This window comes from Leucoraja erinacea, chromosome 11, assembly GCF_028641065.1.
Source record: "Leucoraja erinacea ecotype New England chromosome 11, Leri_hhj_1, whole genome shotgun sequence".
Classification (NCBI taxonomy): Eukaryota; Metazoa; Chordata; class Chondrichthyes; order Rajiformes; family Rajidae; genus Leucoraja; species Leucoraja erinaceus.
The window spans coordinates 36590582-36734760 of record NC_073387.1 but is presented as its reverse complement, the minus strand read 5'-3'; the positions used below and the strand labels follow the sequence as shown (position 1 = coordinate 36734760).

At 41.5% G+C, this 144179-nt stretch overlaps 1 protein-coding gene across 5 annotated transcripts; it reads left to right on the top strand.

Moving 5' to 3' along the window:
- The first annotated feature begins 30056 nt into the window (after window positions 1-30056).
- fbxo38 (F-box protein 38) lies at window positions 30057-102845 on the top strand. Of its 5 annotated transcripts, none has more exons than XM_055643038.1 (22): window positions 30057-30374; window positions 37268-37437; window positions 40787-40920; window positions 46633-46796; window positions 48991-49156; window positions 49276-49413; window positions 50732-50869; window positions 53019-53112; window positions 56461-56591; window positions 57716-57886; window positions 60303-60445; window positions 63363-63552; window positions 65365-65478; window positions 70505-70681; window positions 73024-73800; window positions 79540-79640; window positions 81369-81471; window positions 85833-85999; window positions 89421-89566; window positions 92832-92935; window positions 94430-94537; window positions 99698-102845. In XM_055643038.1, the coding sequence occupies exons 2-22, from the start codon at window positions 37310-37312 to the stop codon at window positions 99874-99876; spliced, it is 3573 nt and encodes a 1190-aa protein (XP_055499013.1). In that variant the 5' UTR covers window positions 30057-30374; window positions 37268-37309; the 3' UTR covers window positions 99877-102845. The 5 variants fall into 5 exon arrangements, with proteins under 5 accessions (XP_055499013.1, XP_055499012.1, XP_055499014.1 ...); XM_055643037.1 differs by having other exon boundaries at window positions 30058-30374; window positions 94424-94537; XM_055643039.1 differs by lacking the exon at window positions 30057-30374 and having other exon boundaries at window positions 37308-37437; window positions 40776-40920; window positions 94424-94537.
- The last annotated feature ends 41334 nt before the right edge of the window (window positions 102846-144179 follow it).

Sequence of the window (144179 nt, the reverse complement as noted above, 5' to 3'; positions counted from 1 at the left end):
AGATGGAAACTGATTCAGATGTGATATTTAAGAGCTTGTTCAAAGAAGGGGGATATTTTATAGGAGTGACAGAGATACTTGCAGGGAAATGTGTGAGGAGATTATTATTTGTCTTTAGTTTTAGCTTGAACCAGAACATCTGAAGATTCAAAGTTTAATATAGTAATTGTGCTGATACTGACCCCAACCAACCATGTAATGAATATCATGCATTCCGGAGGTTTTACTTTTATGATGCCATTTAAACTTCACTTGGATTTCAATCACTTCAATGTAAAAGTAATTGGGATTGGGAAGCATTGGAACAAAAATTTGCCATCGGTACATATTAACTGTAATATAATAATGTATGCATGCTGGTAGGTGCAATCAAAACAAAGATATTTTTTTTATCATTGTTGTGTTATGAATACCACAGAAAATATGATGTATTCTCAAGATCACATTTAATAGAATAATACTGCTTAAATATATAGTTATTGTACTTTCGGAAAAGTCCCAGCTGAGAGGAAGACAGCAAAATACTGAAAATATTGGGGATGAAAATGACTTCAGGACAGTTTGTTAGGAAAATGAAAGAAATGGTAACAGAATACTTATACAGCTGAGTGAGTATATAATTTTATTGGTGAGAAATTGTGTTCAACCAACTGATGACTTCTTTGACAAAGTAACTCGCATGTTAGATAACAAGGAAGCCAATGGATGTAGCAAATTTTTGTATACATAAGTTGGTCTGTGAAGTGCCCCATAAAATATTACTGCATTAGATAAGCACCTGTAGACTTGAACTTAATAGTTTAAGTCCAGGGGGTCAGATATGGGGCTTTATGTGTGGGCCAGATATATTGTCAGTGCAGAGGGGCTAGGAGCAAGGTCAAGTGTGCATCCAGAGTCAAGGTCTGGAATAGTACTCGGTCAAAGCTGGGACCAGGTGTAATGCTGGACTCAGGGTCAGGAACGAGAGAAAGTATGCAACGGGAGTCAGGGTCAGGAATAGTACCAGGTGTGCAGTTAGACCCAGGTTGGTCGACATGGGCCAAGTGCTCGATTATAATCTGATTTCCACACATGAATATACTAAGATCATTCATGTGCTGCATGTAGAGCCTGGCTCTACGGTGGAATGTAATTAGGAATGTAATTTAGTCTAACTTTATTCATAGCTAATCCAATTGAAAGCAATCAAGTGTAAGTTAAAAAGCTCGCTACAGTATGCACCAAATTGCACAATTTCAAGAAGAAAAATGCAAAAGATCTGTACCAATGGGTGGGGGGGGGGGGGGGACACCCTCCATCCCACACCCTTGCCCCCCCAGTCGCTACGTTCCCTCGGGCTTGGTTTGTCGCAATTTCTCACTCCCAACTCTCACCCAATGTTGGCAGCCTTGATTACAACACTGCCCCATTGAATGGAGGCTCCCACTTGAAGAGGAGGCAATAAAAACCATGACCCGCTGTGTTCTTTCCTTCTGGTGCCCACTGCTCCCCACCGAGCCATTACACCTCTCTCATGGGACTTTGGTGTCCTTCTCTGTAACACGTCCTCTCCCTTGAATGCTGTCTTAACTTCATTTTAAATTTAATTTTTTTTTAATGTTTCAAAAATAATTTATTTAATTACGATCACGATACAAAACAAAACCGTGGTAACACACCCACCAGCATAGTGCAAAATCACCAAATTATCTAGACACTAAATTTTCAAACAACTAAGTTACAATCCTTACAAATGTACTAAACAACTACTATACAACTATGTTATAATCCCTGTCAAGGATGCATTCAACCCCCCCCCCCCCGCGGTGTCCAGCGCTCCCGGAAATCCCCCAGGGCGCCCGTGGTCAGCACCTGGTCCTCCTCCAACACCACCCAGGCGCGGACATAACACCGGAAAAGGGGCTGGCTCGGGCAAAGCCTTAACTTTATGGCAGCTATGCATTCTGCTGTCTGACCACCGTGAGGCATAGTGGCGCAAAGATCAGCATAATGGTGGAAGGGCACAGTGGTGCAATGGTAGAATTGTTGCGTTATAGTGCCAGAGACCCGGGTTTGATCCTGACTATGGGTGCTGTCGGTATGGAGTTTATACATTCTCACTGTGACCAAGTGGGTTTTCTCCGGGTGCTCCAGTATCCTCCCACACTCCAAATACGTACAGGTTTGTGGCTTAATTGGCTTTAATAAGTTGTAAAAATTGTCTCTACTGTGCGTAGGTTAGTTTGTAATTACTGTGCGGGGTGATCGCAGGTCGGCAAAGACTTGGTGGGCCGAAGGGCCTGTTTCCACGCTGTATCTCTAAAGTAAAGTCTAAAATCGACATGGGAAGCGTGCCTTCAAGGGCTGATACCATTCTCTGATCTGTTGGTAGTTATGCTGAATTTAGTAGCGTCATGTTCAGAACTATCACATTTTAATGCTTCTTTCTAGAGTAAACCCCTCTATTATCATTACACACTTAGTTTCAATTTTTAATTTATAATTTTGTGACCGAGACCTAACATGGCAGTAATATTCATTGCCACAATATTTAACCCTCCAAATAATGTTGGAATACAACATGTTTTTATTACCATTCTGCCTTTCTAATCATTTGTGTGATGAACAGGAACATTTAGAACTAGTCACTAGCTTTGAGGTTATATATTTGCTTATCCTTTCCCTTAGATCTTTGGATAAATAGTTTGAGAAACAGCAGCAGCTTTACACCCATTGCTGCAGATCTTTACAGTAATCAGCTGGTCTTATCTGATAATCAATCTAGCAGTGTACACAACAGCATATTTCAAAGTAAAATGTGGTGTTATCACAAAAGAATAACCTTACACATGAACAGTTAACAGCAAACACTCACATTTTCATCTCTATTTGTGAATATTTTAATATAATGACTGGTGTGGGTGATTAAATGTAAAGATGTAGCACAAATCACTATTGTTTTTTAAAATAAAAATACATCTATTGATGCTCCTGAACACATCATCAGTGATGTAACCTGGGGTCATTGGGTGTTTCGGGTCTTTCAACATCAGACACCCTCACCCAGGCGACCCAGCCGTGGTTGATCAGACCACGACTTGTGTTCAGGTGGCATTCGCTCCTCCCCATGGACCTTCTCTCCTGATCCAGAGCCATCTCGAGGCCTTCTCCGCTGCCTCTGTGGTGCTCTTGATGGCTCTTCTCCTCGCCACTCCATTGATGCCCAGTGCACTCCAGGTTTTGTAGAGCGATTGTGCTGCCTTGCGTTCCAGCCCTGCTTACGGCAGTCTATGACCAGCTCTTCATACTTGGTCATCTTCCTCTCATGGGCCTCCTCCAGACGGTCCTCCCACTGCACTGTCAGTTCCAACAAGACAATGTTTTTGGTCGCCTCTGAGACCTGGAGGATATCTGGCCTCAGGGTGGTCGTGGCAATGTTCTGTGGGAACTTCAGCTGTTTCATCAGGTCTACGGAAAGCTGCCAGTCCTGCAGAGTCGCCGGGATTCCTGACGGATTCCTGGCTGCTGTGGTCCTTGGCAGCTGCACTCTGGCCTTCACGAAGGTGGTCATCTGGGTGGTGGGGTGTGCTCGTCTGCAGCTGCTGATTCCCATGCTGATGGCTTCTGCAATGGTCATGACGCCAGATGTACCAGCCCTGCCAAAGAGCCTTTGGGCAGCAGCTCAGGATGTGTTCCAATGACCCCTTGTCTGAGCATTGCGGGCAATCTGGAGATTCCGCTTTGCTCCCGAATAAGAAGTTCGATGGACTGGGCAGGACATCATACACTGCCTGGACCAGGAACTTGATGCGCTGTGGTTCAGCCTGCCAAAGCTCAGTCCATGTGACTTTTCGGTCCGTGGCCTGCTCCCACTTTGTCCAGGCTCCCTGCTGCCTCAACTGCTCTGGTACACATCTCCTCCTCCACCACTGCCCTCACTTCCTCCTGGACCAGCCTGCGCCTCTCCTTCCCCTTGGCCTTGTAATACTGGGGAATTGGGAAGATGCCCAGGCCAGCACTTCCCCGAGTCACTGCTCCCACCAGCACTCATAGAAACATAGAAAATAGGTGCAGGAGTAGGCCATTCGGCCCTTCGAGCCTGCACCGCCATTCAATATGATCATCGCTGATCATCCAATTCAGTATCCTGTACCTGCCTTCTCTCCATACCCCCTGATCCCTTTAGCCACAAGGGCCACATCTAACTCCCTTTTAAATATAGTCAATGAACTGGCCTCAACTACCTTCTGCGGGAGTGAATTCCAGAGATTCACCACTCTGTGTGAAAAATATTTTCCTCATCTCGGTCCTAAAAGATTTCCCCCTTATCTTTAAACTGTGACCCCTTGTTCATGACTTGCCCAACATCGGGAACAATCTTCCTGCATCTAGCCTGTCCTACCCCTTAAGAATTTTGTAAGTTTCTATAAGATCCCCCCTCAATCTTCTAAATTCTAGCGAGTACAAACCGAGTCTATCCAGTCTTTCTTCATATGAAAGTCCTGACATCCCAGGAATCAGTCTGTTGAACCTTCTCTGTACTCCCTCTACGGCAAGAATGTCTTTCCTCAGATTAGGAGACCAAAACTGTACGCAATACTCCAAGTGTGGTCTCACCAAGACCCTGTACAACTGCAGTAGAACCTCCCTGCTCCTATACTCAAATCCTTTTGCTATGAATGCTAACATACCATTCACCTTCTTCACTGCCTACTGCACCTGCATGCCTACTTTTAATGACTGGTGTACCATGACACCCAGGTCTCGTTGCATCTCCCCATTTCCTAATCGGCCACCATTCAGATAATAATCTACTTTCCTGTTTTTGCCACCAAAGTGGATAACCTCACATTTATCCACATTATACTGCATCTGCCATGCATTTGCCCACTCACCCTGCCTATCCAAGTCACCTTGCAGCCTCCTAGCATCTTCCTCACAGTTAACACTGCCCCCCAGCTTTGTGTCATCCGCAAACTTGGAGATGTTGCATTCAATTCCCTCGTCCAAATCATTAATATATATCGTAAATACCTGGGGTCTCAGAACTGAGCCTTGCGGTACCCCACTAGTCACTGCCTGCCATTGTGAAAAGGACCTGTTTATTCCTACTCTTTGCTTCCTGTCTGCCAGCCAGTTCTCTATCCACATCAATACTGAACCCCCAATACCGTGTGCTTTAAGTTTGTATAATAATCTCTTATGTGGAACCTTGTCGAAAGCCTTCTGAAAGTCCAGATATAACACATCCACTGGTTCTCCCTTATCCACTCTACTAGTTACATCCTCGAAAAATTCTATGATTCGTCAGACATGAGTTACCCTTCAAAAATCCATGCTGACATGATTTACTTTCCAAATGTGCTGCTATCCCATCTCTGTGGCGTATCCGAGACTCTGCTTCCAGCACGGCTTCGCCGGTTCTCCACTTCCTCCCAGTTTTCACCTCCACCCTTGCCTGAGCCACCTTGGGGTCACTGGAGTCCCTGTACAGCATCACCATTCATGGCCCAAGTCACTTTAAACTCCTCCTCCAGGGACTTCCGGGGCAGCTGGAGCATGGTGTTATTTCCATAAAGGGCGATGCTGCTAACGCTCCTGGGTAGTCCCAGCCACCTCCTGAGAAATTGGCTTTCCTCTCCAATCTCACTATGATGGATATTGGGACTTCATAGACAAGCAGTGGCCAGAGTATCCTTGGCAGGATACCATGCTGGTAAATCCATGCCTTGAACTTGCCAGGAAGCCCCAACCGGTCCATTGCTCTTAACCAATTCTCCAGCTCCTGACAGGTTCCCTGGACTGATGCTGTATCCTTCAGGCTGCTGTTAAACACCTTGTCAAGAATCCTCGCTGGCCTTTCGGAGTTAGTTGGGATTTGTGTCCCTTCGATGCTGAAGCGGAACCTGTCCATGACTTTGCCCTTTTTCAGCACCAGTGACCTTGATTTTCCTGGCTTAAACCTCATCCTTGCCCATCCAATCAGTTTCTCCAACTCCCGCAGGATCCACTTGCCTCCTGGCACTGACTCAGTGGTGACAGTCAGGTCATCCATGAAGGCTCTGATTAGTGGTTGGCGCATTCCTGACTTGGTCTGAGAGCCCCGGTATTCTGGCTCAGCAGACTTGACGATCATGTTCATCGCCAAGGCAAAAAGGATCACAGAGATGGTACAGCCTGTGATGATCCCAACCTCCAGTCTGTGCCACTTTGATGTTACTGACCCAGATGATACTCTCATGCTGAACTGGTTGTAATAGTCCAGGATGAGATCTGCCACTTGGCCCGGCACATGATGCTTGGCCATGATTGTCTGGATCAGCTTGTGCAGGGTGGAGCAGTAGGCGTTGGCCAGGTCGCCAGAGCACTGTCGGGTTTCCTTTGTTCTCCCTGGCTTCTCTGTGGAGCTGGGTCACCACTCCCGTGTGCTCTAGACACCGTGACACTCCAGACAAGCCTCCCTTTTGCACTGAGCTGTCGATGTAACCATTGCTGGAGAGGAAGTTGGTTAGCCGCCTCGCCGCTATGCTGAAGGAGATCTTGCCTTCAACGCTTAGCATGGAGATGATCCTGAACTGATTGATCGTCTTGGAATCTTCTTCCTTTGGGATCCAGACTCCTTCAGCAAATTGCCACTGCTGCGCCACTTTCCCTCTCCTCCAGATGACTTTCAGGATCTCCCACAGCCGTTTCAGTAACAAGGGGCAGTTCTTGTAGACCCTGTATGGGACTCTGCTCGGGCCAGGGGCTGAGCCAGCTCTTGCTCTCTTCACAACGTCCTGGACCTCTTTCAGGAGTGGCTCTCTACTATCAAACTCCTTGATGGGTGGAGGTGGTTTTATCAGGATGTTGCATTGGTCCAGCTCCTGCTGCCTGACGGGGTCACTGTAGGTCGTCTGGATGTGCCGGTCGATCTCCTCCTTAGAGCAAGCCAAACCCCCACTGCGCTTCTGCCCGAGCAGTTGTTTGATGAAGCTGAACGGGTTGGCTATGATGGATGCTCGCTTCCTGGCTCTTTCCTTCCGGCGTCTTCGGTGCCACTCAGCTCTATGGAGGGTCATCAGCTTCTTCCTCAGGATGGTTCGCAGCTCAGCCAAGGGGGGACGTTGCTCTTCTCTGGCCTCTTTATACTGCTTCTTGAGTGAGGGACTTCAGCTCCTGCCAGATCTTGTGGATGTTTGTTGCTCGTTGGTTCATGGTGAAAGGTGTTCTGGCCGGCTTCTTCTCCACTGCTCCAAGCCTTTCCGCAGCTAGGCTGATGATGATTGTCGTAATTGTCCGCAGCCTTCGGTCCACGTCTCCCTTCGCAGTTGCTTCTAGCACCTTGTCGACATCCTCGGCGTCTTGCAGGCCTGAGGCCATTTGACTTGATCCTTCTCCGAAAAACTGTTCCGAGGGACTAGTTGTGCCACTTGGAGGCTTTGGACTCTATGGGGTGATTCCGGGGGCCCGGCTCCCCCTGCGTCTCACCAAGTAAAATACCTGTGCGATGTAACACTCCCTGTCCCTCCAAACACTTCATCCGGGTCTGGTGAATCTTCAGGCCTTGGCTGTTCTTGTAAACCTTACCACATCTGCATTTGATATTGTCGGTTGTCCATTGCCATTAGTCATTAACCTTTGAACCTCCCCCCCCCCTCTCGGGCACCCCTGGGAGTATTTTTCCATGCGATTATCTGTAGCGTGATTTGGGTCTCCTCCTCTCAGAGGATGCGGTTTGGGCTGCCAACCCGCCCCGCCCCAGTTGCCGTCTTTCCGAGCTGTCCACTGTCTCTCCAGTCGTCACCACCCTATTCTTGGTTGTCAACCAGTCTACTCCTGGTCGCCACTGGTTTCGCCAGCACAGTGATTGATAAAAATACATCTATTGATGCTCCTGAACACATCATCAGTGATGTAACCTGGGGTCATTGGGTGTTCGGGCCTTTCAACATCAGATACCCTCACCCTAAGTGATTCTTTTTGCTCTTATCATAAATGTATTTAGAAATTGCTTTGCTCTGAAATACAAACTGACTTGTGTTAGCCTGTGATGTGGTTAGCCAGAGATGTAAGATTTGCTGCAGCATTGGATCACAATGTTGTTGAAAATATTAGAGTGTGGTTTTTGGTGCACAATGTTGTCTTTACATTTTTAATGCTTGACACAAATACATTTTTTGGCTCCATCTGATCCATCCCTGAATGATCGATATTAGACTTATGAAGCATTCTGCATTAAGTCACTGCCTTTTCAGGGCAGATTTGAAATATCAGTGAAGACAGGAGGATTCTTAGATCGCCTCTATAATTAGTTTTGTTGCCTTGGCAGCAATATAGAAATAAATTCTGTGATTGCACAAGATACTTCACGGTTAATGTTCTGACACTTGAACTGTGCCTCACTTACAGTATGCTGCTTTCAAATGCATACAGCGGTACTGCTCACACATGAACACCTAGTCCACAATGGCAGTCAACTCTCCATCCATCGCATTACACTATTCACTGCCTTAGCTCCTTATAGCAACTCTAAAAGCTTACATTGCATATTGCCACGAAGGACGTATAGGTTGGTAGGTAATAGGCTTGGTAAAAATTATAAATTGTCCCTAGTAGGTATGTTACAACGACAGTCGTTTGGAGGGGGCGGGTTTAAAACGAGAGTTTACTAGGTTGTACTAACGCAGATGTTGCAGCTTAGTAACATCATTTAGGTAAAATAGGCCTTCGATAATATGGTATAAAATTTTTAAAATTCCTATCTGATTCGATGATGGCAAGCATTTGGGCGGCAAGGTGGCACAGTGGTAGAGTTGCTGCCTTACAGTGCCGGAGACCCAGATTACGGGTGCTGTCTGTACGAGTTTGTACGTTTTCCCTGTGACTGTGTGGGTTTTCACCTGATGCTCCGGTTTCCTCCCATACTCGAAGGACGTATAGGTTTGTAGGTTAATAGGCTTTGGTAAAAATTATAAATTGTCCCTAGTGTGTAGGATAGAGCCAGTGTATGGGGATCGCTCATCAGCGCGGACTCGGTGGGACAAAGGGGCCTGTTTCCGTGCTGTATCTCTGAATGAATGAATGAATGATACTTAATTGTCACACGTGACAAGTCACAATGATATTCTTTGTTTTGCATATCCAAGGTATGAAAAAAGTCGCCACATAAATGGCGCTGACACAGTTACAAGTATTCCATTTTAACACATTCCATTTGTAGTCTCCCTTAGTTCTCGGCGGTTCCCCCATGCCAGGTCCTCCTTTGTTCTCCCTCTTGGTGGTTTTCCACACCGGGTCCACCTTTGCTAAACTAAACTGTTATTGCAGCACTTGGAAATTAATTTCCTCTTGTCATTAGGGATGAAGTAGTTAGAAACAAACACACACGAGGGGGAGACCTCCAGAAGTTTCACCAGTTTGGAAGAGTGGATTATATGCCTTGTAGGCATTGGATCACTTGGTGCAAACCAGCAGGATGCTACACAGCTTCTTTCCACAGGCAATAAGACTGGTTAACGGACTGTGTCCCCTCCCCATATATCATACACCAACACATCTAACCTCGCCCATACTTTGACAGCTAGGCACCTGTCAAAGCAAAGTCACTGTTCGGTCTGAATGTCTGTTTTTATTTCAATTTTTAGGCCTATTTTAGATATGGTAATTTTAATTTTTATATGTATTTATTCTGTTTTTATTAACCGCACTGATGGGAACTGATTGAGAAACTATTTTTTTCGTTTCATCTGTGTATGTAAGTACTCAGTTAAAATGACATTAAAGTAAATACTGAATACTGAATACTGTTGAATTTCTAGGATGTGATTGGTATCGAAGGGTTTTAAGTAAATACTGAGACTTTTTCATACCTCATTCCCTCAATAAAATGACTATTTGGTCAACATATATCTGCATGTGTGCTAGCTACATCACTAAACCGGTGTATTCACTAAACTTATGTACCATTACCTTGCTCTTCATGTCTTATCATTGCAGAAATTCAGTAGAAATTGTGTAGTTGGTTACCAGCCCCAAGTTGCTTCTGTTCCACAATATGCAGGAGCACCACATCACAGAGATTGAAATTATGCCGTTGTACTCACGCTACTAAATATTTGATAAGATATTGGCATTGTGTCAGTTGAACATTGGCAGCTGTCAATGGTAGTTTTATACAAAATGCAGAACTCACTGTGGACTTTTAGAAATATTTTTTTGTGAAGTCCTGAGTGTGAGTAGGATTGTAATCTCTCACCACAGGGGTTTAAGAATTGAATGCAGTTAAATAATGAGGGCAGTGAGTCAATTTCTCACATTACTCCCCTCCGTGTACATACAATACAATACAATTTATTTATTGTCATTTGAACCTCAAATTAAGTTCAAACGAAATTTGCTTTCTGCAGTCATGCACCAAGAAAAGAACCAAGACGCACAACCAACACAATTTACACAAACATCCATCACAGTGAATCTGCTCCTCACTGTGATGGAAGGCAAAGTCTTGTCTCAACCCTGTGCTCCATTCTTCTCCCGATGTTAAAGCCTCCGGCGGGCGATGGCAAGACCAGCGCCGGGTGATGTAAGGCCCCGCTCCGGGTCTTAATGTTGAGCCGCCGGCGGGCGATGGCAAGTCCCGCAGCCGTTAAAGCAGCGCCGGGCGATGTAAGCCCCCGCTCCGCGTCAATTTCAACCCTGCAACTCGGGCGGGAGAAGTTGCCATTGCAGGAACTCCAAAAAGCGGTCTCCCACCAGGGACCCACGAGCTCCCGATGTCACCGTCACTGGACCTGCGGCTGGAGCCTCCGAGCTCCGGAGTTGGGCCACAGCCGCGCACCACCACAGCTCTCCACGCTCCGAAGCTGGCCAGCCCCAGGATGGTAAGTCAGCAGTCTCCGCGACTGGAGCCCCCAGGTTGTTCCGGTTGGAGGCCGCTCCACGGTTGGAGGCCCCAACGTCAACGGAGACCCGACAGGGAAAAGGCCGGGTCACCCGTACAGGGAAGAGATTTAAAAGTTCTCCCCCCCCACCCCCCCCCCACATATACACAGCTAAAAACAATATAAAAAACCACAACAAACTATACATTCAACGGGACAAAAAAAAATGTAAAAGACAGACGGACTGCGGAGGCCGCTGCAACGTCAGTCGCGCTGCCCACCTATGGGGCTTATTGAGTGGATTCCTGGAGGGAATCTTCTGGTAATCATGTTGGTCCTGATAGAACTTAAACAGGGTCTCTCTTTGCTGCTATATGCCTTCATCCTCCCACTCTGGCACCTGCTATGCCTTTTCATTCACTTCCTCCTTGCTTCGATTTCCTCTTCTATCTGCTAAGGTAACTCAGCTAAAGTATCCTCCTGATAAAAAAATGTTTTGTTGGGGACTGCAAATGATGACATAGGGCACAAATGATGAGACAAATGTTCACACAAAGGGTGGCAGGTATATAGAAAGAGCTGCCAGAGGAGGTAGTTGAGGCAGGTACTATAACAACATGTAAAAGATATTTGGACAGGCACATGCACCGGAAAGGTTTAGAAGGATATGGACCAAACGCGAGCAGCTGGGACTAGTGTAGACGGGGCATATTGGTTGGCATGGACAAGTTGGACAAAAGGGCCTGTTTTCATATTGTATGTCTCTATGACGATATTGGAGAACACTGCAGGCAACAGCCACTCGAATTATACCCTGAGGTTCCACAAAGTGGCAATCTCCACTCAGTTACTAGTAGTTCATGGCATCATTATTTATACTCTGCTGCCTTAGCTGTAGCATGGACAGCAATCAGAGCCAAGATTAGGACTCATACTATAACCCCCAAGATTCAGTTCTCCTTAAAGAGAAAAAAGTAACAGGAAACCTAATGAGCAAAATTTTGTAATACAGGACTTTTCTAGTAAAACCAAGTCGAGCACTGGTACTGATAAGGTATTTATATTCAGTGGTGTCCGATCTTACATATGTATATAACCATGATAATCCTGTATGCTGCCGTGGGACTGTGGTTTGCAAGGAGTTGCAAGACTGGTTGTATTTGTCAGGAGTATTAAACTATCTGCACATCTGCTATGGATTCTGCTCCAATGAAGAAAGCGATGTCTTGCTCGGTGAGATAGGATGTGGAGAAAAAACAAGTAATTGGGGCCTTTGTCAGAAATGACTAATTCCAGGTGGACCTGTTACCCTTGTGTCTGCTCCATTTGTGCACCCACCGAGGTAACAGTTGACTTTTTCTTGCCATTTTTGTTATTCATTATTCGTTATGATTTATCTGATACATTGGAGCTCCGCTCGGGCAGTGCGCCTGAAAATTTGTTGTATATATTTACAATGACAATAAAGTGTATTATTATTATTACTACAGGTATTATTATAATGGTCCCCACAGACAAGATGTGTTAGCACAAAAAATATTTGGTTATTCTTTTGGAGATCCCATGGCTGTATTAAAATAACCATGCTGCTGTGAATGAAGAGCAATGAAAATGTGGATCCAATAGTCTTTCTAACTCAGAAAAATGGGATGCATTGTCAGGCACAAACATTCAAAAAGAGCATTGAAGAACAGATGACACCACTATGCGTGCCCTAGCTGCCTGTTTGCTCTGTGCAAGCATTCATTGTGACTGGAAGTGTCCCATCAAATTATATGAACTGTGATTCTCAGAACAACTGTATTTACATAATTTATTAAAAAGCCACAATATCAATCATCTATCATTTGAAAGCTTAGCACTTTATGGTACCAGTACAAGGCAATCGCCTTTTACTGCTATTCTATTATTTTTAAGTTTCTTTAATTTTCTCAGGTATCCTGTTGTGAAATGAACTTTTCCTGAATCACACATCTAGACAGTGCATTGAAATTAATATTAATCCGTATGCAAGTACAGTGAAGAACCATTGACATCCTTTTTTAAAACCATTTCCATATTTTCTGCCCCACAGAAATGTACAGGAATTATATTCCAGACTCAAACAATAATAGAAAACTTTCAACTGTCGGTCTGAAGCTAGAATGGACAATATTTGATGATGTATTTAAGCACCATCTTAAATGTTTCATCAAAGTCTACTGTCCTCAAATGAATTTGAATGTGAAACATTTTATCATTTCAAATACATGCTTAATAATCTCCATTGAAGGTCGTATCAGTACTAACAGAATTTTCCCTCATCGGCAAATTTATTATTCAACATTTTAGATTTGGATATTGCAACATCTAGTGGCAGAAATTAAGCTCTACACTACAAAGCCTCATCAGAAGTACACATCAAGCATTAAAAATGTATAGGTGAGAGCCTCTTGTCGCAATGCAGTTAATAAGAAAACACTATTTTCAGTCATATTGACTGAATTTGGTCTACTTTCAACAATCTATTTAAAATTGACGTACACTTTAATTTTGAATTTTAACTTGGATTGCCGTACTCTGTTGAGAAAAAATACATTAAAGGAAAAATATTAATTTCTAAGTTTCTAGTTGCTACTTAGAATCTAATCAATATGTCATCCCACATTTAATTTGTCCAAAGCAGTTTTCAGTTCGCAAGTACCTTTTTGACATTCTTTTGCTTTACGAATCGATGCTTTATGAAAATATGTTTAATTAAATTTTTGTAGGTATTTGCATAGTAAATGGAAATACTTCATTAAGCATTTAAGAATTAAAATGTGTTTTATTATTTTATTTTGTGTTAATTTGGTGACAGTAATAAAATAATTGATTCAATAAGATGTCAGATGAAATAATGCAAACGAAACAGATTCACATCTAGATATTAACCAACTGAACTTTGTTAAAGGTTGGTTTATTTTATATTCATAATAAAACAGAAGCAAAATAGCAACTGACGTTTAAAGTTACAGGTTGAACAAAGTTTATTTTGTTTAAATATTTATTAAGATGAAGGAAGTACATTTGGCTCAGACTTTCTATTATAAAAGAACTACAATACAAACCAAAAACTGACAAAAGTGAATAATTTGAGAAACCTGGAGAGGTTGGTGTGGATATACTTGGAACATTTCTTACATGTAAATGCACTTTATCTTCAATCTGATATTGAGGTTTGAGAGAGACTGACAGCTAAACAATTTATCACTGCAGAAAATAATATTGATGGCAGCAATGATACACGTTTAAAAATTTGATAGTAATGTATAACATGCACAATGCATGTAGTTTAACTATTGGAATCATGGAAGAGTACAGTAGAAAAGCACCATTTAACTGATTGATTGTACCAGGTTTTTCAAAGAAGTGTCCATCGAAATCTACTCTCCCTGTAATTCCCCCGTCTGCAAATCTTCTCTGCATTTATTCATCCAATTTCCTCAGAAGACTATAAAGAAATCAAAATCCATCATGATATTAGACAGTGCAACCAAAGCGTACTGAAAGATCACAATGGGTGAGGCTGGATCTGAGGAAAGGATAGCAGATAACGTTTTGGGCTGATATTCTTCTTCCAATCAATCCTGGCATTCCCTTAGAAAGACAGGGATAAGATGAGCAAAACACATATTGCTAAATGAACTCAACAGGTCAGGCAGCATCTGTGCAGGGAATGGACAGATGAGTTTCGGATTGGGTCATTTCTTCAGACTCATGGAGTAGGGGAGAGAAAGCTGGAAGAGAGGTGGGGATGGGGAAAATCCTGACAAATGAAAGGTGGCTACAGTTGAGGGGAGATGATTGCCAGATGGGTGGTGATAGTGAGTTAGGCTAGATCTGAAAAGGAGACAAAAAGGTGTCAGATAAGGGGAAAAAAGGAGCAAAATGTAAATAGAAACATAGAAAAATAGGTGCAGGAGTAAGCCATTCAATATGATCATGGCTGATCATCTAAAATCAGTGCCTCATTCCTGCTTTTTCTCCATATCCCTTGATTCCTTTAGTCCTAAGAGCTAAAGCTGGAGGGAGCGAAGTGGATGGAGGGGAATAGGGGGTAAAAGGAAATTTGATTCGAGGATGGGAGATGTGCATTAGGATGTGATAGGGTTAGGGAGAGGGTATTATGTAAAATTGAAGAATTATATGTTCATACCATTGGGTTGTATCAGCGTGCACGTGTATATTGCTTAGGTCTTGGTGCATGCATGCATGGGCTGCCTCATTTCCTGAAGAGTTGCCAGTAGAATTGAACATTGTGAAATCACCAGCAAACATCCCAACTTCTAACCTTATGATAGAAGTAATTGTTGTTAAAGCAGGTGAAAATGTTTTGGTTTAAGACACAGGCCCGATGAAATCTTGCAGTGAGGCTGGGAAAATTGATCTCATATATTCACAGCCATCTTCCATTGTGCAAGGTTAGACTAGCGCTAGATTGATTTTGATTTGAAGATATTGATTTTGGTTTTACCAGTGTTGCTTGATACCACACTCTGCCAAAACAGGCAGCACGATTGCACAGGGGTACAGTTGCTGCCTTATAGCACCAGAGACCCGGGTTCGATTCTCACTATGGGTGCTGGCCTGTAGGGAGTCTTACCCCATGACCTTCGTGGGTTTTCTCCGGGAACTCCCTCCAGTTTCCACCCACACTCCAAAGACTCCACCCACACTCCAAAGAATGAGCTTCCAGTGGAAGTGGTGGAGGCAGGTTCGTTGGTATCATTTAAAAATAAATTGGATAGGCATATGGATGAGAAGGGAATGGAGGGTTATGGTATGAGTGCAGGCAGGTGGGACTAAGGGAAAAAAGTTGTTCAGCACGGACTTGTAGGGCCGAGATGGCCTGTTTCCGTGCTGTAATTGTTATATGGTTATACAGTTTGTAGGCTAATTGGCTTGTTATAATTGTAAATTGTCCCTGTGTGTAGGATAGTGTTAGTGTGGGGATCGCTGGTCGGCACGGACTCAGTGGGCCAAAGGGCCTGTTTCCACGCTGTATCTCGAAACTAAACTAAAAGCGAAACTGTAGTGAAATCTGGACATCGCCTCCATTGGCTACTCAACATGTATAAAAATATTTTCTGTATATCAGCTCTACTTTATTGCTTAGAAAAACAGTGAGTCAGACAGCATCTGATGCTGCCAGACCCAGAATTACTCCAGCATTTTGTGTCTTATTTTGTAAATCAGCATCCACAGTTAATGTTGCATGTAGATTTGCTCAGGCTTGTTGGTTTCCATATCAATTTTATCTTCCCCTATGGAGTCAACAAGTCTGCCAGAGCTGACCAGGTCTAAAATGAATGCCAGAAGACAACTAATATTCCCCTTTCCGCTTTCTGCAGAGACCGGTCCCTCCACAACTCTCTGGTTAACAATCCTTCCCACCCAAACCACCCCTTTCCCAGGTACCTTCACCTGCAACCGCTGAAGATGCAACACCTGTCACTATATCTCCTCCCTCGGCTCTGTCCAGGGACCCCAACAGTACTTTCAGGTTAGGCAGAGGTTCACTTGCATTCCTCCAACCTCATCTAAATGGTGTTCCAAGATGTGGACTCTTATACATCGGCGAGACGAAACGCAGACTGGGCGATTGTTTTTCGGAACACCTTAGCTCAGTCTGCGTGAACCAACATGATCTCTTGGTTGCTGGACACTTTAATTCTCCTTCCCATTCCTACACAGACTTTTCTATCCTCGGTCTCCTCCATTGTCAGAGTGAGGCTAAATGCAAATTGGAGGAACAGCATCTCATATTTCGCTTGGGCAACTTACAGCCCAGAGGTATGAATATTGATTTATCTCACTTCAGGTAGCCCCGTCATTCCCTCTCTCTCTATACCTTCCCCACCCAATTCTCACCAGCTTTTCATTTTCACCCTACCAACAGCTTACAATGGCCTGCATCCTTTATCATTGTTACTTATATCTTTCATTCATTGTTCTTTATCTCTCCACATCATCACCTGTGTCTCTTATTTCCCTTATCCCTAACCAGGCTTAAGAAGGGGCTTGACCCGAAACATCACCATTCCTTCTCTCCAGAGATGCTGCCAGTCCCGCTGTTATTCCAGTTTTTTGGTTCTATCTTCGGTTTAAACCAGCATTTGTAGTTCCTTCTTACACATACAGTGCATTCAGAAAGTATTCAGACCACTTCACTTTTTCCATACTTTGTTATATTACAGCCTTATTTTAAAATGGATTCAATTAATTTACTTTTATCATCAATCTACACACAATAAGCGAAAACAGGTGTTTAGAAATTTTTGCAAAGTCATTAAAAAGAAATAACTGAAATATCACATTTACATAAGTATTCAGACCCTTTGCTATGACACTCAAAATTGAGCTTAGGTTCATCCTGTTTCCATTGATTATCCTTGAGATGTCTCTACAACTTGATTGGAGTCCACCCAAGGTAAATTAAATTAATTGGACATGATTTGGAAAGGTTCCACAGTTGACAGTGCATGTCAGAGCAAAAACCAAGCCATGAAGAAATTGGCCGTAGACCTCCGAGACAGGATTGTGTCGAGATACAGATCTGGGAAAGGGTATAAAACAATTTCTGCAGCATTGCAGGTCCCAAAGAGCACAGTGTCCTCCGTCATTCTTAAATGGAAGAACTTTGGAACCACCAGGACTCTTCATGGAGCTGGCTGCCCGGCCAAACTGAGCAATTGGGGGAGAAGGGCCTTGGTTAGGGAGGTGACCAAGAACCCGATGGTCACTCTGACAGAGTTCCTCTGTGGAGATGAGAAAACCTTCCAGAAGGACAACTATATCTGCAGCACTCCACCAATCAGGCCTTTATGGTAGAGTGGCCAGACGGAAGCCACTCCTCAGTAAAATGCACATGACAGCCCGCTTGGAGTTTGCCAAAGGGCATCTAAAGTACTCAGACCATGAGAAAAAAGATTCTCTGGTCTGATGAAACCAAGATTGAACTCTTTGGCCTGAAAGCCAAGCGTCACGTCTGGAGGAAACCAGGCACCGCTCATCACGATGAAGCATGCTGTTGGCAGCATCATGCTGTGGGGATGTTTTTCTGCGGCAGGACTGGGAGACTAGTCAGGACCGAGGGAAAGATGAACGGACCAAAGTACAGAGAGATCCTCGATGAAAACTTGCTCCAGAGCGTTCTGGACCTCAGACTGGGAAGGAGGTTCACCTTCCAACAGGACAACGACCCTAAGCACAAGACAACGCAGCCAAGACAATGCAAGAGTGGCTTCGTGACAAGTCTGTGAATGTCCTTGAGTGGCCCAGCCAGAGCCAGAGGGACCTGAAAATAGCTGTGCATCGAAGCTCCCCATCCAACCTGACAGAGATTAAGAGGATCTGCAGAAAAGAATGGGAGAAATTACCCAAATACAGGTTTGCCAAGCTTGTAGCGTCATACCCAAGAAGACTTGAGGCTGTAATCGCTGCCAAAGGTGCCTCAACAAAGTACTGAGTAAAGGGTCTGAATACTTATGTAAATGTGATATTTCAGTTATTTCTTTTTAATTACTTTGCAAGCATTTCTAAACACCTGTTTTTTTTATCATGGGGTATTGTGTGTAGATGGATAATTAAAAAAAAAAAACGATTAAAAGTATTTAATCCATTTTAGAATAAAGCCTTAACATAACAAAATGTGGGAAAAGTGAAGGGGTCTGATTCTGAATACTTTCTGAATGCACTGTAATATCAATAGTGTTAGTCACCAACTTCAATTGGAGAGAAGCACTGTTGCAAACAAATGTTTAAAAGAAAATGAATAAATATTTGGACACAAAAAAATCCTCTGATTAAGGATAATACATTCTATAGAAAACTTGCTCAGCTGCAGAGTTCGATGTCAGATGAGTACAGAATTTGAGTTTTTCTTTGTTTTAGGCATAAATAAGGTTTTAAGGACCCTTTTTGTTCTTTCCAGAAACAGAATACATTGTGTACTGAATATGTTTGTCATCGGAGAGAGAAATAGGATTAGTAGATCTTGTAATGCAATCTCGCAGAATCTGAAAATCTTCAATAAAACTGAAAGTGCTGGTAACACACATGAGCTTTGGAAAATGCAAAATAAAGTTAGCTTTTTAGGTTGATTGGCTTTTGTCGGAAGTAGGAATCTTGAGAGACTTAACACACTTTTAAGGTGCAGATGAGGATAGAAGTATAAGCACGAAAGTAGAAATATAAGAAACAGATGCAGCAAAAGGCTACTTGGGTGGTTGCATCTGTTTACCATTCAAAAATATCAGGATTAATCATATACTTAAGTCCACTTTTCAGCACTAATTCTATAATCTCGCGATTCCTTTAACATCAAATATATAAATACGCAGATGACACAACCATCATAGGTCTCATCTCGAACAACAACGAAACAGAATACCGCACTCAAACACACAAAGCAGTCACTTGGTGCACAGATAATAACCTCCTACTCAACACATCAAAAACACACAAACTTATCATTGATCTCAGACGTAAGGCACAACCCAAGACTCCCCTACTCATCTCAGGCGAACCCATATCCACCACTGACTCATTCAAATTTCTTGGCACTCACATAAGCAATAACCTCAAATGGAAAATCAATTCAGATCACATTTATAAAAAAGCCAACCAAAGACTTTTCTTTCTCCGCCAGCTCAAGAAGTTCAGAGTGAGGAAACATCTCCTAATCCGATTTTACACAGCCATCATCCAAACCATGCTCACCATCAATAACAGTCCGGTACAGCAGTTTAGACACTCATTCCCGTAATAAACTACAGCGCATTGTCAACAAAGCATCCAAAATTATCAGCACTCCCCTCCCATCAATAGAATCACTCAATCTCAAAAGGTCCGTGTCAAGGGTGAAGAAAATCATTTCTGATCCCTCCCACCCAGCTCACCACATCTTCCACCTGCTGCCGTCAGGAAGGCGCTACAGCTCACTGCCCGCCAAAACATCACGATTTAAAAACAGTTTCTATCCACATGCAATTCGAATTCTGAACACTCTATGACAACATCACATAGCCACCTCGTGCATGTACTGTATACTGTATGTTGTTGTGTTTTATGTTATGTTTGACGGGAATCAGCCTATTGTGTAACATCCTGTACTGAACCTGAATTCCACCAGCTTGACTGTGTGGTCATTAAATAATCTGAATCTGAATCTGAATCTAAAATCTAGTGATCACAGTCTTGAACATACTTTGTACCTCAACCTCTACATCCCTCTCGAGCACAGAATTTCAAAAATTTACTGCCCACTGCATGAAGAATTTATATCTTATCTCAGCCCTGAAAGATGAACCCCTTCTTTTGAAATATGATCTCTGGTTCCACACTGTCCAGCTAGGGAAATTGCCGGCTCTGCAAGATTTGAAAATATAGGTAATTCATGTTAACTCCGGAGAATATAGGTCCAGTCTGGAAAAGATAATTACTCCTGAGCTGCCTCCACATCACTGTCCTCCTCACCTTAGAAAATATTGAATGAACAAAAAAGTAGGCTTGCAATATGTTTGAGAGCAGATCTAGAGATATGCACACCCAGACATGTGTTGGCTCTCTCCACCACCACTCGTTGATGGAGACAGATTTGCAGATTCTCGGCCTTCCTCTTCTAATGTCAACAATCAGTCCTTGGTTTTACTGACGTTGAGAGCAAGAATGTTGTTCTGGCACCACTTAATCAGGCAATCAATCTCCCTCCAATACTCTGACATAATTCTCTGGAATTTATCCAACAAGAATTCATATTTCTCTGGTGTCGCCAGCAAATTAAAAAAATGGAATTGGGACTGTCTTCAGCTACAAAGTCATGGGTATAGAGTGAGTAAAAGTCATGTTGAGCTGTATCATCATGCACAGAGGCATTGAGCTCCTCTGGGAGTGATGCCTCACTGTTGCTTGAGCTGCCACTTGATTTTGCCTTCTAGTAAGTGATGGCATGCAAGCCCTGCCACAGCTGCTGAAAGTTTGTCTCCTCCTCCAGCTCAGAGCAAAAGCCTTTTTAATGGCCTTATTGAGGTTGTATCTGGACTTCTTATATGACTCTGCATCGCCAGACTTGAATGCTCGAGATCTGATCTGCAGAGGTTTGCTGACCCCCCCTGGTTCATCCAAAGCTTCTGGTTGAGGAACACTCAGAAGATTTTCATGGGAACACTCTCCTCCACATGCCTCATGTATTTATGTGCTTTCAATTATTCCAAACTACTACTGCTGATATCTACCGTATTTCACCATTGTTACACATTGCTACATCCAAGCTTTATCCACTCTGCTTGCTACAATTGGCTGAAAAACAGGCATGTGTCCGTCTTCCTCAAAGCCAGTGTCACAGCTGGAGGATCTGTGGACTGCTTTAAAAAGAACACATCACTTTTGGACACTGCTCTTCTACCCATGTTCCTCTGACCCTTTGAGAGCACCCTCTAAACTCCTCCCTTGCAGCAGTATTTCCCTCCCATTCCCCACCTCACTATTCCCTGTTAGCCATTCTCATTCTTTAAGCAATGGCATTCTCAAGTTGCTGGAAGAGAGCTGCTTGTTTTGTTGTATGCCCCTTTGGGACCTGGCAGATAAAGTTGGAGCAGTGAGTCAAAGTGTTGACAGATTTAAGAACTTGCAATTGATCAAAATGTTCGGAGTGGCGGCGCTGCACTGGCAGCAGCGGCTCACCGGCAGTCCCGTTTGTTTGTGTTTTTTGTGTTGTTTATTTCGTTTTGGTTAGTCTAGTTTTTGGTTCTTAGTTTGTGTTTTGGGGGCGGGGGGTTGTAACGGGGTTTGCAGTCTCTCCCTGCGGGGGAAATGCGACTTTTTGGTCGTATTCCCCTTCTCTGCCTCCGTCTGCGCTGAGGCCTAATGGAGCTGGCGACCTCGAGGCTCCGGAGGCAGAGCCCATCAGGACTCGCCCTGAGCTCACTCCCGTGAGGGCGGTCTGGCTCAGGGCTGGAACAGTGCTCCCGTGAGAGGTTGTGACGCTCCCGTGAGGGCGGCCAGCCCGAGGGTGGAACGAGGCTCCCGTCAGAGTGGCCGAGCTCGGGGAGGTGCGGCGCCCAAGTCGGGGCGGCCCGGCCAGAGGGAGAAGCGACGCCCAAGTCGGGGCGGCCCGGTCCGGGGAAGAAGCGACGCCCATGTCGGGGCGGCCCGGCCCGGGGGAAGTTCAGCGCCCATGTCGGGGCGGCCCAGCCCGAGGCTGAAGACGGTACGGTACTCACGTGAGGGTGGCTGGGACGGTGTTCTGGCGGTGGTGGCCTGAGTCCGGGGTTCGGCCGTGGGCCAGCGGCTGCGTTTGCAGGACTGGTGGGCGGCAGCTTCGACCACCCCGGGCCGCGGTGTTTGAGCCGCGGGACTGATTTGTAACATCCCCTGGGGGGGTATCGCCTCAGCGCAGAGGGAGAAGAGGAGGGAAGAGACTGCAGACCTAAGACTTTTGCCTCCATCACAGTGAGGAGATGTTGGGTGGACTCACTGTGGTGGATGTTAATGTGTGTTTATTGTTGTTTTTATTGTATTATATGTATGACTGCTGAAATTTCGTTTAGACTTCGGTCTGAATGACAATAAAGGCTATCTATCTATCTAAAACAAGAGTACATGCTGATAATTACATTGTGTGGAATTTCACAGGAACTTGACTTTGCTGTCCAGGGAACCATGTAATAAGGCACTGCATTGTTAATAGAACTTGGTAAAAATAGCTCTTGTAGATATATAACTGTGATAATTGCATTGCCAAGTAGTAAAATGTCCCTCGACCACTGTCTTTTCAATGTAACGATACTTTCCTGTTAAAGCTATTATCCTTTTTGTTCCTATTTTTCTAGAATATTTTGTATTTGGGAATAAATACTCCTTTATTTGAGGATACAAGGGACTGCACATGCAGTTTACAAAGAAAGACACAAAGTACTGGAGTAACTCAGTGTGTCATGCAGCATCTCTGGAGAACTCGCGTTCAGCTTTCTTGCCTCCATTCTCCCGCCCCCTCCATTGCAGCCCTCTTCCAGCTTTCTTTCCCCCTACAATCAGTTTGAAGACGAATCCTGACACAAAATTACACCTATCCATGTTCTCCAGAGATGCTCCCTGACCTGCTGAGTTACTTCATCACTTTGTGTCTCCATTTCTTTGAGCCTGTACTTTGTATTGCCAGTACTTCTTACTCTCACATTTATTACCTCAACATATTAACCTTATTTAGAAAGAGTCAAGAGTATTTGTTTGTCATATGTTCCAAAACCAGACACACAAAATTCTTACTTGCAGCAGCATAACAGGTTTATAAACACAATATTCATAGCTTACATTATTAAAAAAAAGTTCAATAAATTAGAAAAAACAATATTAGTGCAAAACCCAAAGACTTTAGTGCAACCAAGACAGTTTATGGTTCATAGCTTAGTTGATGTTTGTAGTGTTCAGGAGCCTGATGGTTGTTGAGAAGAATCTGTTCTTGACTCCTCCTTCCCAATGGCAGTAGTAAAACGAGTGTGGTCATGGTGGTGTGTGTCCTTAATGATGCAAGCTGTCTTTTTGAGGCATGCCTTTTATTGATCCCCTCGATGGTGGCGTGGTTAGTACCCATGACAGACTGAATGAAATCCACCATTTTTTATAATCTCCTTTTGTCCATGGTGTTCAAGCTACTGAATCAGGCTGTGATGTAACCAATCAATATGATCTCTATCATACACCTGTAGAGGTTCAGGAGAGTATTTGTCAACATACATTTGTGAATGGGGTTAGGAGGAGTAGACGATGGACCGAATGGCCTAATTCTATTCCTATTCCTTATGCCCTTATGAACACGTAGAATCTCCTCAATCTTCTAAGGAACTAGTGGTGTTGATGGGTTTCTTTATGATTGCTTCAAAGAGCTGGGCCCAGGACAGATGTTCAAAGATATGCACGCTGAGTAACTTGAAGCTGTTGACTCTCTCCACTGCCAACCCATGGATGATGACAGATTTGTGAATCCTCAGCCTCCCTCTTCTGAAGTCAACAATCAGCCCCCTGGCCTTACTGATGTTGAGAGCAAGGTTGTTGAGCAGCAGATGCCTAATGCATTTACCCAGTCTGGCCAATATGTAACACCAAACCCACAGCAATGTATTGATCTATGAAAGATCCTAGTAGGTTGTTGAGCTGCAAGATCTGTGCTGAAACGAGATACGAATAAAACCTGACACAACACCCAGAAACAACCTAGTTACCAGACTCGGATACACTCAGATGATCTTGCAAACATCACTAAGAAAGAAAGCACTGTCTGGAAATGGCCATTGAAAAATCCTTCTACGTTGCACTTCATCCTGACAGAAGTATACCATTGTTCCTTCATCTTTGCTGGAACTTAAAGCAACTGCACTGTTGGAGTAGCATCACCAGACAGACAGCAGAGGTTCAAAAAGATGAAATATCTGTTGCGCTGCTGCAAGTAAGCAATTTTTTGTTCCATAGGGAACAATGAATTAGACATATAAAACACTATGACTTGACTCTCATGATATCATCATCTGCTCAAGGAAAATTTAAGAACATTAAAGGTATGCCTTTCTAGTGACAACTATTTCAGAAAATGAATAATAAAGCTGAAATTCATTCTAAACCTAATCTATTTATTTGTATCTATTAAAACCCCACGTCATGCTGTTATTTATAGTCTTCAGTTCACCTTGTTCAGACTGTTTACATCACACCTCAAGGACCAACCCTGTGTGGAATTAATTACTCTGCCAAAGTGGTACAACGGAAATTATTAAAAATTATAGAAATTATCAAATTATAATTATAGAAATTAGCTGTGCTTGTGCTCTTGCTATTTTTCCTTTTGAACGCCTCTCACTTGCCTTCTATATCCCATACCTGTAAACAGACTCCCAATCAACCTCTGCAAGTTCCCGCCTAGTGCCTCCAAAATCGGCCTTCCCCCAATTTAGAATCTTAACTTATGAAGAGAGTATTGTACTCCAAGAAGATTTCTCCACTTGCTCCCTCTGAGTTCCTCCCCACCACCTTCTTTCTCTTATTCCTCTCTTCCCTTCTGATCTCCCATTTCCATTCCTCTCCCTCTTCCTTGCTTCTTTCCATTTCATCTTTTTTACCTTCCTCACATAGTCAAAGTCAAAGTCAAATTTATTCGTCAAATGCACCCGAAGATGCAGTGAAATGAATTTGCCAGCAGCGATACACTTAAAAAAAGAACACACAATACACAATAGAATTTAACACAAACATCCACCACAGCATTCTTCACTGTGGTGGAAGGCAACAAAGTTCAGTCAGTCCTCCTCCTTTGTTTATCCGTGGTCGGGGCAATAAACCCTCCGTAGTTGCTGCTACAGACGGCCGGATGTACAGGGATGATCAATACTCTGATGTCAGGATGGTGGAACACATCCCGCGGTTTGTAGCGCCCGAATCAGCCACTTTCCTACTGGAGACTGCAGATTCAGGATGTTATGGGCCGCAGGCCGGCGGTTGGAGCTCTTCTCCGGCGATCCTCGGCAAGGTACCCCAGGCTCCGGAGGTAAGTCCACGCCACACCCGCAGTTAGAAGCTCTGCAGCTCACAGCCCCATGATGCAAAGTCACCAGGCCAGCGATTGGAGCACTCCTCTCTGGCAACCCCCAGGAAGGGTTTGCCCCCGCTCAGCGATGGAAGGTCCACGCTGCGTCCGCTGCTGAAGCTCTGGGCCCGTCTCTGGGAAAGGCTGCTTCAATCCAAGCTGTTAGGCTGCGAGAGAGGCGACATGGAAAAAGTCGCCACTCCGTCGAGGAGGCGACCAAAAACGGTTTCCGCCCCCACCACCCCCTACACAAGACACACCGAGAGACACAAAAACTAACATTTGGACACACCAAAAAATGTTGAAATAACAATCACGCTGCTGGCAGGGCAGTCGATTCGCAGCGCCCCCAGCCGACCAATTTGACCATCCACACCTTTCCTCACAATTTTCTTTCCCTCTTTCTTTATGTTCACTTCCTCTCTGCCATTCATACATTCCTCCCTCCCTTCACCTGCTCCCCCTTCTTTAACCCTCTTCCTTCCCTGTCCCTTACTTCATTAGCCTCCCTTACTCTTGCTTCCTTTTTTCCTCTCCTCTTTTCTTCCCTCTCTTAATTTATTTTCTTTCTCTCTTGCTGCCTGCCTCGCTCTCTGTTCCCTTTCTACTCCAAGATCAACACCCTTAATAATGTTGAATGTTTAGTAGAGTGTTAAATTTGTTCATGATATATGTATTTTTATTCCTATTTATTTTTAATGCACACTGAATGGACACTGGTTGAGCAACGTTTTTTTGTTTCCTCTGGGTATGTGAATACTCAGGAAATGACAATAAAGATATACAATACAATACAATACAATACAACACCCATATAATTTCAAGATAGCAAAGTTGCCTCAGTTCAGAAGGTGGAAAATAAGCATAATCCTTATATGCTTAAGTGGGCTTGTGATCAATGTCAAGACAATCTTTCTTCCCAAGAGACTGCAGATGCTGGAATCTTGGGGTAAAAAAATACTATTTATTGTTTATTGAACTTTTTGTTTGTTTATTGGACTAGCTATTGAATATAATACTGTGTTCACAATTCACCTGGTGTATTACTGCAGCTGCTAGTAGGAATTTCATTGTTTTCAGTTTTGGGCTATATGACAAAATACTCTTGACTAGTGTTATTCGCGATAGTGTTCGCGCCAGTATTTAAAGGAAACAATAGACAATAAGTGCAAGAGCAGGCCACTCGGCCCTTCGAACCAGCACCGCCATTCAACGTGATCATGGCTTATCATCCACAATCAGTACCCCGTTCCTGCCTTCTCCCCATATCCCCTGACTCCGCTATCATGTTTCCTGCCTCTAGCGTGTCCAAACCCTTAATAATCTTATATGTTTCAATAAGATTCCCTCTCATCCGTCTAAATTCCAGAGTATACAAGCCCAGCCACTCCATTCTCTCAGCATTTGACAGTCCCCCGATCCCGGGAATTAACCTTGTGAACCCACGCTGCACTCCCTCAATGGCAAGAATGTCCTTCCTAAAATTAGGAGACCAAACCTGCACACAATACTCCAGGTGTGGTCTCACTAGGGCCCTTACAACTGCAGAAGGACCTCTTTGCTCTTATACTCAACTCCTCTTGTTAAGAAGGCCAACATGCCATTCGCTTTCTTCACTGTCTGCTGTACCTGCATGCTTACTTTCATTGACTGATGAACAAGGACCCCCCAGATCCCGTTGTACTTCCTCTTTTCCCAACGACACCATTTAGATAAATCTGCCTTCATGTTTTCGCTACCAAAGTAGATAACCTGATGACTGACTTTAGTGCCTTCCCTCACAGTGGGAAACCTTTGGATTCTACTGTGTGGGGGTGTTTTATGTTGGACTCTATTGTGTGTTGTGTTCTTTATTTCAATGTATGGCTGTATGCAAATACATATTTCAGACCTTGGTCTGACAATAAAGTGCCATTGTATCGTATCATATCGTAACCTCACATTTATCCACATTAAACTGCATCTGCCCACTTGCCCAACCTGGTCCAAGTCACCCTGCATTCTCATAGCATCCTCCTCACAGTTCATACTGCCACCCAGCTTTGTGTCATCTGCAAATTTGCTAATGTTACTTGTAATCCCTTCATCTAAATCATTAATATATATTGTAAATGGTTGTGCTCCCAGCACCAAGCCTTGCGGTATCCCACTGCCTGCCATTCTGAAAGGGACCCGTTAATCCCTACTCTTTGTTTCCTGTCTGCCAATCAATTTTCTATCCATGTCAGCACTCTACCCCCAATACCACTTGCCCACTAATCTCCTATGTGGGACCTTATCAAATGCTTTCTGAAAGTCCAGGTACACTACATCCACTGGCTCTCCCTTGTCCTAGTTACTTCCTCAATAAATTCTCAATTTTCCTAGTTACATCCTCAAAACAACCTGTGCGTTGGGCGATACAGTGGTGTAGCGGTAGTTACTGCTTTACAGCGCCAGAGAATCGCGTTCAACTCTGACTATGGGTGCTTTACATTCTCCGCATGACCTGAGTGGGTTTTTCGCCGAGATCGTCGGTTTCCTCCCACACTCCAAAGACGTACAGATTTGTAGGTTAATCGGCTTGGTATAATTGAATAGGAAGGAACTGCAGATGATGGTTTAAGCTGAAGATAGACACAAAATGTGTAGCTAGCATTACTGCGCGTAGTGATGTTACAAAAAATACCTTCTGCCACTGGACGTGTGCGCGACTTTGGCAGCTTTGAGGCGGGGATTAAAATCCAGTTTTCTCCTGCCTGTCAGAGGCGGATTTCCTCGGGCAGCCAGCTGATGAAAAATAATCGATCTGACTTCCATTCCCGATTTTAAAAAATGTTTTAATCGCGAGACAATTTAATAATTTGATTAAAATTAAAAGTGACTTCTAACGCCCTCAATGTCTACAACGTGACGGATCGCATGAACGGGACAAAACAAAGGGTACGTCGTGTATTTTCCATATAAACTTGCTTCTTGGGATGGCTTTAATCTAATTTTATGTTACAAAAATGTGATTTGGGCCCCATACAAACTGGCAGTGTTTTTCCTGCCGATATGGGCTTCAAATTCATCGCAAATGCAACGTTCCAATCGATCGCGTTCCAGAAAAACCCACTCGCAAGATGATTTAAATGCCCTTTTTTTTGGAAAATCATGTCATAAGAGCATCAAAATCGTCTATATTATGTGTTGTTGTCTACCCATAGTCAATATTTTATACTAAATATCAGTTTTAGTCACATATTGTGCAAAAATATAAAAATGTTGATTATATTGAGTGGATGTTTCTAGATTAATTTATGGGAATTAAACATCAAATTCCTTCCATCTGGCATATGAATTCATGACAGTGGGGATTTTAAAATCATGTTATATTGTGAATTCTTGTGTGAATGGGATTAGTTTGTTACTTGGATACTTAGGCTATTTAAAAAATATATCATTTTCTTAAGAAATGGAATCTACAGGACATTCTTAATGGGAAAGTAGAGGGCAGAAAGGCGTGTCATGCGTGGTTTGAAGAGCAAAAACTTGTAGTTTACAATGCCAAAATTGAAAAGTTGAGGAAAAACAAGGTGTAGAATTGCTTATTGATTACAATCTGAGGGGTATGATGATGTTACTGATTATGATATGCCAATGTACCAGCTTGCAACTGATCTTCTCCATAGAGACTTGGTCTATTGCTAGAAATTGTAATTTATTTACCTATCTGTTACGGACTTACAGCATATAATACAATAATATTAAAGCACTGATCTTGAGAATATCACATTTTTGAATTTTCAAGGCAGTCTGGGTGTTTATTACTATTTCCGTCACAACAGTCAATTTTGTAATTGACTACAATTAGGTAATTAACTAATTATATGCTTTAATTTCAGGTCATCCAAGTAAGATATTTTATATTTGTTTCAGAATGCTTCAATCTATAATAACTGAAAATTTCATTCAGTTCTCTTAATTTTTAAGAAAGTTATTGGCTTTTGACTGTCCTCGATCATAGCTTTTGTGTTAAGTCAATGCAAAAGCAATAGGGAACAAGATGCTAATTTCCCAGTATGAAAATGGCCATAACTTTTTTAATACTGAAGATATGAAAGTGAATTAGGTGTCAAATTAAACTTCATTGTGTGCTTTATCTGATGGGATAAATTGCAGATATGATTTTTAAAATCTCAAAATTTTGTAACATTGCTACTATACGTTGCGGACTCAGTGGGCCGAAGGGCCTGTTTTCATGCTGTATCTCTTAATTGAACTAAATGACAATGAAACTAGTATGACGACTGGGGGGTGGAGAGGGAGAGGGAGAAAGGATGCATGGGTCCCATGATGGGATACTTGACGTTAGATAAATCAATATAGGTATACCACTTGGTTGTGAGCTACCCAGGTGAAATATGAGGTGCTGTTCCTTCAATTTGCATTGCACCTCACCTGACATGAGGGGCTGCTGTTGGGAAGAAGGGAAAGGCGTTTGTAGCTGCGACCAAAGATGAGAGAAGGCTAGTGATCTTGCTCCAGTATCTTTGGTTGTGACGGGGTTTGTTTGGGCAGCGCCGCCCCGCCCCGCCCAGCCGCGGCCGGCGAGCATGCGCGGTGGCGGCCGGCGGTGGGGAAGGTGACGGATGTTGCAGCGGCCGGGCCCGGCCTCCAGCTGGCACCGTACCGCACCGCAGCGGCCTCCAGCTGGCACCGTACCGCACCGCAGCGGCCTCCAGCCGGCACCGTACCGCACCGCAGCGGCCTCCAGCTGGCACCGTACCGCACCGCAGCGGCCTCCAGCTGGCACCGTACCGCACCGCAGCGGCCTCCAGCTGGCACCGTACCGCACCGCAGCGGCCTCCAGCTGGCACCGTACCGCACCGCAGCGGCCTCCAGCCGACACCACAGCGCCCATACACCACCCACTGTGCCGCCGTGCAGGCCGCCCGCCCGCCTCGCATCCACCGGTAAGGACGCCCCGGGGGAGGGGGAATGGGGCCGAAGGCCGCGGCTCTGGGTGCGATGGGGCGGCCGATCGGCGAAGCTGGCCCTCGTCTCCGCGGCCCAGAATCCTGGGTGGAGGAGACGGCATCTCCCCCCGGGCACGGGTTATAAACATCAATCCCCAAACCCCCACTTTGCAGACGGCGTCACCACCTCATACCCACCATTATGTTAACGTCCGCGTCACCCATACCCCCACAGACAGAGGGCTGTCTCCCCTCCCCCCGTCAGACAAGGGAGCCTGTCACCCCTCCCCCCCCCCCCCCCCTCCGACAGAAGGGCCTGTCTCTCTCCCCCCCCCCCCACAAGAGAGAGGGCTGTCTCCCCACACCCCCGTCAGACAAGGGAGCCTGTCTGTCCCCCCTCCCCCTCCCCCTCCGACAGAGGGACCTGTCTCCCCCCCCCCCCCCCCCCCACAGACAGAGGGCTGTCTCCCCTCCCCCCGTCAGACAAGGGAGCCTGTCTCCCCTCCCCCTCCGACAGAAGGACCTGTCTCTCTCCCCCCCCCCCCAGACAGAGGGGCCTGTCTCCCCACACCGCATCTGACAAGGGAGCCTGTCTCCCCCCCCCCCCCCCCCCCCCCCGTCAGATAGAGGGGCCTGTCTCCCCACACCCCGTCTGACAAGGGAGCCTGTCTCCCCCCTTCCCGTCAGACAGAGGGGCCTGTCTCCCCCCTTCCCCCCACCCCCTTCCCCCCCCCCCCCCCCCCCCCCCAGACAGAGGGCCTGTCTCCCCCACACCCCATCTGACACAGGGAGCCTGTCTCCCCTTCCCGTCAGACAGAGAGGCCTGTCTCCCCCCCCCCCCCCCCCCAGACAGAGGGGTCTGTCCCCCCCCCCCCCCCCCCCCGTCAGACAGAGGGGCCTCTCCTCCCTCCCCCCCCCCCCCCCCCCCCCCCCGTCAGACAGAGGGGCCTGTCTCCCTTTCCCTCCCCCCGTCAGACAGAGGGGCCTGTCTCCTCTCTCTCTCCCCCCCCAGCCAGACAGGGGACTGTGTTCTCTCCCTGCCCCATAAACAGAGGAGCTTGTCTCCCCTTCATCTGCCCCCGTCAGACAGAGGGATCTCTGTTCTCTCTTTCACCCCCTCCTCTGACAAAGGGACCTGCCACCTTGCTCCACCCCACCCACCGACCGAGCAAATGGCCATGTCCCTTCCTCCAGAAAGAGTGACCTGAATGCTGCCCTCACTCCTCCAAATGGTGGGGCCTGCCTCTCCCTCCCACCCCACTGGAGAAATTACTATGTCTCCTCCCCCAGATATTCAAGACCATCTTGTCTCCCCACCGGACATGCAGCCACGTCTCCCAGACCTCACCCACCCAATTTTCTATTTACCTGCCCTTCCTCCACCCTTCAGTTCATCATCCATCTCTACACACTCCGGGTGCCTTGTCTCCTCGCCTTTGCCCTGTACTTATCTTCCTCATATTCTACATTTTACTCCTCATCCGCTTTATTGTCATCAGATTCCACTATATGCACCCCTTTGTTTTCTCCATTTAAAATTTCCAGTGACTATCTCAACCCCACCTTGCCTGCCCCCACCTCACTCAGCTGCCAATCAGCCCCCTACTTACCTGGATTCATCTGTCACTTGCCAGGTATTGCCCTCCTATTTCCCTCACATCTTTCTGCCAGATGTCTCCCTTCTACTCCAGTCTTGAAAGATTTCGACCCAAAATATTATCTGTCCATTTCTATCTACAGGTGTTGCCTAACCCCCTGAGTTTCTCCAGCAATATCCTGACACAGTAGATGTTGGGGTGTTTTCATTAATGGGAGAATCACGAGCAAGCGGATATAGTGGCCAAATATGGGGGCAGTCATTTAAACCTGAGGTGTGAAGACATTTCTTCTTTTGAGGAATAGTGAATCTGAAATTCTCTGCCGCTGATGTTCGCAATAGCAATGTCATCAGATATATTTAAGATGGAGGAATACATATTTTAAAGATCAATGAGTGGAGGGTTATGGGGAACTGGCACAGAAGAGTTGAGGCCAGCATATATCAGACACTATGATATTGAATGGCAGGGCAGGCTTGGGTGTTCACTAGATCTATGGTTCTATAATTCTGGGAATATTTCCTCCAGGCACAAAAATAATTATTTAATCTTATCGTAGTCTTTTTCATTTTGATTTCTCCTTGTATTATCTGTAATAATTTTTCACTGTGTATAGATGCTTTTGCCGTTTCTTTCCTTTCCCGTACAACTCTCATATTTTTGTTTACCTTGTTTGTTCTTATTTGTTGAATTGTGAAATTACCAACCCTCAGCTTTCTCTTTTACAAAGCTAGACCTTTCACCTTTGATCTGATACTGTTAACTTCTCAATTCAGATAATCCTTTCTGTTAGGATTTTGTTTTTGCATTCAGGACCGTAGCTGACATAAAACTATGTAGAAACATGAACTCCAAATGCTGGGTTTACCAAGGAAAAACATAATACGCTGAAGTTACTCAGCAGTTCAGGCAGCATCCCTGGAGAACATGGATAGGTGATGTTTTGGGTTGGGACCCTTCTGCAGACTGCAGGGATGGGAGGAAAGAACAAGAATAGTGGAGGGACAGGACAAAGCATGATAGGCCTTAGGTAAACAAAAGTGAAGGGGGAAATTGATAGGCAGATGGACCAAGGCCAGAGATGAACACACACACCAGGTGTGAGTCAACAGAAATAAAGACGTAAATTGTGTAGCTAGAGATTGACGATTTGTGAATTGTTTAGGACTGGAGGGGAGGGGAGAGGTGAGTCAGTAAGACCTGAAGGGAGAGGTGGAAACTAGGCCACTTAACCTGACTTTGGTTGTTGGTAAGATTTTAGAGACAATTATAAAGGATGCGGTTATGCAGTACTTGGAAGTTGATGATAAAATAGGCCAAAGTCAGCATGGATTTTGTGAAGGGAAGATCTTGCCTGACGAATCTGCTGGAGTTCTTTGAGGAAGTTAATACCAGGACAGACAGGGGAGGCTGTAGATGTTGTTTACCTAGATTTTCAGAAGGCCTTTGATAAGATGCTGCATGTCAGGCTGCTACGGAATATGAGAGCCCATGGTATTGAAGGAAAGATACTAGCATGGATTAGTGGGTTGGCTGATGGCTGAAAGCAAAGAGTTGCAATAAAAGGCAGTTTTTCAGGTTCGCTGCAAGTGACTAGTGGAGTTCTGCAAGTGCTGGGGCCGCTTCTCTTCACGTTGTATAATAATGATTTGGATAAGGAGATTGAAGGCTTTGTGGCTAATCTTGCAAATTATGGTAGAGGAAGCAAGGACTCTGCAGATGAACTTGGACAGGTTAGGAGAGTGGGCAGAGAAGTGGCAGATGAAATTCAGTATAGCAAAGTGCGGAGTCGTGTGTTTTGATAATAAGAATAAAGGTGTCGATTATTGTCTAAATGGAGAGAGAACCCAGAAATCGGAGGTGAAAAGGGACATGGGAGTGCAAGTGCAGGACTTCCAAAAAGTTAGTTTGCAAGTCGAATTGGCAGTAAGGAAGGCAAATTCAATGCTAGCATTTATATCAAGAGGAATGGAATATAAAAACAGAGGTAATGCTGAGGCTCTATAAGGTGCTGGTCAGGCCGCATTTGGAGTACTGTGAGCAAATTTGGGCCCCATATCTGAGGAAGGCACTGGAGGGGGTCCAGAGAAGGCTCTGGAGAGGGTCCAGAGGAGGTTTACATGAATGTTTCCAGGAATGAGTGGGTTAGCATATGATGAGCGTTTGATAGTACTGCGCTTCAACTCGTTAGAGTTTAGAAGGTTGAGGGGGGACCTCATTGAAACTTGCAAAATAATGAAAGGCATAGAAAGAGTGGATGTGGAAAGGATATTTCCACTGATGGGAGAGTCTAGGACCAGAGGCCATAGCCTCAGAATTATAGGACGCTCTTTTAGAAAGGAGGTGAGGAGGAACATCTTTAGTCAGAGGATAATTAATTTGTGGAACTCATTGCCACAGAGGGCTGTGGAGGCCATCAGTGGATATTGTTAAGACAGAGATAGACAAATTCTTGATTAGAATGGGTATCAAGGCTTATGGGGCGAAGGCAGAAAAATGAGATTCGGAGGCAGAGATCAGCCACGATTGAATGGTGGAGTAGACTCGATGGGCCGCATGGCCTAATTCTACTCCTATAACGTGTGAAATTATGAAATTGTGAGAAGAAAGGTGCGGCGGGGAGTTTACTGGGGAAAAAGGGGAGGGCGGTGGTTTGTAGAGGGTACCAATGTATTACCTCTTTATGGGCATGGAGGATGAGATCAGTGTAGGGTGTACTAATATGCAAGGGCATTTAGAGTAAGAGGGGGGCTGATGTTGAGTTACTTGAGCATTAAGGTGCAAAATGTCCTAAGGCCCGATGGGATCTATTCCAGGCTATTGAGAAGGCCAAGAGTGAAGAATGCCAAAACAGGAAACTGAGGAGAACTTCTGACCTGAAATGCCACATCCATTTTCTCCTGAGATGCTGCAGCTCCAGCACTTTGTGGCTTTTTTTGAGGCTAGAGAAAAAATTGCTGGGATCTTGATGGAGATCTTGACATCCTGGGAATGGTGAGGTCCCAGAGAATTAGAGAATAATTAACCTACAATCCCGCATGTCTTTGGAAAGTGGGAGTTGTTTTTGCATTGTTTAAGAAGGGAAATAAAGATAATTCAGTACAGTGGATGCTATCAACATTGACGCATTGGTAGAGTTCTAGAGAACAGGGTTGGATTCTGACAATGGGTGCTGTCTGTACCGAGCATGTACTTTCTCCCTGTGATAGCATGGGTTTTCTCCCTGTGATAGCATGGGTTTTCTCCGGTGATCCGGTTGACTCCCACTTTCCAAAGACATGCGGGATTGTAGGTTAATTGGCTTCTGTAAATTGTTGCTAATGTGTGGGATAGAACTAGTGTACAGGTGAGTGCTGGTGGTTGTGGGCCGAAGGGCCAGTTTCCATACTGTATCTCTAAACTAAACATTTAGTAAGGCAATTGACAAGGTCCAGCATGATAGGCAGATCTAGAAGATTAAATCACATGGATCCATGGTGACATGGTATTTTGGATTAGATCCGGTTAACCTATAGAAGACACAGTATTGATGGACGGGTGATGTTCTGTCTAAAGATCTGTGAACGATGCTGTTACGCCAGAATCATAGTTTAGTTTAGAGATACAGTGCGGAAACAGGATCATCGGCCTATCGAGTCCACGCCGATCAGCGATCCCTGCACACCAATACTACGCTACACACACTAGGGACAATTTACATTTATACCAAGCCAATTAACCTTGTGGTGTATGTGTGGGATGAAAGCGAAGATCTTGGAGAAAATTCATGCAGGTCACAGGAAGAATGTACAAACTCTGTACAGACAAGCACCCGTAGTCAAGATCGAACACGGGTGTCTGGTGCTGTAAGGCACCATTTGCTTGGCCTTTGTTGTGATGTATATAAATGTCTTGAAAATATATTTTTGAGTTGGTTAGTGAGTTTGCAGATCAAGCAAAAATTGGTGGGATTTCAGATAGCGAAACAGATTGTCAAATGATGCAGCTGATCAGTTACAGATATGAGCAGAGAAATGATAGATGGAGTTTAATCTGGGCAAGTGTGAAGTATTGCACTTGGGGGGGGGGGGGGGGGGGGGCTCAAATGTAAGGGAATATAGATTTATGACAGGACCCTTAATAAACTGTACGCTTGTCTTCGTAGGTTGGAGCATTAAGTGTTGCAGCTTTGTAAAACTTTGGTTAGGCTGCATTTGGAGTATTGTGCCGTTTACTTGCCTCGTTACAGGAAGGATGTGGAAGCTTTGGAGAAGGTGGAACACAGGTTCACTAGAACGCTGTCTGGATTAGGGGGTATTAATTATAATTGGAGGTTAGGTAAACTTGGATTGTTTTCACTATTGGACCATTGGAGCTCAGGGGGAACTTGGAATGTGCTGCCAGGGGTGGTGATAGAAACAGTAGGTATTTAAGATTTTGAAAGGATGTGCCAGGATTCAGGAACAGGTTATTTTCTGGTGTTATCAGACTACTGAACATTCCTCCCATAAAACAGTGTGTAGTCCCAATCTCCCAACCTATCCCATTATGAGTTTTGCACTTTTATTTGCACTTTTTCTATAACTGATTAGATAATGCTGTAACACAATATTCTCCCCTCTGGTATTTTTCTCTTTCAATTGTACTTGTGTATGGTTTGATTATAGTCATGTACGGCATGATTTGACTGGAAAAGCATGCAAACAGAGCTTTTCACTGTGATAGTACATGTGACAGTAATAAACCAATACTATTCCCAGTTTAAGATGTTTTTGGATATGCATGCAATGGAGGGATATAGATCATGTGCATTTAGAAGGGATTAGTTTAATTTGGTATCCTGTTTGGCACAGACATAACGGGAAAAAGGGCCTGTTCCTGAACTGTAATGATTTAGGTTTGAAACTTAGCCAGACTTGTTTATTGTCTGACGAAGGGTCTCGACCCAAAATGTCACCCATTCCTTCTCTCCAGAGATGCTGTCTGTTACTCCGGCATTTTAGACAATAGGTGCAGGAGTAGGCCATTCAGCCCTTCAAGCCAGCACCACCATTCACTGTGAACATGGCTGATCATCCACAATCAGTACCCTGTTTCTGCTCTCTCCCCATGTCCCCCGACTCTGCTATATTTAAGAGCTCTATCTAACTCTCTTGAAAGCATCCAGAGAATTGGCCTCCACTGCCTTCTGAGGCAGAGAATTCCACAGATTCACAACACTCTGTGAAAAAGTTTTTCAACGTCTCCCTTCTTCTTAAACAGTGGCCCCTGATTCTGGATTATTAAAGTATTTTGTATGTTTTGGATTTTCAGTGACTTTATAAAGGAGCATACGTGAAGAGATATTGGCTCAAGATGGGACCCCGACGAAAAATTATCAAAACATATTTAACTTTGAATAAAGGAGGAGAAACCGCAAAGGATGTTGAGCCGAAGGATTATATGAATCATTTTTCGCATGAAGTGCTGTGTCATATATTCAGGTATGTAATATAAGATTTACTATTTAAGATGGCAGGAGGAAACAATTCGATAGTGTATGTGATTATCAAGATTTTGTCACTGCTTCCTTATGAACATCAATCTCCAGCTGTTTAATTAAGTATACTTTTCAATGTCTCCACCAAAAATATTCTGGGGGGAGCCTCGAGAATCTCATCTCAATACCAACTCATTCAAAGCTGACCAAGAATACTTCAAATGGATTGGCTGTCACTGTTATCCTCTACATATGTTTACAATGTTCATTCAATTGAAAACAATAGGCTGCGATTCATGAGTCTATTGTGGGAGATGATGACGCCTTAAAAAAAACCCAAAAGCTTTTCAGTCTGGTTATACATTCCACCACTTGCTTTCCTCAGACTGTTGCAGTGGTGATGTGGCTGTTATCATCAAATCAAACAGTAGTCGGTTTTCAACACTCGTTTCCCCTCTCCCGAACCCCAAAAACTATCCTCTGGAACTTTCATTTTCCTAGAGCATCCTGTTTATATACTAGCCATGCAAGCACCATGAAATTTTATTTTATTTCCTTTAACTTCTGCAACACAATTTTTCATCGTCACTTTAGCCTCCATCTTGGTTCATTGCATGTGCTCTCCTCTGTAATTGCACTGACAGGATTTATGTATATTTGGAAGAACAATGCATGATCAAGGATAGTCAGCTTTGAGTAAGGAGATATCAATAGATAATAGACAACAGGTGCAGGAGTAGGCCATTTGGGCCTGCGAGCCTGCACCGCCATTCGACGTGATCATGGCTGATCATCCCCAATCAGTACCCCGTTCCTGCCTTCTCCCCATATCCCCATGACTCCGCTATCTTTAAGAGCCCTATCTAGCTCTCTCTTGTAAGTATCCAGATAACCGGCCTTCACCGCCCTCTGAGGCAGATAATTCCACAGCTTCACAACTGTCTGTGAGGAAAAAGTGTTTCCTCGTCTCCGTTCTAAATGGCTTACCCCTTAATCTTATACTGTGGCCCCTGGTTCTGCACTCCCCCAACATCTGGAACATGTTTCCTGCCTCTAGCGTGTAACAATCTTATGTTTCAATAAGATCCCCTCTCATTCTTCTAAACTCCAGAGTGTACAAACCCAGCCACTCCAATCTCTCAGCATATGACAGTCCCACCATCCTGGGAATTAACTTTGTAAACCTACGTTGCACTCCCCCAATAGCAAGAATGTCCTTCCTCAAATTAGGGGACCAAAACTGCACACAATACTCCAGGTGTGGTCTCACTAGGGCCCTATACAACTGCAGAAGGATCTCTTTTCTCCTATAACTCCTCTTGTTATGAAGGCTAACATGCCATTCTCTTTCTTCACTGCCTGCTGTACCTGCTTGCTAACTTTCAAATCCTGTTTTGCAAATTTGAGTTTTTTTTGAGGTGGTAACAGAAGCAATTGATGAAGATGTGGTGGTAGACATTAGTCCATTTTGGTATCATTAAAGCTTTTGACAAGGTCCCACATGGTAGGCTGTTCCAGACGGTTAAGGTCCAAGGAAAGCTAGAAAATTAGATCCAAAATTGGTTTGGTGATGGGAAGCAAAGGGGTGATAGAAGGGTGCTTTTCTGATTAGAAGTCTGAGACGTGATATACCACAGCAATTGGTGCTGGAACTTTTTGTTGTTTTTTGACATATTAATTACTTGAATATAAATGTAGGAGGAACAATTGATAAAATTGTGAATGGCACGAAAAGTTGTGCTGTGGATAGCAATGGAGATTTTCTAGGGCTACAGCAAGATATAAATAAGTTAGGTGGAGCATTGGCAGATGGAATTGCAATGTGATGGATTTTTGGAAGTCAAATAGATGTTGGACATGTGCCATTGATGACAGAGTGCTAAATGTGCTGATAAACGGAGACACGTCGGATTCAAGTACATTGTTCCATGAAAGTGGCCACGCAGGTAAACAAGCAGTGAAGAAGACATATGGCATGTTTGCCTTTATGGCTTGGAGCAGGGGCCTACATGAGGGCCACATTATATATTTGGCACTTTTGAGGGCCGTATGAAAAAATAAAGAAATGTCGCACACGCACACACACACACACACACAGAAATGCACATGCACACGTGGACTCCCACATACCGAAACACACAGATGCATAGAGACACACGGACACGCACACTTGGGAATCAAGACAATGACTCGCTGGGAATCAAAACAGTGAGTCACCCAAGATCTGGTAACGGTGGATGAAAAATATGGTTGGTATATCCCTTTTTGCGTAGTTTTTTATAATAGAGCGATTGTTCCTCTTTCTTTCTTTCTTTTCTGGGGTCTATTTCTTAACTTTCTTCTATAACTCTCTTTCTAATGGGCTTTCTTTTCCCAACACTTTCTTGCACTATCACAACTCTTTCTCACTTTCCTTACTTCTTTTATTTCTATCTTTCTTAAAGCTCAAAAAATGAAGCGGTACAACAAATGTAATAAGATGTATGTGGTGTGTATTACTGTAACTTATTGTACTTCTAATAAAAATAAGTAAATAAATAAATAATAATTAAAAAATAAACAGTGAGTCACCGTTTAAGGATTAAGGGGAAATCTTTTAGGACCGAGATGAGAAAAACATTTTTCATACAGAGAGTGGTGAATCTCTGGAATTCTCTGCCACAGAAGGTAGTTGAGGCCAGTTCATTGGCTATATTTAAGAGGGAGTTAGATGTGGCCCTTGTGGCTAAAGGGATCAGGGGGTATGGAGAGAAGGCAGGTACAGGATACTGAGTTGGATGATCAGTCATGATCATATTGAATAGCGGTGCAGGCTTGAAGGGCCGAATGGCCTACTCCTGCACCTATTTTCTATGTTTCTATGATTTACAGAATCTGCCCAGCACACACTGCACCGCAGTAGCACGTGGCCCGGTAAGCATTCACATAACATGCGAGCATCGTGCACGCAGGAAGGTGGGTCTCTTATGCTCACGAGGCAAAGATGGTATTGTGACATAACAATACAGATTGTGCAGTGCAATCTGTAAAACATTGTGGCACTAAGCGTGTGTGTACGTGAGCTGGCGATCTGAGCGGGAGCGCTACAGAATTCACTTTTATTTTGGTACACTCATGGTACATACGAGTTGTACCCTGTCCTCTTGAATTAATGATCGGCATTTGATTTTTTTTTGTCTTACAAGCCGGGCAAAATGACATGACTTTTAGGTTGTCCGGCAGACTTTAGGTGGCCATTGGCAACCGTTAATTTCGCGCCCTGTATTACACATATTATGCACAGCTTATTTTCCTGGAAAGAAAAATATATTATTGATCACAAGCATTAGCTGAACATTCCAGTATTTTTGCAGGTATCTCCCGCTACAAGATATCATGTGTATGGAATGCTTGTCCAGAAAGTTGAAGGAAGCAGTTACAGTATACATGCGAGTAGTGAAGGTTGTTGACCTCTGTGCAGGCTGCTGGTGGGAATACATGCCAACAGGTAGGTCAAATAGAAAAATGAAATATTGGTTTGGACATTGCTTGGGTATTAACATTTGATTTAAATATATCATCATATTTTGCAAATATTTTAAGAAGTTCCATAGGTAAAGCAAAATGGAGCAAGTAGTATTTATCGAAAGAGAAAAGAGAGGTTTCAGGTGCGTGGAAAAACTGCAAACTTATTACGGTTGTAATACCAGTCCTTCTACCTTCTCTCGTATTCATCTAGGGTCCCAAACACATTTGCTGGGAAAACAGTGATTTCCTATCATTCCAATTTAATATTCTCTATTTTGTTGTCACATTTTTGTATGTTTTATATTGGGGAAACTAAACATGAATTAGGTGTTCAATCAATCTTTCCTCACATAACATTTGCCTGTCACTTTAATAGCAATGTTACAAAATTTTGAGATTTAAAAAATCAAGTCTGCAATTTATCCCATCAGATAAAGCATAAAAAGAAGTTTAATTTGACACATAATTCACTTTCATATCTCAAGTATTTAAAAAGTATGGTAATTTTCATACTCGGAAATTAGCATCTTGTTCCCTATTGATTTTCTATGGACATAACAAAAAAGCTGTGATCGTGGACAGTCAAAAGCCCATAACTTTCTTAAAAATTAAGAGAACTGAATGAAATTTTCAGTTACATAGATTGAAGCATTCTGAAACAAATATAAAACAATCTTACTTGGATGACCTGAAATTAAAGCATATAATTAGTTAGTTACCCAATTGGAGCTAATTTCAAACTTCAATTACTAGATCTAAACATCTATCTATTTCTTAATAAATGATTAACATTTTAAAATAGCCTAAGTGTCCAAATAATATTCACAAATAATTCACAATAAAACATGTATTTTAAATCTCATTTACATTAATTTATAGGCCAAATGGAAGGAATTTAGTGTTCAATTGCTGTAAATTAAAGTCCATTTAAATCGGCTTTCTAGTGGGATCCTGTAAACGCGCTGGTTTAGAACGTTCACATTGCACTAGATTTGTGCCCTCAAATGCCCAGAAAAATATTGCGGGATATAATGGGCCCAAAATTAGCTACTCGCAACTTTAATTTTGTATAAAGGGATCTTAAGAAGCCCTTTTTTAATGTAAAAAATTAACAGCCTACCTTCTGTTGTCTGCTGTATGAGATCCGACCGGTTGCCGGCGGTCGGGGTTTAGAGGTTAATTTTTACACTACTATAACAATTAGATAAAGCCGTTAAAAGTAATAATAGCTAAAGCGACGGAATCTTCCAGCGATTTTTCGTTAATAATTAACTAGGCTGAACATCCTCGATTTGAACAGCCTAGGGGAAATCGCGTTTTAAACCCGCCCCCCTCTAAACGGCGCTGTACACGGGCTGGGACAGATTTTCAGCGACGCTTCAGGTAGGCTTTGCAACATACGTAACTTTAATTCTTGCACCGTTGCCATTCTGATATTAAGATTTTGCCGCCTTTGGAATAATTTATTATTCCAAAGAAGCTCAATTAAATTGGAAGTAATAATACATTGCAGCTCTTTATGCTCAATATTATAACTTGTGAATATATAACTTGTGAATATTGAATTCAGCCATTTTGGGATAATTAGGCATGACATCTTATCTAAAATTTCCAGCTGCAAATTATTTCTGCATCTGGATATTTCAGATTTTCATTAGTCTTGTATTTGCACATCCCTGGCATACCTTTCATTAACTGGTGGCCATTATCACCCTTTTTCAGGTGGCTTCACCACTGCTTTTGATGTTCTCTGACCCTATCACCGACCTTTCCTTTTTTAGTCAATCCTCTCAACCTTCTTTGCACCTTAAACATTTTTGAAATTACAACACGTTTTCATTCTGATGGAAGATCATTGCCCTTAAATACTGAGCCCTTGCAAAGATCAAAATTGTGCATTGTGAAGAAAATTGTCAAAGGATACAGCAGGATATAGGTCAGAGAGTCATACAGCATGGAAACATGTCCACGCTGACCAGGTATAGTAACTGAGCTAGTCCCATTTGCCCGTGTTTGGCCATATCTCTCTAAATATTTCTCATACACGTACCGGTTTTATAAATGCCATTGTACCTGGCTGTACAGCTTCCTCTGACAACTCATCCCATATGTGCACCACCTTCTATGTAAAGAAATTATCCCTCTGGTCTCTTTCGAATCCCTTCCCTCTTTCCTTAAGCCCTCTAGTTTCGGAGTCCTCTGTCCTGCGGGAAAATAAAGAGCTTTTTTTTCAATGCCTCTCATGATTTTGTATACTGCTATAAAAATCATCCCTTGACCTCCAACGCACTGAAAGTCCCAGCCTCTCAAGCCTTTGAGTCTTAGTAACATCCTTGTGAATCTTTTCCATACCTTTTTCAGCTTATGCCATCCATCGTATGGCAGGGCAACCAGAACATGCACAGTCTGCTGCAAATGCAGTCTTAACAATATCTTGTACAGCTGTAACATAACATCCCAACTACTATACGCCATACCCTTACTGATCAAAGCAAGTGTGCTAAATGCCGTCTTCACCATCATCTCTGCTTATGTTACCACTTTCGGAGAACTTGAATACCCACCGTAATGTTCTCTAAAGCTCCTAGCACCTCCTCTTATCTTTCCCCTCTCACTTTAAATCTATGCCCTCTAGTTCTTGATCCCCTACCATGAGGAAAAGGGTTCTGCATTCACACTTTCTATTCTCCTTATGGATTTTATACATCTCTATATGGTCAACCTCAGCCTCCTGCCTCCTGGAATAAAGTTCCAGCCTGCCGAACAGCTCAGGCCCTCAAATCTTGGTAACATCTTCAAATCGTCTCTGCAGTCTTTCCTTCTTAATGGCATCTTTTCAATAGCAGATGACCAAAACTGAACACAATACTACCAGTGCAGGCTCGCCAAAGTCTTGCACAACTATAATATAACAGGCAAACTTCTCTACTAATATATTCAACATGGGTTGAATAGCTTCCTATTTATCTTGAGAAAGATTCAGGAAACTGCCTGGATAATGATGTTGGCCATGGACTGCTACATAAATGGGTCTGTTGTGGACTTGTTGGTTATGTTTATAGTTTGCATGCCTGCATGAACCTGATGAAAGATAGAAATTAATTTCCATGGGCAAACAAAGTTAAGGGGCTGGTGTATTGGTTTTTGCTGCCCCCTTATTTCTCTTGGAATTTATATCTGATGAAGGACATATCCACTGTACATCTGGATGAACAGAATGCTTATTTAGGTTTAGTGAGCAGCTATTCAGCCACTGGGAAAGTACAGTTTAACAGGATCCTGGTGATGATAAATGTGGATAAATGTGAGGTTATCCATTTTGGTGGCAAAAACGGGAAAGCAGACTATTATCTAAATGGTGGCCGATTGGGAAAGGGGGAGATGCAGCGAGACCTGGGTGTCATGGTACACCAGTCATTGAAGGTAGGCATGCAGGTGCAGCAGGCAGTAAAGAAAGCGAATGGTATGTTAGCTTTCATTGCAAAAGGATTTGAGTATAGGAGCAGGGAGGTTCTACTGCAGTTGTACAGGGTCTTGGTGAGACCACACCTGGAGTATTGCGTACAGTTTTGGTCTCCAAATCTGAGGAAGGACATTATGGCCATAGAGGGAGTGCAGAGACGGTTCACCAGACTGATTCCTGGGATGGTCAGGACTGTCTTATGAAGAAAGACTGGATAGACTTGGTTTATACTCTCTAGAATTTAGGAGATTGAGAGGGGATCTTATAGAAACTTACAAAATTCTTAAGGGGTTGGACAGGCTAGATGCAGGAAGATTGTTCCCGATGTTAGGGAAGTCCAGGACAAGGGGTCACAGCTTAAGGATAAGGGGGAAATCCTTTAAAACCGAGATGAGAAGAACTTTTTTCACACAAAGAGTGGTGAATCTCTGGAACTCTCTGCCACAGAGGGTAGTTGAGGCCAGTTCATTGGCTATATTTAAGAGGGAGTTAGATGTGGCCCTTGTGGCTAAGGGGATCGGGGGGTATGGAGAGAAGGCAGGTACGGGATACTGAGTTGGATGATCAGCCATGATCATATTGAATGGCGGTGCAGGTTCGAAGGGCCGAATGGCCTACTCCTGCACCTAATTTCTATGTTTCTATGACTTTCCCTGTAGCAGGCAGCAGGAACTCCCTCTGTAAGTACCATAATCTGATTTTCCTACTGTCTTGTAGAGGGTTTATAATCACACCATAATTGGCTTTCATCACTCAAATTGCCTCACTGATGATGGCCAATGTGCCAGAAGCCACCTTCCATTCTATTTACCTGCGACACCACTTTCAGAGAACTATATACTTGTATTCCTGCGTTCCTCTGCTCTACAACACTCCCCAGCACCCTACTGTTCACTGAAGGTCTTACCCCGGTTTGACTTCCCAAACACAATACATTATACTTATTTGATTAAACTCCAGTTTTCATTCCTTGTCCACTGATCAAGATCCTGCTGTAATTCCTGACTCTTTTGTTTCTAGTCGCTAATTCTTTTGTGGGGAAAATTCCTCATTAACTCTCTCAAATCAGTTATGATTTTGAGTGTCCTTGTCAAGTGTCTTCTGAGCCTTGTCTGTTGGAAGGAATATCATTTTTAACCATATTGCCAGCTTGCCTATCATTTATGCATTTGAACATATGGAAACCATATATGGGGTCTCATATACACTCATCAACCTCATATAATTTATAGAATGTTACCTTTCTATATTAGATCATTTACACTGCACTCTTCTCTGCATTAAATGTCATTTGGCAGCTTTTAATAGATTAGCCAAGTTTTCTATCACCTGCAGATTTTTTTATGCCCCCTCCTCATCTGAGTCTTAACCACATACAGCTTGAGGAAAAACCCTTCATGTATAGAAGAGTTTTACTTAATTTTTACCATGGATGAAAGGATTTTTGTATTTTAAAAGGCTTTGATGTGTGGTGCCAGAATTGAACTTCGCTCTACAGTCAGCTCGTTATTAATATTTGATAAATGTGTATTATAAACCCATCCCTTTGCTTTTATACCCTATATCTCTAATAATAATTTTAAATATCCCTGCACCCGCTCTTTGAACCCCCCCCACCAGCTTTGGGGAACCCTAAGGATCCCACTTGGTCTAGTATTTTATAACGGTTTATTATAATCCCATCCCTTTGCTTTTATATCCTATACCTTTATTAATGATTTTAAAGTTGGCTGACAGCTTAAAGTACCTTCAATGATTTGTATGCAGACTATCAAGTCTCTGTTTCTTTACATTTCAGCCTTTTACTTTTGTCTTTTTTTTAAGCAAAATCTACTTTCTCCATACTATGATAATTTGGGGTTTAAAATAATTGGGAATGAGAACCTGATATTTTTCCAGATTTCTCCCATTTCTGGCTTGTAACCAGTTTTCTGAAGGTATTGGATTTAATTCCAGTGTGAATTGCTTTCGGTCCTTCCCATCTTTCCTGTCTATTTTGGATCGCCTGCTTCTGGTAGGCTTACTAAAAGTTGGAAATTATGAGAATTGGCCCATCTCCTATAAAAAAACCACCTTGCAGTATAATTCTATGAGTTGGATATCAGATATATTAAAGATGCATATTGTTTTGAAAAATGTTTAACAAATCTTATAATTAACTTTAATTTAACTTTCATAGTTCTAAATGCATGAATATGAATATAAACTTGTTCATGTATTCAATATCAGGATTCATCGATGCCAGTTTTTTAACTTTGTTAAAGAAAATGCCTGACTTGGAACAACTGTATGGATTGCATCCTCGGTACTTAGAAAGGCGACGAGTAAGAGGGCATGATGCATTCAGTATTCCAGGTGTACTTGAAGCATTACAAGCCTGCCCTAATCTAGTTGTAAGTAAAACTAATCTTCAATAAGCAGTACAATTTAGAAGTTTAAAAATAAGACCGGAAATGAGAATGCTGGCTGTTATTGCATAGGATTCTATTCCATTCACAACTCTTTAAGTGCAATGTTTTGTGCTCAAATGCTGCAAGAACTGAAAAACATTTGGACATGGCCACGTGTAATAGAGCGCTAGGCGATGGCCATCTGTAAAATTCTAACCACCTCTCTTACATGTTCAAAAGCAGTATATTTGCTGAACTCACACTAAATCAGTATCTTCGTTTTGGGGATGTGATGATGAGATATTTAATTGGATATAAATGCAGCAGCAGGTCAGGGACTGTTTCCTTCCACAAATTACTCTCCATCTGCCAATGGGTCAAGATGTTGGAACATTCTCCTTATTAGCATTTTGGAGTATCTAGAAGGACCAGGAGTTATTTTTATACATTGAGGGCTAAAGGAATAGATTTCAGTATTTACTGAAAATATTTCTATCTTTTTACATGAATCAAATTCCAAGAGCCGGCTTTTAGCATTCGTATAGATTTTTTGGAGGATGTAACTAGTAGAGTGGTTAAGGGAGAACCAGTGGATGTGTTATATCTGGACTTTCAGAGGGCTTTCGACAAGGTCCCACATAAAAGATTAGTATACAAAGTTAAAGCACACGGTATTGGGGGTTCAGTAATGATGTGGATAGAGCACTGGCTGGCAGACAGGAAGCAAAGAGTAGGAGTAAACGGGTCCTTTTCAGAATGGCAGGCAGTGACTAGTGGGGCACCGCAAGGCTCAGTGCTGGGACCCCAGCTATTTACAATATATATTAATGATTTGGATTAGGGAATTGAATGCAACATCTCCAAGTTTGCGGATGACACGAAGTTGGGGGGCAGTATTAGTTGTGAGGAGGATGCTAGGAGGCTGCAAGGCGACTTGGATAGGTTGGGTGAGTGGGCAAATGCATGGCAGATGCAGTATAATGTGGATAAATGTGAGGTTATCCACTTTGGTGGCAAGAACAGGAAAGTAGACTGTTATCTGAATGGTGGCCGATTAGGAAAAGGGGCGATGCAACGAGACCTGGGTGTCATGGTACACCAGTCATTGAAAGTAGGAATGCATGTGCAGCAGGCAGTGAAGAAAGCGAATGGTATGTTAACATTCGTAGCAAAAGGATTTGAGTATAAGAGCAGGGAGGTTCTACTGCTGTTGTACAGGGTCTTGGTGAGACCACACCTGGAGTATTGCATACAGTTTTGGTCTCCTAATCTGAGGAAAGACATTCTTGCCATAGAGGGAGTACAGAGAAGGTTCAACAGACTGATTCCTGGGATGGCAGGACTTTCATAGGAAGAAAGAAAGACTGGATAGACTCGGCTTGTAGGGGTTGGACAGGCTAGATGCAGGAAGATTATTTCCGATGTTGGGGAAGTCCAGAACTAGGGGTCACAGTTTAAGGATAAGACGGAAGTCTTTTAGGACCGAGATGAGAAAATCATTTTTTACACAGAGAGTGGTGAATCTGTGGAATTCTCTGCCACAGGAGGTAGTTGAGGCCAGTTCATTGGCTATATTTAAGAGGGAGTTAGATGTGGCCCTTGTGGCTAAAGGGATCAGGGGGTATGGAGAGAAGACAGGGATGGGATACTGAGTTGGATGATCAGCCATGATCATATCGAATGGCGGTGCAGGCTCGAAGGGCCGAATGGCCTACTCCTGCACCTATTTTCTATGTTTCTATGATGATTTTCATTTTATTGGTGCAGCTGACCAAAACAAAACAGCTGGTATTCAAAGTAAAACAGACGGCAACCTAAAAATTCTGGTTTCAATTGTCGGAGCTTGTTGTGGATTAAACCTTTTTGGTAAATTTCAAATGTAGGTGCCGTTGTTTTGCAGTTTCAGTAATGTGCGGTTGGAATGCAGCAATTTATGTTACAACTAATCATTGCTGGAATAGTTAAATAAGAAAAAAATGAATCTCAGTTCCTCCTTGCAGAAAATCCTAAATTAATTTTGCTGACAATTGTGGAGATATGGTTTGGCTAAACTGTATAATTTACCATCATATGTTGTAGAACTGTGATGATTAAGGGACATACAAATCAAAGCAAATCTTATGGGTTTTGGCTGTTAATTATGTTGCTATATTTTTGTTTCCTACATGCCATCGTAATTTGGTTTTGATTTTGGTAGGGTGTCGAAACTTCCCATTTAGAATTAGTAGAAGCCATCTGGAATTACATGCCACAGGTGCACATCTTGGGAAAATTTCGAAATCGTGATGGTGCTTTCCCAGTCCCTCCAGAAAACAAATTAACAATTCCAATAGGAGTGAAGATACAAACTCTTCATCTCGTTGGTAAGCCCTTTCTCCAATGGATAATTTGCAGTAGGAAATGATGATTATTTGCTTTAAAATCTGCTAGTTGAAAGAAGACAGTAAATTTGAATTAATTTATTGTTGTGTTTTTCTTCTAGGAGTTAATGTTCCAGAAATTCCTTCTATCCCAATGTTGAGGAACCTGTATCTGCAGTGGGTACGACTAATCAAACCTCAGCCTTTCAAAGATTTTCTCTGTGTCAGTTTACGCACTTTTGTTATGAGGAATTGTGCAGGTACTAAGAAAGAATAATTTAAATGTTTTCTTTTTAAGTTGCAGAAAATATACTTTTATAAGCTACTACACCAAGCGTGGACCCGTTGGGTCCCCCTCCCCAACGCAATATTCCCCCCAGTAGCACTCACTTATACACGATGCTGGATGTTAAAATGGCGATCCCGACCCGGCAATCCTCCCCCAACTGCGCAGGCGCGGATACCGGACCCACCGCGTGTGCGTGGAGACGGCGCCATTTTCAATTGTGAGGTGGCTGATGGGCCCGGCAAGTGGGAGTGCACTGCGCAGGCGCGACTGCCGCGTTGATTGACAGTGTAAAGTAGAGAATAAAGTAAATTAAAGTTTATTAAGGAAAATATTTTGTCAAATCGAACAAAACTTGATACTGCACACGCGGGCTAGTGGTAAGGCGAGCCTAAAACTGTTGCGCCATTGTGTACTGTTTTGGCTGTCGCATGGGCAGAAACAGGCATACATAAAAAATTACACATATATATATATATATATCACACCAAGTGGGACCCGTTGGTCCCCCAACTCAACCCATTCCCCCAACGCAATATTCCACCATTCACCCATAGCCCCCACGGGAGGCTTGGTCCCCCAACGCAACCCGTTCCCCAAGGCAATATTCCACCACTCACCCATTTCCCCCAACGCAACCTGTTTCCCCAAGCAATATTCCATCACTCGCCCATAGCCCCCAACTGCGCAGTTGCTCATTTCCCCTTATCCTCCAGCACTCCCCCCACCCCTCCCTCTTTACCCTTACTCTTTTTAAACTTTTAAAAATTGCCTACACTTTATAAAATCCAGCTGCACTTGCTGCCAGGACTCGGTGTCCTGTAATTTGCAACATTAACGTGCTAGGCCAGCTAAGTGCAATTGGATTTTTTTACAGTGAAAGGTGAAGTGGACAGTTTATGTAAATGAGATCCCATTGTGACGTGAAAGCTGCTAACTGCCACTGCAACTTGAACTGATTTTTCTCAAACTGGATTTTGTAAAGTTCAAAATGTGAATAACTTGTAAAATATAACATCAATCTGAACAAACCTTGACACACCACTCCACAGGACAATAGTGAGCAAGATGGTCCAGAAATTGTAGCTCCGTCGTCTACCGTTTTGGCGTAATTCAGAGCATGACACGCATACACACAGACAGGCACACAGACATAAACAAGATGAGAGTTTTAGTACTATATATAGAGATATAGATATAGCAACCCATTGTCCTTATTTTTAGCACTAAGATAATTTGTTCAAATGATACATTTCTAAATTAAGTCAACATGTTTGCCTTCTATTTTATAGGTCCTACCAATTCCTTAAAGTATGTTCCACTGGTGACTGGGTTAGCTTCAGCCAGGAACTTGGAACATTTGGAACTGGTTCGAGTACCTTTTCTTGGAGGTTTGATTCAACATGTAGTTGAGGACAGCTCAAGATCAGGTATTGACTTGTCGTTAAGCCTAAAATGGATTAATATGTCAAAAGTTTTTATTTGGCAATTGTTAATCAAAACTTTGGTCTTAACTAATTATGAAAAAACTAAAATAATGTTTTATCTTGTTAAACATTTTGGAAAGTCGATGATAACAGATGAGATGTATTTGTGTTGCATTAAGTTTGAAATAGCACCCATTTAAAATTCAGGAAGCCATGATGTGATTAACAGTGACTGTTATATGGATTTAGAATTGGCTTACTGATAGAAGTTAGAGGGGCTGTGGTGAAAGGACAATATTCAGGCTGAAGGCTATAGTGGGACCTCTGCTGTTTGTGATGTACATAAATGACTTGGACATATGCGCAGACAGGTTGATTACAACATTTGCAGATGACACCAAGATGGTTGGGGTTGTGGACTGTGAGAAAGGTTGTCAAAGTATACAGTAACATATAGATCAGCTACAGATATGGCAGGGAAAAAATGGTGGATGAAGTTTAATCCGAGCAAGTGTGAGGAGTTGCACTTTGACAGCTCGTATGCAAGGGGGAAATAAATAAATAATGATATGGTCCTTAATAGCATTGATGTACAGAGGGATCTTGGGGTCCAAGTCCATAACTTTCTGAAAGTGCCAACACACATCGATAGAATGTAAAGAAACAATATGGCTATGGTTGCTTTCATAGGTCAGGGGATTGAGTATAAGGGTCAGGAAGTCATGCAACTTTATAGGACTTTTTTTAGGCCACATTTGCAATTCTGGTTGTTCCATTAGAGGAAGGATGTGGAGACTTTGGAAAAGGATACACTGGAGGTTTACCAGAATGATGCCTGGATTAATGGGTAGTGTCTACAGGGAGGGGTTGGACAGACTTGAATTATTTTCTCTGGAACACTGGAGGTTTGTTGTAGACTGGATAGGTTTATAAAATTATGAGAGTCATAGATACGGTAAACAATCAGAATCTTTTTTCAGGATGGAAAAGTCAAATACTGGACGACATAGTGTTACATTGAGAGGGGCAAAGTTTAAAGGAGATGATTGGTGCAAGTGTTTTTACACAGAGGGTGGTGAGTGCCTGGAACAAGCTACTGGTGTCAGAGGTTATGAGAAGAAGGCAGGAAAATGGAGTTATGAGGGAGAGATAGATCAGCCATGATTGAATAGTGAAATAGACTTGATGGGCCGAATGGCCCAATTCTACTCCTATTCCCTATGACCTTATGACCATAGGGAGTGGTTGAGGCAGACAAGATAAAGGCATTAAAGAGACCTTTGGATAGGCATATGTGGGGTATGGATTATGAGCAGGCAGATAAGAGTTGGTCAGCATAATATTCAGCACAGACATTATGGCTGAAGGACTTGTTCTTTTGCAGTACTGGTCTGTGTTCTATGTTTATGAAATTTGTACCAAGTTCTTCTGTGTGGATAACTGTAAACCCTGATTGATGGATTTGTAATTTCAGAGGATACAGGTTGGTATTCCCAAGAGGTAGGAGAATCACTGGGAATGATTTTCAACAGCGATCGCGCAATATTTGTGGAAACTGATTAGCCATCCATAATACATTCGCCCCAATTTGCCTTGTGGATTATTCATTGCAAATCCAATACTACATTTATTTTCTATCTTTGCCAAAGTTCAGTCTCATTTTCTTATATAGAAATATAGAAAAATGATTTCCATATGTTTTTAATTCTATAAAGTTACAGACTTAACTATTTTGGTTTACTCCAAGAGATAAAATATAAGTATTTTATCAACATTCATTGTTTAGTTCACTATAAATCAATTCATTTATTTATTTTAACTTTTAAGTGAGGTTGGATCTGATACTCTGAAACTGTTCAAGAGCGAAGTAAGATTTTGAATGCTTAAAATAATCCAGTACCTAAAAACAATTCCCCCAGCAGGATTTTATGTTCAGGTGGTTCACCAAACATTGTGTTTATCACAGGTTAAGGATAGACAATCAGAAAGCATATTAAGACACAATTCTATCTAGAGAATGTTCTGAGCTCAAATGATCTGAGGTATAAAGGTTAGACAAGACTAATTTTTAACAAAAGAAAATTGAATAACTGAGCCTGTGCTTATGTTGCTTCAATATTGGCCCCCTAAAATCAATTGATTTTCTTCATAGGTGGTTTCCGGAATCTGCATACTATTGTATTTGGAGCATGCAAAAATGCACTTGAAGTTGACCTTGGCTACCTCATTATTACTGCTGCACGTAGGTAAGTTTATGCAATATTTTCCATAACAGTACAGAGGTGCACTGCATAACTGGAAATAATACATTTACATTTCATGATCATGATCATGTTTTTTGTTTTTTTTTCTTTAATCATCTCAAATTCCATTTCCTTAAAAAAAACAAAGGTGTAGCATAGGTGTGAAATAAAGTACATTCGCCTTTTAAAAAGAAATCAAAGATATCATTTGTTTTACATGCGGTGTTGTTGATCAGATTTTATTAACATATAGCATGTTACTCCAACATGTTGGAAAAGAGTTGCCACGTGAAAAGTTGCAAAGATTGTTGTCTGCTGCAAGTTTCATATCATACATTTAAAAAAAAAAGAAACATTAACAAATTAATTATGTTGTGACAGTATAGGAAAAGATGTGTCTTCAGATTGTTAACCGAAGGCAAAGATATTCTTCAGTTGAAAATTTGTCATAGTAGATTCGTGGGACAAACCGATTTTTATTTAAAAACTTGCAAAACAGAAGGGATTTTTATGCATGTAATAATGTTGCTTTGCAATATTTATATGGACATTCCTCTGCCACCTGGTTGATATTCGGCAAAGCCTAAAATAGACTTAAAATGCTGGATTAACTCAATGGAATAGGCAGCATGTCTGGATAGAAGGAATGGTCTCATTCCTTCTGGTCTCAGAAGGGTCTCGACCCGAAACGTTACCCATTCCTCCTATCCAGAGATGCTGCCTATCCCCGCTGAGTTACTCCTGCATTTTGTGTCTACAGTGTAAACTAGTATCTGCAATTCCTTCCTACACATTAGGTAAAACCTAAAACCTAATTAGCTTCAGGAATCAAAGATAGACACAAAATGCTGAAGTGACTCACAGGCAGCATCTCTGGATAGAAGGAATGGATGATGTTTCTGGCCGAGACCTTTCTGAGAACTTATTCAGAATAGTTAAGAAAGAAGTGCAGATTCTGATTTAAATCGAAGGTAGGCACAAAATGCTGGAGTAACTCAGCGGGACGGGCAGCATCTCTGGAGAGAAGGAATGGGTGACGTTTTGGGTCAAGGCCCTTATACAAAATAGGTGTACTTTGAGGAGATTTTGCAGTGGAGCAGACAAAGTTTGTAGGAAGGAACTGCTGGTGCTGGTTTATTTTGAAGATAGACACAAATTGCTGCAGTAACTCAGCAGGACAGGTAGCATCTCAGGATGGAATCAAATATTGGTACATCATAGAATCACAGAAAATTTAGTCTAATCTTATTCTTTCCCAATGATTTTTAATGTTATGTTCAGGTAATTATCTAATTCACTCCTGTAGATTGGTTTATGCATGCCAACCAATCATATATAAGTTAGCATCACAAACCCCACCTTACTGTAACATTTATACTAACACCTACTTCCTGCACTGCTCAGTTCGTGCAGCAGTCAGGATGCTCTGACAACTAATCATCCACTGTGCTGCTAGAGCCTGCATACTGATTAAAGAAGATTTTGGATCACGTAACGTGTATGACTCCTGTTTACATGGTGTCAGAACTGGGATTCGAACCCTCCAATTGGAGATTAGTCTAATCATCCACTACAAAGAGGCACACAGCGGACACCCAGGAACTGATGCCACACTGGCACGCAGCAGAGCCTGTTCTACTGGCCGGGGATGGCCAAGTACATAAGGGACGGAACAGCCTCCTGCCCCACCTGCAACAGCCTCACACCTCATCAGCAGAGGCAGCCCCTTCTGCAACAACCTCCACCAGCTTTGGCCTGGACGTCGGTGGCGGCAGACATTTTCAAATGGTGTGGAAAGCACTACCTCGTTCTCGTTGACTCTTTTTCTAGCTGGTTTGAACTCGACCTGCTGACCTCCATCACATACGAGATGGTTATCCGAAAACTAAAGAGGCACTTCTCTACATTCGGTTCACCCGTTCGCTTGCAAACCGACAATGGTAGACAGTTCACCAGCCACGTGTTCAAGTTCTTTGCAAACCGATGGAACTTCCACCACGTCACGAGCAGCCCCGAGTACCCACAGATTAACGGACTCGCTGAGCGAGCTGTTAGAAGCGCCAAACAACTGTTAGAGTGAACGCACCTTGCAAACTCGGACGTGTATCTTGATCTTTTGAATCTCACAAACATTGCCAGAGACGGAACCCTGGGTTCACCAGCCCAGCGACTGATGTCCAGAATGACAAGACGTCCGGTTCCGATTGCTCAGCAACAGCAGGTACCACGGGTGCTGAAGCCTGCTACTATCCAGAAACGTATTCAGGAGAAGCACGACATCCAGAAACGATCATATGACAAATCCAGCAAACCACTAAAGCCTCTACTGCCGGGCCAGGTTGTTCGTCTACAAACTTCTATGGGACACTGCCATCTGGGTACTGTTGTCGGCCCAGCTGACAAACCGCAATCTTACCTTGTGGACTATGAGGGAGCAGTTTACCGCAGAAGTCGCCAACACTTGCTTGCTGTGCGGGAACCCCGTCCGCCACCAGCTCCATGCTCCACCGCTTCCGTTCCAGCCGCCTGTTGCCGTGCCCTCTACCGATCCCCGCATGCCTTACACCCCTCTGCGTCCCGCGGTTGTGACTAACCACAGGGTTTCCCCCCCTGGATGTTTCCCCTTTCAGTCACCACAAGTCTCTCCCACTCCTTTCTCGCTTCCGGGTCCTCCCAATCCGCCTAATCTTTCAGGAGAGGGAGGAGAGGGTTTGGTCCGTACACGTTCGGGCCGTGTTTGTAGACCGCCTGATAGATATGGCGAATATGTTTAACTCTAATGGCATGGGTGCCCTTTACACTTAGTCTTTAGGGGGAAGGATGTAGATTGGTTTATGCATGTCAACCAATCATATATAAATTAGCATCACTGACCCCACCTTACTGTAACATTTATACTAACACCTACTTCCTGCACTGCTCAGTTCGTGCAGCAGTCAGGATGCTCTGACAACTAATCATCCACTGTGCTGCTAGAGTCTGCATACTGATTAAAGATGATTTTGGATCACATAACGTGTATGACTCCTATTTACAACTCCTAATGTGTATCCCACAGTTAAACTTACTATTTGAGTAAAATGTTCACATTTTATTGCTTTTTATGAAAAGTTAATTGGAAATCTTTTCTGCACCTCAACATTAACATCTCAGAACCTATCGTCCATATTACTCATTTGTGAATAAATGGAAAAATCTTTTGTGTAATTAATACTTTGAACATCATTCCATGTGGGAACAGAAATTTACCAGGTGGCATTTCATTATTTGCCACACAAGATCAATAATATAACATTTTAACAAATTACCAATTTTACTAATGAAATAATCATTTTGTTTGCTGTACTTCAGGTTACACGAAGTTCGTATTCAACCTTCACTAACCAAAGATGGTGTTTTCTCAGCACTAAAAATGGCAGAGCTGGAATTCCCTCAGTTTGAAACCTTACACCTTGGATATGTCGATGAATTTTTATTACAATGTAAGGATTTAACATTTTTTTTCTCCTAAACTGGTTCTGATTCATTGATTGTAAATGGGGTTATTTGATAAAGAGATGTGACAGCTTGTTTGAAATGAAAATGATTCTGCATATGGGTATTTCCGTAAATAAGTGTAATGGGTGGCCAAATTTGAGTTATTATATCATAATAAAATACCACAGCTTTAAAAAATGGGTCTACCTATGATCCTTTTCAGTTAATTTATGATCAAATCAACCAAAATTTAATATTTTCAAATTTAAAAAAAAGAGTTTATGACATATGGGACACTGACTGATTTCTAAGCTCCCTTAGATAATGTCGGCATCTAACCCACCCTGAGGCCCTTAGTTCACGCCAGGGTCATTATAATCGCATTGTTTGCATTTTTTTTAAAATCGCGACAAGTGCAAAAAAAACCCCGTTATAGCACTATAAATAGCATTGACAACCTTAGACAACGGGAGGGACTACAGAATGGGACATCACTAAAATAGGTGAACAAACTAGATTTTTATTTCATGCTTTTAAGTTCTATTCATTATTAAGTCATTCAATGGAAAGCTTAAACACAAAAGATAAACAATAAAAAAGAAACAATAAATATAAAAACAGTTACTCTGCTTTTAAATCATACATCTTGCAACATGACGAAAGCGACACCACTACTCGCGTTCTGCTTCAAAATCTTGGGGCATCAGAAAACCATCTTATCGGGTGATAAATGGTAAAAATCATAAGCATAATCAGAATTTGGCTTATATAGTTATTTAATTGCAAAATTAATGTAATCTTTCTGGTATAAATTTGCCTAAGGATTTGATTAAATCCTGCAAGAAAAATGTCACAAAAAATGCAAGAAAACACAGGGACAAATCTGATATTTTTCTTTATAAAAACATATTTATTTATTTTTGCTTCATCTCATTATTTTGGCTATACGCCATGATCTATGCTACTTAAAATGCAGGATATGAAACAATGGGAATATTACATTAACAAACAGGAAAATAACCTGGAAGTTTGGAGACCTTCAGTTTCACTACTGAGTGCTGTATTTACGGAAACGCCCATATTCAAGCTAAGATGTATAATTTACAAGATGTATTTCTATTTTTACCAGGTAAAATGAACAATGTTGAATTAGTGAAGCATGGATTGGCAGATGTTATAGAAAATCCTGGCATCATTACAGATATTGGGATGAAAGCTGTAAATGAAGTATTTCCATGCATCAAATATTTACTTATTTATAACTGTCCACATCTCCACAATGCACACAATTGGATTACAGGTATACTTAAATTTTAGAATACATTTTCTGCAGTTATATTATCCATATACATTGTTATTTGAGGTAAGTGACTTAACCAACAATAATTTGAACAGTTGTTTAAAATTGCCATTTAAAATTAAAACAAAAGTGATTTAAGTTGATCAGAAAGCTGCCACTTACAATGACCAGAGATAACTAATTGTACCTAATTGTCCAGTAATACTACACAACCAGCAAATTTTATTAAAGTCACTTTGAATCCAGAACTATACCTCTTATTCTTTACTCCACTAAATTCAGGCATAATTGAATGGATGTCAGAAAATGAAATTGAAAAATGCTGGTGACATAAGACACAATTAAAAACAAATTACTGTTAGATTACATACAAGGTATATGTACATGATATCTCCCAAATTGTATTAGAGCTACTTCATTTCAAATTGCATCAGCAAAATTGATAAATTGGTTCAAGATTTTTAAAAATATCCGAAATATTCAAGAGCTTGTCCTGAATTACTTGCAAGTGCTGTGACATTGATAAATATGTTTGAACATTGTAAATGAAGAATCATAGATTTGCGAGAAGAAGATTTAGTACATTAATGAGAGCAAGCAAAGACCTGGCGACTGCTTCGCCAAACATTTGTGCGCAGCCCGCCAAAATCTACTAGAACTGGATGCGAACCATTTTTACTCCCCTTCCGACTCCCATACTGATCTTTCCGTAATGGGCCACCTCCTTTGCTAGTGTGCGGCCACAAGCAAACTGAAGGAACAATGCCATATATTCTGCCTGGGTAGCTTGCAACCCAACGGTAAGAACATTGAATTTTCAGATTTTGGGTAACCACTAACAATCTCAATTCCCCTTTCTCTTCCTCCCACTCAGTGACCCAGTTGGATCTGCACCACTTCTGTCCTCCTTCCCAATCTCCCCGCCCCCCCATTTCTTCCTCTGGCTTCTCAATTTGCAATTTTTCAATCCACCTGTCTCACACCACCTTCCTTTATCTCTGACCTTTGTTCTAACCATCTGCCTGTCAAAAAGAAAACACTGCTGAGTCCACCTATTACATTCTACACTTTGTCTTCCCTCTCCTGTCTTTCAGATTTCTTTACCCCCCCGCCACAAAGAGGGGTCTTCTCTAACCCAAAATATCACCTATTCATGTTATGCAGAACTGCTGCCTGACACGTTGAATTACTCCAGCACTTTGTGAACTTTTGTGTAAACCAGCATCTGCAGTTCCTTGTTTCTACATCTTAACTTTAAGCACTGTTCTTTGAGGATTGATTTTTTTAAATGATACAGACTTAACCAAAGAGGTACAGGTGCACAACCTTTTATCCGAAAGCCTTGGGACCAGACACTTGTCGGATTTCGGACATTTTCGGATTTCCGAATGGAAGATTTTTAGCGTAGATTAGGCAGGTAGCGCGGGCGGCTTGAAAAGTCTGGAGCAGCTGCGTCCTCCCCGGAGACCGGGAGAATCATTGCATAAATGTTAGTCAGTTAGTTTGGAGGGATTTTATGTGGTGGTGGTGGAGTAGGGTGAAGGGGGAAACTTTAATTCTTAGTCCCCTACCTGGTCGGCGACTCCCAACCTCGCGGAGCTGGGGGCTCCGTCCGGCCGCGGGCGGCGCCGGTTGAAGCTCCGACCCCGGCAACTCTACCCCTGGCTGCGCGGCTCCAAATCCAGCGACGCTCCGCGAACGTTGGGTCGGCGGCCACAGCGCTCCGGAGCTTGCCGCACGGCGACCCAGTAAGGCATTGCCCGCTCCCCACTGGTATCCCTGCGCTGCGACGCCGCCGACTCCCGAGCTGGGGCGTCCGGCCGCGGGCCGCGCTGGATTTGGAGCGCCTCGCAGCCAGGGGTAGAGTTGCCGGGGTCGGAGCTACAACCGGCGCCGCCCGCTGCCCCACCGGCCACAGCGCTGTGGAGCTTACTGCACGGCGACCCGGTAAGGCATTGACCGCTCCCCGCCTCTCCGACCAGGTAGGGGACTAAGAATTAAAGTTTACCCCTTCACCCCCCCCCTTCACATAAAAGCCCTCCAAACTAACTGACTAACATTTAAGCAATGATTTACAGATGTTTAAGCGTCTCCCGGTCTCCGGGGAGGAGGCAGCCGCCACAGTAGTACAGACCTGGGTTGACCGTGGGTCGTTTCGGGTCAAGTTTGGCGCCAAACGCGAGCTTTGGTGCGCAGACGACATCTGGAAAAAATGGCCGGTTTTCGGAGTTTTTCGGTTTCCGGAACACCGGATAAAAGGTTGTGCACCTGTATTTGAATTCCAGGACCAATTATACTCTGGTGCTTTAATATGCTCTTTTTACTGAATTTTCAATGCATGTGAAGAATAGCAGTATTCATAAATATTAGTTAAATGTATTATTTGCTCTAAATATAAACTTTTAATATTTTATAGACCATTCACGGTGGATTCGCTTAGTGGATCTTACACTAGTCCGTTGCCATGCCATTAAATTAGAATCATTCAGTCAATTTATAGAAATGCTGCCAAGTTTGGAGTTTATTTCATTGGATCAAATGTTCCGGGAGCCTCCAAAGGTATGATTATTGCTTTTGTAAGAACAAAAGAATCACTCTATAAATAGACAATAGGTGCAGGAGGAGACCATTCGGCCCTTCGAGCCAGCACTGCCATTCATTGTGATCATGCTGATCATTCACAATCAGTACCCCGTTCCTGCCTTCTCCACATAGCCCTTGACTCCGCTATCTTTCAGAGCTCTATCTAACCCTCTTGAAAGCATCCAGAGAATTGGCCTCCACTGCCTTGCGATGGTGAGAATTCCACAGATTCACAACTCTCTGGATGAAAAAGTTTTTCTTCATCCGTTCTAAATGGCCCCCACCCCTTATTCTTAAACAGTGACCCCTCGGTTCTGGACTCCCCCAACATCGGGAACATGTTTCCTGCTTCTAGCGTTTCCAATCCCTTAATAATTTTATGTTTCAATAAGATCCCCTCTCATCCTAAATTCCAGTGTATACAAGCCCAGTCGTCCATTCTTTCAACATGCGACAGTCCCGCCATCCCCGGAATTAATCTTGTGAACCTAAACTGCTGGCTTGACTTAATATGCTATATTTTCTGATTGTCCAGAATACTTTGGTATTTTGAGATATTTATGAAAATAAATCCAAACTATCATGTCCTAGATTTCCACAGCAGTGAAAACATTCTTTTAAAATATAACCTTGATCTTGTAAGTTTTATCAGGTCACCTCTCACTCTTCCACACTCCATTGAGTGGAGGCTCAATATACTCAATCTTTACTCCTTAGCTAACCTATTAGATGCATTCATAAAATTAGAAATTATTTGTCTCACTGTCACAAGCCACATACATCATTACTGAGTAATGAAACTGCAATTCTACCTTAAACTCTTCAGGCCAGTATCAGATCTTCCTTACTTTTATGCTCAATACAATACAACACAATTTTAATTGTCATTTGAACCTCGTTGAGGTCCAAATGAAATGTTGTTTCTGCAGTCATACATACAAAAAGAAAAAGACCCAAGACACAACACAATTTACACAGTCATCCATCACAGCGCATCTCCTCGCTATGATGGAAGGCAAAAAACTTATCTCTCCCATGCACTCCCCTCTCCCCCACGATGTCAAGAGTCAAAGCCCCCGGCGGGCGATGGTAATTATCCCGCGGCGATAAAAGCCACGCCAGGTGATGCAAGGCCACGCTCCGGGTCTTGTTGTTGGAGCCCCCGGCGGGCGCTAGCAAAGTCCCGCAGCCATTCCAAGCCGCGCGGGGCCCCGCTCCAGGTAATCTTCAACCCCGCAACTCGGGCGGTAGAAGTCGCTGTTGCGGAAGCCCCGAAAAGCTGTCTCCCAGCAGGGACCCGCTGGCAGACAGGGTTCCTGTCTGCCAGACCTGCGGTTGGAGCCTCCGAATCTCCGGGGGTCGGATCACAGCAGCGCGCCACCACCACTCCACCCGCTCCGGACTTAGCCAGCTTCGTGATGGTGCGTAAGTCCGCAGCTCCGCGACTGGAGCCCCAGGTCGCTCCTGCTGGAGGCCGCTCCACGTTGCAGCCCCAACGACAACGGAGACCCGACAAAGAAAAGGTCGGGTCTCCCGTGCAGGGGAAAGATTTTAAAGTTTCCCCCCCCGCCCCCCACACACATACCCCGTCAAAACAAATAAAATAAAAACTACATTGAAACGAGACAGAAAATAATAAAAAGACAGACGGACTGCAGAGGCCGCTGCGACGTGAGTCGCGCCGCCCACCATTCCCTCTTTAACAAAAACTAGTATTCTACATGTTTTCTGAATTGATGGCTGCACCTACTTGCTAAATTTGTCTTTCTTGTATTCACGAGTTACCAAGTTTCCCGATTACCTGCGTTAGCGTTACGAGTACCGACGTTCCCGCTACGTTAATTCTACGTGATTACCACGAGTTTGATTTGTTTTAAACTCGTGGGCGGACTCGCACCGTGAGACAGGGCCATTAGATCTCTGAGTGCATCAATTCAATACTGTTTACATAGGATAGACAATTCTCTACACTGTGCTACATCTATCATAATTTTGTGCACTCGCTCAACCTGTCCAAAATCCTTTACAGACAATAGGTGCAGGAGGAGGCCATTAGGCCCTTCGAGCCAGCACTGCCATTCAATGTGATCATGGCTGATCATCCACAATCAGTACCCCGTTCCTGCCTTCTCCCCATATTCCCTGACTCCGCTATCTTTAAGAGCCCTACCTAGCTCTCTCTTGAAAGTATCCAGATAACTGGCCTCCACCGCCCTCTGAGACAGAATTCCACACTCACAACTCTCTGTGTGGAAAAAGTGTTTCCTCATCTCCGTTCTAAATGGCTTACCCCTTAATCTTAAACTGTGGCCCCTGGTTCTGGACCCCCCCCAACATCGGGAACATGTTTCCTGCCTCTAGCGTGTCCAAACCCTTAATAATCTTATATGTTTCAATAAGATGCCCTCTCATCTAAATTCTAGAGTATACAAGCCCAGCCGCTCCAGTCTCTCACTATATGACAGACCTGCCATCCCGGGAATTAACATTGTGAACCTACGCTGCACTCCCTCAATAGCAAGAATTAACCTGGTGAACATACTTTGTGTCCTTCTCAAATGTTACTTTCTCACTCATCCTTTGTATCAACAGCAAACTTCAAATCAACCCAGTCCCTTTGTCTCAATCATTGATACGGATTTTTTTTTAAACATTAGGTTTCTGTACTGTTCCTTGTGACACCCTGTTGTTTGTTTGCCATTCTGAAAATTGACTGTAATAAGCTTCCTGCACCAGTATCCAATTTTTTGTTACATTTTATGTAATATAATATTTGGTTGGAAGAAAAACATTGATTTTTTCTGACATTGAGAGCTGAATATACCAATTTCTATCTCATAAATCACTTAAAGTGAAATTGGAAAAGTAACTGTTTGCTTATCCATTGTTTCAGGGCTGTGCTCGTGTTGGTTTGAGTGCTGGCACAGGAATCGGTGTTTCGTCTGCTCTTGTTAGCAATCAAAATTCCAACAATGATAATGATAACCACCAAAATAATCATGCTAATGTCAATAACAACAATAATGAGGAAAATGATGCCCAGCAAGAAAGAGCAGCAGCTGATCTCCCAAACCCAGTGAATGGTAAGTTTTTCATATTGTCAGCTTGTATTGTAAGATCCATGTTGTCAGTTATTTCATTATCGATACTGTTGATGCTGAATGTACATTCCTGCAATATATTTCTTTGGTTGCTTAGCACCTGAAACAACCAGAAATGTTGACCATATATTTTCCAAAGTAATATAGTTTTCAGTTTTCTCAAATTGAACATTGACTGCTAAAAATATGTTCAATTTTAACTGCTGAGGAGAATTTGAATTAGGAATTATGCCATATGATTTAGATGGATACGCCCAGGGTGATAACTTGGTAGATAATATTCCTGAAGTTAGAAACAGAAATTGCATGAAAGTAGATTTCCCAAAAACATAGCTCATTCCATATTGAATGTTAGATATTTATGTTAAAATATGTTTATTGTCATCCTTGTGTAGTTGTGTAGTTTTAGTGGAGTTCTTTGGTAAATTGGGTAAACAAAATTTTTTTTTAAAAAGCAGAATTCTGCATCTTCCGTATGCACCAGGAACTTTAGGATTTCCACACAAGCATACATGAATGCAGAAATACTGGCTTACTATCTGTTCGCTGACTGTTCTTCACAAGCAATGCTGATTTGCTGTTTATGGTCAATATCATAGATTATCCTATGTCAGATTGTACCTGCATGGATTGTTCTCCATGTTGAAATCAATCAAGAAAAGTATTTGGGTGCAATGGATTAAAGTATTACTATTTTGCTTTGTGGTTTGACAGTGTTTGAATATTTTATGTAATTATCTTTTTGCTTGTATTTTTATTTTCTTTGGATTTTTTTCAATGTTGGAAATGTGTTATATAGCCAAAAAAAGACTCTTCATATAAACTGAGCCCACACAGATCCTCAAACATTTGCACAAATTTTTTAATTTTCCCCTCATTTCCATCAACTTCTCCCGATTCTATCACTCACCTCCATCCTTGGGGCAATTTACTGTGGTGGATTAATCTATCAACCATCATATCTTTGTGATTTGAGATGAAACTCTGGCACATAAACTCCACACAGTCATGAGGAGCTGTGCTGGCTGAAGATAGGTCCCGACCCGAAACATTGTCTCTGCATTCCACAGATGCTGTCTGAATGCTGAGTTGCTCCAACGCTTGGTTTTATGCTCAAGATTCCAGCATCTCCAGTTTATTATGTCACCAGTCATGAGGAGAACGTGCAAACTCCACAGAGCATCAGAGGTCAAGATCAAACCTGTGTCACTGGAGCAGTGAGACAGCAGCAGTACGAGCTACACCACTGAACCAGGCTAAACCAGGGGCTAGATGACAACTTTTCAGCAGTATTTGCCACTTATTCTGCCCACCTCCTCTGTCCTCCATCAACTGTCCCTTATGAATGGCTTTGCATTTTGCTTGTGCACCAGACACTCTTATTTCCTTCGCTCCATAGATGCTGCGTCACCCGCTGAGTTTCTCCAGCATTTTTGTCCACTGTTGTCAATTAGTGTTTAACTTCCACTCATGCTCTTTCAATGGTATGCATATGAAGTATGTTTGAATTTAGTCCAGAAGTGACTGGAGAGCATGAGCAGCTCATTGCTGTCTAAAATGCTGGATCATTTGTGGTATGACAATTGTTGGAGGTTGGTGTGCTGCCCCCATTAGGCCTAATGTTGATCCTAAATATAATTTAAATAAATAGCTTATAAAATATAAAAGATTTATTTCACTGGCGTTATTAGATATTGTGGCATTTTCTTTGTGCTGCTTATCATTTAGTGAGACAGTGCTGCATGTACTTTTTTGCTTACTATATGTTCATTCGAAGTATTTTTGCTGCTTTAGAACAAAGACTCCAGGAGGCAGTACAGGATGGCAGGCCTGATAATACTGACTGTAATTCTGGCCAGAATTGTGAACAGTCTGTGACCTCCATGGGTGTGGATGAAGAACAAGCAGGTAAACTGTTATGAAAATGTGATGGGTGGATTTGTAGACAGATCTCTTTCCTGTCACTTTAGTGTTTTGTATATGCCTTTTTCACTTGCCCCCTTCCACGAAAGACTTAATTAATTGTTTAACCTCATCCAATACTGTTTATCATTAAAGAAAAGCAATGAAGCTCAATGACAAATATTTTTTCCATATTGGCTCAGTTGGTAGGCTTACAGTGCCAGAGATCAGGGTTTGATCTGACCTCTGAACCTGTCTGTGTGAAGTATGCACATTTTCCCTGTGACCACATGAGTTTCCCCTGGGCTCTCTGGTTTCCTCCCACATCCTAAAGATGTGCTGGTTTGTAGGTTAATTGACCTGTTTATTGCTCTGAGTTTGAAGGAAGTGGATGAGAAAGTGGAATACAACAGAACTAGTGTGAACGAGGACTCGGGTCAAAGGGCTAGTTTCCATGCTGTATCTTTTAATCATCAATCTCATTGTGGCCCAGTGCCAAATTTTGTTTGGGAGCATTTCTGTAAAATGCAGGATTCAGTTGCTGCAATGAATGGTGACACCATAGAACACTGAGAAGAAAAGAATAATAGGATGAGTAGAATCAACATGAATTTAACAAAGGGGATGTGTTTGAACAGTTGGAGTTCTTTGTGAATGTGACTGAAAGACTAGATAAAGTGAAAATGGTTGGTATGATATGGTTCAATTTGTAGTGGGCTTTTGATAAGACACACAGGATTGATCGACTAGAGCACATGGAATTGAAAGTTAGAAACTGGCAAATTGGTTAACAAGATGGAAAGAGTGCTAATAAACAGATCTTTCACGGGTTGCTGGGCTTTAAATAATGTGTTGTCACAGTGATCAGTGTTTGGACACCAGCTATTCACATTCTATTACAACAATTTGGCTGCGGCAACAAAATACCATATTTCCAGATTAGTTGATTGTGATTTAGGAGGAGGATATAAAGAGGCTTTAAGGGGATACAGACAAGCAAAGTAAGTGGACAACAACATAGCAAAAAAAAGGGGGGGAAATGCACGCTCATCTACTTCAGTAGACAAAGTCGGAAATGGAATATTTGTTAAATGGTGAGAAATTTGTTAGTGTTGATTTTCAAAGAGACCTTACTATCTTTGTACACTGAAAGTTAACATGTACAGAGTGCCCTCCATAATGTTTGGGACAAAGACCCATCATTTATGTATTTGCCTCTGTACTCCACAATTTGAGATTTGTAATAGAAAAAAAATCACTTGGTTAAAGTGCACATTTTCAGATTTTAATAAAGACCATTTTTATACATTTTGGTTTCACCATGTAGAAATTACAGCAGTGTTTATACATTGTCCCCCAATTTCAAGGCACCATAATGTTTGGGACACAGCGATGTCATGTAAATGAAAGTAGTCATTATTTGTATTTGTTGCATATCCTTTGCAAGCAGTGACTACTTGAAGTCTGCAATTCATGGACATCACCAGTTGCTGGGTGTCTTCTCTGGTGATACTCTGTCAGGCCTGTATTGCAGCAATTTTTAGCTTACGCTTGTTTTGGGGGCTAGTCCCCTTCAGTTTTCTCTTCAGCATATAAAAGGCATGCTCAATTGGGTTCAGATTGGGTGATTGACTTGGCCACTCAATAATGTACTTTTTTTAGCTTTGAAAAACTCCTTTGTTGCTTTAGCAGGATGTTTGGGATCATTGTCTTGCTATAGAATGAACCGCCGGCCAATGAGTTTTGAGGCATTTGTTTGAACTTGAGCAGATAGGATGTGTCTACACTTCAGAATTCATTATGCTACTACCATCAGCAGTTCTATCTTCAATGACGATAAGTGAGCCAGTACATTCAGCAGCCATACATGCCCAGGCCACAACACCCCCACCACTGTGTTTCAGATGAGGTGGTATGCTTTGGATCTTGGGCAGTTCCTTCTCTTCTCCATACTTTGTTCTTGCCATCACTCTGAAATAAGTTAATATTCGTCTCATCTGTCCACAAGACCTTTTTCTAGAACTGTGGATGCTCTTTTTACTTCTTGGCAAACTGTAACCTGGCCATCTTATTTTTGCAGCTAACCAGTGGTTGACATCTTGCATTGTAGCCTCTGTATATCTGTTCATGAAGTCTTCTGCGGACAGTGGTCATTGACAAATCCACACCTGACTCCTGAGGAGTGTTTCTGATCTGTGTTTGGGGATTTTTCGTTATTATAGAGAGAATTCTTCTGTCATCAGCTGTGGGGGTCTTCCTTGGCCTGCCAGCCCCTTTGTGATTAATCTCACCAGCACTCTCTTTCTTCTTAATGATGTTCCAAACAGTGGATTTTGGTAAGCCTGTTTGGCTGATGTCTCTAACAGTTTTATTCTTGTTTCTCAGTCTTTTGATGACTTATTTGACTTTCATTGGCACAACTTTGGTCCTCATGTTGATAAACAGCAATAAAAGTTTCCAAAGGTGGTGGAAAGACTGGAGGAAAGACTAGGTGCTGAGAGTTCTCATATACCTGCATCAAGGAGGCAATCAAACACACCTGAGCAATTCCAAACACCTGTGAAGCCATGTGTCCCAAACATTATGGTACCCTGAAATGGGGGGGGGGGGGGGGGGGAGACTATGTATAAACAGCTGTAATTTCTTCATGGTGAAACCAAAATGTATAAAAATGGTCTTTAATAAAATCTGACAATGTGCACTTTAACGACATGTGATGTTTTTTTTTCTATTGTTACAAAAAAATGTTCAAAAAGCCTCCCAGATTTTACAGAAGCCAAAGCCTGGGTTTCTAAAACAGTGATTGACCACTCTTGACTTTGATGTGCTGCTTGAGGTTTAGGTTGGTACATGGAATTTAATCCAGATGAGGGTGGGAGGTCAAATTTTGGTAGTACAGTACATACAGAGTAAATCATAGGTATCTTGGGAGCATTGATATGAACACCTGTGGACTCAGAATGCATGTACATAGCTTCCTGAAAATAGAGTTACAGACTGGTAGGGAAGTGAGAAATGATTTTGTTATGCTTGCTTTTATAGGCAGAGGTATTGAGAATGTGATAGGTGCTATCTTGTAACTGGTTGAAGTGTACTCAAATGTCAATTCTTGTTGAAGGATATGGTTGCATGTGCAGAAGAGATTCATTATGGTGTTAGACACAGAAAGCTGGACCCTTCTCGACCCGAAACGTCTCCAGATATGCTGCCTGTCTCACTGAGTTACTCCAGCTTTTTGAGTCTACGGTTTAAACCAACATCTGCAGTTCCTCCTTCCACATTTCATTGGGATGTTGCCTGGATTTCAGGCCTGTAGTTAAAAGGAGAGATTAGATAGCTGGGTTTATTCTCTGGACTGTAAAAGGCTGAGGGGTGACCCTCATTTATTAAATTTATCAATCAAATTTATTAAATTTGAGGGACATCGATAGGATAGTCTTTTTTCGAAGGCATAAGAGTCTAGAATTAAAGGATACAGGCATAAAGTGAGAGGAGTGTAACTTAAACGTGACATGCAGAATATGTTTTATCCGCACAGGGCTGTGAATATCTGGAATGAGGTGAAAGAAGCAGATTCAATTAAACGTTTAAAAGACATTTGGACAGGTACTTGGATAGGAAACGCATTGATGCAGATAACCCTAATGGATACAAATTGGATCAGCATAGATAGGCATCGTGGTTGATGTGGACAACAAGCTGAGAGGGCTTGGCTCCGTACTGTATGATTCTATGAATTTTGATGAACAGAACATTGACTTTTATTTGGCTGCAAGAACTGTGCATACAATTTTAAATACAATAAAAGACATCTGCACCGCTTTCAGAATTTACTAACATGCTTTAAAGAATTGCTATATGATAAAAATTTGGGGAAATTAACAAGCATTTTGCACAAAAATGATCTTCCACAAATAGGACAATGATAATTAACAGATTATTTGTTTTGGTAATGATGAGTGAGAGACAAATATAGGCCAAGACATCAGGGATTATGCTCCTACCATTGGTTCTTTTATTCCCATCTTGCAGCGGAGATGGGGCTTTGCATTAATGTCTCCTCTGATAAGCTTTGGTTTCTTGAGTTCACCCTTACTCAGACATCTGTTAAATACCAGTTAGGTTTGCTACATATATAAGAGCTAGAATTGTATAGCAAAGAAACTGGCCCAATTTTCGATCTGATCTATATCCTGCTGCAGCCATCTGCAAACGTAATGGTCTTTCAAGTTATTGATACATACCACAAATAAAAGGATCTTGATTGTGTTTGGAAGGCCCTGGGATATTGCTGAATTGTGACTGCACGTAACATTTTGCTGCATCACAGTTTTTCTGTTGTAATCCTCTTCAGCTCATTTGCCAACATTTTATTGTTTCTGGCTGTTTTGATGGCAGCCAGACATCGAAATAAATATTTAGTAATAGAGTTCTTGAAACAATTTTACACTATTAACTTGCGGCATGTTTGTTGCCTGGATATTGATATTTTCTACAGGGATTACCAATTTGACCTGCTTTCATTGGTTATTTGATATAAAATGGAGGCCTGATTTCCAGTCATCCGCTTAGACATAATTTGAGGATTTTTAAATTGGAGTAGTTTTAATGATGGGTCTCGAGCATGTAATTTAGGCTGATAATCCAATGTTGTACTATAGGAATGCTCTGCCCTTCCTAAATCTCTGTACTCTTTTTTTCATTGCAAATTTACATTATTATGTCCTGCATTTGGCCGCCTCAGTTCGCAATCTGAAATTCATTCATTGAACTTCTATACTCCTACTTTCTTCGTTGTATATTAATCTACTTTGTTAACTAAGCCTTTAGACACCTGCCTAATATCTCGCATGGCTTGTCATATTTTGTTTAACGCTCTCATGAATTTCTCCATTGAAAGCATCGTATACGTAATTGTTGTACTACTTTTCTACTTAAATGTGAGTTCTTTTGTTTTAACTAACCGTAAGCTTGCTTTGTAAATTTTGAGCAAATCACTTACTGAAATAAATGTGTAACCTCAATTATTTAGGACCAAGTGGGCTTCAGCCAACTGTCAAAGTAAATCCAGTGATTGTAAATGATTCAGACAGTGAAGATGATGATGAATATAGTATAGATACTTCTGCGAATTGGAATGGACGTGATGATGGGGATCATTTTGCAGATGAGGGGAAAAAAAGTGCACCTTTACTTTGTGAAGGAACAGGTGAGTGTTACAGTTGGAGTGCAGACTGCTTGTATATTTCTTTGTCTCGAGCTCTTGCTGGAATATTACCAGAACATTATCAGGATGTTACTTGTCCATTGAATATTTTGTGTTCAGTGGTACAATAAAATCGATTCAGAATTTCTGCCCTGAGTGAAATAATCTTTGTAGGGCCTTTGGATTTATTCTCCAGTCATATATTGCAACTGATGGAAATGATGAATGATGCAGCTGGCAGAAATATCAAATTTCCACCAGCTGCAATGATATCCCACTTCTAGCAACATCTTCCCGTCCCCACCCCTATCCACTTTCCGCAAAACTGCATGTCCTGAGGGTTACTTGTGAAATTTCAAGTCGGCATATTTATTTAATGGGGGATCTATCTGAAATGAAAATACTTTTAATCAGAAGGTATTAATAATTTAAAATATTTATCACCCTTAACAAAATTCCTCTATTCTTGTTAAAATTATAAATCTTAACGCTTTTTTTTTTCAAAAAATTCTTGTCCCGATGATTGGAGTCATTTCCCATCACGCACCTTTGTTAAGCCGTCCCGCATGGCTATGAATAGAATAGACGCAAACTTCCGACCTCAAAAGACCGCGGAATTCAAAAGTTCCCTACCTTGTGAATTTCTCCTGATTCGCGGAACGAGAAGCGTGTGAAAACTCAGTTTTCTGCTGCATAGCAGGTACGTACCTTTATTCGGCGTCATCATCGAACGGTGCTCAACTCTTAGAACATTTTTTAAAAATCGTTCTTTTTTGATTTGTTCTGGAGAACAAATCGTACCATGTGCTATTCGGGAAACGATATGACCAGGCATGGCCTTCCTGGACTAAAGGCTTGGGCCACCATTCCCGTCACGGCAATCTCCGCAATGTAACTCCCGATTTCCATCCAGCCCCAGCCGGTCAGGCAGCCGTCGCATCTTCCCGTGACCTGATGTCCCTCTCCACGCCCGGCCCTCTTTAGTCCTTGTTCCCCTCCCTCCCCTACTGGGGAACAAGGGCTGAAGATGGCCTGGCTTGGGGAGGGACATTAGGTCACGGGAAGATGCGACGGCTGCAACAGTGCTTTGTGTCTTGCTGGAGATGGAGATGGAGCTGGAGCTGCTGGAGCTGGAGATCGGGGATAAGTAGCCCCAACCCCAGCCCCAGCCCCCACCGGGGAACAAGGGCTGAAGAGGGCCAGGCGTGGAGAGGAACATCGAGTCATGGGAAGATGCGACGGCTTTGTGTCTGGCTGGAGATGGAGCTGGAACTGGAGATCGGTGGTAAGTAGCCCCAGCCCAAACCCTAGCTCCAGCTCCAACTGCAGGCTTAACACCAACCCAGCCCTAACCTGTAGATCATGTGCATGTGCCTTTAATATAGTGACCTCACCACTACTAACCACTCCCCATATCAGAAGTATAATTGCAACCTCCCCACCCATTGATCTCTCTCTAGCTCCGGTGACAGACCACGTACAGCTAGGGCAGCAACGGTTATGTGATATTAATAAAAAGTAGTAAAGACACAATGTGTTCATGACCCCTTTTTACATAACCCCAGCCCCAGCCTGCAGCCCTAACCCTAGCCCCAACCCCAGCCCCGAAGATAGTTTTAGTCATACTCCATCATGTGATGCTCCCAAACTTGATCATCTCCATCATGCTGAGGCATATCCGTCACATGAGTATTTTATGCTCATAATGTGTAAAATAATACAATAATGACCATAATTATCAATTGTAATTGATAAATGACCAGTGTGCCTCTGCCTAGTCATCTGAAGTTAATATTGTTTTAGAGGAAGTTTGTGAAAAGTTATGTGAAGGTTACAATTCTTGCTGAAAATCACCACTTTTTTCGGCAGTAAATTGTTACAAAGTTTTAAAATCAATGCTTTAGACTGAAAAAGTTTTTTTGGTGGTTTATTTGAGGAAGAATCTTGATAATTTGAAAGTGCGACAAAAAATTGATTTTATATTCTTAAATCAGTTATATTTTGCAGTGTTGTTCATCATAAAAATATGACGGATATGACTGAATGCAATGGGCAACCAGGAAAAAGAAGAGGAAAAAATAAATTAAATTCTCTAAAAGATTTCGCCAAACATATTTTTCCCATTGTAGAGATGTGAAACAACATTCACAGTTGCAAAAATTTAAGTTTTATTTTCGGATTTCCAGAAACTTAAAAGTAGACACTTAATGAAAAATCGCCAATTAATTGGGACTAGTGTTTCTAAATTGAGCTCACAGTTCAAAGTTTCCCTTGGCATATTAAATTCAGTTTTTCACCTGAAAACATTTCTTTAATGCTAGATTAATATATTTTTTTATTTACAGGCGTTTGTGGTAAAGGCAAGACCCCATTACGGAAAAAAAGCCTAGTTAATCAGTATGATCTTCAAAGACCATCCAAAGTGGATGAAAGCAGTTGTGAAAAAAGCTGTCAAGTGACCAGTGAACAAATAAAAGCTGATATGAAAGCAGCCAGCGATGGCCCAGAAAGGAACAGGAGCAAAGATGTTTCTTGTGCAACTGGAATTTGTTCCAGTCCATCAGGAACAGCCAACTCAAACATTGCTACATCTTCTCAAAGTATGGAATCTAATGGGACAGATACACTGAATGGTGGGTGCAGACATTATAATGCAGCATATTCACCACAGTTTGATAGTGGAATTCATAACTGTTCATGTTCTACGCATAGAATTGGAGACTCGTCTAGTAGCAATGAGCAAAACTCAAGGAATGGTTCAGTTCCAACTTGCTGCATGTGCAGCACAACTCAGGTAAATGAAAGCACGACATGTGGATGCTCTGAACCCAATGAGCCTTCCACAAGCAAGGCATCATCTGATAAGTCTGATTTAAACGGACGCTGTAACACAGATTCAACAGAATCTGAATTTTCACAGAGAAAATCTTCCATTTGCAAGCAAGAACACCAAAACATTGGTAATGGCAGGACTAATGGTGAGTGTGGTGGTGTCAGACACGCAGAGAATACGAATCATCATCCCACATGCTCTGAAGGGACCCAGAAAGAAGGCTATCCACGTAGACCTGTGACAAGGTCGAGTAGCAAATTTGGACAGATTCCACTGATCGCAGAGCCAGGTAAAACATGCATAATCATAGATTTACAATGCTTTATTCTAAACAGCACCAACTGACAAACATTATTTTTCCTGCAATAGCATCCTTGCCACATCTCTTGCTGTGTTACTGGTCACTTTTTCTGTATGAAACATTTCATGTTGCTGCCTTTATGAAGTTATTATTTTGCAGAATATGGCAAAACCCATGCTAGTCAATTATTTGTACCTGTATTTGTCCTCTATACATATAAAGGTGTTCATCTTACCTCTGTTGAATTATTGCAAATTAAGCCTCTATCCTATCCATTCCAAGCACTCAAACAATTTGCTTAAACAGTTATTTAAATGGCAAGATGTTCAAGAAGGAACTACAGATGCTGGAGAATCGAAGGTAGACAGAATTGCTGGAGAAACTCAGCGGGTGCAGCAGCATCTATGGAGCGAAGGAAAAGGCAATGTTTCGGGCCAAAACCCTTCTTCAGGCAGCCACAGAACAGGCTGACCTTGGGAAACGATCGGCTGGACCCAGTCTCTTACCTGGATTCACTGCTGTGATCCTTGCAACGATGCAGGGGGACTCTGCAATCTGTATTCATAAGGTCATGTGATAGGAGCAGTATCACGCCATTCACCCATCAAGTCTACTCTGCCATTCATTCATGATTGATCTATCTCCCTCCTAAACCCATTCTCCTGCCTTCTCCCCATAACCACTGACATCAGTACTAATCAAGAATCTATCCATCTCTATTAAAAATATCAATTAACTTGGCCTCCACAGCCTTCTGTGGCAAAAAATTCTACAGATTCACCACCCTCTGACTAAAGAAAGTTCTCCTGATCTCTTTCTTAAAGGAATGTCCTTTAATTCTGAGGCTATGACCTCTAGTCCCAGACTTTCCCACTAGTGGAAACAGCCTCTCCACAACCACTCTATCCAAGCCTTTCATTATTGGTACGTTTCAATGAATTCCCCACACCTCATCCTTCTAAACTGAGTACAGACCCAATGCCGTCATATGTTAACCCACTCATTCCTGGGATCATTATTGTAAACCTCCTCTGGACCCTCTCCAGAGCCAGTATATCATTCCTCGGATAAGGTGCCCAAATTGCTCACAATACTAGTGTTCAATACATTACAGTATTCTTGGGTATTGGTATTGACTGGGCCCCAAGGGATGAAATGCTGATCACTCAACCCTATTACAATCATAACAGATGGCAAAGCTGAGAGAGGGGCTTTGTCTTCTGTCAAAGCTGTTCAGGATAGTAATTGTTCCTAATGTCTGATATTTAACCTTTAAACCTAGTAAAGTTGATGAAAATTAGTTTAAAATGTTTAGTTTTTTTAACGCAAAAAATGTCGGGTTTAATAATTGTTTTATTAAATAGCTTTCCCCTTTGCTTATTATTAATCTTATGTCATATTTAACCTGGCTTGATGCAGGATTTGCATGGTGATTTTCCATATAGAATCAAGTGATAGAACTTAATTGCCATTTAGGACTTGAGTTCTATCACTCGATTCTATATGGATTTAGAACTGTTGGAATCCATATAGAATCAAGTGGTAGAACTTAATTGCCATTTAGGACTTGAGCCCATAGAGAGCCACATTCTAGTTGAAATGTATGGATCCACTTGTTCCTGCCTTTCATGACTGTGCATGGAAGTCAGAAACAAACTGAAGATCAGATATAGATAAGTGCGGGCAATTAGTTAATTGCCTTTAATTATTTCCATCTCTTGTGATTTTTAATTTATTTCCACTGTTAATGATGCAAGTTTATATCAGGATCTTTTATATGGTTTTGGTTGTCAGAGTCATTGGAAAAAACTCTTATGACCTTTGCAGTTGTGAACTGTCAAGAAGCAATCAGAGCAGTTTGGGAATGGGGTTCATTGCCTAAGGCTTAGTCATTCCTCATGGACCACGTTGTTTTGTAGAACTATCACAGTATGAGACCAAGTAGGACGTTGGGCCACAAAAAGTAAATCTGGCCTCCGAAATTGTGTGTTCAAGGAGTAGAGAACAAGCAAGATTTGGCCTGTCATCTTTTGAACTTTTTCAACAGTAATCAGCACTTGCATTCCCAGCTACTCTCATTCTGGGTTGATACTACCATTAAAGTGAGTTTTGAACCAAGAGCAAAGAAAGTTCAGGAGCAGCTTTGAATAAGTTGGTATGTTTTCTGAAATTAATTTTATTGGGAAGATGGCCAATCCATTTTAGTTACAATATCTTACATTGTAATTTATTGCTGTTCAATGTAAAAGGGAAAAAAATGCTTTCCTGCAACACAACTTGTTCTTGTTCCGGTGATCTGGACTTCAGTAACAAAAGTAGACAATACTTTTACTCCGAATGAAATCTGAAAAGACTAAATGCTTGACCTTACTGTGTCTTATGTAATCTTTGTTTTTTTTTACTGTCTGAAAATGATTGGGGGAAATGTGCACAACGCAGTATTAAATAGAATCACTTTGCGGCTAATAAATCTTAATTCTTCAAGAACTTCCAGTAGGGGAAACTTCTGTTGTGGCATTAGAAATAATTTACTAAACTCTTGATGGAGAACTATCAATTTTGATCTCAATGCAGACAGAAGCATCTGTGGAGAGAGAAACAGTTCATGTTTCAGATTGATAATCTCAATCAGAACTGATTAAAGAACATCTTGAAATTATATATGCTGCCATCTCCAATGGTGTCTGATGTTATGAATCTCTCCAGCATTTTCTAGTCTCATTTCAAATTTGTAATATCTGCAATTTATTTTGCTTGTCCTTTTGAAACTGTTTATAATTTCATGTTCCATGTGCATGCACATTGACACAGCTGGTAGAACTGCGGCCCCTCAGTACCTGGGTTCCATTTTTACCTCGGGTGTTGTCTGAATGGAGTTTGCACGTTCTCCCTGAGTGTGTTGATTCCCTCTGTTTGTTCCGGTTTTGTCCCACATGCCAAAGATGTGTGGGTTTGTAAGTTAATCGGCCTCTGTTTAGTTTAATTTAGTTCAGAGATACAGTGTGGAAACAGGCCCTTCGGCCCACCGAGTCTGCACCGACCAGCAATCACCCTGTACACTGGCACTTTCCTACTCCCTAGGCATAATTTTACAATTTACAGAAGCCAATTAACCTACAAACCTGCATGTCTTTGGGACGTGGAAGGAAACTGGAGAGCCAGGAGGAAACCCATGCGGTCCCAGGGAAAATGTACAAAACGTGCAGCTGCACCTGAAGTCATGATCAAAATGGTTCTTTGGCACTGTAAGGCAGCAACTCTACCGCTGCACCACCGTGCTGCCTCAGTAGAGTGGATACGATGTAGGGAGTGGACACGAAGGTAGGATGATTAGAACTAGTGTGAATGGGTTAGGAATGGACAGTGGGCCAAAGGGCCTGTTTCCACTTTGCATCTCCAAACTTTACCCTCATTTTCACTACCTGCACTGGTCAACTCTTTCAACTTTTCTTGTCTTTTATGAATCCACTAGTCTTCAAAACAAAAAAAAAATCATGTGTGCATCATTAGAATAATGTCGGATTTTGAATGTTTTATTTTAAAATGTATAATATTAATCAGTACACATAATTTACTAGAATTTACAGGGCTATTTTCTATAAAAACTAGATCGCAGAAACACTATGACACAGAGAGACTATATAGCCTTGTCAATCTTTTCAACTCCTGGAAATGTAACCGTCCAAAAGAGTTTGTAATTTGCAATGAATTGGTGATGCCACAACTTGCGTTTCTCTTCATGGAACAAAGCATGCGTTTTGGGCAAGGGGGCCATTATTGCACATTAAATGTAATTATTGAACATCTATGATTGTACAACATGCATGCGGTTTTTCAACCAAAGTGTAACGTTATCTTATCAGTAATTTCAAGAACTATCAAGAATCAGATTAAAAGATGACTTTTGAAGTGATTCTTTTAATTAAATGAAAATAAGAAAGGCATTCATTATGCATTAATGAAATTTTAATCAATGAGATAGCATTGTTTTTCAAAATGTGAAAAACTAAACTGGACATTGTTTTTAGTTTATTAGATGTAAAATTGCTCAAATAGAAAATCATAGATTGTTTTTAAATTAAGGAACCACTTGTGTGACTTTGTGAAAGCAGTGATGAAACTTGACAACGTAAAAGCATCAAACAATATTTTTCAATGAAAGAAAATATTCTATTAGATTGTGATTACCCTCAGGAGCAAAGTAATTTAGCTCATCAGTTATTTATGTTAGTTTTGCACCTATATAACCATATATAACAATTACAGCACGGAAACAGGCCATCTCGGCCCCACTAGTCCGTGCCGAACAACTTTTTTTCCTTTAGTCCTACCTGCCTGCACTCATACCATAACCCTCCATTCCCTTCTCATCCATATGCCTATCCAATTTATTTTTAAATGATACCAATGAACCTGCCTCCACCACTTCCACTGGAAGCTCATTCCACACCGCTACCACTCTCTGAGTAAAGAAGTTCCCCCTCATATTACCCCTAAACGTCTGTCCCTTAATTGTGAAGTCATGTCCTCTTGTTTGAATCTTCCCTATTCTCAAAGGGAAAAGCTTGTCCACATCAACTCTGTCTATCCCTCTCATCATTTTAAAGACCTCTATCAAGTCCCCCCTTAACCTTCTGCGCTCCAGAGAATAAAGACCTAACTTATTCAACCTATCTCTGTAACTTAGTTGTTGAAACCCGGGCAACATTCTAGTAAATCTCCTCTGTACTCTCTCTATTTTGTTGACATCCTTCCTATAATTGGGCGACCAAAATTGTACACCATACTCCAGATTTGGTCTCACCAATGCCTTGTACAATTTTAACATTACATCCCAGCTTCTATACTCAATGCTCTGATTTATAAAGGCTAGCATACCAAAAGCTTTCTTTACCACCCTATCTATATGAGATTTCCACCTTCAAGAAACTATGCACGGTTATACCCAGATCCCTCTGTTCAACTGTATTCTTCAATTCCCTACCATTTACCATGTACGTCCTATTTTGATTTGTCCTGCCAAGATGTAGCACCTCACATTTATCAGCATTAAACTCCATCTGCCATCTTTCAGCCCATTTTTCCACATGGCCTAAATCACTCTGTAGACTTTGGAAATCCTCCTACTAAGCATTTGCACCAGAAGAAATGTGATGGGTAGATACTTATGCTGGTCCAAGTCCTTCTTGAATCTGAGCTCATTAACCAAATTGTCAGTGTTGGTGGCATATCCCAGCCGTACTTCCTGAATTTGGGCTCATAAACTTCATTTGAGACCAAATTACCAGTCTTGATGACTAATTAAATTTTGATTTCAGCCAGCTGATTCATGTTTTGGTAGAAGCTTGGTAGAAGAAAATTGTGATAGATGAAGAATATCATGCGTAAAGTTGATATTTCATTGCCAATTTTGTCACATCATTAACCGTACTTCTAGTTCTGAACTTGCAGCTCACATACTTAAGTTTGTGGAGAATTATGTATAAATAGCTCACAAATTTAGAACACATGGTTAAGTTACTGAAAAGATGATTCCTTGTTTAGAAACTATGGAGAAGACATGACACTGCTTAATTTGGAAAAATACAGATTAAATTGATATATTGCAACTACCCCGATCCCCTCTTAGATTCTCCAAATTGCAGTTACATTTATTCCTATTCACTTGTTTTGCTTTGGTTTAAGCTTCTAATATACTTATTTCTATGAACTAATTTTTTTTCCCAGATACTACTAAACCTAAGCCCAGGCATACTGTCAAAAGGAAACGAACTGCTGATAAATCCACAAGCACTAGTGATCCTGTCATTGAGGATGATCATGTTCAGGTGAAATATGAGATTAGTTCTTCAACATTGCTAACTGTTTAACACATTTTTATTAGTACAAAGAACACCACGTTTGTGCATTTTTTTTTTTCTAACATAATTACCTTTTGGAAATAAAGTTTTGGAGTTGGATAATGCTCTCAGTGCTAACGGAATCAAGGGATACGGGGCGAAAGCAGGAACGGGATACTGATTTTGGATGATCAGCCATGATCATATTGAATGGCGGTGCTGGCTCGAAGGGCCGAATGGCCTACTCCTGCACCTATTTTCTATGTTTCTAAATCAAAAAATTCTCCCCCATCTCCCCATGTTGTACCTCTGGAGCCATCTGACAGCAAGGCTAGGTGGCCGCTTCATATGCAGAGCTGCCAAGTAGTACGGATTTTCTGTATTTTGTACGGAAATGCGATTAGAATATGGATGTATGTTTTTATGTTGTTAAATACGGATTTTAAATATATGGAGTTCTGTTCAGTCTGAAGAAGGGTCGCGACCAGAAACGTCACCCATTCCTTCTCTTATTCTTGCTGCTTGTCCTGCTCCAGGTTTAGAGCGCTGTCAGTTTAACGTGTGGGAATTTACAGCGCTGTGGGTTCTAAAAGTAGCGCTACCAGCTGGAGCGCTATGGGCTTTAAACATAGCGCTATGGGCTTTACACATAAAGCTATGGGTCACAGACTGTTCCGGAAAATTCTCATATAACAATGAGTCTTTGGAATTATCTTTCTCAGTGGTAGTTGAGCCTTTGATTCTTTTTCAGGCAGTGGTAGAATTCTGGATAAGCCTAGTGGTGAAAGGTTACCAGTGTGATTGCAGTTACATTGGGATGGGCCTTGATTTTACAGAACGGTGGGTGGGCTAAAGGGGGAGAGAGGGAGGGGTGGAGAGTGGGAAAGGATGGAGAGGGAAGGGAGATGGAGGGAGGGTGAGAGGGATTAAGAGGGATGGAGAAAAAAATGGAGGAAAGAGGGTGGGTGGGAGGGAAAGGGGGAGAGAGAGAGAGGGAGGGAGGAGGGAAAGAAAGAGAGGAGGGATGGAGACAGTGCGAGGGAGGGAGAAGGCGGCTTTCAAAATGGCTTCTACATCATCATCATCTGGTGCTAAAAGCAGGAAGCAGCCGTTCAGAAAGCAGTATACAAAGAGATGACAATGAATGCACTGTCAAGTAAGGTGCGTAGAAGACATGTCAATTGGTAGCAAAATTATGTATTCTTGTACTCTTACATGGGTATGACTGCACATAAAAAAAACATTTTTCAGCAAAATCGCACCATGTAAAAATACTGATTTCCTCAGCAAAATACTGATTTTCAGGTACTAGAATACTGAAATGCTCTGACAAAACTTGGCAGCTCTGCTTATGTATGACCGTGAACAGTGAGTGCCAGCAAACGTGAAAAACAAGTGGTCACATTATCAAGTGTATTGCTAACGGGAGATGCAGAATAATCATAAGGAATGAAATGCATTTCGCCCCTTTTCTCCTTTTACTTGGAACAGTTTCAGAAACCATGCTACCAACTTTTGTTGCAATGATAGCACAGACCTAGAATCTTCCAACAATGTTAATTGTTTTTAGACTAGTGGATGAGAATCTATCGATTAAAATGACCCTTATTATATTATAGTCTATGACCCAGCTAGTCCCCAGAGTATATTTTTATATTTAAAATTACAGCTACTATTGTTGCATCTTCAGTAATTAACAAGTAATATGTATTACAGGTTCTTAATTTGAAATCCAAAAATTTGGTTGGGATTACACTTACTAATTGTGGAATTACAGATTTATTGCTCAGAGATTGTCCCAAGATGATGTTCATCCATGGTAAGTACTTGATTTTTGGCTAATGTTTAGCTAGTTCGTCATAATGATATATTGGGGCAGTTTATTTTACATTATAATGCATGGTCTCTTCTGTATAACAAGCCACCTCTACCTTGGTCGTATTTACTGACGATAAATGGGAAAGTAATTGAAATAATTTTTGCAGCACATGCACATGTACAAAACTTGGATAAACCAGTATAAACTGCCAAAGGTCTTTGTCAGTATACATTTCCATACAAGCTGACTCTCATTTTATTGCATTTTATCCTATCTTTTTAATGTCTTTCCTATGTGTACTTGGTACTTAACTCACAAATTCATGCACAGTATTCTCAATCCTCATATGATACATGCTACATTCTAATGATTAAATCATGAAGTTTCTCCCAAATCATTTATTTAATTTTATGTCATCGTCTTGTATTTATGATATCTCAAATTGCATGCTGTTCAAGATTGCCCACAATCATGTTGTGAAGGGCAAAACTAGATGGGAAGCTTGCTTGAGCCAACAATGTCCATATTCCCCTCAAAAAATGGTTTTAAATCACACAGAAATGATCCTACTCTCCACTCTGTAAGTCTCAATGTGACATCCATACTTAGGAATTATGATATCAGTGATGACTTCAGAGCAATGATACAGTATTACTGGTGTTTAGTTGTGCAACTAAATTTACAGATTTTAAAATATTAAGTATTATTTATATGATAGCTAATCAGATAAATGTATTTGCATATTTAGTACAAGCTCTGATGTCTACTTAATGATATAATGGGTCAAGGCCATTTACAATCACTCTGAGGATGGTAAACCAATTGAATTATGTACCCTTGAAGACTGGAGCTCCCTGAACATATTAAATAAGGACACAGCTTTCTTAGCACAAATGGCACCAGGAGGGGGGGGGGGGGGGGGGGGGGGGGGGGGAGAAGAGGAATATACTATTGAGTTAGAAGATCATGATTGTATTGAATGGATGAGTAGGCTCATCGAGTATTAGAGAATTAAGCGCTCCAATTTGCTTTTGTCATGGGATGTGGACAATGCAAATGTCTGTATTTACTGGCCATCACAAATTATCCCTGAACTGAGGTAGCAATTAAGTGCCAACAATATTGGTAGATCTGGAATCACTGATAGCATATCTTTACTAATGAACATTGGTGAACAAGATCTGATATTTAAGACAATGGCTACCAGTAACTGCAAGCAACAAAATTCAGTTTTCAGCAATTGCTGACTTTGCATCAAAATACATTCTAAATTACTGTTCAGCAAGTGGGTAGACAAAGAACAGTATTCCAGGTCACTTGCAAATCTTGCAGGCATTGTAAAATTTTGTCTTGCAAGTATCGCAGTGAAACTCCAAAATACTTAATTGCCTGGTCAAAGTAGTAATTTACAATAACACACTATAAGAATTAGGAAGGCAGTAACAATTTTATTTGGCATTTCCTATGGCATTGCTTTACAGCCAGTGAACTATCTTGGAATGGTCATTGTTGTGTGACTACACCTAGTTGACTTGATTAGGAACACTAGTAAAGGAATTAATTTGTTTGATATCAAATCTTACAATAGTCTTGTTGAAATTGTATTTCTTTGTAAAGAAGGACCAGCCTAAATGAAAAATATGAATTTTTTGGTCTATAGAATCCAAGTTCAAAATTTCATGTCTTCATTTTAATCTGTTTATTAATTTGTCAGTATTAACAATTTTAATTTTGTGCCTTTAACCACGTAGTGGTATCTCGCACCATGTAGAAAAACAAATTTGTCACCATTCCAAATCAGTGCCCTGTTTAGTGAGTTTTGTTTGGAATATTGATCATATCGCCCCGTGCTAAACATCTAACCCCACATCAACATTTGAGGCAGAATGGTGGCGCAGGGGTAGAGTTGCTGCCTTACAGTTCCAGAGACCTGGGTGCTGTCTGTACGGTGTTTGTATGTTCTCCCCGTGAACGCATAGGTTTCCTCCCACACTCCAAAGACGTGCAGATTTGTAGATTCATTGGCATGGTAAAATTGTAAATTGTCCCTTGTGTGTGTAGGATAGTGTTAGTGTACTGGGGTCGCTTGGCAATAGACAATAGGTGCAAATGTAGGCCATTAAATAGTAAGTCTTGTATGTGCATACCTGAATATATGACAAAGCACTTAATGCTGCATCTGTGGCGAGTGAACCAGAATTAATGTTTCAGGTGGTTGATTTTTTAATCGGAACCTTTTATTTCAGTTTTCCAGTCTCTACAATATTTTGCCTTTTGAGTCCTTAGACATCTCTGTTGATATAATATTGCACATAGCCTCATTCACCCACTGCTTAATGGTTTGGATGGGGTTACTTTACAAAGAGGACTTGGGTACAAGTTTTAGTCAGTGGTGTATTATAATCAGAGATCAGTATTATTTGAAAGGCACAAGCCTATATGGAGTGGAAGAATATTGGATCTATGATCATAATACACCACTGACTAAAACTTGTACCCAAGTTTTGAAATCCAATGTCTAAATTATTCATATATTGTGAACACCTGTGGTGCTACCTCTGCCCATGCTGTTGCACAGTGAGAACCTATATTGTACTGCTAATCTCTACATTCGATCCTGAAGCAAGCTTGCAATACATCCTTCTATTTGTACTTTAAGCTTTTTCAGCAGTATTAAAGCACTATCAAAATTCCAGATAAATTACATTTACATTACTATCATTGTGTACTCTCCAGCTACTGCCTCTAAAAATTCTATAACATTGGTCAATTGTGGTTTTCCTATTGAAATCCATGGTTGGTCTTCATTCTTATAGGCTGGCTCTAGATGTTCATCTGTTCCCTGCTATTAGTGGGAATTTGATTATTTTTCTTCCTGCCATTGTTAAATTGGTTTGTAATTCCCAAGACATGTTCTCGCTCAAATATAGATATTATGTTAGTAATGTGCCTGTCTTCTGGCACAAACTCTTTTTCAAACAAGTTACAAAATGTGTAGCAATGCTTCCAATTTATCTTCGGTGGATTTCATTAAAATCATGGATGCAATTTATTTGTAATTGTAATTAAAAGCGAATGGCATGTTGGCCTTTATAACAAGAGGAATCGAATATAGGAGCAAAGAGGTCCTTCTGCAGTTGTACAGAGCCCTAGTGAGACCACACCTGGAGTATTGTGTGCAGTTTTGGTCCCCTAATTTGAGGAAGGACATTCTTGCTATTGAGGGAGTGCAGCGTAGGTTTACAAGGTCAATTCCCGGGATGGCGGGGCAGGAAACATTTTCCCGATGTTGGGGGAGTCCAGAACCAGGGGCCACAGTTTAAGAAGCCATTTAGAACGGAGACGAGGAAACACTTTTTCTCACAGTGGTGAGTCTGGAATTCTCTGCCTCAGAGGGTGGTGGAGCCAGGTTCTCTGGATGCTTTCAAGAGAGAGCTAGATAGGACTCTTAAAAATAGCGGAGTCGGGGGATATGGGGAGAAGGCAGGAACGGGGTACTGATTGGGGATGATCAGCCATGATCACATTGAATGGTGGCTCGAAGGGCCGAATGGCCTACTCCTGCACCTATTGTCTATTGTCTATTATTAGCCAAGTATGTAAACATACAAGGAATTTAATTTGCCAACAGTCATACAAAAAAACAACAAGATACATAACCACATAAGAGTTAAACATAGATTTAAACAGCCTCCATAACAGCGTGTGAGAATCCCCAGGGCACACAGCATAAGCGGAGACCCACAGCCATCAGTTCAATGTCCGGGCCACACACGCTCCTTCATCGTGATGTGACCAGAGTTTTAACGACTACTGTCATTCTCTCTGCAGTCCCTGTCCACCAGAACTGTCAGAAAGCCATCCACACTCGCACTAGAATCTGGGATGTCCTCATGGAGCCATGTCCCGCAAAACACCGAGATCACTGCACTCACAGCACTCCCTCCGAGCACGTCCATCTTGTTTTTTCAGCGACCTCGCAATCCCCACTGTGATGGAAGGCAAATAACTTATACCTTTGGATCCGGGAAAGGCTGGAGATAATTTTTTGGGGTGCAGGGTGAGGAGAGAATAAAAGGAAAATTTAATGAAAGTGTAGACTGTAAAGAGAGATGAAATAGTGAAGTGGAACTGTAAGACAAAGGGGATAGTAATGTGCCAAGTTAAATGCTCATCGTCTTCGATCTGATATTACTAAAAGGGAAGCATCACAGATGACCTTGCTGTAGTTGAATCGAATCAACAATGTAATGTACACTGAATCAAACTGTTTTTTGGTTGCCTTCCTATCTAGCCGAAATGATTCTTTAATTACAATTGATTACATAAATCCAATGTGTAAATACGTGTTTCTTTTTAAGCTACACGATGCAGGGTACTGAAACACTTAAAGGTGGAGAATGCACCAATTGTAAACAGATTTGACTATGTACAGTGTCGGAAGCTCAACATTGAACAAGTCCTTGACCAAATTTTACGAATGCCTCCAGAAAGGAATCGTATCATTTATCTCCGGCCAATGCACCAGGTGAATGAACATAGTTTAATTTGAAATGCACTTAACTTTTTACATCTTTAAAATGAATATTATAATTAATATCCTTGATATTTCCAAATATACATTTCATTTCATTTTAAAGTAGTTTTATTGTAAGTATTATCCGTCCAAGGTAATGTGCTTCTCCTTTTCATGGAGTTGCATGCCTGATGTTGGTTGAAGTCATTTGAATGGAGGTCAAAAAGAGGCAAAAGAAGAATGACGGTGAAAGATGTAGTATATTCCCATCACTCTGCCAAACAATAGCCACACTTAAATAAAGTATAAATCAATAAATAATGTGATTGTAAAAAGAGTAGTACATTAACCCAGCTTGATTTTAATCTTCATATATAAAATAGATCAATGTAATTGAAAATACTGAGAATAAATTTATGAATTAAGGATATCTTTCTCGAGCATTAAGTTGTGGAGCCAAACAAAAAATGGGCCATCTCAGATCTAATAATATGTAACATGACAGTTTTAACAATAATATGAGTAAAAGCCTTTTTTAGTCAGGGTGGTGAATCCGTGGAATTATTTGCGACAGAAGGCTGTGGAGGCCAAGTCAGTGGAAATGTTTAAGCAGCGATAGGTTATTGATTAGCATGGGCATCAGAGGTTATGGGGAGACGGCAGGAGAATGGGGTTAGGAGGGAGAGATAGATCAGCCATGGTTGAATGGTATGGTAGACTTGATGGGCCGAATGGCCTAATTCTGTTCCTGTCACATGAGGCATTCAAGCTCAAACGTATAATATGAAATACACAAGAATTTCTTAATTCAAAACCTTTGAGTCCTTGGAATTCCTTTACCCAGGAAACTATAGAGACTGAATTATTTAATATACTCAAAGCTGAAGTAGTTTTTAATCCGTAAGGAAATTTAGGGTTGTGAACATATGGCAGGAAAGGGGATGGAGAAAAGTGAATGAGCCATGATCTTAATAGTGGCAGTGCTGGATCAAGTGGCGAAAGTCCAACTCCTGGGGCTGTTTATTGTGGTGTCGGTTTTAGTTTGTTATTGTCACATGTACCAAGGTACAGTGAAAAGCTTTGTTGTTCATGCTATCCGATCAGATATACTATCAGATATACACAATCAGTTCAAGCTCAAGTGCAATGGATAGAGTAAAAGGGAAGTAACTGATTGCATATATAGTCTCAGCATTGATTGGATAGATTGTGTAGGTACTGTAGATTACACTCCGATGTCTTTTACAGATTTTAGTTTTTGAAGCAAGAAATGTCTTCATTACTATTTTCTGCTTGTATATAACAGCATGTACAACATAGGAATGACCCATTAGCCCTATAAAGTTTGTGCCAAACATGATACCCAGCTGAACTCCCATCAACTTGCACATGATACGTCCCTCTATTCTGTGGATTTCCATGTGCCTGTCCAAAAGCCACTTAAACGTCACTATCGTATCTGCCTTAAACGCCATCCCTGCCAATGCGCTCCAGGCCCCCACCATCTTCTGTGTTTAAAAAAAAAAAAAACTTGCTCTACACAACTCCATTAAACTTTCCCCCTGTCACCTTATGGTTATGCCCTCTAATGCCGGATATATCCACCCTGGGGGGAAAAAGTTCTGATTATCTCTCAGTATGTATATACATTCTCTTTGTAGCCCATCTACTGTGGTTTATCTTCTGTGTCCATATTGGTAATACTCACTGAATTTAGGACGACACCCTATAATACCTTGTTTGTTCCAAATAGAGCTGTTAAGTGTTATATGCAAACACAGAGTTACAGTGAAAATTGAGACCATCATGTCTTTACTAACCTTTTAAAAGATTCATCTTGTTATTTACACTTCCTCATCTTTCCCTGAAAATACTGGAATTCCATGTAACAGAACTGTGGAAGTACCATGACCACGTGGTCTGCAGTAGATCAAGCTGGCAGCCCACTATTGCCACCATCTTAAGGTTATTTGGGGGATGGCAATAAAATTGGTCAACCATTGATGCTCCAATCTCTAGAATGAACAATTAAAAAAAGACAAAGTAATGTAACTGTCCAAAAGCTTAACATCTGTAGTTGGAAAGTTACTAGAGAGTATTCTGAGGAATAGGTTATACAGGCATTTGGATGGGCAAGGGCTGATTAGGGATAGTCAGCATGGTTTTGTACGTGGGAGGTCGTGTCTCACAAATCTGATTGATTTTTTTGAAGACATGACAAAAAAGGTCTAAGTGGGCAGAGCTGTAGATGTATACATGGATTTCAGTAAGGCATTTGACAAGGTTCCGCATGGTAGGCTGCTCTGGAAGGTTAGATTGCATGGGTTCCAAGGAGAGATAGCTGAATGGATAGTAATTTGGCTCCATGGAAGGAAGCAGAGAGTGATGGTGAAAGGTTGCTTCTCGGACTGGAGGCCTATGACTACTGTGCCTCGATTCGGTGCTGGGCCCGTTACTGTTTGTCATCTGCATCAATGATTTGGATGAGAACATACAGGGCAAGATTAGCAAGTTTGCTGATGATACAAAAGTGGATGGTTTTGCAGATATTGAGGATGGTTGTGAAAGATTGCAGCAGGATCTGGATCAATTGGCCAGGTGGGCCGAAGAATGGTTGATGGAATTTAATACAGAGAAGTGTGAGGTGTTGCAATTTGGAACGTCCAACCGACACAGTACCTACACAGTGAATGGTAGGCCTCTGGGGATCTTATAGAGATGTATAAAATCATGAGAGGACTAGATCGGATAGATGCACAAAGTCTCTTGCCCAGAGTAGGGGAATCGAGGACCAGAGGACATAGGTGAAGGGAAAAGATTTAATAGGAAACTGAGGGGTATCTTTCCCACAAAGGGTGGTGGGTCTATGGAATAAGCTGCCAGAGGATGTAGTTGAGGCTGGGACTATCCCATCATTTAAGAAACAGTTAGACAGGTACATGGATAGGACAGATTTGAAGGGATATGGACCAAGAGCAGGCAGGTCGGGCTAGTGTAGCTGGGACATGTTGGCCGGTGTGGGCAAGTTGGACCGAAGGGCCTGTTTCCACACTGTATGACTCTAACTGTTAGGAATGAAAAATTCAAAAGAGACTCCATTTGCTTGATGTCTAATTCCCTTTTTATAATTTCAAAGTTTTGTGCTGAATTTTGGTACATTGAAAATATTTTTGATTGAAAATTAATGTTAGCACTATTATTTAAATGGAAGTTAAAGATCATCCCCCCCCCCCCCCCCCCCCCCCCCCATCTCCCCCATCTTTTTTAACCGTAGGTCCCTTCAGGGAATGCTAAGATTCAGAAAATGTGCATAATTGTGAAATGTTATCCACTTCATAAGAAAGCTCTTTGTGCCTGTTATAATTTTTAATGACATAATTTAAAAACACAATAATGTCATTAATTTTTGATTACTTTTCATATTGTATTGCAGGTTGATACTTTAAAACTGGAAAGGAATATATTTAGTGGACCATATCCTTATCACATTTGCATTATTCATGAGTTTAGCAACCCACCAAATGTGCGGAATAAGGTTCGCATTCGTAGTTGGATGGACACGATAGCAAACATTAATCAGTAAGTATTTCTGCTACTCAAAGTTTGGGTCACTGAATAAAATCGTACATTTTTAAAAATCGTTTATCTTTTGTAATTGTTAAGGAAACTTTTTCAGAAAAGTTTAAATGACTTGTTAATTAAAAATCCAAATCATTTCGTTGTTTGCTGAAATAGCAAGTCTTAAGCAAATTAACCCACAAACCTACATGTCTTTGGAATATGGGAGGAAACCAGACTACCCACGCAGTCAAAGAATTTACAAAGTCTGTGCAGACAGCACCCTTAATCAAGATCAAACCTGGGTCTCTGGCGCTTTAAGGCAGCAACTCTACCGCTGCACCACTGTGCCATAATCAGTCAGGACTTAAAAATTAGAAATTTAAAGAGGAATTCTGAGTAGGGAATTAAGGGCGTATATGAATTGACCAAGGGCACATGTTGAATTTATTATATAGTCACAATTTGATTCTTTGTTTGATTTAAGGACCTGCTAAATTTAAATAGTGTACGAGCAATGGGCAAGTGCTATAGACTTGCACGGGAAGGTAGACGCTCCCACCTTCACGAGTCTCGGGCAGATGAGGCTTGTCAGCCTGGGAAGGCAGTCCATCTAGGAGAGGGAAAACTCTGATTTAAAACAACCATTGCCTTGTGGCCATATCCAGTCATGGAAAAGGTTCCAGGAGTAAACCTCAAAAAAATCCGGAGTCGTTGTGTTCTATAACCTCGCTCTGGCAGCTCCTGTGACGGCACTGGTGCCAAACTATAACAGCCCTGCTGTTGCTTTGGATCGAACAGCGACATGGAGAGGGGGGACGTGCTGCATGGGCAACAGCCTGTCCTCCATATGACATCGCCCAGGCTTGCATCCGACTAGGATGCATCACCCATGGTCAGTCATGACCGAGAGGCGCCTACTACTACTACGAGCAATGACAAAAGCTCACCAGCTCTAAGTAAACAATAAATATATATTGCAGCAATAGATGAAATAAAATAAGTACTTTAGAGTGCCTTTCTCGTACATGATTTCATGGTGCTTTGCAAATGGACTACTTTTTGCAATGTTGTCCTATGCAACCGTCTAAATAAGCTAAATTAATCAGAGGAAAAATATTAATTTTGGTTTGTATTCAAAGATAGTGTTAAATTAGTTAATTAGCATTTTTAATATTGGATAAGTTTACAGTGTATTTAATGGCAGCCTGGGATTAATGTCAATTGTGAAGTATGTGATCTTGCAAGGCTCTACCTGTTGGAAATAATGTTCATTGTGCCACTGCATCTTGGATTCAGTAATTTAGGTTGGAGTGATGGAGAAAGAGGGAATAGAAGGAATTGTATTTTGAGGGTTTGGGTAATTAAGGAGATTGAACATATCCATTCCTGTCACGAATGAGAGTTAAGGCTATGTTATTTGCACAAAGTTGATGTCCTAACACAGTTGAATAAGGGCCTGTGTGGTATTAGGAATGAGGAGCTAAATTCGAATAGTATAACTTCAATAGAATTAATCTCCAGACTCCTTACTTTAATCACATAATAGTAGACCAGGGCATAAATAGATCATGAAAACATTGTTGTCAGTGGGGCACCACTACCAGTTTTGCAACAGGGATAGGCTGTACAACTTAGAGACACTGCAGCCAAAGTGGGCATTGACCAAGAATAAGAACAAACACAAAATGTTATCTGAACCAGTAATAGTGGAAAACAAGTCAGGTGGAAATTATACTAATATAAAAGTAAAGGACAAAGTACAAAAGTGGTAATAAATAATAAAATCCCAGTTTCTTATTTTAATATGAGGAATAATCAAAAATAGCATTTTAATTTATACCAAGGTGCAAAATATTTGCAACAAAAGTTGTGTTCAGCCAAAAGTGAGGAAAGTACCTGGTATTGCATGCAAGGTGGCCACAGTTTACCACATGTTTATCCTGGAGATTTGCATGTGCATTATGAATATAGCACACGAGCTGAATGAAGAAATTACCTTAAAAAAAAAAAAAAAAAAAAAAATTTAAATGATTATTGTAATGACCTGCCTTTCAGCTTGCCCTGGCTGGGACAAACTTCATAGTCTATGGGAACACAATATTGACGCATTTTTAAATGTTTCAGTTTTTGACCGAAATCCTGGGCTCAGGCGCACAACCCAGAACAGTTACTTTAAAATGAATAAGAAATGTTCCCAGCCTTAAACATCAGCTATTCACGTCGTCCAGAGATGTTATCTGACCCGCTGAATTGCCCCAAACTTAATAAAATGTTTTCCTGGAACATAATTGCTTCACCAATGTCCAGAAATGGAGAAGAAGCAAAAAGTGGTGAACACTGCCTAATCCATCTCAGGTACTGACCTCCCAACCATCGAAGGGATCTACAGAGTCGCTGCCACAAAAAGGCAGCCAGCATCATCTGAGACCTACGCCACCCTGGCCACAATCTTATTTCTCTCCTGCCATCTGGAAGAATGTATAGGAGCCTGAAAACTGTTTTGGGACGTATAACAATAAAGCACTCTTGATACTTGTATGCACACCTCGTAATTGTGTTATGGTGATGTGCCACACGTGTGAAGGTAATCGTTACATTTGGGCTGTCTCTTCTTGGATGTGAAAGTTTGTATATGATATCCAGATATTGAACCACAATCGATGTTTGCAGATGTGAGCAGAAAATTGCAGAAGAATATAGGCGAGGTGGGCATGAAAGTGACGGATGGAGTTCAGTTGAGGAAGCATGAGATCATTCATTTTGGATCCAGAAAAGTCAAATCAAAATGGTTTCCCATTTAAGTGAGACATGAGAACATACACAAATCACAAAAGCTTATCCTTAAGGGACTGTAATGAAGGGAGAAGGAAATTATGTATTTAGATATACAGAAAATTTGGTCAGTCACCATCTGGAGTGCTGCATTCAGTTTTGGATATTACATTTCAGGCATATTGAATGTTGAAGCTCAGTTGACTGATATATGATACAATTCTGAGCCATAATGATTACCAGTTGAACATCATTGAATTGTATTCCTTTGGGCCTGGATGGTTGAAAGAATGCAGGGATAACCTTAAGTCTTCAGAACAGGAAAATTGAATTGTATTACAGATCAGTCATTATCTGATGTAATGACAAAAGACTCCACTTATTTGAATCATGGGAAAACATGCTTTAACGCCAAATGTATTTCACAAAGAACAATGCAAATTTGAATTTGCTAGGTAAGTAATGCTGGAGATTTATATATGATTGACGATTTTAAACTTTTATTTTCCAGAGAATTGATCAAGTATGAGTTCTTCCCAGAAGCCACTCGGACTGATGATGATGTAAAGAAATATCCAAAGTACCCATGGGGGAGAGATATTTACACATTAGAGGGTAGGTGTTGCTATAATTTAGTGATTTTTAGCGGAGATTTAGACTCTTAAAAGAGCCAGTAGCCCCCTTTGTGGAAAAATCTAAGTGCAAATTCTGTGAATATCTAATTATTCATATACGTGGGATACAATGAAAAACAAGTTGTAATCTAGAAAGGAGACGGTTGAACGTTCAGGGATTGAGTGTAATAATGTTTTCCCTATAGTCGTTTATTGAGCTTTTTACTTGGGTCTCCTATCTGCTAATAACGTGTCCACCAGCTCCACATGATGGAGCATTCTGCTTTATATAATGCAGAATTTGGGAGAATTGCCTATGTTATAGCTGTGTTATGTGAAAGGTAATCAACATTTGCATAGGTTTTCAAGGTCATCTGACATATTTGTAGATAGCGGAAGATGAGGTAAAGTCAATTATTTATTGGAGATTGATGGGGTTGTGGGACAAAATCCACGACATTTGTCGTAAAGAAGTAACTATTGCTAGATCCAGGTCCAAGTGTCGTATGGATGTTGGCGTGTATTCTGCTTCCTGGCATACCTGTGGCTTAAAACTGGCATCCTATAGTAAGTGAACCAGTCCTGATCTGACTTTTTCAGAATGCAGGATTGTGGGCAGTTCTCTCAGTCAGAGGATGCTGGATTTTGTGAGACTCTTACTCTATCAGAGACTTGATCATTCTTTGACATGGGTAGTTCTTTCCTTGGACATACAGTGTGGCCTTTGGCAGGTTACCCTGAGGCTCCATGAACTTCTGCCAGTGAAACACGTGACCATCCAGCATAGTCTGCATAGATTAGAACTCTGGATAAATAATAAAGTGAATAGGCCTAGAAAAGAGAATACTACAGGATCACCCAATAGATTCTAATAAGGTAACAGAGGAGAGGGTAATGATTTTTGTTACCAGTGTAAAACTAGACCAAATACAAGATGGTCATAAGTAACTAAAGAATTAATGGAAAAATAAAAATATCTGGAACTCCCTACTTTTACGAATAAATTAGATAAATAGGATGAGCTGGTGTAAATGGGGGCGGTCAGGGAAGAAATATAGTTAAGAAGTACTTGCCTGTTTGTGCTCTAATTATTCTGCAATTATTCCATCTTTAAATTTTATTTTTCACTATTGGTTTGATTTTTTTTGTGACTTCTTTCAACTTTATCCGTACACTTGTGTACACCCACATGGGCACAGGCACTAATTGACCATACTTTCTTGCCATTACAAATTAGAGTTGCATGGATGCCACACCGTGAATCCAGACAGTGCTTTTGAATATGCATTTAGCTATTGTGTGTGAGAGGAGCTCCACCCTCGTCTCCCATGTGTATACTTTTCATCCCAAAGATTCATAGTGGGTTCTTTAAATTTAAGATTTATTTTAAATACTTTGGGGATATGGTTTAGTTTCTTCATCTTAACATTTGAGAAAATAGATATTCTCCATTATGAGAGATGATCTACTCACGGTTTTGTTTTGATAGGAACAGTAGATGGAGCTCCTTACTTCATGATCACTGATTTCCCGTGGCTTCGCTCCCTGCGTACTGCAGAACCAAACAGCTATGCAAGATATGACTTTGAAGATGATGAGAGAAGTAGGTATTCGCTGTACAATTACACTTTATCTATATTACTAAAAGTCTCATCTTGACCACTTCCTGTTGTTCTGTATATTGATTTTAGAAAAAAAGCTGCCACTTACGGCTGATTTTTGGCCATCTTACTCAGAGTCTCCCTCGGTTGCGCAGGACAAGAGGATTTTTCCCATTGATGAAAAATAAAAGAGTTATTAGTGTTTAAAAAATGTTGAGATTCTCTCTCCTGAATGCCACGCCCCTTCCAGAGGAACTATAAGATGGGGGAGCGAGAGTGTAACGTCTCTCAGTCTGAGCTCTGAATAACACTGAACACATGTCTATTAAGCTGTGAGTGGTTTTACTGACCACTTTTAATATAGGTTGGAAATGCTAAAGCTGTGTTGCCTTTGGTTTGGAAATGCTAAAGCTGTGTTGCCTTTGGTTTGGAAATTCTAAAGCTGTGTTCTCTTTGGTATGGAAATGCTAAAGCTGTGTTAGACATAAAAAATAGGTGCAGGAGGAGGCCATTCGGCCCTTCGAGCCAGCACGGAACATGGCTGATCGTCCCCAATCAATAACCCGTGCCTGCCTTCTCCTCATATCCCTTGACTCCACTAGTCACTAGAGCTCTATCTAACTCTCTTAAATCCATCCAGTGATTTGGCCTCCACTGCCCTCTGTGGCAGGGAATTCCATAAATTCACAACTCTCTGGGTAAAAATGTTTTTTCTCACCTCAGTCTTAAATTACCTCCCCTTTATTCTAAGACTGTGGCCTCTGGTTCTGAACTCGCCCAACATTGGAAACATTTTTCCTGCATCTAGCTTGTCCAGTCCTTTTATAATTTTATATGTTTCTATAAGATCCCCCTCATCCTTCTAAACTCCAGTGAATACAAGCCTAGTCTTTTCAATCTTTCCTCATATGACAGTCCCGCCATCCCAGGGATCAATCTCGTGAACCTACGCTGCACTGCCTCAATCACAAGGATGTCCTTCCTCAAATTAGGAGACCAAATCTGTACACAATACTCCAGATGTGGTCTCACCAGAGCCCTATACAACTGCAGAAGAACCTCTTTACTCCTATACTGAAATCCCCTTGTTATGAAGGCCAACATTCCATTAGCTTTCTTCACTGCCTGCTGTACCTGCAAGCCAACTTTCAGTGACCGGTGTACAAGGACACCCAGGTCTCACTGTACCTCCCCCTTACCTAACCTAACCCCATTGAGATAATAATCTGCCCCCTTGTTTTTGCCGCCAAAGTGGATAACCTCACATTTATCTATATTATACTGCATCTGCCACGCATCTGCCCACACACTCAACCTGTTCAGGTCACCCTGCAACCTCCTAACACCCTCTTCACAGTTCACACTGCCACCCAGCTTTGTGTCATTGGCAAACTTGCTAGTGTTGCTCCTAATTCCCTCTTCCAAATCATTAATATATATGGTAAATAGTTGCGGCCCCAACACCGAGCCTTGCGACACTCCACTCGCCACTGCCTGCCATTCTGAAAAGGACCCGTTCACTCCTACTCTTTGCTTCCGGTCTGCCAACCAATTTTCTATCCATGTCAACACCCTACCCCCAATACCATGTGCTCTAATTTTAGTCACCAGTCTCCCGTGTGGGACCTTATCAAAGGCTTTCTGAAAGTCTAGATACACTACATCCACTGGCACCCCTTCATCCATTTTACTTGTCACATCCTCAAAAAATTCCAGAAGATTAGTCAAGCATGATTTCCCTTTCATAAATCCATGTTGACTTGGACTAATCATTTTACTGCTATCCAAATGCCCCATTATTACCTTTTATAATTGACTCCAGCATCTTTCCCACCACCGAAGTCAGGCTAACTGGTCTGTAATTCCCAGTTTTCTCTCTCGCTCCTTTCTTGAAAAGTGGGATAACATTAGCTATCCTCCAATCCACAGGAACTGATCCTGAATCTATTGAACATTGGAAAATGATCACCAATGCATCCACTATTTCTAGAGCCACCTCCCTGAGGACCCCGGGATGCAGACCATCAGGACTTTGGTTTGGAAATGCTAAAGCTGCGTTGCCTTTGGTTTGGAAATGCTAAAGCTGTGTTGCCTTTGGTTTGGAAATGCTAAAGCTGTGTTGCCTTTGGTTTGGAAATGCTAAAGCTGTGTTGCCTTTGGTTTGGAAATGCTAAAGCTGTGTTGCCTAATTAAAGTTGCCTTGCCTAATTAAAGTTGCCTTGCCTTCTATGTAATTAAAATTCTAATTTTGACCACTTCCTGTTTGCATTTTATATTGATTTTAGAAAAAACGCTACTACGTACGGCTGTGATTTTTGGCCATCTTACTCAGAGACCCCTCCGCTCATCAGGTGCCGAGGATTTTTCCAATCGATGAAAAATAAAAGAGTTATTAGTGTTTAAAAAATGTTGAGTTTCTCTCTCCTGTCAATCATGCCATGAAAGCCACGCCCCTTCTGGGGAGGGACTATAAAACCCAGAAGTGTGGGCGTGGCTCAGTCTCTGCAAGATGGAGGAGGGAGAGGTCACGACTCGCTGCCTTTTGTGGCCTTACACCCTGCTTGAAGTGGTATGAAACTGCACTTGAATTTGATGGCCTTGCACCCTGCTTGAATTGGAATTTCAAGGAATAGCCGTGTCAAATGCCAGCCCACCAGCTGTGAGTGAGCTGCCAGCACAACAGGCTTGAGTGACTGAGCTGCCAGCCCAAGAATCCATTCAGCCCACAATGTCCATACTAGCCCTCTGGGAACCAGTCCCTTCAGCCCACAACACCCATACTAGCCCTCCAGAAAGCCCCTCCCCCCTCCCACTGGCCACCAATATTGTAATTGGTGGCGAGGTGGAATATTGCGTTGGGGGACCAGCCCCGTGTGATGCTGTGCCCTTTTCTTTCCACTATTCAGTCCTTGTCTGTGTAGTCAGATGAGACGTACATTAATAAACATAAGGGATTTTTTCTTTCCCCTATGATTGGGTCACCCTGATGCCAATGGTGTCATCCACAGTACATTCCCACTTCTGAATAGTCCGTTTGCAATAAAATGGGAATAGAGTATTATCCTAGTCTTGCCTGAATATACAAAGGTCAAAGAAAAAAACTTGCAGCCTTCTTACCGTTACCCCCAGTCATTCACCTTGCCAAATAACTGGTTTGCTTATGCTGTGCAGTATAAATCATATTTTGCAGACAAAAGCCTTATGTTCAAGTATCTGTTTTTTAGCTGTCTTAATGGAATTTATTGTTATCTTTATTCAGGTTGTGTAATACTTCCAGTGGACTTTGGTATATAAATTATGTATTGTTTCCCAAACACTTCAAAAAGAAGAATGACAAGTTATATTCCTGTAGTACTGTTTAATGTAGCAAAACATCTTAAGGCATTTCAGTCATTCTTTCCAGCTAAACATGACACTGAGCCATTAAGCCTATTAGAGAAGTTGACCAACAGTTAAGCCATAGTTATATCAAGACCTCACCAATAATCAAGCACCCATTTAAACTAATTCTACTCTATTCTCCTATCTTCCCCATGAACTCTCCTCTGATTCTAGCCGTCACCTAAACACAGGCAATTTAGGGTGGTCAATTAACCCCTCAATCCACATATTTTAGAGATGTGGTAGGAAATGTGGTCCGGAAGTGGCGGCGCTGCCCTAGCAGCTGCGGCTCGTCTGCAGTCCGTTTGTTTTTTCTTTTTTTTGTTTTCTCGTCCCGTTGTCACAGTTTGTTTCAGTTTATTTTAGTTGTGTATGTGTGGGGGGGGGGGGGGGGGGGGTGAAACTTGTTTTAGTCTCTTCCTTCGGGGGGGTGCAACCTTTTCTTGTCGTATCCCCTGTCTCCATCTGCGCTGAGGCTAATCGCGGACCGACCTCGAGGCTCCGGAGGTAGAGCCAGCCAGGACCTACCAACGCGAGGCGACCTGACTTTGGGGCTGTGGTGGCGGTGGCGATCCGACTTCGGAGGCTTGGCCGCGGGCCCAGTGGACGACAAGTTGCAGCTTGCAGGTCACAAGTTGGTGACCTGTTCTCCGGAGCTCCCGCAACAACAGCTTCGTCCGCTGGACTGGATGGTGGCAGCTTCGACCGCCCCGGGCCTTGAACCGGCCCGTTCGCGGAGCTCAGATTCAGCCGCGGGACTTACTTACCATCACCTGGCGGGGTCACAACATCGGAAGCTTGGATCGCGTCAACGCAGAAGGAGAACAAGGAGGAAAGAGACAAGGACTTTTAAGACTTGCCTTCCATCACAGTGAGGAGGTGCCTGGTGGACTCACTGTGGTGGATGTTAAATCTGTATTTATTGTGTGTTTTGTTATTTTATCCTATGTTATGACTGCAAGGCACGAAATTTCGTTCAGACTGTAAAGTCTGAATGACAATAAAGGATGCTTGATACTGAAATCCACACGTCACAGGAAGAACGTGCAAACCTTACACAAATGCCACTAGAGGTCAGGATTGAACCCAGGTCACTGAAACTGCCTTGGAGTAACTTTCATAGGTAGACTTGAAAGAGTGTCTGAAACAAAAGAAAAGAGGTTGAGAAATAAAAATTCAGGAGAGGAATTCTGTACGTCATGGTTTGACAGCTGGAGGTTAAGCTCATTGGTAGAGCAGTTTATGTTTGTGGATGATTGATGCCAGAATTGAAGGAATACTGATATTTAAAGGCATATAAATTTGAAAACATTAATGAGAATTTTAAAGTTAATCTATGGCTTAAAGAGAACACAATTGTAGATTGTGGGTAATTTTGTGAGGATGGAACATAAGCAGCAGTGTTTTGGAAAGCCTCTAATTGGTTAAACAGGTTGGGAGGTAACAGCCTGAGATTGGAAAAGCCATTTCTGGAAGTTAATATAAGTATGCATTGGTACACAAGGCTGAAGACAAACAATGCTACAGATGGGGAAATGGGATATCTTGGTGATAATAGACATGTGGCCTAACGTTTTAATACCGAGTCATCATCCATCATCAGCAGTGGGGTGAATGTTAGCCTGGGTTTCCTGCTCCTTGCATTATCCAAGCATGACTGGCGTTGTGAAAATAAATTTTTGGACCTAAAAATTAGTGTGTTCTTATTTAACCAAATGATGTTCAACAGCTTTGATTTACGTCGGATGTAATCATTTTGCGATTATTTTTATTTTCCCCAGCTACAATCTACGCTCCTCGGAGAAAAGGACAACTGTCACCAGACATTTGTATGGAAACAATTGGTGAGGTGATCTCTGAACGGCGGCAGATGCGAAGTGGTGTATTCCCACGAGTTGTAGCTATTTTCATACATTATTGTGATGTCAGTGGAGATCCTGTTCATGATGACTATATCTGACTATGCCTTCCTTGCTTATGACTGTTCAAAGGTCCGAGACTACAGCCTGCAAGATTTGAATTATCAGCACTGTGTAGCTGCATTATGTCCCAAATACTTTTGGAAGAAATTATATAATTGTGTATAAAAAAATTTGTGTACAAAAGATTTCTGTATAGAGATGCTCTTAAAAGAATTAGCTTCCTGAAGCAGTATCATTTCATATGTTTATACAATTAAATTCATTTAAATGTTATTGATAGGGAAATATAAATAGAATTTAAAATGGCTATTTATATCCTCAACTTATACAATTCCTAAGGTGAGCATTTTTGATATTTTGTTACAAAACAGGTGCAAAGTGTTTAAAAACAAGATAAAATGAAGGCCACATTCTTTGGCGTGTTTCATAGCCCAGTAAAGATGTGACTTAACACTTAATTTTTTTTTTGGTACGATGTGCCTTTTCCCCTTAAAATCCACTTTTGAATGTGTTAATGAAAGAAAAAACAAGAACTGTGTGGACTTCCTTTTATATAATATATATCTCTAATTTGAACAATATATTCATGCCTTGTTATGAGGTATTTGCCCTAGTTGCGAGTAATCTAGTAACTAAAAATAGCTTTTTATTATACAATGACATGCATTTTGTTGTGCACTGCTTCCAAGGAACAAGTGGCAGGGAAATTCAATTATAATAAAATAATAAAATATTTAAATACAAGAAGCATTTCTGAATACCTATTTCATTAGGTTTATTCTATTCCCAGTATGCTGTTTAGAATTTCTAGTTTTTTTTTCCCCAATACCCAAATGCTTTGTTCTTGTTTTCCAAAAGATAGGTCTTGCTTTGAATTATTTTGATACTACAGAAACACCTTATCGGACTTCTATTTGGTGAAAGGCAATTTAACTTTCAGGCCTGCATTGGTCATAGTTGTCAGAGATCGCGTCAAATCACATAATCCAGTTTTTAGCTTTAGGGTTACAGTGTGGAAACAGGCCTTTTGGCCCAATGTATGTACTGATCATTCATACATTAGTTCTATCCTACACACTAGGGACAATTTACAGAGGCCAATTAACCTACAAACCAGTAGGTCTGTGGGAGGAAACCGATGCACCCACGTGGTCACAGAGAATGTGCAAACTCCGTACAGGCAGCGCATGTGGTCGCGATTGAACCTGTATGGCGGCAAACCGACTGCTGTGCCACTGGTATCAGCATCATGTTACAGAAGTCCAACATAGCGAAAAACAATTATGAACTTGGATTAGAAAACAAATGTTTCTGTTTACATCCATTATTTTTATGGCTGATAACTTAGCTTTTAGTTTGTACCAATTGTAGTTTATACTCGATCTGCCAAACGTCCCATTATCTGCAACTGTTTGTAAATGTTTTTCTGTTTCAGTACGATAACAGTTTACGATTGGGACTGCTGTCACAGGTTTCACATTTTTAATATGATTGATGAATGGTCTATAGTAATATGTATCTGGCCAATTTATTTTCTTAAATGGGAGGTTCAGCAGCCCAAGTTTGAAGCACTGGAATTTTCTCACTGTGTATCTATTTCTCTCAAGATGCTCTGCTAAACTACCTCCAGCCAATCTTTTGGTCAGCATAAGCTTTTTGTCAATGCTCCAGTGAAGTGCATTATGAGGCAAGTGGTGTATAAATGCTGTAACTGTTCACTGGCTCCATGTTTTTCTCTTTGGTTATTGACCAGTTTACACTCCTAGTCTTTGAATAGGTTTCCTAATCCCAGGAGATGTCAATTCTGTATTTGTCATAAGGAATAGGAGTAGAATTCAGCCCATCAAGTCTCCTCCGCCATTTAATAGTAAGATTAAATGAGAACTTACCAGTTTGAAGTTTGATCTTGATTTTATGAGGAGTTACGATGAGCGATTACGTGAAGAAGGGCCGTCCGTCTGCGTGCGCGTCAATCTTCAAAGCAACGGTGTTAAATCACAGATAAAAAAGACCTGAGAATAGTAAGATTGTGAAAAACTAGAACTTCCATATGACCTTGATAATATGAGGGTGGGAGCGGTGGGCACGTAATCGCTCATCGTAACTCCTCATAAAATCAAGATCAAACTTCAAACTGGTAAGTTCTCGTTTTATCTTACTATTTTACTTCGGAGTCACATGAGTGACTACGTGAAGATTTCAAAGCTCTGTGATTTCACGCCGGTTACGAATCCAGGCGTCACACACTGAATGGATTGACCATGGATGAGTATTATTAAAGCACTCAGACATAACTGAGGTGGAGCGCGTCTCCAACTACAAATTCCTCGGGGTACACATCTCGGAGGATCTGTCCTGGTCCCTCAACACCTCCAAGCTGATCAAAAAGGCGCAGCAGCGCCTTTACTTCCTGAGGAGGCTCAAGAAAGCTCACCTGTCCCCCCAGATCCTGACCAACTTTTACCGCTGTACCATCGAAAGCATCCTGACCACCTGCTTCACGGTATGGTACAGCAGTTGCACCGTAGCGGACAGGAAGGCACTACAATGGGTGGTGAAAACCGCGCAGTACATCATCGGTGCCCCGCTCCCTGCCATGGATGCCCTCCACCGAAAACGGTGTCTGAGACGGGCCGGGAAGATCATTAAAGACCCCTCCCACCCCAACCATGGACTGTTTGCCCTCCTCCCATCAGGGAGGCGGTACAGGAGCCTCAGGTCTCGTACCAGTAGGATGAGGAACAGCTTCTACAATAATACCATCACATTGCTGAACTCGGAGTCCCGCCGATAGACTTCTCCAGTCTCTCCGTCCACATTGTTCGATTATTGTTTGATTATTCTGTATTTTTATTTTTAATTCTATATTGCACTATACTACGGACTGACGCTAAACTGCATTTCGTTGTACCCATACTCGTATTTGTGCAATGACATTAAAGTTGAATTGAATTGAATTGAACGTAGTTAGTAAAGACACTGATGCTTTAAAATAAAGAAAAATAAATGTTTTATTAGCTTCCCCTCCGAACCTGTGGGAAAACTAGGTAACAGAACTTAAGATGGCACGAGCAAATACCCCTGGTCCGATAATGGGTTTGTTATAAAACCGCTGGAACGTTCTTTCGTTCACCCATCCTGCAGCCGCTAGGATGTCATCAAGGGGCATGTCCATCGTTCTTGCTGCCGACGTAGATGCAGGCCTGATGGAGTTAGATTTAAAGATATGAGTATTCCCGCTACCACCATTACCTCCATTAACCATCTGGAGATAGTTTGTGTTGACGCCTTTCGGTGTGGTTTCTTGTGGCTAATGAGGACCGATTGTTCTGAGCCTCTGAGGTTCTCCGTGACTCTCAGGTAGTGGTGTAAATGTGTTACCACACACAATCATTGGTCCTCTGGATATGCCAGGAACTGGATCTTCATCCCTGGCATTCCTGGCCTGCTCTGTTTGATCAGGTCCTTAACAACGAATGTTATGTTATTCGTATTGCTGGTCATGTAGTCCAGTCGTAGTTTTTGTAGTCTGGACTCTTTGGGCTTTTATTAGCGCCATCAGCATAACCACTTTCAATGTTAGTTTTGACAAAGATAAGGTCATTGGCTGTCCCCACTGACGAAGTAAGGTCAGTACCATGCTCGCATCCCATGTGTCCGTGTACCTAGGCCTTGGGGGTATCGAATTGTAAATTCCCTTCATGAATTTTATTACGAAGAGGTGCGTTCCTATCGGCCCGTGCCCTTCCTCCAGTGTCAGATAGGAGGATAGTGCACATCTGGCACTGTTGATTGCGCTATAACTTAATTTATAGTCATAGTACAGGGCTGATAGGAACTCCAAGACATCCGTTATCCGAACTGTGTTGTATGTTATATCGTTTGCATGGCAGAAAGCTTCCCACTTCTTAATATGAATGGCATACTGTTTTTTGGTACTGTCCCTCCATGCCTTTGTGATGACATCCACAGTTCGTTTGGATAGTCCAATGGCTTGAAATGGCCTCCTCAGAATCTGCAAAACCAACAATTAATCCGGTCAGAAAGTGGATGGTTGCTCCCTGAAACTGGGTTTACTAGGAGATCTCTCCACTTAGGTACAACCATTAATGGCTGGACTATGATCCCCAATATTTTCGGGAACCAGGCTTGTGTAGGCCAATCTGGTACTACTAAAATGCCTGTGGCTTTGTCTTGCTTGATTTTAGTCAAGCATCGGTTTATGAGGCAGAATGGTGGGAAAGCATAAATATACATTCCTCCCCAGTTTAGAGAAAAAGCATCCACTGACTCTGCTCCTGGGTCCGGCTCCCAGGACACATATCTTGGGGAACGGCTGCTAGCCAGCAGCCGTCCGTTTTAATTCGCTTGTTTTAAAGTTTTTAGTGGGTCCTGTTTTTTGTCCGTAGGGGATATGGACTTTTTAATGTGGGCGGTAGGGGTTAATTTTACTTCTAGGTCCCTACCTGGTCGGTGAGGCAGCTTTTTCTCCGGGCTGCCCGTCGACCCATCCTCGTGGCCTACCAGCGGGCTTGGAGCGCCGTTTCCTAGCGGGGACCGCCCAGCACCTCGGCCTCGGTGGCGGCACAGCGCTGGAGCGCTATCGCGGAGCGGGCGATGCCTTGCCTGGGTCGCCGCGCTGGATCGACGCGCTGGAGCTCTGGTGAGAGGTGACCGCCGAGTTCAACACCTCCGGAGTGGGCGGCGCCGTTTTCAACATCGGGAACCTGGGAGCTCCAAACCGGCGCGGCCTTGTCGGCTTCGGAAGCTGCGGTCTCCAGCTAGGAAGCGGCCGTTCCAGGTGGCCCAGCCGCAGAGAGGACTCTCCCAACGCCGGGGCAAGACCACCCGGTGAGAACAGCCAGGAACATCAGGCCTCCATAGAGGCAATTGCGGTGGCCTCAATAGGCCTGACTTTGGGGTGAACTTGGGATAGGGACTGGACAGTGGTGTTCATTGTGGGGGGATAATTTTTTGTCTGTAAGGTAATCCTGTTAGTCTTTGTCCAAGATGGCTGCCGTGAAGGGAGAGTGGACGCTGGCGCGCTTTCGCTGCCGCTGCTCTCTCTTCACATTGTGTTTTTGATTTTTGTTTTTGGACTGAATTCTGTTTTTAATTTGTGTTTCTGTGATGTCTTTATTATTTATTTTATTCCGATTATATGTTTATATTTCATGTTAACCTATGTAAGGTGTCCTTGAGATGTCTGAAAGGCGCCCAATGAATAAAATTTATAATAATTATTATTATATCTGGGTAATTGATGGTTTAATTTAGATGCAAACAGATCCAAATCTGGAGTGCCAAATCGTATAGTTATTTCATTGAATACCGTACGATTCAACATCCATTCTATATTATCATTAAACATTCGTGACCTTGCATCTGCCACCGTGTTATATCTTCCTGGTAGATATACTGCCATGACCCAAATATCCCTCTAGATGCACCAGTGCCAAATGAGGTTAGATAATCTGTCACAGGATACAGATTTTACACCACCCATGTGATTGATATATGCTACCGCAGTAGTGTTATCAATCTGAATTTGAACATGCACATGTTGCATGTTGTTACAGAGAGACTTGAGCCCATATTGTGCCCCCAACAATTCTAGGTAATTGATTCCATATAGTTGGAGTATAGTAGACTCTTAATCATTCCATCTGCCTTCATAGCTCCTGACTGTGTTTGTGGCTCCTCATCCTAAACCGCTTGCATCGGTTTGGAGAAACACTGATGGGCTCTCAAATAAGATTTTTCTTGAGCCGAGTCTTATGTTTGCCATCCACCATTGTAGTTCAATAATGGCTTCAGCTGGTAACCGCATTGATTTGCCAAACTGACCTGCATGCAATTTCAATGCTCGTTCCTTTGCCCGCTGTAAATGCTGGTAATGCAAAGGTCCGTAGCGTACTGCAGGAAAGGCAGCTACCAATTTGCCAATTACACTTGCTGTTTGTCTGATAGTTGGTTTGTGTTTTTCTATCAGATCATTGCAGGCTTTCCTCAAGTCTTGTTGTTTGCCTTTAGGCAAAGTCACCAACATAGTTACTGTATTGATAGTAAATCCTAGGTAATCAATCCTTGGTAGGAGTTAATTTTTATTTAACTGGATGGATTAGGAACCCAAGTTTTTCAAACAGGGTTTTGGTTGCCTTGACTGTTGCTTCTGCCAATTATTTGGTGACTCCAAAGATGAAAATGTCATCCAAATATGCCAAGACTATGTGATTTTGAGATCTTAGCAGCCCCAGAATTGGTTTCAGTAATTTGGTAAACAGTCTAGGGGCTGAGGTCAAGCCATTTGGCAGAGCCTTGTATTGCCATAATTGACCCATCCAGGTAAACTTCAAATATCTCCTATACTCTTTGTCAATAGACACCGAATAGTATGCATCTTTGAGGTCGATGCATGCCATATAGCCATTTTTGGAAACCAACTGAGTTGCTGTTCCAAAATTGTCCATTTTAAAGTGTTTATATTGCACATATGTATTGAGTTCCGTAAGATCCAAATAATACGGATCCCTCCATCTTTTTTCTCTTTTGGAAATAAATTGGATATAAATTGGTGAGGTTCTGTGTATGACCTCTCAATAACATATTGTCAGATAACGTTTCAATTTCTTTTTGTATATTCATTGTCGCTTTTTGGGAAAAGACATATGTGCGAATATTAGAATGTGTTGGTGGTGGTGATGAATTCAAGTTGAACTCAATTTTGAATCCTTCTATACTGTGCAGTATGAATGGATCCTTAGTAACACAACACCATTCTTTTAAGAAGTATTTTAACCTTCCCCCCCACCTGTAAGTGAGGTTCGTCTGGTATGTTCCCTGAGGAACTGGTTTGACTTGCCTCTGTTGTTACAGGCGGCGTGGCGATGGTTTTCGTCCGCGAGGTTTGGGGAGCAGAGCTGGTGGTTGCTCTCTCCTCATCCTCGCTGTCGGACTGCTGGGGCCTGCCCCTAAAAAAGACCTTGACTCGGGTGTGATTCTTCCTCCGGTGCCTGGCTCTCTAGGTGTAAAATGCCGAGAGCTGTAGGGGTGAAATCTCGTGGATGGACCCCTGGGTGTGGCCTGACCTCTTGTTATGAGGCGCACGGTTTTTGCCTGGTCATCCAGGTCCCGTACCTGTCTGGACAGGTTTTCCCCAAACAGGTAGTTTGCGGGCTGGATGTCGCTAGCTTTGCAAAGAGCTGCAAACTTCAAATTTATTGCTGGTTTTATTGCCTCTTTCAGAATGCAGTTTATTTCGAAGCAAGCATTACATAGCAGTGCCATGGCATCCTGTTCCCAGTCAGTGAGGAGGCCTCCTTCCACACCTCCTGCAGACAAAGTAATTCCAGACCCCAGCAGGTTTAATACTTTTTGGAACATAATTTCCTGGTTCCTGATGACGGGACCTATTTGCCCCCAAATTATACGGTTCACCGCTTGAACCTTGAGAGAAGCACAGTTAGATGGTGGGGGGTACCTGTTCAGGGTTTCTTCCTCCAATCTCCCCTGGGAGTGTTCCCCCTCTGTGCTTCCAAACTCTGAATCCGGGTAATCCCCGTATGTACTTCCCCCTTCCATGGGAAAGTCATATTGCTGCCCAGAGTATGAGGCTGCTGGCACGGGCTGTAGAAGGGACTCGTGCTGATATTGCTCCATTCTCCGGAGTTTATCATTGTGGAGCAGCTTCTCCACAAGCTGCTCTATGTGGGAGAGTCGTCCTCGGACGCTTCCCGATGAGGGAGGGTATCCCTCCCCGGACTCATCCGAGTCTACGGGTCTGGCAGACTTATGGGTGGCTTTACGTCCCGCCGGGACCACCACGGTGCTTTCCTCCTGCACCAAGTCTGCTGTTGCCGGTTCTGATGCTGGCGGCAATGTCGGCGAAAATGACCGTCGTCCGCTACCGGGAATGCTGCGGTCTTCGGTAGCCGGTTTCCCCGCGGACCGTCTCTTCAACATTTTTTGGGGCTCTGAAAAACAAATAATTCCTTAGCCCGAACAGAAAGCACAGGGTAAGTGATTCAACTTTTCTTACCTGCCGCCTTTTTTAAAATCCCAACGGCTGGGAGGACGCAGTGCCTCTCCAGTCCTTTGTGCGCGATGCTTTCAGACGTAATGACGCGCACGCAGACGGACGGCCCTTCTTCACGTAGTCACTCACGTGACTCCGAAGTAAAATCATCTATCTCCCTCCTAACCACATTCTCCTGCCTTCTCCCCATAACCTCTGATACATGTACTAATCAAGAAGTGTCTTGATTAGTGATTTATGGCTATACAACATGGAAATGGGCCCTTTGGTCCAAATCACCCTTGCCAACAAAGGTGCCCCATCTAAGTAAGTCCCATTTGCTTGCATTTTACCCATATCCTTCCATACATTCCTTTCTGTGTATTTGTCCAAATGTCTTTTAAATGTTGTTATTGTATCTGCCTCAACTACTTTCTCTGGCAGCTGGTTCCATATACCCACGATGTGGAAAAAGTTGCTCCTCTGGTTGCTATTAAATCCTCTCTCACATTATACCTATGCCCTCTAGTTCATGATTCCCCTATTCTGAGAAAAATATTGGACATTCACCCTATCCCCCTCATGATCACCCCTCAACCTTCTGCACTCAAAGGAATAAAGTCCTAGCCTGCACATCCTCTACTTATACCTCGTGTTCTCCCAATTTTGTTAGTCCTTGCTGTCTCCTCCCCTTCCTCAGCCCCCCTGCTGTCTCCTCCCATCCCCCAGCCTTCTGGCTACTCCTCCTTTTCCTTTTCTTGTCCCCACCCACCCCCGCCCCCGATCAGTCTGAAGAAGGGTTTCGGCCCGAAACGTTGCCTATTTCCTTCGCTCCATAGATGCTGCTGCACCCGCTGAGTTTCTCCAGCTTTTTTTTGTGTAACCCTCTACTTATACCTCAGCCCCTCGAGTCCTGGCAATATCCTTCTAAATTTTATTTGTACTTTTTCCAGCTTAATGGCATCTTTCCTATAGCAAGGTGGCCAAAACTGAAATCAATTCTCCAATTATGGCTTCACTAGCATCTTGTACAACTGTGACTTCATGTCCCAACTTCTGTACTGCTGAAGGCAGTGATGCCACTTTCAGGGAACTATGTAATTATACTCCTAGATTTCTCTACAGTACTGTCAAAGGCCCTACCATTCAGTAAGCAAAAGATGATTGTGTGCAAACTCACAGGCGGTAACTTCATTTAAATTGCAAGTAACCTAAAAGTGCCAACTTCACGTATTACAGGAAGTTTCCATTAAATTTGTCACCTTTTGATCAGAAATTTGATTATTGCAAAATAAAAAAAATCTCTGTAATCTGCCACATCTAGTATAAACCTACCAACTCAGTTATCTGGACTACACTTCTTTTCACCCTGCCTCTTGCAAAGATGCTATTCTCCACTCTTAATTACTCCGTCTCCACAGCATCTGCATCAAGATTAGGTTTTCCATTTTAGGACATCGGGGAAGTCCTATTTCTTTAGTAAACATGGTTTCCTCCCTTCTGTCACAGATGGATCCCTTACCCATAGTGTCTCCTCTGTGTCCCATGGCTCTGCTCTCGCTTTCCCTCCACCCAGATGGAACAAGGATAGAGTTCCTCTAGTCGTTACCTTTAACGCAACCAGTCTCCGCTCCCAACACTCATCCCCTGACATTTTTGTCACCTCCAAGGTGGTCACATCTTCCCACCTCCACACCTTTCCGTAGATACCTCACTCTCCACAACCCCTTGGTTCACTCATCCCTTCCCACCCAAACCACCCCCTACCCAGGTACTTTTCCCTGCAACTGCAGGAGATACAACACCTGTCCCTACATCTCCTCCTTTGCCTCCATCCAGGGACCCCAGCAGTCTTTCCAGGTGAGACAAAGGTTCACACGCACCTCCTCTAACCTGATCTCTGCTGTTCCTGATGTGGTCCCCTGTACATTTGCGAGACCAAGCGGAGACCGTTTCGCCAAACATTTGCATTCTGCCCAGCAAGGCCAACTGAATCTTTCGGTTGCTAACCATTTAAACTCCCATTCCCACACTGACCGCATGAATGGAAAATGATGGGGCAAATCAATGCCTTTTTAGACATTAGTCTAGATGTTGAGTTTTTAAACAACTCGAGCTGCAGTATTTAATTGCCAATTACAATATTTTGCTATTTGAGTTCAATTACCAATCTAAAATAATTTAATAAATAGTAAATAATATATAAAAATTATAAATAATATATAAAAATAATAAATTAAAATAATAAATTAAAAAAATTAAATTAAATTAAAATAAAAACTAAAAAAAAAGCAGGGCCCCATCCCCGACCTCTACCTCCATCGACAACTGCTTTGGGGCCACCTCCTGCACCCACAGACAACTGACTGACTTCATCCACTTCACCACCAACTTCCATCCGGCACTGAAATACACCTGGACTATTTCCGACACTTCCCTACCATTCCTTGACCTCACTATCTCCATCGCAGGTGATAGAATCCTGACCGACATCCACTACAAACCCACTGACTCCCATGGCTATCTGGACTACACTTCTTCCCACCCTGCCTCCTGTAAGGACTCCATCCCTTACTCCCAATTCCTCCGCCTACGCCGCATCTGCTCACAGGATTAGGCGTTCCGCACCAGGAATGTCCTCATTCTTCAGGGAACGGGGATTCCCCTCCTCCACCATAGATGAGGCTCGCACCAGGGTCTCTTCCATACCCCGCAACACTGCTCTCTCCCCATCCCTGCACTCGCCACAAGGGCAGAGTCCCCCTAGTCCTCACCTTTCACCCCACCAGCCGTCACATACCACAGATAATCCTACATCATTTCCGCCACCTCCAACGTGACCCCACCACTCGCCACATCTTCCCATCGCCCCCAATGTCTACCTTCCGCAAAAACCGCTCCCTCCGCAACTCCCTTGTCAATTCTTCCCTTCCCTCCCGTACCACCCCCTCCCCGGGCACTTTCCGTTGCAACCGCAAGAAATGCAACACCTGTCCCTTTACCTCCCCCCTCGACTCCATTCAAGGACCCAAGCAGTCGTTCCAGGTGCGACAGAGGTTCACCTGTATCTCCTCCAACCTCATCTGCATCCGCTGCTCTAGATGTCAGCTGATCTACATCGGTGAGACTAAGCGGAGGTTGGGCGATCGTTTCGCCGAACACCTCCGCTCGGTCCGCAAGAACCTACCAGACCTCCCGGTGGCTCAGCACTTCAACTCCCCCTCCCATTCCCAATCCGACCTCTCTGTCCTGGGTCTCCTCCATTGCCAGAGTGAGCAACACCGGAAATTGGAGGAACAGCACCTCATATTCCGCTTGGGGAGCCTGCATCCGGAGGGCATGAACATTGAATTCTCCCAATTTTGTTAGCCCTTGATGTCTCCTCCCCTTCCTTAATCCTCGAGCTGTCTCCTCCCATCCCCCAGCCCTCGGCCTCCTCCTCCTCCCTTTTTCCTTCCTTCTCCCCGCCACCCCCTATCAGTCTGAAGAAGGGTTTCATCCCGAAACATTACCTATTTCCTTCGCTCCATAGATGCTGCTGCACCCGCTGAGTTTCTCCAGCATTGTTGTGTACCTTCGATTTTCCAGCATCTGCAGTTCCTTCTTGAACAATCTAAAATAATTGTTCTTTTCACAATTTAACATATCACTTAGTTTATAATATTTTACAGGACTCAATGAAATTATTGTTGATAATGCTTTGCTTCTTTGCAGCAGCCCCAGACCTCTCTATTCCCACAATTGTTAACTAAATCTCATTCTATGCAGGTGCACTTGCACATCTGTTTACTTCATACACAGCCAGGTGCCGTTACTAATCCTTCTACAACTTTTCAACACTATAGTGGTGATTTATTTCGTGAAAGGGCTTGCACCTTTGTCATACTAAGTATATTTTAGGAATTTAAAAAAATCTGGAATTTACAGTTAGTAGTAAGTGCTGCTCACTTGAATTTGTCCGCTTTGTTGCCATTTGCTTGATCATGTTTAAGAGCCGCTTCGTGTAACTCCCTGTGATGGGTATCTGGATGCTGTGTGAGCTGGACAACAAGGATCTCTTAACTGAAGACATTTGGAATGAATGCCAGGAAAATGTGCAATTAAACGTAAAACTGCATACAGAAGGCAAATAAAAGATAAAGAAGAAAAATTATATTTTATCTCCCAACTTTAAAATCCGAAGCATTGGGACAGTATTGTCTAAAAATATATAATCCATTGTCGGGGGTTTGGCACCTAATCCTTACCCCGCTGTTATAATCTCTGAAACTAATGGACAAGCGGTATTTTTTTGGTGTCATTTGTGTGTAGATTCTGCAACCTCATCCCTGTCACGTATTTTCAGGCTGGCCCTACTCCTAGACCTGTGATAATGAGAAGCTTCTGGAAAAGCAGTATTATCCAGCAGCTTCAATACTTACTATACAGACAAGATTTTCTTATTTACTCCCTCACATTATAGTGACAGTCCCATTGATTTTTATTTTCCCCCTCAAATACATTCATTATTAATTGATGTTCATATAATCCTGTTAAAAATAAATCTTATTGGTTTAATGCTTGGTAAACATCAGATGGTTCAGTAGAAAAGAGAAAGGATCAAAGTCACAGCGAGACTTAAATAGGAGAGAGAGAGTTGAAAAAGCCATACCCATTCCAGGGGCCCAAATTTGCATGGAATTATCAGCTTTAATCTTCATAACCAAGGCATTTTTCCTTGGGGGTTTTTAGACGACTGTCCAACTAAAACTCCAGAGCGAGAATTCACATTTCATTTAATTATTTTTAAAGACGTGAACTTTAACAGGAAGTTGCCTACAGAATCCATAGGATATGAAGGGGATCTTCTTCACCCAGAGAATGTTAAGTGCCTGGCATGCACTGTCTAAGAAAGTGGTTGAGGCTGTGTCGCTGATAGCAGTTAAATGTCTAGGTTGGGATTTGAATTGGTCAAGTATAAAAGTTATGGGGTAAACGCTGGAATGTAGGTTTAACACAGCTGGGTGCCATTGGTCAGTGTGAATGGCCTGTTTCCATGCAGTATGATTCTATGATCTGGCTTGCCTTTCTCAACGTTCTTGCAGCTATCACTGCTTTCAAGCTGGTTGTCCAGTATCTAATCCTTGTCCAATACTTGGTGTTGGGAGGTTTTGGCAGCTAAAACAATATTCATACATTTGATTTCTCTCAAGTTTGCTATCCCAATATTTTTCCATTTTCCTTTAACTTAATCTAAATCCAAAACTTTGCTAACATAGAATAAATGCCTCGATTTTAAATTTCTCCTTCAAATTGTTCAATAAACTCAAGCTTCTCTGACTCTATCCTCCTTCAATGCCTCAAGAATTCAATGTGTCTCCACTATTTCTCTTTCATCCATCTCCAAGCCTTAACCTTAATACAGTTGAGTGCCTTTTACAATCTGGGACCGGAGCTCTGGAGTCTCATCCCTTCACTTCCTCTCTCGCCTCCTTTATAATCCTTCTATAAAACCACACTCTTTAAACACACTTTCCATTTCCTGCCGTATAATCTCCCATCCTTTTACATGTATGATTTTTTTTTCTAATTATGTTCTCTTGAAATGCTCAACTTTTCATTACATCAAAAACCTTATTTACATTGTAATTCATGTTGGAAAAATAGCCTGTTGCAGGCCTTGTCAATTGAAACCACCCATTAAAAATATTTTATGAGCAGACATTGGTTATTCCCAACAACTCATTAAAGATATTGTTTTCTTTCACTATTCTATAATTAAAAATCAATCAAATGGAGGAAATCATTTTTGCAACCATTTGAGTTAAATCATTACAATCAAGAAATTTGACTTGGCGCTTTCAGTTGTAGATCTTTGCAAACCGATCTATGTAACCTGGGCAGTCTAAAGGGCCTGTCCCACTTAGGCACCTTTTTAAGCGAGTGCAGGAGACTGCGCTCGCCTCATGATCGCCACATGGTCGCTGCTGGTCTCTGGTGAGTCTCCTTCATGGTCGCGAGGCATTCTGGGAACTAGTCGCGGCCACAGTATGGTCGCCGCAAATTTTTCAACGTCGGAAATTGAGAAATTGATCGCCATGGAGAAAATCAGTATTCCTGGAGTCATAGGTGTAGATATAGTGGGATCGCCATGTAGTTATAGGTAGTCTTAGGTAGTTTTAGTTAATCGCCTTTGCTGACCGGGCATTTTCATTGGCTCATTGGGGAAAAAAACATAAGCACGAGTTTTCAGAACCAAGGATAACCGACTTGTTAAATGTTAAATGCCCGCCAAACTTCACGGCTGTGAATCTCTGGTTTGTTAAAAAGTTGTCTGGCTTCTTAAATGTGTCTCCACTCCTTCTCCCCACTTTTCTCCCCAATTTTTACCGATTGCATTGGCCACATGGTTAGCAGTACAAAGTATGGTCGACTTACACTCTTACTGGATAGGCACATAGACAAATTCTGATTATAGGTGCTAAAGTTACGTTTTTGAGTCAGAAGTGCTTAACCTTCATCTCAATATAGAAACAAGATTCCATATTTATTTTTGTTAACTACACAACTACAAAAATAATACCAACCTTCTGTGGCCAGATCTGTACAGAATGGAAATGCAGGTAGGAAAGGCAAGATAAATGAAGAGGCTGGAACAATAGCTGCAGAATGGGGTAGAAAATACATTGTGGTCGATCATACTGTACAGATTGTGCTGCAAAGCTGAGGGATAAATGGTTACAAGGAATATCGTGCTTGGGAGCAAGAATAAAGATGGACAATTTTGTTGATCTTGGGATGTTTTTGAAAGTAAATGAGGATGATGTAAGTGTGAGAAGCTTTGAGTTGTGGGAATTTGAATTATGGTCAAGACATAATAGAAATGGAATTTATTACGGTGGGGTGGAACCTCAGTGACAGGGATTTGGACAAATTGAGTAATTTGGAGGTCTTTTAGAAGATTGGGAGTGGAAACTCATAACTAAAGTGGAAAGTTATGAGTTTCCTGACGATATGGAGGAAGTCCAAAGGCAGAGCAGAAATGGAATTTGCTAATGCTGAGATGCCTGAAGGGAAATGAAAACACATTGCAGGTTGATAATATTAAAGCTTAAAAATTTAGCGCCTGTCGCAAACACTCAGCACGCGAGATAAATTGCTTCTGACAATCAATTAATATCAAAGCCAAATATGCCACCACATTGTGTGTGTGAAGTAAATTTGCGTCAACAGCAAATTTACTTCATGGAGAATAGAAGCTGCTAACAAATACATTGAGGAGCATCGTAAATTTGTTGTCAGTTTAGATTCAAAGAGTCATACAGCATAAAAACAGGCCCTTCAGCCCAACGCATCTGTGCTGACCATGATACCCATCTAAGATAGTTCAACTTGACCGATATCCCTCTAAACCTTTCCTATACATGTACCTGTCCAAAAGCTTTTTAAATGTTGTTATAGTTCTCATCATAATTAAGACAAGATAAGGATATTACGATTTTTGACACTGCCAGTCTGTGTGGAGGACATTGTGTTACCAGCTTGTATCAATACCAATTCTGTTCTACATTCAAGAGTTTGTAAGAGTGACAGAAGGTGGCAGCAAAAAGCTAAGTAGAAATCTTTCTGAAATGATTATTAGAGTAGGTGGTTCTGAAACGTGACAACGTTATTTATATTGTAAGCAGTTTAAGAATAGTATGTTCGATTTACGTAACCAATTCCTTGGTGGTTATGTCTAACTCCTTTTAATCGCTTTTTTTGGTTTTGACTCTTAACAATCTTTTCTGGAATGTTCCATGTTTATTTGTCCATTCAGGATGATTTATTTGCATAGTTTTGGTGTAAAGACCGGGAACATGAAATTTGGCCCTTACGCTTCTTGTACCAAAGATTGGATCCCTTCCCTGAACATCTAATTCCAAATATAGTCTGTACTTCTGTCACTACACTGGTTTTCAGAGTTTTTTTTAACTGATGTCTAAGATTTTAGGAATTCATAATCATAGATAAAGAAATAGTGTAATCATAGATAAAGAAATATACTTGAATAAGGACTAGTTCCCAGGGCAACCATACCAACAAAATAAGATTTATGTACTCACCATTTTTAAACCGCAGCTTGTTCAAAGATAATCATGTTAACTGGTACATAATTGGCATACCAATTAAGGGTACAATCCAATGTTTAAGCAAGGATGTTTTGTATGTGGTGTTTATGACAAAGTGAAGGCTATCCAAACAAAAATCATAACACTGGGACTTCTGCACAACAAAAAGTGATTAATGTAGTTGTCCCCTAGCATGAAATGTAGAAGATGACGAGTGCATTTACAACATTTACATCTTCTCTGATGTTGAAGAGAATTGGGCTATCAGAGGTGGAATTTCACAGACCCCATGCCATGAATGCCCCCAAGCAGTTGAAAGCAATGGAATCAGGTCTACAGTGCAGAGCATATTGCGATGGTGTTACTGTGAGGAAAAAATAAGCAGATAAAATGGATGCAGGGTAGTCAGTATTTATTAAAACCATGCCCCAAGGGAACCCTTTTCTTTTACCCATGGTTCCCTGCTGTTTTCAGCTTGTTTCAATGATAATGGTTGTAGGCTGTGACCCACCCCCTCCCCCCTCCCCTTTCAAATGAATGCCCACCTATTAATGATGAATTATAATTGGGGAAAAGTACTTGAACCAGGCCCCAGAGTGCCTGGTCTAAATTCACTGATGAGTGGGGCAATCGGTGCAGGTGTAGGCCATTCGGCCTTTCGAGCCAGCATCGCCATTCAATTTGATCATGGCTGATCATCCACAATCAGTACCGTTCCTGCCTTCTCGCCATATCCCTTGATTCCACTAGCCCAAAGAGCTCTATCTAACACTCGTTTGAATGCCTCCAGTGAATCGGCCTCCACTGCCTTCTGTGGCAGAGCATTCCACAAATTCACAACTCAGTGTGAAAAAGTTTTTCCTCATCTCAGTTGTAAATGGCCGACCCCTTATTCTTAAACTGTGGCCCCTGTACCACTGCAGAAGGACCTTCTTGCTCCTATACTCAACTCCCCTCGTTATTAATGCCAACATGCCATTAACTTTCTTCATGTATCTGCATGCTTACTTTAATTGACTGATGTTCAAGGATACCCACGTCTCGTTGTACTTCTCCTTTTCCTAACCTGATGCCATTCAGATAATCTGCTTCATGTTCTTGCCACCAAAGTGGATAACCTCACATTTATCCACATTATACTGCATCTGCCCACTCACCCAACCTGTCCAAGTCACCCTGCATTCTCTTCACAGTTCACACTGCCACCCTGCTTTGTGTCATCTGCAAATTTGCTAATGTTACTTTTAATTATTATTATTCCCAGAAATACCTGCCATTACTGTTCCACCGACATCCCTGCTAGGGACCCTTTCCAGTCAACTTTGGCCAGCTCCTCCCTCATGCCTCCATAGTCCCCTTTGTTCAACTGCAATACTGACACTTCCGATTTTACCTTCTCCCTCTCAAATTGCAGATTTATCATATGATCACGACCTCCTAATGGTTCATTTACCTTGAGTTCCCCTTATCAAATCCGGTTCATTAAACAACACTAAATCTCAAACTGCCTTCTCCCTGGTAGACTCCAGTACATGCTGCCCTAAGAATCCATCTCGGATGCACTCTACAAACTGCCTTTCTTGGGGTCCAGTACCAACCTGATTTTCCCAGTCTACCTGCATGTTGAAATCTCCCATAACCACCATAACATTACCTTTGTTACATGCCAATTTTAATTCCTGATGCAACTTGCACCCTATCTCCAGGCTACTGTTTGGGGGCCTGTAGATAACTCCTATTAGGGTCTTTTTACCCTTGCAGTTGCTCAGTTCTATCAACAATGACTCTACATCTACTGATTCTATGTCACCCCTCGCAAGGGACTGAATTTCATTCCTTACAAACAGCCACCCCAACCCCTCTGCCCACCTGTCTGTCTTTTCGATAGGATGTATATCCCTGAATATTCAATTCCAAGTTCTGATCCTCTTGCAGCCATATCTCTGTAATTCCTATAACATCATACTTACCAATTTCTACCCGAGCTTCAAGCTCATCCACTTTATTTCTTATACTTTGCGCAATGATATATACAGGGCTGCCAACATTGGGTGAGAGTTGGGAGTGAGAAATTTGCGAGAGTCCAAGCCCGAGGGAGCATAGCGACCGGGGGGGGGGGGAAGGGGGGAGGGGGGTGTCCCTCTCCCATTGGTACGGAACATTTGCATTTTTCAGTTTGAAATTGTGTAATATGGTGCATACTGTAGCGAGTCATTTAACTTACACTTGAATGCAACATACATTTTTTTTTGATTCAATTTATTGTCATTGCACTTTTCAGTGCAACGAAATGGTTTAGCCTGCAGTCATAACATAGAATAAATAACAAACACTCAACACAGTTTAAGTCCCAAAGTCATTGTCTCTTCCCTCCTTGCTCTCCCTCTGCGCTGAGGCAATCCAAGCCTCCGATGTTGTGACCCCGCCGGTTGATGGCAGGTAAGTCCCGCGGCTGAATCCGTGCTCCGCAAACGGGCTGGTTCAAACTCCGCGGCCTCCAGAGGCTCCTCTCCAGCTCAGCCCCCGCAAACACTTCCACAGTGCCTCAAACAAATCGCCCCTTGACTCCCCGCTCTGTTCCCGCCCTGGTTATGCTCTCACTCTCTACAACACCGATCTCGGTCCCTCTCCGCTCTGTCTCCCTCTCGGGTTTGGACGCTCTCTTCCGTTCGCTAATTGATCCAAAATTCGACTCCCTGTGCAGCGTGATCAGAAATTTCTCACCTCTAAGCTGGATTTCTGGCGAAGTCGAAGCTGCCGAAGCTGCTGCCCTCCAGTCCAGCGGACGCAGCTGTAGTTGCGGGAGCTCCAGAAAACAACTCGAGCTCCCGATGATGTCGTCCACTGGCCCGCGGCCGAGCCTCCGAGGCTCCAAAGTTGGGTCGGAAGTTGGGTCGCAGCGCAACCACAGCCCCGAAGTCGGCCAGCCTCGCGCTGGTAAATCCTGGCTCTGCGTCCGCAGCCTCGAGGTCAGTCGCAGTTCGAGGCCGCCAGCTCCGCGATAGGCCTCAGCGCAGATGGACACGGAGACGGGGGATACGGCAAGAAAGGTTGCATCCCCCCCCGAAGGAAGAGTCAAGAAACATGTTACACCCACCCCCCCACACATACACAACTAAATTAACCGAAATAAACTGTAAAAACGGGACAAGAGAAAACAAAAAACAGAAAAGACAAACAGACTGCAGGGGAGCCGCAGCTGCAAGGCAGCACCGCCACTTCCCTTTTAACTCCATCCTTACTACATTCTTCCCCTTTAACTCCATCCTTATACTCCCAATTTGTCAACACCTCACCCCCGCTATTTAATTTAAACTCACCCATGTAGCATTAACAAACCTGCCTGCCAGAATGTTGGTCTCCCTCCAGTTATGGTGTAACCCGTCTCTTTTGTACAGGTCACCCCTACCCCAGAAGAGATCCCAGTAGTCTATAAATCTAAGGTACACAAAAATGCTGGAGAAACTCAGCGGGTGCAGCAGCATCTATGGAGCGAAGGAAATAAGCAATGTTTCGGGCCGAAACCCTTCTTCTATAAATCTACATCCCTGCTCCCTGCACCAGCCCCTCAGCCACACATTCAGATCCCCTATCTCCCTGTTCCTGCCCTCACCAGCTCGAGATATTGGAAGCAATTCAGAGATAACCACCCTAGAATTCCTGCTTTTCAGCCTTCTCCCTAATTCTCTAAACTCACATTGCAGAACCTCCTTCCTCTTCTTCCCAATGTCATTTGTGCCTATATGCAAAACCACTTTTGCTGCTCACCTTCCCTCTCGAGGATGTTCTGAAGTCGGTCTGAAACATTTTGGACCCTGGCACTGGGGAGGCAACACACCATCCTCGAGTCTCGCTTGCTGCCACAGAATCTCCTGTCCACACCTCGGACAATGAAGTCACCCTCCACTATGGTTCTGCCCAACGTCAGTCTCGCCGGTCGAGTCTCATCGCTCAGATTGGAGCCTTCGATCCGTCCGCCGCTCGGACTGGAAGTGTCGTCTGCCCCGACAGCTCCCAAGAGGGCGTACCTTTTTGCAAGAGGAACTTCCACCGAGGTCTCCTGCACCAACTTCATCCTCTTTCTTTCCGTTCCTACCCGTCGCAACTCCTGCACTCTTGGAGTGATGATCTGACTGTCGGTCATGTCCAGGAAGCTTGTGTCCTCCCGGATGCACCACAGGTCATCCAGCTGTTGCTCCAGTTCTCTAACTCGGTCATTGAGGAGCTGCACCTGGACACAGTTCCACAGTTGCAGTGATCAGTGACACCAGCAGTGCCCCTGACTTCCCACATCCTACGCACTGCACTAGCGTCCCTGCCATTACACTTAAATATTTAAATTAAACACACAACAGAATAAGTGCAGCCTCCTTGCCTCATCCTCCTCACCGAAGACTCTCGAGCCAAAGACTCACACTTTACTCATCTCAACAAGGCCGCTCCTCCTAGAGCAAAACCTACTTTTATTTGCTGTTCAATTAACTAATTTTACTAATTAGCTAATTTACAAATTTGGTTCCCTGCTCTTGAAAAACTCACAAAGGCTTTAACTTCTGCAGCCAATCCCCGCACTCGCTCCTTCACCTGCCGCCGCTCTGCCGACCTTGAAGGTATGGGTGGAAACATCATCAAACGCCCGTAAAAATTATTCTTTTCTGCACGAGTTACCCAAATACATGTGCAAGTGGATCCAATATCTGAACACATAGTTCTTAATACATGAAGTCCAACAACTGAATATACCAATGCCAATGTGGCTATGCCTGTGAAGATCAGTGACTATAATGGATTAACAAGTGGCAAAAGTAAAAATAGGGAAACATGAAGGCAGCAGTCACTATAATATAATACTTCAAGATGATGGGGAGAATGCAGTTGAAAGGGAAAAATAGATTAGCCATGATCTGATGGTGGAGTAGACTTGATGGGTAGAATGGCCTAATTCTGCTCCTCTGTCTTATGGTCTAAAATAGTGGTTTGGACTAGTAGATTGTTAAAAATTTGATGGGGGCACGGATAAAACTTGGGCAAATAAAGTAGTAAGCAATTTCAACAATGCTGTGGAATAGCAATTTGGTATTATTCCAAACAATGTTCAACAGAATCCAAGAAAAACACATTCCTGTTCTTAAAATAAAAAAAATACTAATGAAACACCATTAACATTAAAACGAAAGTTGAAGGGATAGAACATGATGTACGTTAAGTACTGGGCTTGCAGGAGAGAGTGAGAGAAATGAGAAAACAAATTAGGAGACATTTTAAAAAAGAGAGGAAAGGAAACATTAAATTGAATTATCAAGGGGCATGAAACAAAAGAAAATTATTTTATATGAACGATTTTGTAAAGGAAGTAAGTTGGAAAGGGCAGGATAGTGAAATGATAGAAACATTATGTATTGTTTGTTTCTATATTTAGCAAATATATTTGGACACAACTGAAGATTATTTAAGGAGATCACCTTTAGTCTTTAAGGGAATAAAAACAATTAATAAACTTATCAAAAGCAAAGAGGATGGTCCTTATATAATAACTTAAAGGTTTCTGTGGAAGAAAACACAACTTTCACATTGGAGAAAAATCTATTCTGGTGTACGTCTGGTAGATAGCGATACCAATATTTAAGAAGAGAAATAAATATGTTTAGGCCACTATTGATCATTTTACTAGTTAGCCCTGGTAAGAAAATTAATGGAATTTAAAAAAACAGCCAGAAAGCAAAATGTTATTTTTGAAATCTAGATAAACCACACAACATTAAGTTTGGCCAAACTATTTTGAAACCTTTAAAATTATAACAGAAAAGGTTGATATGGATAGATATAATACATCTATCAAAGGCTTTTTGGAACTGTAAAATACCATATAATAATTTGATGAATAATTATACCATGGGACAAGGAGCATGGTGGATATAGTTTGATAACTGGTGTAGAAAATAGAGGTGTTACAAAAACTGTTGGGAGTGGTCGGTAGAAATAGCTGCCCCAAGTGGAGTCATTCACAATTTTTATTAATGATTTGAACTCAAAAACAAAAGCAGAGTTTAAATTTTCAAATTGCAATGAGGGGGATATTCAGTAATGGAACCTCCAGTCAATTACCAGTGCACCCTAATAATCATCCACAATATGTAATAATTGGTAAATGAATTTTAAAATAGATGTGATTTTATTTCCTGAACACAATCTAAATTTTAAAATACAACATAATAATTGTAACCAAATCTGCAACCAATGTGTTGTTTAGTTTTGGAATAATATTTTTACGCTGGTGGTTTTGACCTTACTCGTAAAATCCCAGATGGTATTGTCTTTGGTTGTGGCTTGCATTCACAGACGAGAAGGAACGAGCATCCAACAGCATCTTTCACATTGCCAGAGCAACTCAAAGTGGTTTACAAATCATGACTTATTTTTAAACCATACTCAGTCATGTAGACAAATGTGACATGTAATTCACACAAACAGGACTGAGATTGATACTTTCAGTGCAGAAATAAACATGATCTTGGAATCCAGAAGAAATTCTGTTTTTCTTCAGAGTACCAAAGGATCTGTCAAAGCAAGCAGATCAAGCCGGACATTTATACTCCTTCCAATCAGGCATAAGTTTGACATTTCATTTTAAAAAATAGCATATCGTCAGAACCACACTAAAGGGTTAATCCATATTATGTTCTGAAACCCCATAATGAGACTCCAACACAGGACCTTTGGATTTAAATAATATTTAAAGTGGTGTGGAAATAAATTGCAATCCAGGTTAGAAATTCACCAAGTGCTTTGGTTTCCTTCCACATTCTAAAGACCTGCTGGTAAGTTAATTAACTCCTGGCAATTGCTTCTTCATATAGGTTGAAGGAATCAAAGGGAGTGATGGTATTGTGTGTGGGAGATCATGTCTCACCACTTTATTTGAGTTTTTTGAAGTAACAAAGAATGGTGAGGGCAGGGTCACAGATGTAGTCTATATGAACATTAGGAAGGCCTTTAATAAGATTCCACATGGTAGGCTGCTCTGGAAGGTTAGATCTCATGGGATCCAGAATAGTCTTCATGGTAGGAAGGAAGGGGTGGGAGTGGAAGGTTGTTTTTCAGACTGGAGATCCATGTTGAGGTGCCTCAGGGATCATTTCTGGACCCATTGTTGTTTGTTATTTATACCAACAATTTGGATGAGAATGGACAAGGCATAACGAGTAAACTTGCAGATAATGCTAACATAGATTAAATAATAGACAATGAAGATGGTTATGAAGAATTACAGCAGAATCTTGATCAGCAGTTCAAGTGGGCCAAGTAATGGCCTATGCAGGACTTTTGCCATGAACAGTAGAGCCCTGGGAATTGTTGTAGAATAGAAGGATTAAGGGGTAATAGTACATAGTTTCTTGAAAGTGGCATTGCAGGGTGATGGGATGGTCTTCAGCAGTCAGTGAACCAAGTATAGAAATTGAGGAAAAAAAACACATTTCTGGAGTAACAGCAGGTCAGGCAGCATCTGGAGGGAGTGGATATGTGACTGATTATAGTAAAGGAAAGAAACCTGTAAAAGGTGGGGATTAGAATGTCTTGTAAATACTAGGTAGGTATAAGTATAAGTGGGGGGGGGGGGGGGGGGGGGGGGGGGGGGGGGGGGGGGGGGTTGATTGGCAGATGGGAAACATGCCATTGTGCCAGAAAGACTATAGAGAAGATTTACAAGGATGTTGCCAGGACTTGAAGGTCTGAGCTACAGGAAGAGGTTGAGCTGCCAAGGACTTTATTCCTTGGAGTGCAGGAAGCTGAGGGCTGATCTTATTGGGTCATATTAAAACAGAGGGGGGTTTTTTTCCCAGGTTTTGGAATCAATTACTAGAGGACATAGGTATAAGCTGAGAGGGAAAAGATTTAACAGTGCCGAGGGGCAACTTTTTCCACAGAGAGTGGTAGGGATATGGAACAGGCTGCCAGAGGAAGTGGTTGAGGCAGGCGCAATAACAACATCTGAAAGACATTTGAATTAGTACATGGACAGGAAAGGACAGAGAGTGGTGAATCTCTGGAATTCTCTGCCACAGAGGGTAGTTGAGGCCAGTTCATTGGCTATATTTAAGAGGGAGTTAGATGTGGCCCTTGTGGCTAAGGGGATCAGGGGGTATGGAGAGAAGGCAGGTACGGGATACTGAGTTGGATGATCAGCCATGATCGTATTGAATGGCGGTGCAGGCTCGAAGGGTCGAATGGCCTACTCCTGCACCTAATTTCTATGTTTGGAGAGACATGAGCCAAAAGTGAGAACATTTGACTAATTTAGATTGGACATTTTGGTCGGCATGGATGAGTTGGGGCAAAGGGTCTGATTCCAAGCTATGTGACTACGACTCTAGATGTAAGAGAGGTTGCATAGGAGTAGTGAGAAATAGAGGGTGGGAAATGGGACTAATGGGATTGCTCTCTCTGTCTGTCTGTCTGTCTCACACACGCTCACACTCTGCCTCTGCATTGTTACGGGCCTGTCTCACTTAGGCAACTTTTTAGGCGACTACAGGCGATTAGGCTGTCACCACATGGTCGCGTATGGTCGTGAGTAGTCTCCTCAGTCTGCCAAAGAATCGTAGCGTCTTTCTGGTCACCGCTGGATTTTCAACATGTTGAAAAATGTTTGGAGACAGTTGACGACAGTGAGTTTGACGCCAATGACATAGGTGCAGTCGTGGTTGTCACCAGGTTAACGTAGGTTGTCACCAGAGCTGACATCGAGTTTTTTTTGTTGTTACGGTAATGATTCTATTTCAAATTTTATGTCGAAAAGGGGTTCAGTCACTGTTTTTTCGGCGACATGCTATTACTATGACAGCCGCCTAAAATAGCCTAAGTGGGACAGGCCAATTACAAGTTAAATAAACTAAAAGGCAAGGGCAAACATTTATTCCAGTATTTATGAGAAGGCAGAAATTATTTTCAATCTGAAAATTCTTTCTTGAAGGGTGAGAGATTAAAACTACTGGTTTCCATGCAAGCAACATACACAATAATCACTTTAGCCTTAATTGCTTGACATTGCTCAAGCGCTGAGTAAAGTGATAAGGCTGACAACTGTTGCTTCCCGTTTAAAATCTATTTTCCGACTCAAGAATGATATTTCAAAGACAGACTGTACACAGGACATTTTAGAGCTATTTGTTATCTCTTCATCTAAATTTCTAAAACCATAGGGATCCCATTTCAAAACAAAGAGCTACCTTATTTACGTGGATTATTTCAGAAATCTCTCAAAACATTCCACATAGATTATTCTTATGTTAACAAGGTACAATGCAGAATGTCAGCTTTTGGCCATTTTTGTGCAAATGTATAGTGGAGGTTTTTGGATGTTTTCTTCTTTAAGAGAAACCAATTGAAAAAAAAATGTCATTCTATCCATTTTGTTACGATTGAGGCTTCACCTTATACTTCTGCTCAAAATAAACTTCATATCTGAAAGGCAAACCAGTGCTTGCCCTGTAATGAAGTGTAGTTTAGTTTAGTTTAGTTTATTATTGTCATGTGTACCGAAGTACAGTGAAAAGCTCAGTTTGCTTGCTATCCAGTCAAAGAAAAGACTATACATGAATACAATGAAGCTGTCCACATTGCAAAGGATAATGGGCACACCATTGAATACAAGATATAACATTGAACAATGTTTAAAATTAAGGGGATAATGGTTCAATGGCCTCAGGAGCACATACAAGATTGCTACTACATACCCCTCAAATGATTATTCATCACTCATCCACACAGATAAACCCGTCATACAGTTCAGTCGCAGACTGATATTTACAAAAGTTAGCAGTGACAGCAATTTGGTGAAATCATTGCAACCGATGTAGCATGATATCAAAGTCTCGGTAAGTCCTTTCCATGCTTCTTCGAAGATGATATTAAGACAGAGATTTCAGTTATGTTGGGAGACAAGAATAGTTCATATTGTTCTCAGTATAGTTGAATTTTATGAGACTTAAAACATTAAAATGTTGGTTTAAGAGAATGCATCTGGTTAAAAAGATAATTCACATTGATATTGACATAAGATAATTAGAAAAATATTTAGAAGAATTTACCTTTTTTTCCCTTATGTAGTGAGTTACCAAATGAAATTGGTTAGATGAAAAGTAACGTTCTAAAGGGAATTTTATATATACTTAAAAACACATTTGCAGTGCTTAGGGAAAAGAACAGTATAGGAAGAGTTCAATAACTCTTTCCAAATGTGGACACAGGAATGACAGGAAGGGCCAAAAAACCTTGTTCAGCTGCAAATAACACATGATGCTCTCTGTTTCCCAGCCTCCCTCTAAAGCTAACATTAAACTTGTCCATTCATTGTACATCTGTGCTAAGATTTATTTAACATAATTCGTGTGAAGAGCCTTAAGACATTTTACTGTATTGAAGATGTTATTATATAAATAAAGCTATTGTTGCTCATTCTTTGAATCGGTTTGTGAAAGAGCAAAACAGAAAAATACTCTGTATTAAAGTTTAATGAACCAGAATAAGAAAGTGTTTGGAAGGATGCAATGCGTGTAGAATCTAGTTTAAGAAATAAATGCACAAATAAGAGTAAAATCTAAGATACAGAAAAAGAATATATGACAAAATGAAATCTATTCCTTAATTCATAGCATGTTTAAAAATTCATAGCATGATTCATAATGTCTTATTCTGTCGTTTTTTTAAAATAAATTGGGAATGTTTACTATACATTAGAAAAATTGGGATATTTTGAGAATGCAGCAAATTATGCAGTTTTCATATTTTTTGGTAAAATGGAAAATTATTAAAAAGATGACCAAATTAGACAAAGTAAATTTTAAACATTTGAAAATTCTCCCTCTGCCTACAACCATGGCAAATATCCAAAATAGGTTACGGAGAAGTCTTGAATACATGCAAGAATGACGCATTCACTGTGATTTTGTACAGACATGTGTTGCAATCACCACATTATTTAATGTTGTAAAATCCTTCAAAAGTGGCTTTTATAAGACAGAGGTTTGTGGTGGAAGGATGTTATTCTGGGTGAATATCTGTGACCAGTGACGTTCCACAGAGGTCTGTGCTAAGATCTCTATGGTTTGTGATATATATATATATAAACAATGTGGATGTAAATGTAGATGGGTTGGTCAGTAAGCCTTTAGATGTCAACAAAATTGGAGGAATTGAGTACCGTGGGGGAGGCTGTGAAAGTATTCAGCAGGGTATGGATTAGCTACAGAAATGGGCAGAGTAATGGCAGATGGAGTTTAATCTGAGGAACTGTGAGGTGTTGCAGTTTGGGAGGTCAAATGTAAGGGGAAAAGTATACAGATAATAACAAGACCCGTAACAGCATTGATGATCACATGGATCTTGGGGTTTCTCTCCATAACCCCCTGATCCCCTTAGCCACAAGGGACCACATCTAAACTCCCTGTAAATGCTTAGCAATGGGAGGGCATTAAGTAAATGGTCAGAGTAATGCAGCAGATAGGACTTTATCTTAGGAACTGTGGAATATGTGTATGCAGTTTGGTGGGTCAAATGTTAGGGGAAAAGTTTTACAGAGGATGCACAGATTTTCGTAACAGCATTGCTGATCACATGGATCTTGTGGTTTAAGTACATAACTCCCTGAAAGCAGCCACACAGGTAGACAGTATCTGTATAAGTGGTGTATGGCCGTAGCTTGTGCACCTTTGGGCAGGGCCCTAAGTATAAGAGTCCTTCTGTTTTGTTGCAGCATTATAGTTTTTTAGTCAGGCTGTATGTGGAATATTGAGTACGAGCAGTTTTGGGTCGCACTGTATAGTAGAGTGACAATAAATGGCATATCATATCACACATTTGCCAGAATGTTGCCTGGATTAGAATGCATTAGCCAGTGGGAGAGGTTGAACAAACTTGGATTGTTTTCTGTGGAGTTTTCGGAGGCTTAGGGGAGACCTGATAGATATATAGAAATATATAAAATGATGAAAGGCAGAAAGTGAGACCTTTTTCCAAGGGTGGCGATGTCACAGACTAGAGAGCATAGCTTTATGGTGAGGGTCAAAAGTTAAAGGAAAATGTGCGGGGCACATTTTTTGTTTTACAAGGAGAGTGTCTGGAACATGCTGTTGTTGGTGTTGGTGGTGGTGGTGGTGGTGATGGTGATGGAGGCAGATACGATTGGGGCATTAAAGAGATTTTTGGTTAGATTCATGGATATGCAGTGAATGGAGGGATGCAGATCATGGGCAGGTAGAGCAGATTAGTTTAACCTGGCATCATGTTTGGCACAAAAATTGGAGGCTGAATGTCCTGTCCCTATGCTATACTGTTCTATGCTCTATGTTCAATTTTGTATTTAGATTTGAGTGATTGTCATTGGAACATCCAGTCGTTATTGTTTTTCTGCATTTTCTATATTTATGTCGGTCTGCAGTTTTATTTGATTTTCATTAAATGTTTTACATTGTACCATTCCTCCATGGTTTTTTTAAATATTTTGGTTCCTGGTTAAATAAGTCCTTCTTAACAACGCTATCTGCTTTTGTGTTGACTTCATAGATCCTTGCATTTTTCCTCAGTACTTCCTGGGGTTCTGTCAAGTATATCAGCTCTATTAATCCTCCCAAATTATTTGACCTTATTTTTCAGGATTAATTTCCATCTACCTTTGCCTTGCTCATCTTATCAACTCATCAATGTCATTCTGTAGCTGAAAACTAGCCCCTACCCCGCTCCCCCACTATCAACACCACCCACAATTTTCATGTAATCTTCAAACTTACTAATCATACCTCTTGCATTCACGTATTGATTAGTTAAGTATACAATAAACAAGAAACACAACACTGATCCCTGTCGTATACCACTGGTCAGAAGCTCCCATTTATAAAAAAATAACCTTTCATTACATTCTCTCTTATCAATAAAACAAATTTTTATCCAATTTGTCAAATTGCATTGGATCCTGTGGCCTCTTACCTTACGAAGAAGTGTCCTATGTGGCACTTTGTTAAAGGTCTTAATAATATCCGTGTAGAGCACATTGACCTACTTTGTTGCTCCTTTAAACAATTTAATCAAATTAGTAAAACTGAATCTCCCCATGCCAAAGCCAAGTTGACGATCCTCGTTTAATCTCGTCTATCTCACTTAATCCCCATCTCTCCAACTGCCGTTAATTGGAAACAAATTCTGAAGGACAATTAATTTCCTTGCCCATGGTGTTAAACTCACTAACCTATTCGTAATTATATGTCTAATCTCTGCTACCCTTCTTGAATAAAGGCAGCACATTCAATATCCTCCAGTCCACCTTGGTCAGCAGAGTGAAGATAATTTCAGTCATGGCATCAACAAATTCCACAGTTTTGTCCCATAATTGCCTGGGATATTGCTCATCTGGACCTGGGGATTCATCAACCTATAACCTTGCTCAGACATCTAATACCACCTCCTTTTCATTGGTAATTTGTTCTGGCATCCTATTGTTTCCCTTCCTAAATTCTCCAATATTCTTTATGTAGTGAATACAGACAAACGTTCACACACTTCTGGTTTTGCAGATAAGTTGCCCTTTTGGTCCAACTCTTTCTGATTAACTTCCTGCCCTTTAACCTTCATAACATGCCTGTGGATCTTTTTTAATCAATGCATGTCTGTGCTATTTTATGCCCCCTCCTAATTAGTTAAATACACTGACACTACCCACCCCCAGCTGACCGCCACACTTTCTGTACCATGGGCACTCTCCTGTTTTCAGTTCTCTAAACCTAAACTAATTTGCTTTACCCGATCCTCAACATCTCTTGGCATCCAGGATCTTTGTATTAGTTAGCCTTGCCTTTCACCATGATAGAGACATCTTAACCCAGAACTCTCACTATTTTTTTGAATGCCTTTTTTACCAGTTGCCTGGTAACCTGGTGCCTGGTGACCACTTTGCCATGTCCTGCCTTATCATATTGAAGTAAACCTTTTCCCACATTAGTTTCCGCTCCACCTCCACCTATACAGGAGCCTAATTTCCATTTTATCCTTATCCTTCTACACAAGGACCTTAAAACAAAGTTGTCGTCACTATTTCCAAAATGTTCAGCAACTGATACACCCATCCCTTCTCCAGCCGCATGTCCAAAGTTGGGTCTAGTACAGCCGCTTATCTTGCAGGATTATCCACATACTGGTTCGGAAATCAGATGCTGGATGCACTCTTAACAATTTCCACCTCACAAAGCCATTCACATTAAGGCAATAGCAGTTTTGTTTTGTTTCATTTTGTGTAGTGATACAGTGTGGAAACAGGACCTTTAGACCACCGCGTACTCGCTGACCAGCAATCTTCACATATTAACACTATCCTACACACACTACGGACAATTTACAATTTTACCAAAGCCGTTTAGCCTACAGACCTATATATCTTTGTAGTGTGGGAGGAAACCAGAGTTCCCGGAGAAAACCCACACAGTGACGGGGAGAATGTACAAACTACATCCAGACAGTATCCATAATGAGGATCGAACCCAGGTCTCTGGCGTTACAAGGCAGCAACTCTACTGCCACCTTCTGAACCTTCTGAATTTTGTAGTCGGCAGGGCAGTACTCTGCATATCGCCAACTTAGACAATTTTACATTTTTATCAAGCCAATTAACCTACAAACCTGTACGTCTTTGGAGTGTGGGAGGAAACCGAAGATCTCTGAGAAAACCCACGCAGATCAAGGGGAGAAAGTACAAACTCCATACAGACAGCACCCGTAGTCGGGATCGAACCCGGGTCTCTGGCGCTGCATTTTACTGTAAGGCAGCAACTCTACCACTGTGCCACCGTGACTGCCTTATTTGGTGGAAGTTTAAATTCCCAAATCCTTTTGTCATAATATTTTTACAATTCTCTAATTTCCCCAAAGTATCTGTCCGTCTATATCCTGCTGCCTGTTTGAAGCTCATTTGAAGTCCGTAATGGATTCCTTGATTAATATTGCACCATCACTTTGTGTACATTTCCTTCAATATTATTATTATTGTAAAACAAAAACCTCGGCATAATTTCACTGATTTTATTTTTCCTATTTATTAAGGTGAAAGCTCAATATTCAAGAAATCAAAATGCTGCTGTAGGTCATGATTGGACAAAACTAAAGATAAGAAACATTGTTCATGTGATATAGAAATGTCTGCTACAGTTCATACAGAATTCTGGTCTTTGTAATAAAAGTATTTCCACCTTAGCCTGCCTGAGGAGTTTCTGTTTACGGCAGTTGGCAATTTAGTATCACTTCATTCCAAATGGGGAAATACTTGTACTGTCAACACATGGAGAATTAACTCCCTAACATAATTTCTTTCAGTTCTCATCCAATCTAAAATACAGCCTTTCATCCTATTACATTGGGCTGCATTCAAACCCGTGTCCCAGAGGTAAAACGAGCATGATTGAATTGCTCTCACCACCCAGTTTTGTAATTGTTCTCAGTTAGTAAACATAATTTTAAGTGTATGCAGTCATTCCTGCTATTGTGGCATTTCCAAGAAATATATAAAACATTGTTGTGAACAGATTTCACGCTGTCTTTTCATGCAATGTAGATGTGCAAAACTAGTGAAATAAATTTAAGCTGATGACGGTATTTTATTTAAACCTTTCTGAAAAAAAGTAATCAGCCTTAACTCTAGTCCATTCACAATATTTGAATAATTGAATTGCCAGCAATATCTTGACATCTACTTTTGTTTAAAAATAAGACACAAAGTGCTGGAGTAACTTATCGGGTCAGGCACCATCTCTGCAGAATAGGAAAGGGTAGCATTTGGAGTCAGGATGCTTTTTCTAACATTGGTTTAACTGTTCTGTGCTAACTTGAAATTCTGTTACAGGCAAAGTCATGTCTATAGAAGATTGCATAATGGTTTCCAGGTGTGTGATTATCCAGTAGGAAAATTGGCTACAAAGATTAAGCTTAAGAATCAATTGGCAATGTAAACCAATCATATTTATGTACAGGAAGGTGTACAACAACTGTTCCCAATAGCTTTGGTAATGTTGAGGGAAGTTGGCCAAGTTTCCTGCTCACAATTTTTGTCCAACCTGTCCAACAGGAAGAATTCCTGTAAGAACATTGAGCAAGAAGTGAAGAAAAAGACACAAGATGCTGGAGTAACTCAACAGATCAGGCGGGATCACTGGAGAACATGGATAGATGATGTTTCAGGTTGGGTCCCTTCTTCAAGAAGTTAATCTGGATCGGCAGCGATGGCCGACAAAATCATTGTTCTTTGATTCTGCTGCCGTGCAGCATTGGTCCAGTCCTATCCAGAATAATCTGTGGTATCCTTATTATCTAAACATTTAGCAGAGGGAACTGTTCAAATGAACATATAACTGATTCCAAGCAGGAGAAGCTTGAGTTTGGAGGAAAGCTCCGTCACACTTGTGGATATAAGTTAAATAATGAGACGGGACAAAGGGTAGGATATTAATCATGCAGTGGATAATAGGGAAACAAAATTACCAATGATGGTTATTTGAGCTGATGTATATTGGGGCAACTAGTCTAGAGATCTGCATCTGACATATTCCAATTTATTTCAAACTTTCATTTTTATTCATTTACAAAATGCGTTTATGTAATAAAGGTTTTGACAGGAAATGCTACTTTTCATTTCATTTTCTTACGTGAAATCAGGATATACCACAGAGGAATTGCTAATCCACCAGCTAAGATGCAATTAAAAGTCATATTTGACTTTGCACGGTGTTTGCTAAATGTTACACACTTCCACAGATGCTCATTGTACTAAAGGCACAATATTGCAAAATTGAAATTCAGCTAGATCGTTTTTAGTTTAGTGTTGTTTAGTTTATTATCACGTGCACTGAGTTGCAGCGAAAAACCTTTTGGTGTGTGCAGCGTAAAGACTACACATGATTACAATCAAGGTGTCCACAGTGTACAGGATACAGGATAAAGGGAATAATGCTTTGTGCAACATAAAGTCCAGTAGAGACTGATCAAAGATAGTCCGAGGGTCTCCAATGGAGTAGGTGGTAGCTCAGAACTGCTCTCTACTTGGTGATAGCAGCTGGGAAGAAACTGTCTCTGAATCTGGAGGTATGTTTTTTCACACTTCCGTAGGTCTTACCAGATGGGAGAGGAGAAAAGAGGGAGTGTTCAGAGTGAGACTCATCCTTGATTATGCTGGTGGCCTTGCCGAGGGAGCATAAAGTGTAGATGGAGTCAATGAAAGGGAGATTGGTTTGCATGATGGTCTGGGCTGCGTCCACTATTCACTGCAATTTCTTGTGGTCTTGGATGGAGCTCTTCCCAAACCATGCTGTAATGCATCCCAATAAAATGCTTTCTAAGCACTTCTGTATAAGTTGGCGAGACTTGTTTGAGACTTCTTCCTAAGCAAGCAGCGGCATTATAACCAAATGACTGGTAACAAATTTAAGCATACAAGGAAAGTAACATAAAAATAGGAGATAAAGATGGTGTAATAAAAAAATATATATTCATGCTGTATTATTTGAGGCAGGAAGGGACATTTTGAAAGTGAGAGCAAAATTAGAAATCTCTCTTCAATGGATCCATTGTTCAAGATAGTGTTTATTGATTCAGAAAAGTGCAGGATATGATCAGCTCTTTGCTGGCATTAAATGTGTGGATAATGATACAGGGAGGGGGAGGGAAGATGTGTTGGTGGTGAATTTACCTTTTCTTTGGCTTTCTGCTGTCTGTCTTCTACTTGCAGATGAATGGAAAATGACATTCTAAGTGATGTAAGCGCACTGATGTCCTGCTAACCTTTCTACACTGGACATTTGATGCCCTCTATGTATCTGCATGGTTGGTTAATTCAAATTCCTATTCACATGTTCAGTAAGACTCACAGACATTTCCTTTGATAACATTATAATTATAGTTAAGAAGTGAACATTTGCATTCTTTTTGAGAATTGAAAAACAAATACATGTTTTTGTATAACTAAAATTAATTTTGTACAAATTCTGCACTGTGAATTATTTATTTGTTTAAAATTAGATAATAATGATAATAATAATAATAACTTTATTTATAAAGCACTTTAAACAACTGCAGTTGCCACAAAGTGCTGTACATGAGAACTCATGGACAAGAAGTTATTACAAACCATTAAAAACCGTAAAACAAAGGACTATAAAACAATAAAAATTAAAAGACATTAAAAGCACTAAAAACAGGAGCAATGTCTCAGACAGTGTCGAAAGCCAGAGAATAAAAATGAGTTTTTAGGGTGGATTTGAAGATGGACAGTGAGGGGGCCTGTCTGATGTGCAACGGCAAGGTGTTCCAGAGTGCCGGAGCAGCAACAGAAAAGGCTCTATCCCCTCTGAGCTTCCGCTTAGACCTTGGTACCTCAAGGAGCAGCTGATCAGCTAACTACAACTAATGACCAACTACATATGCATCCTGCTGAAAATATATTGGAATATATTTTTAATTTATCATTTATATTTTCTAATACTTGTATGCATCGCACATATATTACTTTCAGTTTAGTTTCTTAATACTTGGCATCAGATATATGAGAAAAAGTCAAATAAAATAATCGGACAGATTTCCAAAATCTCAATTTGGTGTAAAGGTTATCACGTAACTAGGACTAGAGATTAATAACCTGCAAATGTGAAGGGGAAAAGCAAGCCAGAATTACTAATTTCTCAGATATTTTTTCAGTCACAGGAAGAGCATTTATAACATTGCTATTTAAAGAGATTTTAAATGCCAATCTCATTTTTTTTCCCTCTGTAATATACAAGATGTTTTCTCCTTGGGATCTTGAAATGATACTCTTGTAGCATCTAACACAGCAGTGGAGCTAGGGATTTCTGTTTTAACTTAATTTTCTTTACAATGTCTGTTTCAGAAACTGCGAGTTTAAATCTGTTCCTTATGTGTTGCACAAAGAAAATTCAATGCACGTAATGAGAAGGCATTGTGCAAAAAAGAAACCATTTGGACTGTGTAAAATTCCAAAGCCAACTGGAATTCTATGTACTTGAGTAATTTAAAGCTTGTCAGTCTGCTTTCCCTTTTTGTGGCTATAATCTCTAGATCCAGAGATTGTCCGCAGGGAGATGGAGGAAGTTAGTTGTTATAAACAATCTCTGAGGCAGTTCACTCATGTTCCCAGGCACAAAGCTGGCACTGGTTACTGAGCCTCTCAGTTTTAATGATTTCCACATGGATGAAGGGAGGTTCAAGCCAAGCCTACAATATCGTCAAAAACTCCAAATTTAGAAGAAATATGAAAATTGCCAAATACGGCTTCCTTAGTGGGTAAAATAAATCCTCTGCTCAACTGCCACAGGTCACAGCAGGGTTCATATGACTTTGTGTGGCCAATAGAATTCATTCGGTGGTCTGTCAGTTGTGGCATGTAGTGGGATTGACTCCTTTTCAGTTCATATAAGGTAATAGAAAAAGGTTTTCCAAAGGAAGCAGCATAGAAAAGTATTCAAAAGGCTCACAACATGTAGAAATTTTTAGTGTTGTTGTTTGGTGCTCAGTGACTGTATTTATATTCAGGAAGAGAGAAACTCAGACTATCAACAGTTTCAACAGGTGTGACTCCAAAGCAGAACGACCACCAGAGGTATGTACCATTAATCCTTGTATCTGTGTTCTTGAACCGTGTCATGTCCAGGAAATTATTAAATTTAAACTTTAATCAGTTAAGCTTACGACCTACACCGATTGTTAGGAACTTTAAACTATTTTCTGCATCATCAGTTCAGTAAAAGTTGTGATTTTCCTCTCTCGCTGCTGCGGGATGATGCAATCTTACAATATGTCTACAGCTATGAATAATTCAGCCCTTTTCAAACTTCACTTACCCACAAGCTTTTATTGTTCCTCGCCAATGTGGAGTCATATTTTCCTGTGCTTTAGCACTTGAGAACTGCAAAAGGAATCTCTGATGATTCCCATCTGTTTTATGCATCATTTGCAGAGTGCAGAAACGCTTCTCAGAACCAAAGTAGCCCGTCCATTATACATTTTAATGCAATTCTTTATGTTCTGATACGAGAGAGATTTACATTGAAACCTACACAGAGCTTTGTGATAATGAATAGGTTGACACAAAAAACGCAGGGAAATTTGAAAAAGTTTCAACTGAAATAAGATCCTTGGATTCACTGGTTATTGCAAACATTTATACAAACAAATAATGTAATACACAGGGGTGGTTGTCCCTGGAACAGAATACTAATTCCAGATGGTTCCAGCTGCCTGCAGAATTTTTTTTTTGATTTTCAGCAAACCCATGAATCTTTTTCTCTTAATCCAGCAAAAAAACCAAATTGCTTTAAGTATTAATAGATACAGATCTGAAGATCTGCTAAAAGGAATGCATTCACTGTCAATATTTTAATTTTATTAAGAAAAAATGGAAACAAAATAAACATTGCTGTTTTTAAACTGTTAGCAACCATCTCCAAGTATATGAAAAATAACACATCTGAACAAGGGTGTCCTTAACTGCAATATTATTTGATTTTCTAAAATTAGTGAGATCATAAAGGGAGTAATTGTAGAATATATACTCAAGATGCGTTTCCATATTGAAGATTTCAATGATTATGCACAAGACCATTAATTAATTTGCTGTCTGAAGAAATAGTACAGTTTTACTGTTGCGCATATAGGTTAAATTTAATTTGTTAAATTAGGCAGTAAAACTATCCAGAGAAAAGCTAGATCTGTTTACCCAATTCTTTGTAACTAAGTTGTGCATTCTTCTGCTGCCTCAGTTATACCCACCCTGCCTCAAAGATGCCAAGCTAGAACAGATGGGTATGTTATCTGGGTCATGAGGATTATGTTTTTACACTTAGACTGGTTCTATTGTCAAGGGGGCATTTTTACCATCTGGCATCATTATGAGCCCCTACTAACTTATAACCCTACTTAATGGTAATTAAAAAAACATGTATTTTTAACTTGAAAATAATTCCATAAATTGAATGATAATAACTAACTGGAGATTCAGAAATAAATTCCAAAAGATGATAGACAAGGAAGATAGAATGAAGGCACTTACTGCATATTCAAATTGTAATGTTTTTGTCTATTACTAAGTTTAGTCATTTTCAAATGGAACGTTAGTTGGAACTTACCACAATCATGTTGAAAAAATACAGGCCTACTCCACCTTTCCTTTGATCTACAGACCTCATCCCTATCTCTTTAATATCCTTGTATTCATTGTTCCCCTTTATTAACAAATGTTTAACTCTCTCTCTCCCACTCACAAATACATTCAACCACTGACCCTTTTAGATCATTTTGAAGAAAAGTTTCAAAGATTCAGAAAATTTTGAATAAAGAGACTTCCTCTCATATCCTCTTACAACTAAGTTCCTTAATTCAGAGTCTTTGATTTCTGATACTTTACTCCCCTTGCCAGGTAAAACAACCTTCCAATGTTTTTTTTTTCAAGCTTCGGAAGAATGTTATATATGAGATAACGGTACGGTATGAGATCGCCCCTCATTTTTCTTAATTCTAGGGAACAGAAACCTGACATACTCAATCACAAATTTCAGCAATATGCCTAATCAACTTTTGATGCACTCTGTCCTTAGCTAAAAAACTTAAATTGTATTTAATGTCTCGTAAGTTCTCACCAGGGCCCCATGTAATTGTGATGGGAATTTTAACTCTTTTACCTCAATCCCTTTGTGATAAAAGCTAATATACCACTTAGTTTGCTAATTGCTTGTTGCGGCTGCACGTCAACTCTCTGTGGTTTAGATAGAAAGACACACTGGTTTGATTAAAATAACATTTTCCGATCTCTCATCATTTAAATAAAATGTTCTTTGTTGGAAAAATGGATTACATAATACATCACATTTTAGTGTGCTATTTGCCATATTCTAGCCGTGTACTTACCATGTGTATCCTCTTGAGTTCTTCTCACAACAATACCATTGATGTACACATTCATACCCTCTTCATTTATCTTTGTGAATGTGACACGAGGACTGTCCCCATAACAGCAGAGAAAGTAGGAATAAAAACTGTTCCTTTTGTTATATTACTAACCCTTCAGATTTTAAACATCAGTTCAACTCATGAAAAGAGCAAATGGAATATATCCTTATGTGGGCCTTATGTTTAGTTCAGAGATACAGTGCGGAAACAGGCCCTTCAGCCCACCAAGTCCACACTGACCATTGATTACCTGTATATTATTTCTATGTTATCCCACTTTCGCATCCTACACACCAAGAGCAATTTAGAGAGGCCAGTTAACCTACAAACCTGCATGTCTATGGAATGTGCGAGAAAACCGGAGCACCCAGACAAAACCCATGCAGTCACTGGGAGAATATACAAACTCCGCACAGACAGCGCCCGTAGTTAGGATCAAACCCGGGTCTCTGGTGCTGTGAGGCACCAGCTCTACCATTGTCCCGCCTTGTAAGTGTCTGTAAATTCCAAAGTGAAATAACTTTCTCACATAATATAATAATGGGAGAAATTGAATTAAGTTGGGTGTTGACTTTATCAGCACAAAGACCATTGTACCAATTTCTAAATGGATGGCCTGATGTGATTTTCATGTCAATTGTTTCTCTTTTGCCGCACACCCAATATCCATTGACTCCAGGTTGATGAACATTTCAATAGTGACAAACACTCACCATTTCCTTCTCCATCCCATAGGGAACATGGGCTAGCCTATGTCTCTGTACACCTAACTCTCCTAAAGCAGGGATGAATGTAGGATTTCCAATGGTTTATATCGATCTGCTGATCATTGTAGAAAAACACAGCATTTAAAAATGTAATTATTTAAAAAATATATTAAATCAAAATAAAATAGAAACAGATTGCTGGAAACATTCTGCAGGTCAGGGAGCATCAGTGGATCGAGGAAAGTATTGTTATAATTGGGAAAGAGAAACGGGTTTGCAGAAACAATTGGGGAAGGATGAGTAGGACAGTGGGTATCTTGGATAGGGTGAGGCCACGGTTCCTGTGACATTTTACAGCTTTGGTTCATTTTCCCCCATTAACTGTCCCAATTCACCTATCAACAAATGGCCAGTACCATGTTTTCCCATGAGAGTCCTGGCTTCAACCTATTCAAAAATATGTTCTCTGTTCCTCCCCCACCTTCCTTGCAACTTAAAACTGAATTTGTCTTAACCATTCCTAATGAACAATCCTTGTTGTTCTTTCCATAGATTTGTTTCACCTGCCAAGTATTCTAGCACTTTCTACTTCTTTGTTATTTCAGACTTCCAGCATTTGCGGGGGTTTTTTTTAAATTTCCAACAAAATACATGCTTTTCTTGGAAATTAACGTATGATAATGGCATTAAATATGCTTCCTTGATATCAATGCTTAGGACGAGCAATAGTAATTTGAAGGTGAGTATTAGGCCAGTAAAAGTCACCATATGTACAGCAGTACAGTCCACGACTTCATATAGCCCTACAGTTTAAATAAATTGACATTTGAACCCACAATATCCACAATCACACTCTCCATTAATATGCAACTTGGTTATGTTATGCCAGATTATGTTATTTATATTAATATTTTTAAAGCTTCAGATGGCAACATACAATCTGTACAAAGTCTACGTAATTCTAACAACAAGATCCATTATTTAATTACTGATGTGAAACACTAAATACTGTAACAGTTAAAGGCCATTTATCATCGGATGCTCCTGAACTTAACCCAAAAGAAAGACTATCATTTAATATTGACATCTGTGTGTGGGGGAAAGGCTTAACAATGTAGCTTTTGAAAACTGCTAACTTAAGTGTAATCTTTAGCTTCAGTGGGAAATGAGGTGAATTGCAAAGAATGCTGTTGTAAAAGCAGGAAATGTGTTGGGAACCAGGGGAGCCTCCTCTTGATGTAGCCCAATTCCTGTCTTGATGAATACAACAGATCAAATGGCAAGTTATACCTTAAAAGGCAATGGTTCAATCTATGCAGTAGTTTAGCATTTATTTGTATCTGTAGGCTGGGCAATGAGTGTTGAGCACAGATTAATTTACCTTTCTCAGTTAATGGCTATTTACAATAATTAATCCGGTTTGTTGACATTTTCCACATAAACCAATAAATATATATATTTTTTTCTGCTGGTTTTATCAATGTAAAAATGTGAAGCCAACATTGTTTGACAGCAAAACCTTCAAAAAGCGATAAGATTGTATAACCTGAATATTTATTTTAGTTTCATCATCTCGGCCATTTAAACTAGTTTACTTATTCTGAATATTTTATTTCACATCCAAAATGAGTTATGATTATCATCTCTAGTCTGACACATTTTTTCAGGGTTAGTATGTAGAATATTCAATGACTGTTCAACCTTTGGCATTCTCCCATTAAGTTCTGAAACATGGACATCAGCCTTATTCACACCCCTTCAGGTTTAAGCATATTGGTCTTTTAGATATATAATGTTTGTGCTGTGTGGTAAAATTATCCATTGTGTACTTTGGTGGGAGAAGGTGCTGGAGATGAGGACTGACAGTGTGCAGGCAACTGTGGGAGTTGGATGATGGACCAGCTCAAAGCTGAGTGTGCGATCTCTCACAAGTCAACCATTAACATGCATGTGACCATATTTGGTGACCTGTCATCGCTAAACACATCAGTAGGAGCAATGTCATGGGTGGTTAGCTCTACTTAAAATACATTTTCAGTGCTTGAAGATACCCTGAACATCTTAAGATGGAGCTTCATTGTGTGCCAAGAGCAGAAGTTGGCATCAAATCCAAAGTGAATCTAACCAATAAAATACTGTAAAGAGACATGGTATGAAAAACAAATAACTTCAAGGTTTTCAGTGATTACTTTGTGACCTTCATAAAATAGGTTAAATATAGGAATGGTATGAATGCTCTCCTTTCCTTTCTTCCAACTCACAACACAAATATATCCTTTAGATACTCTGAGTTAAACCCGGGCAGACAGTGGGGCAATGGAAGGACAGAACTGAAGAAGAAGTAATAGCGTTGATTTTCACACTTGCGGGCTTCAGCTCAGATGTTAACATTTTCATGGGGAGAGTGCAGACTCTGGCCATGAGTGGTCTACATCCAGGGGAGAGGGAAAGAATAGCTCTGGTTGTAGAGCACAAATATTCTGCTCCAGATGACAAAAACTTCAGTAGTCAAGTTGAGTTTATTGGGGCTTGCACAAGTACTGAGGTACAGATGCAGTAAAAAATCTTCCTAACAGTAGCATCATAGACAGATAGACTTGGGCAACACACAAAAACAAATCCCACATACATCACACGTGAAATTATCCAAATAAATAAGACTGCAAAATAACAAGACATTAGTGCAAAACAATTAGGAACAAAACAAGTCCTTAATCGTGTAAGAGATGGCTGTAGTGTTCCATTTTTAAGGTATGAATAGGGTTGTACAGGTTGGTTTAAGAACCTGATAGTTGTAGGAGCGTAGCTGTTCCTGAACCTGGTGGAGTGGGACTTCAGGCTTCTGTACCTCCTCCCTGAGGGCTGCAGTGAGAAGAGTGTATGTCCCGGATGGTGGGATCCTTGATGATAGATGCAGTCTCCTTGAGATAGCACATTTTGGTGCTGCAGCTGCACGTCTACAACAGCTCACTAAAGTGGTGATGTCCAGGACATAGGAATAGAATTAGGCCATTCGGCCCATCGAGTCTGCTCTGCCATTCAAACTGCCACCCAGGTTGAGATAAGACGACTCTATCGTGTCTTTTAGGGACAACTGCTTACGATCAATGTCCAATGTCATGTGTACAATCACATACACTTAACGTCAGCAGCTTCCATTAGTATTTGTGCAGCCATTGGGATAGCATTGCTTTGTACCATTAGAATTGGTAAGGGCACACACAAGTCAGGAACAAAGAAGACGCACAGGGTGATTCGTTGACTTATATTGTGTTTGCCATTGTAGATATATAAATTTGATTTGGAATATTTACTTTCTCTTAACCTCACTTATGTATTGAGGGCAGATGACCATTGTGAGACAGAGACATCCATGATTGACTATCAATGGTCACGCACTGAGGCAGACAGGGACATGCTAGAGCAGCAAGCAATGCTCACATATTGTGGAATCAGTGGCATCTTGAATCAGCCACATCTCTGCCGATCCATTCTCTCATCCCATACTAGATTCTGACATGAGAGAAGAAGGGTCTCAACCTGAAACGTTACCCATTCCTTCCCTCCAGAGATGCTGCCTGTCCCGCTGAGTTACTCCAGCATATGTGTCTATCTTTGGTTTAAACCAGTATCTGCAGTTCCTTCTTACTCAATGATATATACTCGTTTCTTTCCAGAAAAAGAGAGCTTCGATGGCCATCACAATAGCACAAGGTAATTTAAGGCATATTACAAATATCCCCAATCTTAGCTGGGAAACACGTATAAACAAAATTCACTGTTATTGTTGCCATTGAAACCTCTAAGAATTAAGTAGAAAAAAGAACTGCAGGTACTGGTTAACAAAAAAAAAGGACACAAAGTGCTGGAGTAACTCAGCACGTCAGAGAGCATCCCATTCTTTTGTCTCATACCTTCTGTTGCCCATCCATCTGCCTATGAAAATCCTCCTGGCAACAATTACTTGCCGCACTTTGTCCTGCCCCTCCTCTCTTCCTGCTTTCTTCCCCCCGCCCCCCACAAGCAGTCTGAAGAAGGGTCCCAACACGAAAAATCACCTACCGTGTTCTCCAGAGATGCTGCCTGATCCACCGAGTTACTCCAGCACTTTGTATCCTTTATTTAAGAATGAAGTGGTGTCTGCAACAGACAACCATTTGCTGCAAGGATTTCCTTAAAGCACAGACATCACATACATTCTTTTTCACTCATGTTCAGGAAGGGGAAATCTAGCTAGAGATGACATTATTCACACTCTTCTTTTCTCCTTCTTCCTCTTCCAGGAGTCTACTCTAATGCACACCTCTTATAAGTTCATAAATCATAGGAGCAGAAGTAGGCCATTTGGCCCTTCAAGTTGACTCCGCCATTCAATTATGGCTGATCTATCGTTCCCTCTCAACCCCATTCTCCTTAACACCTTCACTAGTCAGGAATCTGTTCATATCCGCCTTAAAAGTACCCAATGACTTGGCTTCCACAGCTTTCTGTGGCAATGAATTCCACAGATTCACCATCCTTTTACTAAAGAAATTCCTTGTCATCTCCTTTCATTCTGAGGCTATGCCCTCTGGTCTCAGACTCACCCACCAGTGGGAAACATCCTCTCCACATCCACTCCATCCAGGCCTTTCACTATTCGGTAATACCACTTCTCATTCTTTGAGTGGTATTGTATTTCAAAAAGCATGCCTACTAATTCCCTCATGTCTGCAAAATACTGCTTCTTGCAGAAGTTTTGAAAAGAGCAAAAATTCCTTCAGTGCCTGCCACACCATTCCTTGTTGACTTTTGCAACTTGAAACTGTCACACAAACAATAAATTAAGTAGAAACCAACCTGTAATTTGCAGTAAATCCCCTTAAATGATGCTGGTGCAGTCTCTTTCTTCCTGCTAAATGTATATTCAGCTGGATAAGGCTAAGAGAGAGAATACTTTCTGGAGAGTTGTGAAAGAATTAATATCAATTAACGCTGCACATTGGTTCACTGCCTATTTCCAGTGGATAGTTACTCTTTGCATTGTAGTGCTCTCATCATTAGAACCACATATCGATTCATATAACACTCAAAATAAACAAACAGGAACAGTTTGAAATTCTTACTGCATATCTTTGGGGATTTTGTTTTGACAGCATAATTAACAGTTTTGTTTTTCACAATAAATTTCATCTGATTTTTAAACAAATGACAAATGGTGCTTTTTGTTGGAATTATTCTTACATGGAAAAATATTTGAAGTTTAACAAAGCATTGATACCAAAACCAGTTATCAAAATTATGTTCTATTGTGAAAGCATTTTTTAATAACGTTGAAAAAAATAGAAGTATTAAAATAAACCTGATACATTTTCATATTAGATTTTATTTTAAATTGAATTGTTTGGATGATTTGTTTTCACAACATATTGTTTTGGTATTTATATTCCCTAAATTACTCCATTATAAAATAAAATCTCTTAAGAAAATAATTTCTAATAAGTATTACAGAGTCGCAGAATTTAATCTTAATTCTACAGATCTAATTTTATTTTACTAATTTG

Bases quoted from the DNA above. Each gene is read 5' to 3' on its own strand.
- fbxo38 (XM_055643037.1), top strand. From the start codon at position 37,310: ATGGGACCCCGACGAAAAATTATCAAAACATATTTAACTTTGAATAAA. The intron at 70,682-73,023 runs GTGAGTGTTACA...TTTTATTTACAG, and splicing joins TTTACTTTGTGAAGGAACAG to GCGTTTGTGGTAAAGGCAAG. The intron at 81,472-85,832 runs GTAAGTACTTGA...TTTCTTTTTAAG, and splicing joins CAAGATGATGTTCATCCATG to CTACACGATGCAGGGTACTG.